Consider the following 112165-nt stretch of genomic DNA (forward strand, 5'->3'; position numbering starts at 1 on the left):
TTAAAAAAGAGTGGACAATTTGGCTCGACCTACGTGTGTGAGAAGACGTTCAGCCACATGAACGTCAACAAAGCCCGTCACAGATCTAGGTTAACGGACCGACACCTCGGCTCTATCCTAAGAATTACCACAACAAATTTTACTCCAGACTACGAGGCACTAGTGTGGTGAATGGTCTTTGTTGTTTCGCTGGTCTCCAAAAAAACACTCAGTGGACGATGGCTGGTAAGAAAGCACTTCGGTGACACACGGCTGATTGGGAAAAGATTTATTCAACCGATGTCAAAGTGATGTCTCTCCAAAAGTTAGAGTGGCCCCAAGAGCAAAGATGTTTCAGCTCTTGACAGGACAGATGTTCGCCCCAAAAAGGCCCTCGCGCTTCTTGCTCTTGCCCCTTGCGCGCCTGCTCTTGTCCTTCGCGCCTCTGCGCGCCTTCCGCGCTTCTCTCTATCTGTTCTCCCACATCATTTGTACCTCCTAAGACAACAGCTGCGGTCCGAGTCTCACTCTACTGGTTACTTCCGATGCCCTTAAAAGGGCATGGGCAAAGGTCTTCCTGGTCACAGACGAATGGCCCTTCCATATTCTAAGTAGGGATGGGCGGATCGATACCAAAATATCGATATATCGATCCAGGCTGCTTATTTTTGAGTATCGATCTCCCTAGCTAAAATATCGATACTTACAATTATTTAATTATATTTTTCCTCATTTTTTTTCTGCTCCAATTTGACGACTTGCACTCATGCTAGCACTACTTTTCCTTCCGCCTGCTGCACCGGCGTGTCCTGCTCCCGCCCCCTTTTCTCACAAGCCAAGCCCTCCTCCTCCGCCCCCCGTTCCAATCCAAACAAATACAAACAAGCATGGCCATGGCGGCGGCCCAGTCCGAACGCAAGAGAAGTCTGGTTTGGGGATATTATATTTTACTTAATAACAACGAGGCAAAATGTGAAATATGTCACAAAACAATTAAATATTGTGGCAACACCACAAACTTGACAAAACATTTAAGCAAAATTCACCCCACGGTTCATGAAGAGCTGCAGTTAAAACGTGCCGCAGACACTAAGGCAGCGACGGAAAACCCTGCAGCCACACCGAGGCTAAGGTACCAAAGTACCTTAGAAGCAGCGTTTCAGAAAGGCAAGACATATCCAGGTATCAGGTGCTAACCAAAAATCGTAAGCATTTGTGGTTGATGTGCTATTTGAAGCAATAATTACTACGCTTTAGTCAGTCATTTATAAATAAAGTTTTCCCCTTTTCAATTTGTGGTCGAACGCCATACGTTCTATTTGTAACTCCACTTCCTATAAACAACACTAAAGTATTACAATATTAAATGTAAGTATCCAGTGGCTTTACAAATTGATAGTTTTGCTGCTCATGACGATTAAGCTCTGCATCTCTGTTGGTACCATGTCTCTTTTTAGATTATACTAAAAGACAAAACTTTTTCCCAACAACAGAGAGAGAGAGAGAGAGAGAGAGAGAGAGAGAGAGAGAGAGAGAGAGAGAGAGAGAGAGAGAAAAGTAAAGAATAGCTCCTTTTTATTAAAGTTATACTATTAATATGCATCTTCCACTAATGCACTAATGTCTAAAAAGGTTAATAATACATGTACATGACGTAATACTTTTTTCTACAAAATTCAATAGATGACTCTCCAAGAGCAAGAATGCCACTGCATTTAAATTGTTTTTTTGGCGGGAAATTACACTTCCGGTATCGGTATCGGATCGAATATCGGGTAATTTGGGTAGGAAATACTTGGTATCGGATCGACTCCAAAATCATTGGTATCGCCCATCCCTAATTCTAAGTACCTATACATTACTGAAACTAGAGCTTCTCTGTACCGCAAAAATAGCTTAGGGTCTTCTCACTGCTGCAAGGTCGCCATTTAAGGTGACATACAGTGACGCATAGAATCCGAAATTTACCTCATTCACCAAAAAGAGATGACATCGGTAAACATCCAAAAATCTTCACCCAACCAAATTTTCTGATCACGTCTACAATTTGGCCTAAACCTGCACAGCCTATATCACGCTCGAGGCATGCTACTTAAGGTTATTTTAACTAGGAAAGCTCAAACTACTTTGGTATCCAATTGCTCCCTGACAGCAATCTGAGGCCACTCAGGAACCACAAACAAAGAAAATTGAAGTCCACATTATCCAAATGACGATAACCACCCCCCTTAGGTAATATCTCAATACCGTCAATAATTTGCGAAGTAATGAGTTTGGCGTGGTCCGTTAGAAACCTCAAAAAGTTGCTGGCCCTCCCTCGAGAAAAAACCCTGCCAGTCTAATGACATGGAAAAAGAGGGAGGCCCTTTCCAACATCCTCAGTGATTCCCTCCACCTGGCGCCAGGCAGGTACAAGGAGTCATGGCACATATCACAATCCACAAAACAGTATGAGCTCACAAAACAGAAGGAAAAGAAACGACAAGTTCACCGACTGCTAAACAGTCAGACTGCATTGTCAATGTTAACATGTGACAAGGTAAATGAATGAGATAAAGTATTTGCAGCATGTAATCATCAGATAAAGTACTGATTGATAAAATATTGACGCAATATCACAGCATACTGAAACGTTGAAGCGCCCTCAGTGTTGCCCCCTTGCATATGTAAGTGCCTGTCGATGCAAAGTCCAGTCCACTGAATGCTCAGTAGTGAATTTGCGCCGGGATCACTGCTCAGGGCCTGCGGTCCATCCAAAATCTTTGTCCACTTCACCGTCCTCAGAGTCTCTTTCCAGGCCCCGTCAGCGTCCACGGGGTCTGCAATAATCGGGAGCCACTGCCAGTATTTAACAATGGCAACAGCACAAAACCTTGAGTTGCAATGAAAAAAGCAGCTATGCCCAGCGTAGGCCGGAAGTCCTCCCGGCCCCCTTCGGTCACCCCCAGTAGACGACATTTCCATAACCAGTCGTCTACAAACTAAATCTTCTCTTTTGGGGTTGATTGGGGCACGGGGACGACTGGTGGTCGTCGTCTCATCGAAGTGCTCAGTAGAACCTCCGAGGCGTTCTCGGCATCTACTCCTATGATCCAGAGGCCCACGTGATTCCTGAAACAAACAAACAAACAAACAAACAAACAAACAAACAAACAAACACTCCCCCTAGGAGCTATGAATAATCCCCCTTATTTCTCGTCGTGTTGTCAGTCTCGCAAGATCCCTCCTGTAACAGAGTAACTTCTGCCTGTTCAAGTTAGCCTTTCCTGCTGCAGCTGTCACTGTCTTAAGTCCTGTCAATCAGTCTTTGCAATCGCTCTTTCCCAGTCCAAATATTATTTTTTACTCCAAATTTTCTCTTTGATTCAAATTAGAGATGCACCGATCCGATATCTGGATCGGATATCGGCCCCGATATCAACAAAATAGATGGATCGGGTATCGGAAAATACAGCCGATCTGTGAGCCGATACTTTCCTTAATCTATTGGGACGCGGGCTACGTCATACGTCAGCAGCACGTGTGCCGCATGCCACGAGAGTTTTCTAAACAAACGCAAACATGGAGCGAACGTTCGCTTCTCTTCCCCGGGTTGCTAAGCGGACGTCAAACCCTGCGCGTTCGCTTCTCTTCGGGTAGCTAATGGGACGTCAAAGGCTGCGCGTTCGCTTCTCTCCCGAATGGGGGGGGGGAGGCTAATCGGATGTCAAACGCTGCGTGTTCGCTTCTCTTCCGGGGGGGTGTTAATGGGACGTCAAACGCTTTGTGTGGCGGGCTCCATCTAGTGTGGAAACTGAGAAGCTGAGCTCAAGCTTCTTGTGCGGGCCATATTCAATTATGTTTTCAGAATTTGCTGCGGGCCAATAAAAACTGGACCGTTAGTTTGGACACCCCTAATTTAGAGCAAAGAACTGTGTAGTCTGCCTGATGCCATTGCCTTTGGTCTTTTCTGTTCCACATGTAGAGTTATGTAGCTTGTTAAGTCAACCATAATATCGGATCGGTATCGGGTATCGACCGATACGCAAAGCCACGGCATCGGTATCGGTATCGGAACTGAAAAAGTCGGATCGGTGCATCTCTAATTCAAATTGTAATCAGTCTTCCCAAATGGTATCAGTCCCGTCAGTTTTGTTCACCCAATTTGTTGATGTACATTATCTTTGTCTCCCCTTCAAGTCATCTTACTGTTCAAATCAGTCGCCCTTTTGAATGGACCTGTAATCTTCCCAAAATGATTTAACTATTCAACTCTTTTCAACATTTGTTATGCAAATTAACCCTCTTAACATGTGTTCTTAAAAACTTTCCCTTTAATAGCAGCTTTAATGCATTCATATGTTAAGAAATGTTCCCTATTCCTTGTTTCTGGTCCAGTTTCCTATTTTATTTAATTACCTTTGAAACATTTGTTGTCTATTGCGCTGCAGTCTAATCCCTATTAGCTGTATGATTTGTCATCATTCGTGCTTTTCCGTTGAAACACTTTAACCGTTACTGTCGCTAGATTGTTACCACACTTTGCATCCATTCCAGATTGTTGTCTCCCATTAACTCCTTTCCTTTCGAGATGCTTCTTCTGCTCCTTCCATCACTGCCTGTTGAATTCTGGCATGTCCTGTTAAAGCCTAAAAAATAATTGAATCCGAAAAAAACATTGAATTTTAGCTTAGCTTTTATATCTCGTTACTCATTTAAATGTAACTCCCCCCTCTGACACATTCACTCAATGTGTCAGCAGGCATTCAAAAAGGAACCGGCAAAACGTCCTACCGCATCGTCATATGCCTTGCAGCCAGTTTGTCGAACCTTTCACTCATCCAGAACCGTCATCCCCAAGTTCCTGAAAATTGACTGTTCACCTCACACTCGGCAACACAAACAAAAATCATCGCACTCCTGCCAGTGAGCATACAGCCCTGCTGACAGCGGACCCTTGTGCTCACAAAAAGTACACAGGCATCGAGTATCAAAACAAAACATAGACAGACAACGAATCATGGCGTCCGGGGATTTTGTCCTGAAAATCCTCAATCATCACAAAAATTATTACAAGTTATAAAACAGCCAGCAATCTGCTCCTTGGCTGGTGGTTGATGCTGCAATAAGTCAAGTGACGCACAGAAACAAAGCAAAGCTTGCACTTGCCACAAGCCAGCTTAAGTTTCAAATGTTTGGTTGTCATCCACATAGTCAGTCATCCCATGAGTCCAAGTCTGTCATGTCATATCGCCCATTGTCCTAGTGTTTGATATTAGTCCTGTCTTGTCCATTCGTGTTGCTGAAATGGGCCTTCTCCATGAACTATTTTGTTGTTCATGGTGCCTCTGATTAACCATCAGCTGTTGGTTAAGGTTACAACTCATCACTCATTAACTTGGGTGTTCCAGTCTCATGTGAGAGGAATTTTACCCTTTCACCCCAACTCCAAAATACTTTGGCCTTTCACCCTGTCCCAGACACACATACACATTCTTAACCACACAAGTGCCAATTCAGTCACCTTCATCGCTCAGCTCTCATTCCACACCAAACAAATTTAGTATGTGTAAGTGAGTAGGCAATCAGTGAATTTCTGGATGTTCTTCTCAATTAAATATTTCATGCAATCGTACCTCACTTTTACCGTAAAACTATCAATTAAATGCCTAACAAATTCAGTTATTTCTACTGCTGAGCCTGTTCAAGGGTGAGCATGGGGAAAGAAGCAGCCTCAGATGGTCCTTAAATAATTTTATCCTAATCAATCATTCTGATCGAACCGCTGGGTAAAGATACTCAAAAGGGTCCCTCCGACAGTCTACTCCAGTATGGTGTTTTCACTTTGCCTTGTCAATGCATTTGTTATTTGAGTCCTATCACGTTTGTCATCTTGTTAACTGTCATTTTGTGTGACTCTTATGCCGCATTATTCTTAACTGTCAAAAGTTTCCATGGCTGTTATTCCTTGAACTTATCGGACTTTCTGACACCAGAATTCCCCGTGAGGTGTAATTAACTTCTAATTTGATTAATTAATAATAATCAGGTCCATTGAAAAATCTAGCCACCTCTTGACTGCATCCTATTGGGTCCTAATGTCCTATTTTCATCTCCAATTTGTCAATGACTCTATGTCTAATTGTTAAGCTGGATGGACTAAATGTGATCCTACTCTTATTTCATACAATTTAGCCTATCTGTTTTATCCAAATTTATCCTCTGATTATGATGCTTTTCCTTTTTCTGTAACACTACACCTTTTGTTCCTGATTTATTTATTTATCTTTTATCAAGACTCCTCAGTTGTGTCAAGTTCAGTGCCCAAGCAAGCTTCCATTCACTTTGACCCAAGCCCCACCAAGTATTGATTACGCCTCAGCAAGGAGTCCAGTTTGCTTGTTGCACATTTCAGGTCTCATGGGTCTTTCGCCGCACCTCATTGTCAAGTTGTTGTCTTTAGTTGTAGCCTCAGAGCCAACTCATTCCTCACTCTCGGATGAGTCCATTTCCAACTGAGTCCATTCGCATCTTGTAAGTTTCTTCACTCTCGTCTCAGAGGATGTCGTTTTCCTCCGGAGCGTTGTGCTCCCCCCAAGCACAAATATAGTCCTTCTTTGCTCTTGCAAAAGGTCAAAGGTGCCTCAGAGCCATGCACCGTTTTCTTGTTGTTCTCAGCTGTCGGTGGAGTCTCGGGATCGAGTTTCAGGGTCACTGCTGGATAATGGAAAATTCAGACTGGGAAACTAAACTTAAATATTATCTTCCAATTAGCCATTAATTACCTAGTACCTTTTGTTAATCAAACTTCCAATTCTCCTATTAACAACAATTTAATATATTTGAGAAAAACGTTGCCTTTCCTTCATGAGCTCTCGGCTGTATTGTGATGGACCTTATTTGAACAATTTTAAAGTGGCAGATTACCCCAAACCTAAAATTGCAAGTCTTAACTGTGATTTCTCTCAATTATAATGTGATTTCCAGAGGCTCATCCTAATTTCAGGCTACATTCTATTGTTTGTTTTCCTGCCTTTGATTTTATGCAATCCTCTCTATCATCTTTTCACCTTTCCTGATTTGAGCCTTCAATTTCAGATAAAGTTTCCCAATTTTTCATACAGAATGTACATTATTCATAATTAAGTCATGTTCCAAACATAGCATCATCTCTGGTTTGACCTCAGTATTATTGGTGTTATGCTCACTTACCGATATTACTGGACTATCTTGAATTTTTAATTCCCCGCCACTATATCGAAGGCCATTTCTCAGCTGCTCCCTTTTCCCATGCTCTAGTTAGGCTCTATTACTCGAATCTAGAACGTGATTTTCATTTGAGTTTCTTACTTTTGGACTTCTAAAATGCTCCTATCGCTAATTTATTTGTACCGAGCATACTTTTACAAGAGTATTAAAAGAACCAACAGATTACTACCAAATCCAATCTCTCCTCGTTGGCATCTCCTCCTCTATTTTGAACTTGCTGCTTTTGACCTGTGCGTCTTGTTACAGGTCAGCATTTTCGGGCCAATGCAATTTACGAGCAGGCTCTCCATGCATACAATTCAGTCATATGTCTAAATCCAGAGAATTCCTTTAATTCCAGCTGCTGCTGTGGCCCTCACTTGATACCTCTCTTGCTCTCATAAATTAGTGTTGACCGGTTGAGTTTTCTTTAGACACTCAAATCAACTATATTTGTGTTGTAGTGGTTAGCCCTCGCATGCTCCTACTCCACCTGTTAGACGGCTGTTAAACATTAATTCTAAGTTGATGCTGTGTCTCTATGTCCTCCTGGAGACAACGGATGTATCCGCCGTCTCAGGTTTTTTATGTAACAGAAAATCAGAAGTATTGAGGAGAGCCCCAAAGAAACGAGTATCAATAATTTGTTTTCAATTTTGTCATCCTTTCAGCAATTTAAATTAATAAGTTGAGCTTTTCTTCAGATCCAATTTCCTATTCCTCTCAGAATGCTAAAAGGAGCGTCAGATGGCCTTAGAGGGGTCCCCCATTATTTACGAGGGGGCCACACACTTCTGCCACCGCTTGCTGTCGTCCCAGCATGTTTTTCTTTAGATACATCTATATTGGTGTTGTATTGGTTAACACACGCATGCTCCTATTTCTCCAGTTGGTCATGCATTCTTTTGCTCCTTCAGCATTCCGTCTTCCATCATTTTGTCATAGTTCCTTTCGCTGCTGGCCGCGCAGGCCCCTAACATGGGCACAACTCCAGCCGTTCGCACCGCCCAGACGTCACCCGCGCGGGGAGGGGCCAGCCTGAAACACAGTGGGCAGGTACAGGTTGGCCACCCTGCCACCCAGGGGGCCGGATCCCCCTCCCCGCGCGTGCAGCGAAAGTGGGCACGCGCCAGAGGCGTAGCCTAGCCGGGGCGAGCCAGGGCGGCGCCCCGGTTCGGACTCCCTGCGCCCCGGTTGAAAAAAATAGAGCTTTTTCGATTCTTCATTTTCATGCCGTTTTTTTCTTTCGGTCTTGCGCGAATGTGCTTGCGCTATTCTATGTGCGCGATGTTATCCATTCACCGTTTGCCTCCCTGACCCGGATGTTGTTTTAGCGATCAGCGAACGGCGTGGGTGATGTTATATTTTTTTTCCTGTGGGCGTGCGCCCCTACTGGAAAAATTCCTGGCTACGCCTCTGGCACGCGCACAAAGCAACGAGAGAACACCATCCTTATCCGTTCCTTTTGCTGCTTCTACAAGCATGCGCTCACACCCATGCGCGCTCATGAGCATAACCACACACACGCACACACTCACGAGCACGCACGCACACACACCCATTTACGCACGCACACACGCACGCACCCACGCACACTTACTTACGGGGCCCCCACATACACTTCAAGCATCCCATCGCGCGCAAGCTCAAACAGACAACATTTAGCTGACAGAGTTCACAAAGATTACACACAGACACAGAAGACATACAACGGGATTCGAATCCATTCCACATTTTGCTTCCTTCCAACTGCTGCTGAGCAGTTTGGTCGTTTTGACTGTCATCAGAGCAGATGCACTGACAAATACGCACGTCTTACTTAACTTTTGTTTCGTTTTGTTTCGTTCCTAATAGCGCTGTATATTTCCCCTTTATTCTGCAGAATTTAACTTAAGTGTGCACACAAACTACTTTTCTCCCAATTATATCAATATTAAACCCCCCAGAGGCCTCTTTTCCACGTTTTCCATTTTCACACAGCAGCCGCACAAAACCTCCGTCCAATAGCGGTTTTGTCGCAGGCTCAAATTGATCAAACTTTGACAGACGTGCATGCTATTACAGTACGCCTCGACAAATCGGGATCGGACCGTTGTCGCAAAAACGCACCAGCTGCCTCGGTATTCGAAAATGACAGCCCACCGAGTTTACTCTGCCATTTTCTTTCACCAGCGTTTAAATCGAGGAGCCTTGTAACCCACAAACACTTCTAATTCGATCAGTTTCTAAACGACGTGGCTTATGTGCGCTTTATTTTCCTCGGTACCCTTAAAAATCTGACCGGATCTCGGCACCCATAACTGGGTCTGACCGGACCACTTCGGCACCCTTAAAAAAGGGTCTGACCGGGTCACTTCCACATTCATGCTCACAGTTACGGATGCCAAGGCTGCGCACTTTTCCTATTTGCCAAACGCGGTCAGCGCAAGCCTCATTTTTTTGTACGACTTTGACAGAGACTTCCACATCTATGGAAGTTTATCTGTGCCATCGGATTTTGAATTCGAATTTGTAGCACTGAATTTTTTTACATCCAATTTTTAACACTGAATTTTTTTTGCATCTAAATCAGACTTTGAATTTTAAAAGCCATCGAATTTCTAGCACTGAATTTTTTTTTCCTACGAAAATCCTGTATCAAATCATCCAAAGGTAACAGTAACAGTTAATACTGTAATACTGTAATGAACTTGAACTTCACGACGTTCCTGTTTCGACGTCACATGACCAATGGAGCTTAACTTGATTGGCTGAACGTTGGATGATTTGATACAGGGATCGATTACTTCTCCCTTGGTTACCCCGGATGTCCGCGCTGAATATTTTTACACTGAATTTTTGGAGACATCGAATTTTTTTACACTGAATTTTTTTAGACATTGAATTTTTTTACATTGAATTTTTTGAGATGTCGAATTTTTTTACACTGAATTTTTTAAGACATTTAATTTTTTGACACTGAATTTTTTGAGACATTGAAGAAAATGTCTTAGGAAAAAAAAAATTCAGTGCTAGAAATTCGATGGCTTTTAAAATTCAAAGTCTGATTTAGATGCAAAAAAAAATTCAGTGTTAAAAATTGGATGTAAAAAAATTCAGTGCTACAAATTCGAATTCAAAATCCGATGGCACAGATAAACTTCCATACACATCCGCCGAACAGCTCGACAACCGCACTTGGCCCGTACGGCCATTAGGTGCGACTGCAGTGTCCCGGCCTGTCCCAGGAATTTTAACCGTCTGGGGACTAAGCGGGTGGCGATCTCGTGTCGCAACAGTGTTCAATCATATCTGTGTTTTCGCCTCATTCACACAGCTAAAATTTCTATCCTCCATCGGATCTGTCGCCAAACTCAAGTCCACGTTTTATGGGACTTTCTACTATTCTTTTATTGTGACGGTCAACAGCGATGTCCCAGACAACCTGTCCCGTCACGAGCCACATTACTTCGGGCTTCTTTCTTTTTCATCATTCATCATTCTCACCAGACATGTCACTCACTCCGCTGTGCACATTCCCCCATTAAGTTTTAAGTTACTGTTCACTTTTTATTTCTTATTTTTTATTTATTTTTCTATTTTTATTTTACTTTTCCTTTGCTGTTTGTATTTGGGGGCCACTCCCCCTTCGAAAGTCGAATTATGACTACTTTTGACTAGGAGAGACAACTTACTCCCGGGACAGCTCATGGCCACATCAGATTCGGTTGTAACTGCCCCCCTCAAGGGGCCAACCCCCCACCTTTCCAAGAATCGAGCATATCGCGGCGACTGTGGGCGAAGCATCTCACCTTAATGACAGCCGCTGGCCGACCTCTGGATTCTCGCTCAGGAAGCGGGCGGGAATTCCCCGGGGGAACACGAATCCTGTTTGTGACGCCAAAAATGTGGTGAATGGTCTTTGTTGTTTTGCTGGTCTCAGTGGACGATGGCTGGTCCGGGTAAGGAAGCACTTCGATGACACACGGCTGATTGGGAAAAGATTTATTCAACCGATGTCAAAGTGATGTCTCTCCAAAAGTTAGAGTAGCCCCAAAAGCAAAGATGTTTCAGCTCTTGACAGCACAGATGTTGGCCCCAAAAAGGCCCACGCGCTTCTTGCTCTTGCCGCTTGCGCCCTTGCGCGCCTGCTCTTGTCCTTCGCGCCTCTGCGCACCTTCCGCGCTTCTCTCTATCTGTTCTCCCCCATCATTTGTACCTCCTAAGACAACAGCTCCGGTCCGAGTCTCACTCTACTGGTTACTTCCGATGCCCTTAAAAGGGCATGGGCAAAGGTCTTCCTGGTCACGGACGAATGGCCCTTCCATATTCTAAGTACCTACACATTACTGAAACTAGAGCTTCTCTGTACCGCAAAAATAGCTTAGGGTCTTCTCACTGCTGCAAGGTTGCCATTTAAGGTGACATACAGTGACGCATAGAATCCAAAATTTACCTCACTAGCAAAAAAGGGAAACCAACATTACTATTGATTTCTTTATTACTTTATTTAGATGTATTCTTTCACTGATTCTTCAAGATGATGAATTTGGTCCGAATGTTTGCCGTTGGATGTGATTTCGCCTCATTAGATAAACATATTTTATAAATCTGACCTGCAGGCGCTGAAGTGATGGAAAATGTTATTTATCATAACAGTGAAGTATTTAATAAGAATCATTGATAGTAGATTTTTGGTGAAATATTTTTTTAATGCTGTTAATAAATGCATTTGTTTTCAAAAAGCTTTTTTTAATATCCATGCTTTAGTATCTACTAAAAGTAAAAACCTTTTATGCAATGACCCTTACATGTCATTTATATTACGTCACACAAACACTACATCCATCTGCTCCTGGATCGCCCCCCCGGTCAAAATCTAGAACCCAATTCGGCCCGCAAGCCAAAACGTTTGGCCACCCCTGGGTTATACTGTAACCTTTTTTGTTTTCAAAAGGGTGCGGCTCTAAAGTTTGGGCCAAACCGTCGTCTGGGCACAAATGCATATTCTGGACAGAGGTGGGGGGTTGCATTGTGCGTGGTGGCGAGGCTCTCCACACTTCGGTTGCCCCCCCCCCCTTGTCATCAGCTGGGAAGATTGTTATGTCTATGTTGTGGGCCCGTGTGTTATCTATGTTTGCCTTTGTGTATCAGTTCATTATAAAGGATGGAATTGGGTTAAAATGGTGCACGAAAACGGTGTGCTAGACAATGGTTTATCAGATTGGCATTGTTAAATGTAAAAATGAGAAATTATAGAATAATCTGAGGTTTGTGGGTAGAAACTGGTCCAACGAGGAGAGTGCCCCGCCCTCATAAAAAATGTGAGAGTAAGAGAGAACATACATTGTAGAATTGGATAAAATTAAATTGTGATTGCAGATGTTACATTTAGGAGGAATTATTGATCGATTAGGACATTAGACTATGCAAGGTGGTTACATGTAACAATAAATAAAAGATTTGAATCACTTGGAATAAAAAACAAACAAATAAAAACAACATTGCAAGGGGTCACTTTTTATTAAAAGAACACCAAGTAAATTATTAAGTAGGGGGCATTCGTGATTGGGATTAAATTAAGGATAAAATTAGGTCAATGATTAGAAATCAATGGTGCTCTACACAAAAAGGCTAACATTTTAATGAGGAAATATTTGGAGCACTGTGTTGGTCTACAGATGTCATGGTCCTAATTTATTGGGTTTTGATTGTGGTTTGGGTTTATTTTGTTTATTGTTATGTTTTCCTTGTGTTCTTGGGTTAGGGTTCAGGTGTTCCTTGTTATTCTCTTATCGCCTGCATTGTAAATGTCTTCTTCATGCAGATAGGTTAACAGGCTAGGGATTTAGTGGGGAGATAACTGATCAATTGATGGGGGTTAATAATTGTCCAAATTCTAGTCACATGTTTTGAGGGACTATTATTTAGTAGGTGATGACAGTGTCTAGATAAGTAGACTGTTTTATCAAAAAATGTGAGAGTGAAGGAGGAGGTTTGATTTGTAATCTGGCATTTGGGTGCCACTTTTAAGAGTCTGTGCAGAAGCATAGATTGTTTTTGTTTTTTTTTAAATATATATTTAACAGTTTATCTCGGTGCAGTAAGGATATAGCAATTCAGAAAGACTTAAAATTAAAAGCAAAATTACATTTTAATTCTGACATATGCCAGCAGTGCAGTAAGGATATAGCAATTCAGAAAGACTTAAAATTAAAAGCAAAATTACATTTTAATTCTGACATATGCCAGCTAACATGAGGATGGCAAATAAATAAATGAATAAATACTAGCTCAAATGTGGCATGTGTTTTGAATTGGGCGATAAGACATTCACTTTCAAGCACTATCATTTAGCGCTGCTGACAACAATAACTTATGAGATGGTAAATCAAGGAGGAGTGTCATAGTTGGAACACAGGCGCTGTATGACTTATAGATTGAACAATAACATTCACCGCTAAAGGGAAATGTACTTTCGGCAGTTTGCAAACACATTTGATTAAGGCTGCGTTAGACACATATAATCATATCAATATAATTTTTAGTAGTAGTGTGGTCGCTTAATAAGTGGAAAGGAATGTGCAGACTACATGAATTTGTTTTCTACAAAGTATTGTGGAACAGTATGTCCAGAAAGGGAGGATATCTCAAGGCCGATGGGGAACGCGAAAAACAACTCGTCTTTGTGGTCCAGACACCTGTGCTGAGCAGGGGAAAACCCAAACGAGGAGGAGATGACCATCGACCATCGACCAATCACCACACAATAATTTGCATGCTTGAATATTCATATTGTGTTTCTTTAAAACTGGGCAACCCGGAAGAATGTCTTGTCTTTCTGGTCACGAAGGCACACGAGTTTTTGTGTTAAGGACCCAAGGCCCAGGCGCCTGTATTAGCTTGCTTTGTCAGGATTAAACAATTGGTAAATTCGGCCTAATTGATCTACTGGTCTTCTCTTTGACAGAACGAACTCGCAAAATTGTTAGGTGCGCCAGTGTGTGGATTAGAACATAGCAATTCTTGTGTTAAGTGTTGATCACAATTTGGAGTCAGATCAATAGCTAAAATCCGTATCCTAACACCGCATATACAACCATGTTGGTAGATTGTTAAATTACATTACAGTTTATTACAAAGGATTTCGGAACTTTATTTGATGATAAACACTGGAACGAGGATTTTAACCGTGTTAATGAGTAGGGTGGATGGATTACTCAGAAGGAAAAAAAATAAAAATAATTTGATAAGGGCGGCTTGATAGTAAGATGATGAGTGTGCGCAACTGATAGGATACAAAATGTTAATAGGAAGATTTGGGGTGTAAGGAACAAATACTACACAGGAAGACTGATAACACAAAGATAGTTTTGTGAAGTTGTACTAGGTTCATCTTGTTTTTTCTTTTTCAATTACTTCTCTGGTTCTTCTATATCAAACAAATTTGTTTTAGGTTCATTTACCTGACATGTTTCGGCGGAATCTTCCGCCTTCATCAGAGTGTCCGCCGAAACATGTCAGGTAAATGAACCTAAAACAAATTTGTTTGATATAGAAGAACCAGAGAAGTAATAGTTTTGTGAAATTTGTGTCCCGGTGGGTTCTGCCTTAGCACGTGGCACAAGTCCTGAACTGAGTCCTCGTACTCCACTGGCTGCCTCAAAATTGACAGAGGACTGTCCCTGGTCATGAGACACCTTAGACCTTTGGGAGAACAACAGGAACTATTATATAGACCAGCTCAGTGGCCTAGTGGTAGAGTGTCCGCCCTGAGACTGGAAGGTTGTGGGTTCAAACCCCAGCCGGGTCATACCAAAGACTATAAAAATGGGACCCATTGCCTCCCTGCTTGGCACTCAGCATTAAGGGTTGGAATTGGGGGGTTAGATCACCAACTGATTTCCGAGCACAGCACCGCTGCTGCTCACTGCTCCCCTCTCCCCCAGGGGATGGATTAAAATCACACGGGGATGGGTTAAATGCAGAGGACAAATTTCACCACACCCAGGTGTGTGTGTGACGATCATTGGGACTTTAACTTTATCATGCTTGAAGGGGGCAAGCACAGCTCTTCACAGGACAAGAACCATACAGTTGGTGGAATACACACAGTTGCAGATCAAAAAGAAAATGGACTGAAAGAACAAAGACAAGATGGACGCATTTGAGAATGGCGGACGATCCAGCCCTGAATCATCATCATGAGAATCTAAGAGGAGAGGCTGCTAAAAACTTGCATGAGGCACATGAAGTCAAACTGGACACATTGCTAAAGACTGCTAAAGCATTATAAAGTTGGTAAAGTGTGGGACAAAAGGGATGGAAGTGTGTTTGGGTGCTGGGGCGGACATAACTGAGGAGTTTTGATAAAAGAGGGAATAATAAGGCTGCTTATTGACACTGAAACGGGGATAAAAACAAAATACATAGATATTGACAGTGAAGATGCACTAATAATAACAAGTCATAATAATAATAATTTAACTAATTTATTGTCCTAAAATCTGGGGTGCGCATTATACATGGGTACAAAAAAAAAAAAAAGTTTTTTTTTCTTTTTTTTTACCATTTTTTTCCGTGTATAGTGCGCAAAATTTAACTAATTTATTGTCCTAAAATCTGGGGTGCGCATTATACATAGGTACAAAAAAAAAATTTTTTTTTTTTTTTTTTTTTTTTTAAGTCCCAATGATCGTCACACACGCAGGGAGGCAATGGGTCCCATTTTTATAGTCTTTGGTATGGTCTTAACTAGGCTGGATGTAATTTTCTTTGTTGGCGTTGATTTCTCCGACTGCCCGTAAACGCACCACCGCGCTCCGTGCGCGCACGGGACAGCAAACGAGCAGGTGATCGAGCAAGCGTCTGATACGAGAGCATTGCGGTCGCATGGAGCGTGTTTGAAGTGAACAGCAGAGAAGAAAGGCCTTGTTCCTTTCAACAAAAAAAATTACATCCAGCCTAGTTAAGACCATACCAAAGACTATAAAAATGGGACCCATTGCCTCCCTGCGTGTGTGACGATAATGGGACTTAAAAAAAAAAAAAAAAAATTTAAAAATTCATAAAAATTGGGTGCGTATTATACATGGGTACAGGCTTTTTTTCAGCATGCCATTTTTAGGGTGCGTATTATACATGGGGGCGCACTATACACGGAAAAAAACGGTAATTGAAATAATGAAATTTTATAAACTGGACCGGTGAAAATTTGGATACGGGGAACAGAAGACTGAATTGCTAAACTTAATTGACCTTTATCAAAACGACAGAATTTAATTACACATAAACTGCGACTGATTTATAGAATGCATATATGAGCTTGAAGGGGTGACGGGCCATAAGAAAGTTGGAATTCTGGATAGTCAGCAAAATAGTAATACAGATCACTACTTAATTAAAAAAGAATACAGTAGGCCTTTAAATAACAAATACATTGACATGACCCTTGCGACAATTGATTTACCGTAATTTTCGGACTATAGGTCGCGTTTTTTTTCATAGTTTGGGTGTGGGGGCGACTTATACTCAGGAGCAACTTATATACATATATATGTTTTTTTTGCACTTTTTTGGGCATTTTATGGCTGGTGCGATTTATACTCCAATTATTTATAGTCCAAAAATTACGGTATATGGCAATTTATGATAGGCACTTGGGGTTAGGATTAACAATCCATCCATCCATCCATCCATTGCTGGTGCGGCTTGTCTTTACGAGGGTCACGGAGGATTAACAATAATAACTAGAATTTGTAATTTCTGTAGAAATTGCGTGTGAAGGCGAAGAGGCTGAATAAAAATTTGGGGAATGCTACAAGATTATGTTTAAATTTAGAACATGTTGAATTGGTCAGAAAATGGATGAAAATATAGAAAGAATTTTGTAAAATTGGGCGTGAATTTTAAAGTTGAAAATTTGAAATTTTTCACAAGTGGGAAGTTTTGGAATAGGTTTAAGATGGACAGTTAAAAAATTAAAATGGGTTAAGTCAGTGAAAAAAAATAATTAGAAATTAGAAGGGAAAAAGGAAATTTTGCAAAATTTTACCGCAATGTTAAAAGTGAAACTGTGAAATTTTAATCTAGAAAGTGAAAGAAGGTGAATTGGAGGAATTATGTGGAAGAAAATGAGAAATATTGAGTGTGCCATGAAGAATGAATGGGGGAAAACTGGCTTAAAATTTGTAAACTTCTCGAAAACCGTAAATATTTAGAATATTTGGCATGAATATTTGGAATGTGTTAAAAGTGGAATGAAGTGAATCAGATGAATTCGTAGAAGTACCGTTTTTTTTTCATGTATAATGCGCAAAATTTAACTACCGTTTTTTTCCGTGTATAATGCGCCCCCATGTATAATACGCACCCTAAAAATGGCATGTTGATACTGGAAAAAAGCCTGTACCCATGTATAATACGCACCCAATTTTTTATTTTTATTATTATTTTATTTATTTATTTATTTTTTTCTAAGTCCCAATGATCGTCACACACGCAGGGAGGCAATGGGTCCCATTTTTATAGTCTTTGGTATGGTCTTAACTAGGCTGGATGTCATTTTTTTTGTTGGCGTTGATTTCTCCGACTGCCCGTAAAGGCACCACCGCGATCAGTCCGGACATGTGAAAAAGGCGTGCGGACGCTAAAAAGGCGGCTCAGTATGGGAGAGACGTTGAAGAGGAATAAAAACACCCTTGGAAACCAATACTTGCCCCTCGTCGTGACTCGGAGCCGCAACAAATGTTTCGGATTTGTGTAGGGTACATTGTGACAGCAAACGAGCAGGTGATCGAGCAAGCCCATCATCATGAAGTGCTTCGAGCGGCTTGTCATTGAGCACATCCGATCCGTTCTCCCCCCCACCATTGACCCCTTCCAGTTTGCGTACCGAGCCAAACGGTCTTCTGAGGATGCTATCTGCTCTGCCTTCCACTCGGCCCTCACCCACCTGGAGAGGAGGGACTCGTATGTGAGATTGCTGTTTGTGGACTTCAGTTCTGCCTTCAACACCATTGTGCCACAACGCCTCATCAGCAAACTTGACGCGCTGGGTCTCAGTACCTACCTCTGCAACTGGCTACTGGACTTCCTCTGTCAGAGGCCACAGGTAGTACGTGTTGGCGACAAGATCTCCGCCAGCATCACGCTGAGCACGGGGGCCCCCCAAGGCTGCGTGCTCAGTCCGCTGCTCTTCACCCTCCTGACGCATGACTGCACTGCAACCTACAGCGACAACCGTATAGTGAAGTTTGCTGACGACACGACTCTGGTGGGTCTCATCACCAAGGGAGACGAGACTAAATACAGGCTGGAGGTTGACCTTCTGACCACGTGGTGCAGGGACAACAACCTCCTGCTGAACGTCGACAAGACCAAGGAGATTGTTGTGGACCTCCGGAAGGGTCACACCCAACACCTGCCGCTGACAATCGACGGTGCTGTGGTGGAGAGAGTGAGCAGCGCCAAGTTCCTGGGGGTGCACATCAGTGAGGATCTCTCCTGGTCCACCAACACCGCATCACTGGCAAAGAAAGCCCAGCGCCGCCTGTACTTCCTGCGGAAACTCAGGCGAGCGAGCGCTCCTCCGGCCGTCATGACTGCATTTTACCGCGGCACCATTGAGAGCGTCCTCTCCAGCTGTATTGCTGTTTGGGGTGGCGGCTGCACTGACTACAACTTGAAGGCCCTGCAGCGCATAGTGAACACGGCTGGTAAGATTGCTGGTGCTTCGCTCCCCTCCTTGAAGGACATTTACACCTCCCATCTCACCCGCAAGGCGACCACGATTGTGAGTGATGTGAGTCACCCCGCTCACTCCTTGTTCGAGCTTCTGCCCTCTGGAAAGAGGTACAGAACCCTGCGCTCCCGCACCACCAGACTCTCAAACAGCTTCATGCTCCAGGCTGTTAGGATCCTGAACTCGCTCCCCCGTTCTGCGTAGCGTCCTGTACTTTTACTGTCTGTACTGTCTGTATGCACACTGGCTCTTATTTGTTGTGTTATCTGTTTATTTATTATTTATTATTACTCTTATTATTTATTGTTTGTGCTTTTTTGTTTATGATGTTTTTTACTTTTGTGCTATGCTTGCTGGCTCCGTTTTGCTCCTCTTATTTATTGTGTTATCTGTTTATTTAGTATTTATTCATCACTCTTACTATTGATTGTTTGAATTTTTGCCTTCTTGTTTTTGTATTGGGTCGCGAACTTGTATGTCTATTGTGTTATGTGTCTCGTCACCGTGGGATAGAGAAAAACTTAATTTCGGTCTCTTTTTGTGTTGTGACATGTGGAGAGATTGACAATAAAGCTGACTTTGACTTTGACTTTGATACGAGAGCATTGCGTTCGTATGGAGCGTGTTTGAAGTGAACAGCAGAGACGAAAGGAACAAGGCAAAGTGTTGTGAAATAAAATATTACCTGTAATACGCATTTTGTTATTTGCTGATTGAAACTGCTAATTAAACTGTGAATTGAAACTAATGGGAAGAAAACTGAACTCTCGCTCTTTATATAGCTGACGTGTCTTGCGCATCCGTTCTGCGCGTCGGATCCATAGTGCGCATGCGCAGTGATACTGTCTCCGTATGACGTGAAATAAAATATTACCTGTAATACGCATTTTGTTATTTGCTGATTGTATTAAACTATCACATTCATTGTCAGTCAAGAAGAGAAGAGGACTATTCGCATCGGATCCATAGTGCGCATAAGCAGTGATACTGCCTCGGTATGACGTCCGGTCCGTGATGGAGATTAAAAAACAAACAATAAAAACAACACACCATCAAGGATTGCACCATCGCATCAAACAATGTGTCGTCAATTATGAATTTTACTGACTAAGTGTGTTGGGCAGGATGGCTGAATGCGATGCGCGATTGACAACAAACAAGAAGAAAGGTGATTTCAAGTTTTTTTTTTTTTTATAGAGTGGTGCTCACTCTAACTTATTTTGCAAGAACCACACGGAGACAAGTTAGTCGTTTTGGGCACCTGCAGGCGGAGAGTTCACTCGTCGCTGTGCTTACAGCGATGGTCGAATGAAGTCTGACTCTCGCTTCCCACAAGAGCATCTTTAATAAGAGGAAAAGGGTGGGGGTGACAGTGGACTGAATAAACAAGTTAAATCTCTTGACCTCTAGATTAGCAGAGCAGGGGATGTTTTACGACATTGTGTAGGATGGGACAAGCTAAGTTATTTATTACCAGTTACATACCAACATAAGCATAAAACTAATCTACCTAGGTTATTTATTACTGGTTACATACATTCCAACATAATCATACGATCAAGATAGTTTTGGAAAACCCTCATTATTTGTTAAAAAGGAACTGTCTTGGTAGATGTCTTCATTTTGCTGAGTGGTCAGCTGCGACCTGTCTGACCCAGTAACTTCTCTCTTCTGTGGTACATCATAAAAACAGCAAGGCCAAACAGCAAGCATATATTGCAGTAATATTGCGGTAATATTGCGGTAAAGCATCGACTAGAGAACGCATGATAACATATATATACATTTTTCTAACAATTCCCTCCTGTTTATCATAAGTTCTCAGAGACCACCTTACCACCCAAAAGCGGCCATTTCAAAAAGATTTTCAGCCGTAGGATCACAATTCATAAGAACAAATTTACACCCGGGAGGAGATCGAGCCTTAATAATCAATGTCAGAGTCGGGAAACAAATCGGACAGGTTTACCACAGGAGCTTCAAAGATGGAGCCATCGCTAGAGCGACAACCCTCGTCAGTCGCAAAGTCGTCCTTTTTCTTTTTTCAGATCTTGGGATGTTGATACATATACAATTTAGCTCGACTACATTCTCTGAAAGCAATGGCTTCTTTTTTCTTTCTTCAATGGATATTACTATAAAGAATGCTCTGTCACACATTTCATAATCCAATAGACATGATAGATTTCACACAATCTTTGATCAATGGTGACGGTACAACATAAAGCAATGGTCACAAACCCATACATATGACATATTAAATTTTGTTTGTCTTTACAGCTTGTTTTGCCATTAGCAATCAATTTTTTCGTTTAGCAGTTTACTATAATACTAGTTACCTGAAACAAATTATCCACATTCACTTTAGATATATTCATCCCATTCTTTAACATCTACAGCGGTTGTTGACAAAGTGCACATATAAACATCATACTTTCATGGCAGTCCAGATCTGACACAGCAGATCATCCTGCAAAGGTCAAATTGATCTTTTAAATCGCTACAATGCAGCATAATTTTTTTTTTTTGGAGTGATCAATATAAGTTGTTCACTCATCTCTCCCCTACTCGCGTTCAGTGTTTTTGTTTAAACCAAATCAAACCATTTTGAGAATGCATCTATTATAACCAGGCATTATAACCCTGTGGATTGTGTCTAGCACATGTTAAACAAGCTCTACAATTTTTTATTTTTTTTTTATTTTTGAAAATGTTTTGAATATGAATCAAATCCGTATGTTGTATAAAGCTGACTGACCAGCCCCACCATCCCACCTCTTGAGCCATGTGACACGCACTATGGCTCAATATTGCTACCCATTTGTATAGGTTCCTCGGTAGGACAGGTCTGTCTTCTGGACATTTATAGATACCATTCTCCACTCTTGCCCCTCTTTACGTCCATAATTGAATTTCAGTCGATGGACTTTGTCGCTGCACATCTTTTTTTTAAAAAAATTCCAGTAATTCAATCCGCTTCTTGTGTGTATAAAATTTGATGCGTCTTTTGCACTGCAGCTATGCGGTTCTGTGCCAGCCTCAGTCACATAGGGAAGACTAGAGTTCTTTTTACAGATGATTTTTAATGATCTTGGTCAAAAGTATCACCGTAGAACTAACAGAAATAGAAACAACAAACCATTAGTTCGTACATACATATTACACAAATAAACACATTACACACGAATAAAAGGTAACAAACACACCACTTTGCCTGCTTGTGGCTAGGGCTGGGGTTAATCTTCTTGAAAGATGAATCTTTAGAATCTTAAGTTTAGATGGATTGAAACACCAGCGTCGGAGTCCGCCATACACTTATGCTGATCGCTAAAGGACAGGAACCGGAAGTTCGAGCCAAAACTCACGTGACGTAAAACCCCAAATTTTAGACTAATTCTCTACAAAAAATAGAATATATTTACTAATATGGAGATAATAGTGCCATAAACAATGTACACAACTTAAACAATGTGCAAACAAATAAATCAAAATAATTAGCTACACCGATCGCAAGAGCGCCATCCACTGGATTCAGCGAACGCTTCAAGCACAAACTTACATCATTTACACTCCCACCATCACACTTTGTGTGATTCTTTAACAATTAACACAAAATAAACTTATTAAACCATGTGGAAATGTCAAATATGCGCTGTGTCTTATCAGTCCTTAGCTTCAAGTAAAAGTATAGTCTTGTGTATTGGTCTTTCCAAAAATGACTTAGTTGTATGTGTTTTGTTATTATTGTGTGTGGTGTCACTAACAAGAAGTTTGACCTTCCTAACTTTGTTGTCAGCTCCTGGAAACACTTCTACCACTTTGGCCAGTTTCCATTGGTTTCTTGGTAGACAATCATCTTGTAGTAATACAATGTCATTTATTTTCATGTCTCTTCGAGTCTTGTTCCACTTTCTCCTCTGTTGTAGGTTCAACAGGTATTCCTTCCTCCACCTGGTCCAAAAAATGTTGGCCAAATATTGAACTCTTTTCCATCTTTTCTGCAGATACAGATCTTCTTTGACAAATTCTCCAGGAGGGGGTGAAATTATGGTAGATTTCATTGTCAATATGTGGTTAGGTGTCAGTGGTTCAGGTCCCACAGGGTCGTTGATACATTCTGCACTCAGTGGTCTGCTATTAACAATTGCCATGGCTTCATACATAAAGGTTCTCAAGGATGAGGTGTCAAGCCTTTGAGCAGCTTGATCCAAAATGGACTTCAAAACATTTCTTATTGTCCTTATTTGTCTCTCCCAGACTCCTCCCATGTGACTTGAAGCAGGTGGGTTGAGAACAAATTTGCAACCTAAGTCTTTGAGCTTTTGTTTACTTGCTTCTAGGAGGTTCTGAAACTCATTTTTTGCACCCACAAAATTAGTGCCTTGATCACAGTGCAGTTGACTTACATTGCCACGTATTGCTATGAAGCAGCGTAGAGAATTGATGAAACAATCTGTACTGAGATCATCTAAGACTTCAATGTGAACAGCTCGTGAACACATGCAGGTGAGTAACAGTCCATATCTTTTCATTTCTTTCCTTCCTTCCTTTATGTAAAATGGTCCGAAACAATCCATACCAGTGTACACAAATGGAGGTGTAGCTTCCAACCTTTCTGGAGGTAGGTTTGCCATGCTTTGTTCTTGATTACATCTTCGGAATTTTCTGCATTTCACACATTTGTGAATGAATGATGACACACTACTACTGCAGCCAACAATCCATATTCCATTGGCCCGTATTTCATTAAGAGTCATTCCACGGCCTTGATGATGGATCTTTTCATGGAAATGCTTAATGAGTAAGTTTGACACATGGTGTTCCTTTGGAAGGATAGCAGGATGTTTGACATTTGGATGTAGTGATGCATCAGTTAGTCGTCCTCCTACTCTCAAGACATCTTTCTTGTCAATGAAGGGACTTAACTTGTGAAGGTTAGTTTGTGCTGTCTGAACTTCACCCTTCCCTTTCAGTGACTTGATTTCTTTGCTGAATGCTTCATTTTGTACAGTTTGAATTATGAATTCTTCTGCATCCTTTCTCTCTTCCAAAGTACTCGCGTCATGTGACATTTTTGTCTTGCTCTTTACACACTTTGCCAAGCGTTTGAGTCTTGCTATGGCCCTTACCAATCCTTTCCAATCGGAAAAGTTTTGCATTCTTTTGATAAATGAATTCTCTTCTTTTGCTTCTACTTTGAAAACGTGTGACATTTTCAGTTCTGGGTCTTTACTGTCAATATCTTTGAATTTGTCCTCGTCTTTTGGAAGTTCCTTTTGCCATAGAAAATTGGGCCCAGTGAACCAATTTGATGCTTTGAGTTCCTTGGTCGTGACTCCTCGAGACGCATGATCAGCGGGATTTTGTTCAGAGGGAACATATCGCCATTGACTTGGTTCAGTACTTGACCTGATTCTTTGAATGCGATTTGCTACAAATACATGGAATCGTCTTGCGTCATTGTTAATGTAACCAAGAACGACCTTGGAGTCAGTCCAAAAGTATTCTTGGAGGTCTTCAATCTCTAACTCTCTCTTCAGGAAGCAAGCTGTTCTTGTAGCTACTACCGCAGCAGAGAGCTCAAGCCTTGGAATTGTTGTCACTTTTGTTGGAGCGACTCTTGCCTTGCCCATCACAAGAGTACAGTGAACTTCTCCGGATGTGGTTACAGCTCTAAGGTATGAGCATACTCCATACCCCGAAGTACTAGCATCAGAAAAGCTGTGCAACTGATACTGTTGAATGTCTTTGAATGTTGCAGGTACATAGCAACGTGGTATCTTTATTGAAAATAGGTTGACGAGGTCTTGTAGCCAGGCTTCCCAGTGCGGCTTAAGGTCATCTGGAAGCGGTTCATCCCAGTCTAACTTGTCTTGGCACATCCTTTGGAGAATTCTCCTTCCAACTAGAATGAAAGGCGTGACAAATCCGAGAGGATCGAAAATTGAGGCTACTGTAGATAAAACTCCTCTTCTAGTGCAGGGTTTGGTTGGCATGACAACTCTGAAGTGAAATGTGTCTGATGTTAAACACCACTGGACTCCTAAAACTCTTTCGAGTTTTTGTTCTCCAAAAGCTAGGTCCAAATCATTAGCTCCTCCTGCACATTCCTCCTTTGGGATAGAAGAGAGCACTTTCTTGTTGTTACTGATGAACTTGTGTAAGTGTAACCTTCCAGAGTTACATAGGCCTCTTGCTTCTGTAACAAGCTGGATAGCTTCCTCTTCAGTATCAACGCTTGCCAACCCATCATCCACGTAAAAATTACGTTGTATGAATTTAATGGCAGCTTGACTGAACTTTCCTTCACCTTGTGATGCTAGATGCTTGAGTCCGAAATTTGCACATCCAGGTGAGGACGCTGCTCCGAATAGGTGAACTCTCATTCGGAACACTGATGGTGGCTTGTCCATATTACCCTCCTCCCACCATAGGAATCTGAGGTAATCCTGGTCTTCAGCAACAACATGAAACTGGTGAAACATGCGCTCCACATCACACATAATTGCCACTTGTCCTTTTCTAAACCGACACAGAACTCCAACTAGAGTGTTTGTGAGGTCAGGCCCGCTTAGAAGATGTTCATTAAGAGATGTGTTCTGGAACTTTGCTGAGCAATCAAAGACTACACGGATTTTACCTGGCTTTAGGTGATGATAGATGCCATGGTGAGGGATATACCAGGCTGGTTCTTTGTTTATCTCCATTTCTGGCACTCTCTCAGCATCTCCTCTCTTTATTATGTCTTCCATGAATGCCACGTAGTCCTTAAAATAGCTTCCATCTTTTCTCAGACGCTTCTCCAGACATTTCAGTCTATGATCTGCACATGGCCTATTGTTTGGTAGATTAGGTCTTCCATCTTTGAAAGGTAATGGCATTTCAAAATGTCCATTTGACCTTTGTTTTATACCTTCTTTCACCTTGGTCAGAAACAGCATGTCTTCTTGTGACATGGGATCTTCTTCAGTGGTTCTTTCAACAAAGTCCCTTTCAAGTACTTTAATTATATCAGCTGGAGAGATTACTTCCTTAACTTTGTTCCTGCTTACGAAATGTACTTCATCTTTAAGGTTGTGAAACTCAACAGCTGGCAGGACTTGTTTTACAGTAATGCGATGACTAACACCAATCTCGTCTTCAAATTCACACTCAGAATTACTGTAGCCAATGATGCTCCATCCTAGTATAGATTTCTGTCCAAATGGCTGATTTCTTTCTCCGGTCACAACTTCAATGGGCAATAAAGCCTGTGGGCAGTTATAGCCAATCAGTAAGCCGACTTCACAATCGAGTTCTGGAGGCATCTCTTTTGCTAGATGTCTGAGGTGAGACCAGTTTTCTGCTGTCTTGCTTGTGGGAATATGAGATCTATTGGCAGGTATGTAGTCTCTAGTATAGGTTGGGGGCAATTTGATTCTTGCTTCAGAATTAATGCCTCTGACTTGTAAATTACTTAGCTTAGTACTGTGTACAGTCTTACTTTGGGATGTTATTGTGGAAATCTTGAGTTTGACGTGTTCAGTCTTTGCATTTAACATCTCAGCTGTGTCCTTCAGAATGAAAGTAGTGTCACTTTGTGTATCAAGCAAGGCATAGACTAGTTTCTCTTGGTCTGGTTCATCCACAGTTGAAACATAAACTGGAATGACTGAAGAGGTACAACCTTTTGATCTTTGTTGCACAACTCTATTGGCTGTCACTTGCCTTGACTTCATCTCTTGTAGATCTGACTTTCTTTCTGGTTCTTGATTCTCTTTGATCCCTTCTTGGTTCGCTTGTGATCGTTGTTCTTTGTCTTTTCTCTCTCTATCTTGATGTAAGCATGTTGGGTGAGAATTTTGACACTTTTCACATACACTTCTGGAATTACAATTTCTAGAGTTGTGTCCGGTCTTGAGGCAACCAAAACACAACTTCTCAGATTGCACAAACTTTACTCTTTCTCCTACTGGCTTTTCCATTATCTTTCGACACTTGTGGAGTGTGTGGCCAGATTTCTTGCAGAAAGTACAGGTCATGTTTGTCCTCTCACTGGAACTTGTACTAAGAGCTTTAGCATGTAAAGTGTTTCCCTTTGGCTTGGGTTTAGCGGCTTGCTTGTAGTCTGATTCAGATGGCTTTATTGCTTGCAGTGATGTGATAGGATTACAGGCAATTCTTGCCTCCTTATTGAGGAAATTGACAAAATGGCTGAAACTGGGGAATGTTTTATATTCATCCTGGTATTCAGTCACTTTCCTATTCCAGCGTGAACTTAGCCAATCGGGTAGCTTAGCTGCTACTCTTTGATTTTCAACACAGTCATTCAAAATGTTTAGTCCTTGTACATAAGGAATGGCTGATTCTACACTGCTCAGGAAATCTGCAAATTCACGTAGATCTTTACTGTCCTTAGTGATTTTAGGCCAGGACTGAATCTTGTCACGATATGCCTTGCCTATGACAAATGGGTCTCCGAATCTGTCCTTGAGTGTTTGCCAAGCACTACTATAGGCTGTATCTGTCCCAACTAGAAAGTGACCTTCTATCGCTTTTTTGGCTGCACCTCCAACATACTGTCTCAAGAAGAAGAGCTTTTCTTGTGTTGGCAGGTTCTTACGATCAACTAATGTTTGAAAGGACAACTTCCAATCATTATACTGCAAAGGATCTCCCAGAAATACTGCTGGTTCTGGTATTGGAATTCTATTGGCTGTAATAGCTTCTGTGAGTGTTTGTACAAGATCAATAGATGCTACTGAAGATGTAACAGGAGGTATTTGGCTCACCATAATGGTTGGCTGAGGCACAGGAGCTTGAGTTCTTGGAGTTGGAAAGGAATACGAGGACGGGCTGGTAGGATTTGGTGCTTGAAAAGGAGAAAATGGTTGTGCATCTATATTGGGAAAACTTGGTTTGGTTAAGTCCTCTTGCTTTACTGGAGTTTTGATGACAGGTTTGTCTTCATTCTCACTGGCAATGCTTTCAGCATAAACCTTTAGCCTTGCTTGTGCTGCGTTATGCTTTTGTAACTCTTTCAATAGCTCAACTTCCTTTCTCCTTTCTTCTAACCTTGTCTTTATGTTGGTACTTTCCGTTAAAAACTGTGCCCTTTTCTTTGCGTCCTCTATTTCAAGTTCTCTTATCTCCACCTCATATTGATATTGTGTTCTCATTAATTTTATTATCTCTTCTGAAGCTGCAACTTCTGCTGCTGCTTGATGTCTTTGTTGCAGTGAATCAGGACAGGAACAATTGGACAGTCTGGACTTGGGTTTTGACATGAACGTGAGTTCAGATGAAGCATTGGACAGTGTGTCTTGAAATACTGATTCTGAGTCAGGCCAAGGAATGTCGCTTGGATCACCGTTTCCTTCAATAAGACATTGTGCCTTTTCTTTGGCTGCCTTAGTAATAGCCCAGCAAACATCACATTTCCTTCTTAGCTCAGCATCTGGAACTTCAATGTCCCTTACTTCTTCATACAGATAACTTATGTCTGATTGGTGACTTTCTATGACATTTAGAGCTTCAAGTATCATATCAGTGTCTTTTCTCTTTAGGAAATTCTTATAACAATTTATATGATATTTCCATTTTTTGTATGTTCGCTCTAAATCTCTTTTGCAATCTTTTGCCTTTGCATCTTGCAGTGCTTTTCCCTTTTCAGTGAGGGTGCGTCTACGCTGACTTCTGCGAATGTCCTGTGGAGCATTATCGTCTTTGGATCCGTGGGGTTGTTGAACATCCTCTCTGATGTCCTGCTCTTGTTTGATTTGGTCATTACGGTCCTCTTCGACAGCAGACTCTACACAACTGTCTTTCTGTGTGGAGTGTGTTGTAATCTGATTTTTGTCTTCCATGTTAATACATTATGTATATTAACATTAACTTGTATTTGGCTTATAATGGTGTGAAATGTGTAAATGCTTTAATGCTCTGTGAGGATATGCTTGTATGCAATTAACATAAGATGTCGCAGTCAGCAAAATGAACTAAAATGCCCAAAAAGGTGTTTCATATACAATTAACAAAGCTTACACTTCAATACTAGCACTTTTACAAACTGAAAAATACCTCACAATGCTCTGTATCAGACTAAATAAATGCTTATTATCTTAATAACTTAATGTAGTCATTACTTTCTTTGACTCTTAACTAATTATTGTGTAGGATAAATTTATCCTTTACTGCTTACTTGCGTGCTCTATTAATAACACTTGAGGCTTTACAGACCGTTCACGAGTGCTTTTGCTTCTTTCAAGACACGAACTTGAGTGCTTGCTTCTTTAGCCTTGTCGCTCGCCCACTTGCTGCTTTACTTGCTCAATGCGTTATGTCCAGCCACGTGTTGCAGTCCCGTTTCTTGCTAGCAGCTCCGTCACCTGGCGTCGATCTCTTCGCGCTGGTCCTCACCGGGAGCAGTGAAGTGTTCTACTGTGCCAGCCTCAGTCACATAGGGAAGACTAGAGTTCTTTTTACAGATGATTTTTAATGATCTTGGTCAAAAGTATCACCGTAGAACTAACAGAAATAGAAACAACAAACCATTAGTTCGTACATACATATTACACAAATAAACACATTACACACGAATAAAAGGTAACAAACACACCACTTTGCCTGCTTGTGGCTAGGGCTGGGGTTAATCTTCTTGAAAGATGAATCTTTAGAATCTTAAGTTTAGATGGATTGAAACACCAGCGTCGGAGTCCGCCATACACTTATGCTGATCGCTAAAGGACAGGAACCGGAAGTTCGAGCCAAAACTCACGTGACGTAAAACCCCAAATTTTAGACTAATTCTCTACAAAAAATAGAATATATTTACTAATATGGAGATAATAGTGCCATAAACAATGTACACAACTTAAACAATGTGCAAACAAATAAATCAAAATAATTAGCTACACCGATCGCAAGAGCGCCATCCACTGGATTCAGCGAACGCTTCAAGCACAAACTTACATCATTTACAGGTTCCGTCTGCAAGCTTGTTACCTCCTGACACCTTATCAGTCTCGTGCGTGCCCTGCACACGTGCATATAGCTATTTGTCGTGGCAATTGGACTGCTTCCACAACTAGCTTAGTTGTAGTTTCTTGTAGTTTCTTTTCAATCAGTTTCTCATCGTTTATCACAAGAATCTTAGTAATTTGAACAAAAATCAAAAAGTATGTTTTATTTTACTCAATCGTACGATTTAGAGAATCCATATGTAGTAAAGTGTTGTATTACTACATATGATTTCATCTCCATTTAATTTGACACACCTTTCAAAACGCTTCTCAGTGTCCCAGTGCACACATGTTTTGCGTGTGTAACTGGTTGTCTCAACCCGTGTTCCACATCCTAATCTTTCCTCCCTCAAGGTGTCAAACCAATCAAGATAAAGATAAAAAACAACAAAATAACCGCCAGTAAATTAATATAATAGTCAATTGTTGTTGTTTCTTAACTTTAACTAACTTAAACACTCTCTTATCCTCAAATGTAAAAACTTGTGTAGTCTTTACACAACCAATTGACTATTTCTTCTAAATTTAGCTTTGAAATGTTGTTATTTAATAATTTTGCTTCATCCAATTCCAGAAAGCAAGTTCTTTCCATCCCTCAAATTTTGTTTCATCAGGGATAGGCATTAATGCAGTGTGGACCAGTTCCTGCCCACAAAAAAATTCTTGCCTTTCTTGTCTTCTTATTTTTACAAAATTGCTTTTGTTTTGCGGTGCAAATCAGATAGACTACAGTCTAGCAAATTCTTTTGTGCACCTACATTAGCCAATTTTAACACATAACACCGACAGCACAAAAACTTACAGCAGAGACACAGCTCACAAACAATACAAACAAACAACGCTGCGCAAACGTCATCCTCTATTTTGACGTTTTGGTTATACTTTTGTTTTCTCATCAGTGCCTTTTATCCTTCATGCAAATATTGTCACATCTTCCTCAAGCATCACCCTGCTTCAAATATTCAAACATTCTCTGAGAAACTCACACTTTCCCTGCTTCGCCCGCAGCCACAGCACCCCTCGTGCGAGGGGGGCGCAGCATCAATGTTGATTGGTCACAGGCTGGCCATTTCCTGCAACAATCATGATGCTGGCCCACCGCCCACACGAGCATAGCAAAGGCCCACGCGGACAGCCCCGCCCCGCGACAACGCGCGAGCGCAGGCACGCTTATCAGTTTCACCTTCTCAAAGGGCAGGCCAACTTTGCTGTTGCCCTCCCCCATCATGTTCACCTTCAACATCTTTCAGTCTTCTACACAACATTTGCTGTCTCATTCTCGTCCTATCAAGCCACCGTTCTAGTCACTTTCCAACCAACTTAAACACATCATCGTCTACTTCTCAATTTCCCTATTATTCCTCAACAGCCTCTGTTAGGGTTTGCAGAATATCTTCATCGTATGATTATGTTGGAATATAACCTGTAATAATTTAACTAGTTTGTCCTGTCTCGACAAAATTAGTTTACCAAAGTGCTAAGATCATTTCAACTTATTGACTAGCTGCAGAGGAAGCAATCAAAGTTGCTTTGTTTACAGAACGTCGTAAAAGGTCCCCTGCTATGCTTTGATCAGCAGGGGACCGTCTTCACCCTATCCTGTGTGTTCCCACACCCCCACTTTCAACCCCCACTTTCAACCCCCACTTTCAACCCCCACTTTCAACCCCACTCTGTTTCTCTCAATAAATAAGCGCCTGACGAGGCCTGAGTCAGACTTCATTCGACCATCGCTGTAAGCACAGCGACGAGTGAACTCTCCGCCTGCAGGTGTCTAAAATGACTAACTTGACTCCAGTGTGGTTCTTGCAAAATAAGTTAGAGTGATCACCACCCTAACATTTTTGGTGCCGAAACCCGGGACCCTCATACCCGCCATCTGGCTGACGGAGGAGGACGTGCTGCATTGTCGACAAGCCAGTGTCCTTTAGGGCAGTGCTTCTCAATTATTTTCTGTTACGCCCCCCCCTAGCAAGAAGAAAACTATTCGCGCCCCCCCTCCCCACCGTGACTATCCTAACTTGTCTTGTAAGTCGTAAAATGTTGCACTGTCGCAAACGTGACAGAAGTAACAATGAGAGCGCCACTGCCCCCTGCTGTAGTAAACGCGCAATTACACTTTATTCTAGTACTGCCAAAAAAAAAGCCTGTTCCCCAGGGTCACACGCGCCCCCCCAGGAATAGCACCGCGCCCCCCAAGGGGGGCGCGCCCCACTATTTGAGAAGCACTGCTTTAGGGGGACCTGGAAAAGAAAGTCCTGGGAAGAGAATTTCTTCGCTGGGCCAGCATCTTAGGTCAGCCTTCGTCTGCCAGAGGTGGATTGGCGGGTTCCCGCAATGCAACGGACCAGGGGTCAGGTAAGTTAAAAAAATTGTGTGGTTGTGAAACGCGTAAAGGGTGCACGGGAGAACAGCTTGGGTTCAAGTCCCAGTGGAAGGAACGGGCTAAGAAAAAACAGAGCTTCTTTTTCTTAATTGAAGGAGGGCGTAGATTCTTTTTTTGTCCGTTCTTCCAAGCTGTGTTAGAGGGTTTTACACCCATACGGGAGACAGCTTGGGTTCAAGTCCCAGAGGAAGAAACAGGCTAAGAAAAGCAGAGCTTCTTTTTCGTTCATCGAAGAAGTGCGTAGATTCTTCTTTGTCTGTTTTTCCAAGCTGAGGGATCTGGCTTGGGTTAGAGTCCCAGTGGAAGGAACGTGCTAAGAAACACAGAGCTTATTTTTTGTTAGTCAAAGAAGAGTGTAGATTTTTCTTTGTACGTTTTTCCGGCCAAAGAACAGCTTGGGTTCAAGTCCCAGTGGAAGGAACGGGCTAAGAAAAAACAGAGCTTCTTTTTCTTAATTGAAGAAGGGCGTAGATTCTTTTTTTGTCCGTTCTTCCAAGCTGTGTTGGAGGGTTTTACACCCATCTTGGGTAGGCCTAGAAATAAAAAGCATTGGTGTTTGTGTGTTGAGAGTGCGATTGGTAGGATAAATTGACTGCGGAGAGAATTTGGTGAAAGGTCAATTTAAACCTGCATTGAGGATCCTCAAAGAAAAGAACAGGAAAAAAAAGAAATAAAAAAATTGTATAAACTAAAAATACCAAATTAAGATGGGAAATAAGAACGGTAGATCTCTAGCTCTTGAAGAAGATGAGAAGTTCATGGCGAGTAAATGTCCTAATTGTATGCAATACATGCCGAAGTGGAAGAAAAAGTATGGTGTAGAAGGGAAGTTGAAAGTCGAAGTGTGGAAGATAGTGGTTGATGTTTTGGAGGAGAGTGTAGATAGGATGACAAAGGGACAGAAAAAGAAAAGGAAAGAGAGAGAGTTGAATTGTGCTAGAATGTGGTTGAAAGCTTCGCAAGAGAGAAGAGAACAAATTCAAGAGACAAAAAATGGAAAGATAAAAAGTGATGAGACCACCATTCAATTAAGATTTGGTAAAGAATTCTGGGTGCACAGTGGCATCCCATTCGATGATGCAGCTGAGAGTGCTTATCAGCAACATCTTAGAAATGTGCTCCTCACTGTTTCACCCCCCGACTTAGGCAACTGGGTGAGGAAACACTTGGTGGAAGCAGACACTGCTTGTGTTGTGACGATTGAGAAAGGCAAATGTTCTGATGTATTTAATCTAGATGATGATAATGATCTAAATGAAGATGCAAAGATCTTCTTCCGAGCTCCCAAAGGGGCAGAGGAAGAGGTAGAGGCCAGCGAGGTCGCAGGCCACCATATAATTCGAAACCCCCATCAGATTCTGACAACTGTTGGAACTGTGGGAGACGAGGACCCTTGGCAAGAGCGTGTCGTTTTGCAAGACAAAACCAATCAAGGGGTGGGGGAAGGGGCAGAGGAAAAGTCACATTTACAGCATGACAAGCTTCCTCCACTTTTACCCCTCATGCTCATGCAGAGAAAGAAGTAACACATGTCCATATGACACCAGAACATGTCATTGTCAGATTATTAGAACGTTTTTTAGATTATTAGAGCTCCTGTCCATACGAGAAGTATGGCAATGCTGTTGTATGCCCAAAGACAAATGACCAGAGATCAAATTGTGTGTGTACACTGAAGTTAAAATTTGCAAATCAAATTGTGTGTGTACACTGAAGTTAAAATTTGCAAATCAAGTGGTAAATAAATGTAACTTGGTTCGAGAAGATAAATTAAAAATTAGAATGTGCTGACCTCGCGTGCGTGGGAGGGACTAGCTCATGATCGACCACAGGAAATGGCCAGCCTGTGACGAATCATTGGTGCTGGGATCTACCTTACGCGCGCGAGAGTTGTGCATGTGTTAAAATGATGAAAATTGGCTAAACTTTTAGTATAAAGAAATTTGCTAGACTGTGGTCCATCCAATTTGCACCGCAGAACAGAAACAATTGAAAGATAAGAATGAGAGGGAAAGAGAGAAATCTGTTTGCGAGCAGAAAATTGATCCACATTAGTGCATGTTAAATAAGAAACAGAACATGAACATGCTTTCAGGAATTGGAAGAATCAAAACTGTGAATTTAAGACATTGACATTTAGTAGAAATAGTTGACTGGTTGTGTTGTAAGATTACCGTTTTTTTCCGTGTATAGTGCGCAAAATTTAACTAATTTATTGTCCTAAAATCTGGGGTGCGCATTATACATGGGTACAAAAAAAAAAAAAAATGCGTATTACAGGTAATATTTTATTTCACAACACTTTGCCTTGTTCCTTTGGTGTTAAGACTAAAACACAAAGGCGCTCTTTAAGCAATGCGACAGTGAGCGCCCGGCGCGCTGCGGTTGCGCGACCGCACCAAATTAAGCTCCCTGCGCAGTGCGCACTGAGGTCCACTTAAATTTTAGAAAGTACATCAGGACTTTAAAAATATCTTCTAAATTTCAGCGACGGCTCTGTCTGACGGCTCGGTCGGCGGCGCGCTACGGTTGAGCGTTCTCTCTCACGCTCTCTCTCTCTCGCTCTCTCTCGCTCTCTCTCACTCTCGCACACACGCAAACCGGATATCATATGGAGGCCGCCATTACAGATGCGCAGACGGATGCGCAAGACACGTCAGCTATATAAAGAGCGAGAGTTCAGTTCTCTACCTAAATCCGTATTACAGGTAATATTTTATTTCACAACACTTTGCCTTGTTCCTTTCTTCTCTGCTGTTCACTTCAAACACGCTCCATGCGACCGCAATGCTCTCGTATCAGACAAGGCTTGCTCGATCACCTGCTCGTTTGCTGTCTCACAATGTACCCTACACAAATCCGAAACATTTGTTGCGGCTCCGAGTCACGACGAGGGGCAAGTTTTGGTTTCCAAGGGTGTTTTTATTCCTCTTCAACGTCTCTCCCATACAGAGCCGCCTCTTTCCCGTGCGCGGTGGTGCGTTTACGGGCAGTCGGAGAAATCAACGCCAACAAAAAAAAATACATCCAGCCTAGTTAAGACCATACCAAAGACTATAAAAATGGGACCCATTGCCTCCCTGCGTGTGTGACGATCATTGGGACTTAAAAAAAAAAAAAAAAAAAAAAAATTAACTTTTTTTTTTTTTTTAAATTCATAAAAATTGGGTGCGTATTATACATGGGTACAAGCTTTTTTCCAGCATCAGCATGCCATTTTTAGGGGTGCGTACTATACATGGGGGCGCACTATACACGGAAAAAAACGGTATACAAATTTCTATATGCAAGCTGAATATGAGAGATTGAGTTCTTTGAATTTGAAAACAAGGAGAAAATTCGGATTAATATGCAAGCAGTTTTTTTTGTGTGTTGAGTTTTTTGGATTGGTGGATTGTTCTATCAGGAACCTTGAGTTGAGAATGGTATGTGAATGTTGCGTGGAGTGCTTGGATGAATTGGGACCAATGTGATAGAAAGACTCATTTTTGGAGACTATGTGTGAGATGCAAATGAGCATTGATGACTGAATGCCCGACTGAAGGGAAAATACAGGTTGAATGGTTGAAGTGTCGGAGACTGCTATGGACAAGTAGTTGAGCGACTTTGAAGGAAGAATGATTTTGAGTAAGTTAGATGCTAGAAAGGAAAGAAGAAAAAAAAAACAAAAACAAATACAAACAAAAGAATAATAAAGGTTGCTTTTGACAAGAGTTGCAAAGAACAGACGAAGATCGGTCCTTGACCCGGCATTTGCGTTTGGCGGTCGTCAATGTGGTTCCAAGACCTGCGTCTTATGGTTTGTCATTTGTAACGTTTGGCTGTTGTGATCCTCCCAAACAGACATAAGTGATTTGTGCTTTTGTTGTTTGTTGTAATTGGTTAGTGGGAGGACTGCTGGAGCTTGCTCCTACGGTGTCTCCCCTGTGCCTTCCTGCCTTCCATTGTCTCCACTTAGACCGGACTGTGGAGGGGGGAGTGTGGTATTGTGGTGTGAAAAGGGTGTAGGAGCCGGCTCCTGTGGTGAGTGATATTGTACTTTGATTGTGGGGGAGACTGATGTAGGTGTGGGGCTCTGGACTCTGCGGGTAGCTGTTTGCTGGGTTGGCGGGGGATGGGGGACGGCGTCATTGGTTTCTCCCAGTACTGGCCAACACGTCAAAATAGAGGATGACGTCTGCGCAGCGTTGTTTGTTGGTGTTGTTTGTGAGCTGTGTCTCTGCTGTTTTTGTGTTGTCTGTGTGTTGTGTCATGTGTTAAAAGGATTAAATTCGCTAATATAGGTGCACTAAAGAATTTATTTATCTGTAGTCTATCTGATTTGCACCGCAAAACAAAACCGATTTTGTTAAGATAGGAAGGAAAAATAAAAAAGCGAGCAATTTGTTTATGGGCAGAAACTGGTCCACGCTCCTTTTAATGCCTAGCCTTGGTTAGACAAAATCTGAGAGATGGAAAGAACTTGCTTTCTGGAATTAGATGATGTACAATTATGAAATACCAACATTTCAAAACTAAATTTAATTTTTGAGAATGAGAGAGCGATTGAGTTAGTTAGAGTTATGAAACTACAACAGTTAACTATTATATTATTTTACCAGCAGTTATTTTGTTTATTTTTTTTTATTTTTTTTTTTATTCGTTTGGTGGATTGGGTTGTTGCGTTGAGAAAGGAAAGGACATGATACAAATGGGCAGCTGTATTGAGCCATGGTGTTGTCACGTGCCGTTGACACCTGGCTCAACAGGGGGGATGGAAGGGCAGTTCAGTCAGCTTTATACAACATAGGAATTTGATTCATATTCAAAACGTTTATAAAAAATTTTTTTGTAGAGCTTGTTTAACATGTGCTTAACACAATCCACAGGGTTATAATGCCTGGTCATAATAGATGCATTCTAAAAATGGATTGAATTAGCTTCAAAATAAACACTGAAGGCCTTGACAGTGGCAAAAACGTTATGTAAAGAAATAATAGTTTGTCAACAACTGCTGTAGATGTTAAAGAATGGAATCAATATCTCGAAAATGAATGTGGATAGTTTGTTTACTGATTGTGAAATGTGCGACAGAGTGTTCTATATAATATCCGTTGAATGGAAGAAAAAGAAAAGAAACCATTGCTTTTAGAGACTGTAGTCAACCAAAATTATATATGTACCGACATGCCAAGATCTGAGAAAAAGCTGGAAAAAAACAAAAACATAATGTCTTTAAATTTGAGAGGCGACGATGATCTGACTGAAATTGATGCAATTAGAGTCCCCAGACGTTCCTGATTAATAAGAATTAATTGACCAAATTGAAGCGGGATGGGAGTCCTCCATTTGCTGCTGGTGGACAATGAACAAGAACGTTGACAGGATAAATTACATCCATTGCAACATGCAGAAATTGGGCAAACGGACACAAGTGGGACTTGAGGCAGTGCACGAACAGCTAGCCATGCCTTCCCTAATGTCAATCCAGAACCGCAATGCTCTTGTTATGTTGTTGTCTGGGAAAGGAAGGGTCTGCGCAATGTTCAGGGAACAATGCTGCACCTTCATCCAGAAGGACACCGCCCCTGATGGGAGCCTGACGAAGATGATTGCAAACTTGCAATCCCTCAACACGAGGATGAAAGAGCACAACAAGTGGATGACTGCTTTTGGGAAGTATAAAGCCCTTGTGTCCTCAATTACTGCTATACTCACCTTGTGTGGATGTTGTTGTATTCCATGTCTCCGTGCTCTGTTTAATCGTCTTATCACTACAGCAATCTCGCCCATGGACGACGAGATGGCCCGGGTATGCCTAATGTCTGAACAGCAACATGTTGATGATAACGATGATGATGATGCAATTTTTGCACTTGAGTTTGCAGACTTTTTCTCAGATCTGTGTGTTTCCGAATAATGATGTCGCAACATTTATCCTCTCTGGTGGAATTATTTGCGCGCATACTTGTGATCCGACAACTGAAAATCAAGAGAAGTGGTTGTTTTTGGTAATGTAAAAATTTAGCAAATGTGTGATGAACAGGAGGGAAATGTTGGAATAATTTAAGTGACTTGGCCTGCCAGACCTGTAGGCCTTGTCTTTACGAGTTTATGGCTTTCCTTTTATCTACGTTCTTCCTCTTTAGTGACAGGGATGTCTTTTGATCCCTGTCAGCCATATATAAAGTCTAGCCAAGGTTTAGTTGCATTGTTCCACAGGAAAGTGGCAATTGAAGTTATCTGATCTCACTCACGGACGGCTCGGCCAACAACTGGAGAAGAACAGATGGACAAACTCTGCGGGGGTCACGGGCCGACAATGAAGTGCTAGTTCACACCACACTACATTCCTTAGCTAATCAACATTGCTACAGACACAATCTTCCCTCTCTTTGGTGTAGCAACACCTCTTTAACCAGGGCAACCAAAACAGTGATGAGAGGAGCAGAAGAAACATCTCAAGTGACTAATGCAAAGGTTGCAGAAAAGGTGCTGTTTTTTGCTGTTTTCCGGACGTGCTGCTGTTCTTTCGGTGGCGGATCCAGATCGGGATTTGGTCAGCAAACTACTGCGGATACGGAAGCAAAGACCGAGGTCCAGATCACCCCAACGTTCTGGCTGAAGGTCCCAAGAAGGTGGGGGACGGAGCCTGCGTCGACTGGACCCTATAAATTGGTGGAGCGCATCTCACATGCCTGTCTTTAGTGACAGGGATGTCTTTTGATCCCTGTCAGCCATATGTATCCTTCCTGTCCTTATGTTAGCTGTGTGTTTTTGTTCCTGTAAGAGGCCTTCACTAACAATGAGCAGAGCTTATTTGCATAGGCAAAATGTTCTTATCTGGTTGAAAGAAACTCCATTCCTTTTAGTTAACTGTAGGTTTTATTCATAGATTGTTGTTGATCAGAACTGTTTTTCTTTGTTAAGTGTTAAACACAGTTTGAAGTAGTTGCGTACAAGTTATCCTATATTTACTCAATGTTTGTTTAAGGAACTGCATACCAGTTACCTTACATCTACTTAACATTAGTTTTAGTGTTTAGGACAAGTTACTTATTGTTATTGTGTATTAATTTACTAAGTAGATAAAGTCTAGCCAAGGCCTAGTTGCATTGTTCCACAGGAAAGTGGCAATTCAAGTTATCTGATCACAATCGAGGACGGGTCAGCCAACCATGAGAAAAGAAAGGCTGGTTGAGGAAGGAGGACAGATTCTGCGGGGGTCACGGGCCGACAATGAAGTGCTAATTCACACCACACTACATTCCTTAGCTAATCAACGTTGCTACGGACACAGTCTTCCCTCTCTTTGGTGTAGCAACGCCTCTGTAACCAGGGCAACCAAAACAGTGATGAGAGGAGCAGAAGAAACATCTCAAATGACTAATGCAAAGGTTGCAGAAAAGGTGCTGTTTTTTGCTGTTTTCCGGACGTGCTGCTGTCCTATCGGTGGCGGATCCAGGTCCAGATCACCCCAACGTTCTGGCTGAAGGTCCCAAGAAGGAGGGGGACGGAGCCTGCGTCGACTGGACCCTATAAATTGGTGGAGCGCATCTCACATGCCGTCCGGCTGGCCGGCAAAGGAGGATTGTGGTATCATCTGTCCCAGTGTGCCCCAGTGAAGGGTTCCTGCAAGGAACCAGATCAGCCATCGACAGTCCCCGCCCCAGTTCATACAGAGGCAGAATAATCCTCTTCCCCCTTGGTGGCCAGGTAGTCCACCCTGAGCCACTGAAGACAACGACCACGCAGCAGACATTCCCAAGTTCTCCCCGGACGGAGCAGATCTGCGAAGGGGGTGAGAATCGTGCTCACCCTCCACCAGTGGGCGTGCCAAGCCCCCAACGACTGAACAATCGCGAGCAATTTTTATCTTGATTGATAACAGTCTGGTCGCCTAAGGCAGAGGGACCGTGTAACTCTTTTCCTGCACATAATCTGGCCGCAGGTTTGTTGAGTTGCACATACTTTGGACTGGAGTATTGTGGGAAAACCTCACCTTCACTGGAAGTTATTGCTTTCATTGTATTTTCTTACTTGCGTTTGATTGGTCGAGGTTGACATAATCATATGATAAAACAGGAGGGATATGTTAGGGTTTGCAGAATATCTTCATCGTATGATTATGTTGGAATATAACCTGTAATAATTTAACTAGTTTGTCCTGTCTAGACAAAATTAGTTTACCAAAGTGCTAAGATCATTTCAACTTATTGACTAGCTGCAGAGGAAGCAATCAAAGTTGCTTTGTTTACAGAACGTCGTAAAAGGTCCCCTGCTATCCTTTGATCAGCAGGGGACCGTCTTCACCCTATCCTGTGTGTTCCCACACCCCCACTTTCAACCCCCACTTTCAACCCCCACTTTCAACCCCACTCTGTTTCTCTCAATAAATAAGCGCCTGACGAGGCCTGAGTCAGACTTCATTCGACCATCGCTGTAAGCACAGCGACGAGTGAACTCTCCGCCTGCAGGTGTCTAAAATGACTAACTTGACTCCAGTGTGGTTCTTGCAAAATAAGTTAGAGTGATCACCACCCTAACAGCCTCCTGAACAGTCTCCATTACTGATTTCTTCCATAGGACACACATCTCACTCGCACTCATACACACACCCATTCATGAGGATCCTCTGCGCGCACACGCACACACACACCAGCACAAAAGGATGACGCACAACATATAAGAACACATAGGAGCACTAAGAACACCTTTTTGCTCGTATTACTTGTCTGATTTATTCTCTATTTCACTTTTAGAAGCTATTTGTAATTCTTTTCTATTTATTTAGCAAATTTTAACTTCAATGTTTCTTTATCTTCCTTTATCCTTTTAACATAAATATCTCCTTATATTTAAGCTAATTTCTCCTTAATTTTGGCAGCCAGGTTCCCACTTCATTACATGGAAACCTGATCTGATTTGATTTTGGCCTAGTCATAGTGTTTTATGCATTTGCGGATACAACTTCGCAATGATCTTTAGTTTTGAATTTGTAGCATGTGTTTTCTCTTCTTGCTCTTGTACTGCTTCTAGTTCTCCCTCAAATTTATATTTTTTAACCCATTTATCGAAATCTTTTTTTAATCGGTTGGGATCCTGCCTTTCAATTATTTTCCAATCTTTGCATTTTAGTTCATGTCGGGGTAGGGACTTTCGCTTATTATTTAAGTTTCCCATGGTTTATTTTTCTAAATTTTGGAGTTGGTAGTTTGAATGGCACCTACAGTGTCCTAAAACCAACTTTATTCACAGGACAGTGGTTAAAAATTCGATCTGTGGTAAGTCTCCTTTCACCTCCCCGAAGAGAGCGGAGAGTTCTTGCCTCTGCACCCACACAAAGCCACTGTTTACAATCCTGTGTGTTTATATAGAGGAGCGCTCAAATGAGAACACTCTCAGTCAAACCGTTCACAAGCATACCACGCGCGATTTTATTTTTTATTTTATTATTATTAATTTTTTTTTAACAGAGGAGTCCGCCCCTCCTGCTGCGGAATTTAACTAGCTTGAAAGCTAGGGGGCTCCACATCCGCCCCTGCAGAATTTAACTGTTACTAATTGTACTTGATAGGGTCTAGAATTCTCAAGGTTTTAAGTGTATTAAGTGACCTCTTGTCACAGCTCATTCATTCCTTTTTAGTAGAATTAATATTCCTACTCACGGTCTGCTGATTCTCTTCCTCGGAAGATCTCGTCAACCCTCCCGGTGTCCAGCCAGACTGATCGAGACAGTCCCGTCAAAGGGCTTTTGTTTACCTCGGCCGAGGATTATCACCTGCGTCGAAGAGCCCGCTGGAACCGTTCAAGGCGTGTCGAGATCCCGGACGAGCCCCCAATTTCTGTCAGGTTTATTTTGATGACTGAATAACTATTAAGAGAAGAGCAACAGCAAACAGACCACAAGTGAGACAGAATATTAAGTGTTTTCTCGCGAGGAGTGCAGTACAGATCCTTCACAACAATCTCACTACACTAATTATCTGTATGCACTCCTGCTCTTTTTATTTGGATTTGCCCTACCCACAAAATGAGACAAGCCCTCTAAAAGGGGAGGAGGGAAGCACGTGGGCTTTGTCTCGTAAGAAGAAAAATCACAAGGTGTTACATACTGATATGGAACAGTGTGAGAAAGAGTACGAGTGATCAGCAACCATTCTTTGTGTCTGTGATGAATTCAGGAAACATGAGTGATCAGCGATCATTGTTTGTGTCTGTGATGAAATCAGGAAACATGAGTGATCAGCGATCATTGTTTGTGTCTGTGATGAAATCAGGAAACATGAGTGATCAGCAATCATTATTTGTTATAAAGGAACTGTCTTGGTAGATGTCTTCATTTTGCTGAGTGGTCAGCTGCGACCTGTCTGACCCAGTAACTTCTCTCTTCTGTGGTACATCATAAAAACAGCAAGGCCAAACAGCAAGCATATATTGCAGTAATATTGCGGTAATATTGCGGTAAAGCATCGACTGGAGAACGCATGATAACATATATACATTTTTCTAACAAGGACTGACCGACAAAGTCGTGGAACAAAAAGACAGGGTGACATTACCAAAGACAGGAACAGAAACCACATCATGACAGTAACACATGCAATGATCCGACGGTGAGCGAGGGGCAGACAGGACTTAAATACAAAACACGTTACATCGATTGAGGTGACACAGGAAGAGAGGGCCGACGCGAACAGAAACTATGGCAACCTAGACACATAGCAAAACTGGGGACGAGACATGACAAATCTCCCCCGAAATAAAACTTGAAATCACTTTTCTTCTTGTTTGTTGTCAATCGCGCATCGCATTCAGCCATCCTGCCCAACACACTTACTCAGTAAAATTCATAATTGACGACACATCGTTTGATGCGATGGTGCAATCCTTTATGGTGTGTTATTGTCAAATATTGTTTGTTTTTAAATCTCCATCGCGGACCGGACGTCATACGGAGGCAGTATGACTGCGCATGCGCACTATGGATCCGATGCGCAGAACGGATGCGCAAGACACGTCAGCTATATAAAGAGCGAGAGTTGTTTTCTTCCTATTACCATTTTTTTCGAAGATGATACGATATAATATCGATACAAAGAACTACGATACGACATTTGCCGATATCTTAAAGCCTGCTGCGATTCATTCACGATATATCGCGATATAGTGCTCTACGATCAATTTTTTTTTTTTTAAATAAAAAATATAGAACAATATCCTGATTTATAATAATTCATACGCAAAATCAACAAGGTACTGCAAACTCTTTATTTAGGAAATTACAAGAGTATTGTAGTATACAAATTGCTTACTTTAACACTGAACTTCGATGTCGTGTTTTTTCTTTAAATGTGCGGCGAGATTTGTGCTCCCTGAATACTTGATCACCGCATGGCAGGATTTACAAACTGCACGTGTCTTGTCCGTTGAGCCATCTTTTCTTTGGAATCCAAAGTGCTTCCAAACGAATGACTTGAAGCCTAAAGAGGAGCAAATTTCCTCGTCTTTTTGGACACTAGCCATAGCACCAGCCCAGGAGCCGCGTACTAGTTGTCGACTCCTCTTTCACGTGCGTGCTCTGCTCACAACACAACAACGCCGGGCGCACTGCTCCCGGAAAGAGGAAGCAAGCAACAATGAACTGGATTTCAAAATAAAGTTGCGTCTAATGTCCGAGGTCAAACACGGCGATATAAATCGATGTTTACCTTTAGCATCGATGCCAATAAATCGTAGAGCATTATATCGATTAATTGATGTGTATCGATGTATCGTTACACCCCTAGTATTATACATGGGTACAGGCTTTTTTCCAGCATCAACATGCCATTTTTAGGTTGCGTATTATACATGGGGGCGCATTATACATGGAAAAAAACGGTAATTTATTGTCCTTAAATCTTGGGTGCGTATTATACATGGTGAAGGAATGGGGTCGAAATACAAAAAGTCCTGCCTAGCTACAAAAACAGATATGCTCAAATCTCATTGAATAAAGTACATAAACAGAAAAGTATATTCACATATTAAATCAATAAAAGAAACATTTTAAGCATATAATTATACTTACACACCAAATCAATAAAGAAGACATACATTTTTGATAGGTGGTAATGACAAAGGTTTTTATAACTTTATGATTTGATATATATTTCTGAGCACTTTGAAATAACAAATGTTTTTTGATATATTGCCTAAATACTAGGGGTGTAAATCGCGGGTTTTGTCACGATACGATATCATATCGATACAAAGAACTACGATACGATATTTGCCGATATCTTAAAGCCTTCTGCGATTCATTCACGATATATCGCGATATAGCAGCGCCAAGTTCCTGGGGGTGCACATCAGTGAGGATCTCTCCTGGTCCACCAACACCGCATCACTGGCAAAGAAAGCCCAGCGCCGCCTGTACTTCCTGCGGAAACTCAGGCGAGCGAGCGCTCCTCCGGCCGTCATGACTGCATTTTACCGCGGCACCATTGAGAGCGTCCTCTCGAGCTGTATTGCTGTTTGGGGTGGCGGCTGCACTGACTACAACTTGAAGGCCCTGCAGCGCATAGTGAACACGGCTGGGAAGATTGCTGGTGCTTCGCTCCCCTCCTTGAAGGACATTTACACCTCCCATCTCACCCGCAAGGCGACCACGATTGTGAGTGATGTGAGTCACCCCGCTCACTCTTTGTTCGAGCTTCTGCCCTCTGGGAAGAGGTACAGAAGCCTGCGCTCCCGCACCACCAGACTCTCAAACAGCTTCATACTCCAGGCTGTTAGGATCCTGAACTCGCTCCCCCGTTCTGCGTAGCGTCCTGTACTTTTACTGTCTGTACTGTCTGTATGCACACTGGCTCTTATTTGTTGTGTTATCTGTTTATTTATTATTTATTATTACTCTTATTATTTATTGTTTGTGCCTTTTTGTTTATGATGTTTTTTACTTTTGCGCTATGCTTGCTCGCTCCGTTTTGCTCCTCTTATTTATTGTGTTATCTGTTTAGTTATTATTTATTCATCACTCTTACTATTGATTGTTTGAATTTTTGCCTTCTTGTTTTTATATTGTGTCGCGTACTTGTATGTCTATCGTGTTATGTGTCTCGTCACCGTGGGATAGAGAAAAACTTAATTTCGGTCTCTTTGTGTGTTGTGACATGTGGAGAGATTGACAATAAAGCTGACTTTGACTTTGACTTTGATATAGTGCTCTACGATCGATTTCTTTTTTTTTTAATAAAAAATATAGAACAATAACCGGATTTATAACAATTCATACGCAAAATCAACAAGGTATTGCAAACTCTTTATTTAGGAAATTACAAGAGTATTGTAGTATACAAAGTGCTTATTTTAACACTGAACTTTGATGTCGTGTTTTTTCTTTAAATGTGCGGCAAGATTTGTGCTCCCTGAATATTTGATCACCGCATTCCTGGTCTTTTGTCTCCGGAACATCTGGCGCACTTCCTCCTCGTGGATCTGCAGTGCGGGTGCGGCCTCTGCAAGACAGAGAGTGGGCGACAACGATGATAGAGGTGTGGACAGAGCAGTTGTGGGGAGAGGTGAGTATGTAGATTGTGCTGCAGGAAGTCCCATTGTGTGGGAGGACCGATCAAACCTGCAGTAGAACTTGTTTAGCTGGTTAGCAAGCCTTGGGCTCTCCACAGGACTTTTCTTGTAGCCCGTGACGCTCTGCAGACCTTTCCACACTGTTGAGGGATCAGGATTGGCGGAGAGGTGTCTCTTCAGGTTCTCCCCGAAACACCTCCTGGCTTTCCTTACCTCCCGGTTCAGTGTGTTTCTGGTCTGCCTGAACAGGTCGCGGACGCCGCTCCTGTAGGCCTCCTCCTTGACTTTGCGCAGCCTCCTGAGGTTCGGTGTAAACCAAGGTTTGTCGTTGTTGTACGTGCAGAAGGTCTTAGTCTGCACACACAGATCCTCATGATTGGATCGCTACCCTGTCAATCAATCAGTCGTGCCCTCTCTACCTACCGAACTTGTTTATTGGAGAATCACGCCCCTTTATATCAGACATGCCCAAACGTCAGCGGGAGCGGTACCTTCGGCTATCGTAATTACCTTTATGACGTCAAAAGACGGACAGCACAGTGCAAGGTATGCAACAGAAACATTTCAGACAGCCAGACGACTTTGTCCGTTTGAAGTTTATAGAGCTCTGGCGTCTCCAGATGTTACAGATGAAACATAAAATGTTTCTAATGCTCTTTAATGTGTTTCTTCTTTCAGATTTTTTTCAGATTATTTTTTCACATTTGCAACTCAAATGTGTCAGACACTGTCGTCAGAGGTTCATTTGTTTAGATTGAGCTGTCAATCATGTATGAGGTAATTTCTTTTTTGTTTGATTCCATGGTGTATTTTACTGAATATCAGTAATTACAGCGCAAATCCAAATGATTGTAATATTTTTTAAACAGGTTAGACACATTGGACAATGATGGTTACTTAAAGTTACTTATATCTTGTCTTTTCACGTTACTAAAATCAGATTCTGCGGGTAAAATTGCAATAATAAGGTGACTTGACTTGGACTTGACCTATTTAAGGATTTGACTTGGACTTGACTTGACCTATTTAAGGACTTGACTTGACTTGCCCAAGGAAAAAATGACTTGGGACTTACTTGAGACTTGAAGGTTAAGACTTGAGACTCACTTGAGACTTACACATGTGTGACTTGGTCCCATCTCTGGTGTAAGGAATAAACTATTGAAAGTGATTTTGATTAAATTCCCCAAGAATCAACATTACTTTGTACGGAAGAGGATTAGGGCCAGTGAAGAAAAAAAAAAACGAGGGGTGACAGGATTCGTACTTTTTTTCTCAGAATTCTGACTTTATTCTCAGAATTCTGACTTTAAAGTCGGAATTCTGACTGTATTCTCAGAACTGACTTTAAAGTCAGAAGTCCCACTTTCTGACTTTAAAGTTAGAATTCTGAGAAAAACACTCAGAATCCTGTCACCCCTCGTTTTTTTTTTTCTTGACTGGCCCTAATCCTCTTCCGTGACTACTTTGTTTACTGTTTTAGACTAGCGCTATAAATATTACGACAATAAGAACGATGTCATTTCTAAAGACGCACTGCTGTTCTGACAGCAGCTGAGTGGCTATCACAGTCGAGGTGTCTCGACTTGTCTGTGTATTTTATGTTGGTGAAAAATTAACAATCCAGGACCTGGATCAAACTGGTGTCAAACTCATTTTTTCGTGGTCCACATTGTAGTCATAGCTTCTTTCGGAGGGCCATTATGAATGTCAACCTAAATAAATGTATGAGCACCTCATATTATATACAGTAAAAGCTACAAAACAAACTGATTCAATTATGATTAAAAGTGAACACAATTTGAAATTCTAGTAATGACACACGAATTTGATGAACAATTTGTCTTCCCGGGCCACATAAAACGATGTGGCGGGCCGGATCTGGCCCCGGGCCTTGAGTTTGACACCTGTGATCCAGGTTCTCTCGTTGAACAGCCTTCTCTGATTTCCATCGGACCACAAACACACCACAACCGTCATAGTGTCTGTCACTGTTAGCAAAAACACACAGCAACACACACAAACTGAATATGTGCCGATGCAATACAATCAGACCGACAACATGAAATCTCAAATTTCTCCAATTCTCCACGCATGCACGAGTAGCAAGTGGCTGACCAGGCCTTGCGCGAACTGACCAGTGGTTTGGCGATCCTGCTTACAACGCGCCTCGTAATTAATATTGGACAATCCCACGGCACAGCTGAACATCTCTCGCGGCGCACAGTGGTTGGCAAACACGGGATGAGTGGATGCGCGGAGGTTGAGGAGGCAACTTAAGACGGCTGCTCTCTAGGGATGGGCGGATCGATACCAAAATATCGATATATCGATCCAGGCTGCTCATTTTTGAGTATCGATCTCCCTAGCTAAAATATCGATACTTACAATTATTTAATTATATTTTTCCTCATTTTTTTCTGCTCCAATTTGACGACTTGCACTCATGCTAGCACTACTTTTCCTTCCGCCTGCTGCACCGGCGTGTCCTGCTCTGCTCTGCTCCCGCCCCCTTTTCTCACAAGCCAAGCCACCGCGGCGGCCCAGTCCGAACGCAAGAGAAGTCTGGTTTGGGGATATTATATTTTACTTAATAACAACGAGGCAAAATGTGAAATATGTCACAAAACAATTAAATATTGTGGCAACACCACAAACTTGACAAAACATTTAAGCAAAATTCACCCCACGGTTCATGAAGAGCTGCAGTTGAAACGTGCCGCAGACACTAAGGCAGCGACGGAAAACCCTGCAGCCACACCGAGGCTAAGGTACCAAAGTACCCTAGAAGCAGCGTTTCAGAAAGGCAAGACATATCCAGGTATCAGGTGCTAACCAAAAATCGTAAGCATTTGTGGTTGATGTGCATCCGTGACGAATGGTGCTGGGACTCTGTGGTGGGATGCAAGCACTGCTCGCCTCTGGCGAAGTTTGTGATCTTCAGGCTTTTGGCGTCCTGAACTCTCTCCCCCGTTGTTTACTTGTATGTTACTCGTGTACTGTGTCTCGTCACCGTGGGATGGAGGAAACGTAATTTCGATTTCTTTGTGTGTCTTGGCATGAAGGAATTGACAATAAAGCTGACTCTGACTCTGACTATTTGAAGCAATAATTACTACGCTTTAGTCAGTCATTTATAAATAAAGTTACGAGATACGAACCTGCTCGTTTGCTGTCCCGTGCGCGCACGGAGCGCGGTGGTGCGTTTACGGGCAGTCGGAGAAATCAACGCCAACAAAAAAAATTACATCCAGCCTAGTTAAGACCATACCAAAGACTATAAAAATGGGACCCATTGCCTCTCTGCGTGTGTGACGATCATTGGGACTTAAAAAAAAAAAAAAAAATTAAAAAAAATCATAAAAATTGGGTGCGTATTATACATGGGTACAGGCTTTTTTCCAGCATCAGCATGCCATTTTTAGGGTGCGTATTATACATGGGGGCGCACTATACACGGAAAAAAACGGTAATACTTTTTTCTACAAAATTCAATAGATGACTCTCCAAGAGCAAGAATGCCACTGCATTTAAATTGTTTTTTTGGCGGGAATTTACACTTCCGGTATCGATATTGGATCGAATATCGGGTATTTTGGGTAGGAAATACTTGGTATCGGATCGATTCCAAAATCATTGGTATCGCCCATCCCTACTGCTCTCTCCCTTCAAACACGAGAGGCAGTTGCGCGTCGCGCTATCACTTGGGTCGGTAGGTGGCGACCCGGAGACGTGAGCGTGTGCGCGGCGCGTAACGAAGAAGGAAAGACCACGCTAACTTCCGGATTAGGGCACTGATGACGACGAGCAGCCTGAGCTAGCAACTGTGACGGAGGGACAAACTAATTCGGGAGTGAAAACGTTTCAGGTGAGACTCAGCAGCGTTTTCTTTTCTTTTCTTGCGGATTTGTTCGCTTGGGTCGATTTTGCCCGGACGGCCGCCGCGCGACATGCGAGGTAATTGCTAATCTAGCATTGGTTAGCTGTCTGTTAAGTTTGTGTCTCGACAGACGTGTCAGTCGAGCATTTGTAATCACTCGTCAGCCACTGACTGAAATGTAAATTTGAGGAACAAATTCCAACGGTAACATTTATGACCTCAGGTGGTTATTAGTTGACTGCGCCAAACGTTTTGGTGACACGTGAACGCCGCAATATGTGTTGGTTGTTTTCCAGTTTGTTCTTTTTTTTTGTTTAAAAAAATAAGTAGCAATTTTGTCTAATGTTAAGATGTTTGAAGATTAACTACAACCATTATACAAGCAGTAGAGAGAACGGAAAGATGGATGGGATGTGAAGTAGTTCTACCGTTTCCATGGTGACGTTCTGTTGTGCAATACATTAATTCTTTAGTGTACTGAAAGGGTTGGTGCTTGTCAGCTGACCCGCTTGGTCGAGCGTCTTCCGCCGCCCATATGTGAGTATCGTTTCGTATCCATCACGTTCATTTTAGTCCCCATTTTTTCAACTTTCAATTTGGGTGTCAACATCACCATGTGTTTTTCTGAATCCTGAAATGTATAACATGAATGTATCAACGCGTGTGTGTATGCGTGTTTCCTGAGCAGCGGCGCAAGCGTGTAACGCGGACGGTGCGGGCGCGCAGCATCAGACGTCATCATGGTGCTCGCCGATCTGGGACGCAAGATCACATCGGCACTGAGGTCCCTCAGCAATGCCACCATCATCAATGAAGAGGTAGCGCTCCTGAATTTCTGCCCTTGCAGCACATCTTGTTGGTTTCATGTCTCATCCATTGCGGTGTCGTTTGGAGCCAAAAATAGGAGCATTGTGTCCACTACCCGGCCGGGGACCTGATGGTCCATGAGATCAAGATTCCTATAAAGCCAGTCAAGCATTAGGCCTTGGTTTTGTCTCCTCCTGCCAGGTCCTCAACTCCATGCTGAAGGAGGTGTGCGCCGCCCTCCTGGAGGCCGATGTCAACATCAAGCTGGTCAAGCAGCTGCGAGAGAACGTCAAGTGAGATGGTGACAAAAGCGCATCCCCGGGCTTCCCCTTTGACATCCGACCCTTTTGTTCTCGCAGGGCCGCCATCGACCTGGAGGAGATGGCGTCGGGTCTGAACAAGAGGAGGATGATCCAGCACGCCGTCTTCAAGGAGCTGGTCAAGGTCAGAGTGGCACAAAAAAAGAAATGACGTAATCAGCGGCAGTGGCGTGGAGCCTTTGTTGTTGTACGCCCGCAGCTGGTGGACCCTGGCGTGAAGGCCTGGACGCCCTCCAAAGGCAAGAACAACGTCATCATGTTTGTGGGCCTGCAGGGCAGCGGCAAGACCACAACTTGCTCCAAGGTGCCACCTTGCTCACCTTCCACACAAAACTCATCTTGGCAATAATAATCAAAATCAAGATTGAGTTTTGCCTTGCAGCTGGCGTATTACTACCAGCGCAAAGGCTGGAAGACGTGCCTCATATGTGCCGACACATTCCGAGCCGGTAAGCCATGCACTCAGTAGTTTAGTGTTTTGGGCAGATTCTAACATTTTGTCGGAGAAATATGAATAAGTTAACTTGTTTTTTGGGTCCTTTAGAACTTGGTACAAAGGCTTAGTTGAGTTGTTGAGCTTTAAATTCTGATACTTTTTTGGAGGGGGGGGGGGGGGCTAATACCGATCATTAAAATGGCAGGGACCTATGCTTGACGCGCACCGGCGGTCTCTCCTCTCCGCAGGCGCCTTCGATCAGCTCAAGCAGAACGCCACCAAGGCCAGGATACCCTTCTACGGCAGGTGAGACAGAGTGAACTGCGTGTTCTTGGTGCACATTTTTTGGCCGATTCATGTCCAGGGAGTAGCATATTTTGCAAGTGACATGTTGGGATGTTGTATTGTAAAGTTTAGCCTCGTCTAGTCTTGACTGTTGGTGCGGGATTTTGTTCTGGTGAAAATAAATAAAGTTCTATCATCATGCATATCATCACTCTTTTAGGATCTTGCTCAGTTGAATTCCGATTCGTCCTGCCGCTGCGTCGTTGTTGCCTTGTGGATCCTCATCCATGTTGTATTCAGGTTGCGGTTGTGTCATCACGCGTGTTGCTGTCAGGTTTTCACTGACTGGTGTCACCTTTTGTTGCCTTCAGTTACACAGAAATGGATCCAGTGGTGATCGCTGCGGAGGGCGTGGACAAGTTCAAAGGCGAGAACTTTGAGATCATCATCGTAGACACCAGCGGACGCCACAAACAGGAAGACTCGCTCTTCGAGGAGATGCTGCAAGTCTCCAACGCCGTGGTTAGCACTTGAAACAGCTCACCTCGGCTCCTCAACCTCCACCGTCGGTTATCCTCAGCGGCGTTTGTCTCCATAGCAACCCGACAACATCGTCTACGTGATGGACGCGTCCATTGGTCAGGCCTGCGAGTCTCAGGCCAAAGCCTTCAAAGACAAAGTGGACGTGGCCTCAGTCATCGTCACCAAGCTGGACGGCCACGCCAAAGGAGGCGGAGCTCTCAGCGCGTAAGCAGAAAAATAGCAGACTGTGTAGAATTTTTTAGATTTAGAAGAAATTCAATACCGTTTTTTTCCATGTATAATGCGCCCCCATGTATAATACGCACCCTAAAAATGGCATGTTGATGCTGGAAAAAAGCCTGTACCCATGTATAATACGCACCCAAATTTTGACTCCTACTTAAGTCCGTGAACGTAAAATTATTTCAGAAAAAAGATCATCTTTGGGAACAACCGGATGTTATTCTGCCGGTCAGTATCGCTGCGCATGCGCTAGCATACTCAATAGCGAAGAAATGTTTCGGATTTCTGTAGGGTACATTGTGACAGCAAACGAGCAGGTGATCTCGCAAGCGTCTGATACGAGAGCATTGTGTTCGTATGGAGTGTGTTTGAAGTGAACAGCAGAGAAGAAAGCGCATCTGTCATGGCGGACTACATATGATATCCGGATTTAGAAAAAAAAAAAATATATATATATATATATATTTTTGTACCCATGTATAATGCGCACCCCAGATTTTAGGACAATAAATTAGTTAAATTTTGCGCAGTATACATGGAAAAAAACGGTAATTGTTTAATTGGCTGAATTGTTTTTTTTTATCTTACCCCATCGGCCAGTCAGCATCAAGGATACAATTAACATAGGATAAATCTAAACGGCACCATCTTTTTCGAACTTTTTGTGTGACGGGCGGCTGTTTTGGTGTCAGGGTGGCGGCAACCCGCAGTCCCATCATCTTTATCGGCACGGGCGAGCATATTGACGACTTTGAACCCTTCAAGACACAGCCGTTTGTCAGCAAGCTCCTCGGTACGCTGTCCCGCCGAAGGGCCACAAGCAAGCTGGCCTCCCGGCTCACCGCTTTCGTCTTCCGCCAGGCATGGGTGACATTGAGGGCCTGATCGACAGAGTCAACGAACTCAAGCTGGACGACAACGAGGAGCTGATCGACAAGCTCAAACACGGTGAGGAGGCCTCACGCGTGGTCGGCGGCATGCCGCCTACGCGGCGCTCCTCGTCCTGCGGCAGCGTGGGACGGCTTTGATGCTGATCCTCTGACCTTCAGGCCAGTTCACCCTCAGAGACATGTATGAGCAGTTCCAGAACATCATGAAGATGGGGCCCTTTGGACAGATCATGGTGAGCCCCCTCACAGGACCACTTGCCGACATTTTGAGCACCAAGCCATGTGTTTGTGCGTGTGCACAGGGTATGATTCCGGGCTTCGGAACGGACTTCATGAGCAAAGGAAACGAGCAGGAATCCATGGCCAGGCTGAAGAAACTCATGACCATCATGGACAGCATGAACGACCAAGGTAATGCTCCCTGACATTTTGCTTCTGCTCTGTGATTCTTTGCTTCTGCTCCGCGATTCTTTGCACCCAAGGAAATCCCACCCACACGTTTGTGTCAAAGCCGCAAAGCAGAATCAAAGAATCGCCGAGCAGAAGCAAAGAATCACGGAGCAGAAGCAAAATATCAGGAAACAGAAGCAAAATGTCAGGGAGCGCAATCAAATATTTTACATCATTTCACAATTTTTTTTGCAATCTGGCATTTTTTATTTGAACTTTTTTTTTTCTCATTTGGTATTTTGAATTGATATTTTTTGCTTGCGACTTGATACTTTTTGCTTGTGTTTTAAAAAGTTTTCTTTTAACTTTGTCACAAAATAAACACCATAGATGCGCTCCGACCGGCCGTTCACGCCTGCGTTGTTCGTAGCAGATAGCTGTGGATGCTTCGCACATAATTAAACGAAGTTGCAGGTGATCCAAAACTAATGAAAATTTACAGATGGTCGGCAACGAAAAAAAAAGTCACTGTCAACAACCAAAGACAACAAAAATGCAGTTGCAGACGACTAAAATAAATAGCTGGCCACTGAAAAATAGTTGCAGATGTCGGGGACAACAACTCAGAACCCATTTGACAAATCAAACGAGTTGCACACGGCTCAACAATGCCATGTCTGCCTCACGGTGCCACTGTCGCCGCGGTAACCGCCCGAGTGACTGCGTCATGTACAGAGTTGGACAGCAAGGATGGTGCCAAGCTGTTCACCAAGCAAGCAAACCGCATCCAACGGGTGGCCCGCGGGGCGGGGGTGGCCACGCGGGACGTCCAAGAACTTCTCACCCAATACACCAAGTTCGCCCAGATGGTCAAGAAGATGGGCGGCATCAAAGGCCTGTTTAAAGGTGAGACCTCACTCGGAAGGGCCACCTCCATCACACGTCTTGTGACTCATGTCCGCTTTGCCCGTATCGTTTCAGGAGGTGACATGTCCAAGAACGTCAACCCTTCACAAATGGCCAAACTCAACCAGCAGATGGCCAAGATGATGGACCCCCGTGTGCTTCACCATATGGGTAAAGCTCCGTCACATAGTTAGCGAGTCCCAGATGGTCAACCAGTCAGAGACTAAGAGCCACATTTTTTACTGTGTCATCGCAAGGAGCCACATCATACACATGAGCACACATGAACCCCCCCACGCGCACACACACCCCTCTGCTCAACCAAATTTATTGTGACATTATTATGTCATGCACCAACATGATAATGATAAATTGACTCCTACAGTCCTAAAACTACAGACCAAAGACCACATTTTCAACAATGAACATTGTGTGCATTGTCTCACACAGACAAACTCTCAGTTCAACAAATTCCACAAACAAAAACATAAGTTTTTTCACTTACTATGTATGGCGGGACAGACCATTCGTTTGAGTTTGTCGTTTTCAGGAGACAAGATTTCCATAACGTCACAGAGGCATAATTAACGAACTCCACTTCATTGTATGGCTTTTAGCCCGTGCAATGTTCCAAGCCAGTTGAAACAATGCAAGTGTGACAGTCTCTGAGTGCTTCGTAATTTTTTTTGAAAAACTACCTATTTTTCTGCCTGACTTTTCAAAGTCTCCAAACTTGTGCTTGCGAAATTCAGTCCCTTTTCCAAAGTCCTTATCGATATTGGCATAAAGTGAGCTGAAGTGGCGCTGACCATTTGAAGCTTTTAAATGCGCCAATGACGTCCGACATATCAGGCAGAACTGCTTGCCATAGCGTTCAACAAGAAACAACTTTAACTCTGTTAAAAACGTCCTGTGTTCATCGTCATATATTCGTTTAGCTGTGCATTTTTTCCTTGCCATTTTGGCAAGCGTCTTGTCAGCTTTTCTGTACCTAATGGGCCTCCGTAGTCATAGTCGCCATTCATTAAAAAGCCAGCAAAACCAATCGCTCTGTTTGTCCCTCCTCCTTTGCGGGATTTCACCTCATGCGCATGCGCGTGTGACCAAAATACGAAGCAAATACGCACGAAAAATAAACACAAATGTTGATATGAACGTAAAAGAGCCGCACAAAACCAGCCAAAGAGCCGCGTGCGGCTCGCAAGCCGCGGGTTGGCCACCGCTGGTCTTGCCCATGCTCTCTGGGAATTTCAAGCTATAGTAATGACAAACAGGTGCCACTAGATGGTGGCATTGTGTTGCTTGGGTTCACAGCTGGTGAATCGCAACCTGTCTGCTTTTGTATAGAACATTACATTTTGTGCATTCTCAAGATGAAACTGTTCTAAAATAGTCCATGAGTGTGAGAGACTACTCTTAGGCTTGTATTTGGAAGAAACCAAATTGAGTTGACTTGAGTTGATTCTGCCTCTGACTTGCACACTTTGCAGGTGGCATGCAAGGCTTGCAGTCAATGATGCGCCAGTTCCAGCAGGGGGCGGCAGGAAACATGAAAGGAATGATGGGATTCAACAACATGTGAGCTGCACGGATGCCACCGCGACAACCGGCGTCCTCTGGATGGAAGAGTTGTTTTGTTGTTTTGTTTTTTTTAAATTCCGATGAAGATGCTGTGTCTCGGCTGGACGATGGGCGTGGCAAATAAAGTTTCTATTGGTCCATTAATCTGGTCCTGCAATCGGAGGTCATGTGAGCTGAGTGGTCATAAATCATGAAAGTTTTCACAATGAAATAAAAAATTTCCATTCTCAAATCGGCTCTTCTGTTTGTGTGGGATACTTTCAATATGATTTTATTTCTTGATATCATTTTCCAGTCTGACTCAAAGATCTGTGTACTAACCTTGAAAAAGAATAATGAAATGTACAATTGGCCTTTGTTGATAAAATCCTCTAAATATAGCCTTACCTAAATTTTGACCCGGACTGTCTCAGTAATTATAGGCCAGTCTCAAACCTCCCATTCATAGCAAAACTTCTTGAAAAAGTAGTAGCGCAGTAGCTTATTGATTACATGGTCGCAAATAATTGATATGACTCTTTTCAGTCTGGTTTCAGAGCTAATCATTCCACTGAGACAGCACTTGCTAAAGGGACTAATGATCTCCTCATAGCTACGGATTCAAAGACTTCATCTGTATTGTTACTACTTGATCTTAGTGCTGCCTTTGACACTGTAGACTTTAATATTTTATTAGGGCATCTTAAAAGTTGTGTTGGTATTTCAGGGTCAGCACTAGGCTGGTTCTATTCCTATCTATCAGACAGGACGCACTGAGTGGTCCATGGCAATACGTCCTCTGAGCTCTATAATGTTACGTGTGGTGTCCCACAGGTATCAGTTCTCGGATCAATTCTATTTAATATTTACATGATTCCGCTTGGGGACATTATACGTAAATATATTAGTTTTCAATGCTACGTAGATGACACCCAATTATATATGCCGTTAGCGATGACAGATCCGTGGGATTGTTGTAATCTTGAGGTGCGCCTGGCGGAGATCAAGCAATGGATGTCTCTAACTTCCTTCGTCTTAACCCAGATAAAACTGAGATGTTGATAATTGGTCCAACTTATTATCAACTCTTACCATTTATTTCCGTGTATAGTGCGCAAAATTTAACTAATTTATTGTCCTAAAATCTGGGGTGCGCATTATAATGGGTACAAAGAAAAAAAAAAATTAATTTATTTTTTTTAATTTTTTTTTTTTTAAAGAAAGTCATGGTACAACAAAACCAACAACAGGACTGACCGACAAAGTCGTGGAACAAAAAGACAGGGTGACATTACCAAAGACAGGAACAGAAAGCAAACAGACATCATGACAGTAACACATGCAATGATCCGACGGTGAGCGAGGGGCAGACAGGATTTAAATACAAAACACGTTACATCGATTGAGGTGACACAGGAAGAGAGGGGCGACGCGAACAGAAACTATGGCAACCTAGACACATAGCAAAACTGGGGACGAGACATGACAAATCTCCCCCGAAATAAAACTCACCTTTCTTCTTGTTTGTTGTCAATCGCGCATCACATTCAGCCATCCTTCCCACCACACTTAGTAAAATTCATAATTGACGACACATCGTTTGATGCGATGGTGCAATCCTTGATGGTGTGTTGTTTTTATTGTTTGTTTTTTAATCTGCATCACGGACCGGACGTCATGCGGAAGCAGTATGACTGCGCATGCGCGGAAGCAGTATGACTGCATGCGCACTATGGGTCAGCTGGTGCAGAACGGATGCGCAAGACACGTCAGCTATTTACTAATTAGCGAGAGTTCGGTTTAATTAGCAGTTTCATCAAAATGGATAAGAGAGCAAGTTATACTGTAGCATTTCGAAAGAAAGTCATTGAAGTGGCAGAAGAATTAGGCAATAGGGCAGCTGCGCGCCAATTTGACGTCAATGAGTCAAACATAAGACTCTGGAGGAAGAAAAAAAATCAATTTGATAAAGCGAAGGCTTCAGCAATATAGTCCTCTTCTCTTCTTGACTGACAATGAATGTGATAGTTTAATACAATCAGCAAATAACAAAATGCGTATTACAGGTAATATTTTATTTCACAACACTTTGCCTTGTTCCTTTCGTCTCTGCTGTTCACTTCAAACACGCTCCATACGAGCGCAATGCTCTCGTATCAGACGCTTGCTTGATCACCTGCTCATTTGCTGTCTGTCACAATGTACCCTACACAAATCCGAAACATTTGTTGCGGCTCCGAGTCACGACGAGGGGCAAGTTTTGGTTTCCAAGGGTGTTTTTATTCCTCTTCAACGTCTCTCCCATACAGAGCCGCCTTTTTCAGTCCGCACGCCTCTTTACCGTGCGCGCACGGAGCGCGGTGGTGCGTTTAGGCATTGGGACTTTAAAAAAAAAAAAAAAAAAATTAAATTAAATTTTTTAAAAAATTCATAAAAATTGGGTGCGTATTATACATGGGTAGAAGGTTTTTTCCAGTATCAGCATGCCATTTTTAGGGTGCGTATTATACATGGGGGCGCACTATACACGGAAAAAAACGGTATTTAAGGAAACCACTATAATTATAGCTAATCGTACTATCACTCAAAGCGATACTGTTATCTCGGGGTAATATTTGACCAAATGCTCTCCTTTCAAAAGCACATTAAGAATATAACCACAATTGCGTTTTTTTTACCTTCGTAATATTGCTAAGATTCGTCCGATCCTCTCGACCGGTGATGCGGAAACTATTAAACATGTGAGGTAAATTTTGGATTCTATGCGTCTCTGTATGTCACCTTAAATGGTGACCTAGCTGCAGTGAGGAGACCATAAGCTATTTCTGCGGTACAGAGAAGCTCTAGTTTCAGTAATGTGTAGTTACTTAGAAAATGGAAGGACCATTCGTCCGTGACCAGAAAGACCCTTGCCCTTTTAAGGGCATCGGAAGTAACCAGTAGAGTGAGACTCGAACCGCAGCTGTTGTCTTACGAGGTACAAATGATGGGGAAGAACAGATCGAGAGGCGGCAAGAGCAAGAGTCGCAAGGGCTTATTTGGGGCGAACATCTGTGCCGCTGAGAGCTGAAACATCTTTGCTTTTGGGGCCACTCAAACTTTTGGAGAGACATCACTCTGACATCGGTTGAATAAAATATTTTCCCAATCAGCCGTATGTCCCCGAGGTGCTTCCTTACCCGGGCCAGCCATTGTCCACCGAGTGTTTTTTGGAGACCAGCGAAACATCAAAGATCATTCACCACACGTGTTCGTCACGTCGTGCCTGGAATACTGTAATGCATTATTCTGTGGTCTTTATCTCAACAAGACGGTTTGAAGCAAACAAAATAAAAACAGTCGATTACCGTTTTTTTCCATGTATAATGCGCCCCCATGTATAATACTAAAAGTGGCCTGTTGATGCTGGAAAAAAGCCTGTATCCATGTATAATACGCACCCAAATTTTGACTCCTACTTAAGTCCGTAAACGTAAAATTATTTCAGAAAAAAGATCATCTTTGGGAACAACCGGATGTTATTCTGCCGGTCAGTATCACTGCGCATGCGCTAGCAAACTCGATAGCGAAGAAATGTTTCGGATTTGTGTAGGGTACATTGTGACAGCAAACGAGCAGGTGATCGAGCAAGCGTCTGATACGAGACCATTGTGTTCGTATGGAGCGTGTTTGAAGTGAACAGCAAAGAAGAAAGCGCATCTGTAATGGCGGCCTCCGTATCATATCCGTATTAAAAAGATTTTTTTTTTTTTGTACCCATGTATAATGCGCACCCCAGATAATGCGAAAAATTTAACTAATTTATTGTCCTAAAATCTGGGGTGCGCATTATACATGGGTACAATTTAAAAAAAATTTTTTTTTTTTTTTGTTTTTTAAGAAAATCATGGTACAACAAAACAAACAACAGGACTGACCGACAAAGATGTGGAACAAAAAGACAGGGTGACATTACCAAAGACAGGAACAGAAACCAAACAGACATCATGACAGTAACACATGCAACTAGAATTTTGCAATTTCTGGAGAAATTGCGTGTGAAGGCGAAATGTATGAATAACTTCTTCGGGGAATGCTGCCGAACGATGTGGAAACGTGTTGAATTACTTGAGAAATGTAGAATATTTGGAGAATTTGTGGTGAATTTCAAAATAAAAGATGTGAAGTTTTTGGTAAGTTGTGGAATAGGTAGAAAAATGATGAACAGTTGAAAGTTGGAATGGGTTGAATCGGTTGAAAAATGTAGAAATGAGAAGGGGAAAAGGAAATATTGGAAAATTGGGTGTGAATTTCAAAATAAAAGACGTGAATTTTTAGTAAGTTGTGGAATAGGTAGAAAAATGATGAACAGTTGAAAGTTGGAATGGGTTGGATCGGTTGAAAAATGTAGAAATGAGAAGGGAAAAAGCAATTGGGTGTGAATTTCAAAATAAAAGATGTGAAGTCTTTGGTAAGTGGTAAGTTGTGGAATAGGTAGAAAAATGATGAACAGGCTTCACCAGCATGTTAATTTTCCTACACGTGGCGACAGCTTCCTGGACCGGGTCTACTCTTCGCATAAAGGAGCTTTCAAAGCCGCCCCCCTCCCCCATCTTGGACTTTCTGACCATATCACTGTTATGCTTTTGCCCGCATACAGACAAATGGTGAGAGCGTCCAGGCCGGTTCGCAAGCAGGTACGGGTGTGGCCTGAGGGTGCCTCTGATGCACTGCGTGACTGCTTTGGCTCTACTGACTGGGACATGTTTAGGAGGGCTGCCACTTGCGACGATCGGACAGACATTGAGGAGTATACTGACTCTGTTTCCTCCTACATCAGGAAGTGCATTGATGATGTGACTCTCTCAAAATCCATCGTCACTCGGGCTAACCGGAAGCCATGGCTGACAGGGGCTGTCTTCAGGCTGCTGAGGGCCAGGGATAAAGCCTTTAGAGCAGGGGATGAGGCTAGCTTGAGGACTGCGAGGGCCGACCTGTCCCGGGGCATCAAAGAAGCAAAGAGGGCGTTCTCGTGCAAAATTACCGCCCACTTCAAAGACAGCAGGGACGCACGGAGCCTTTGGCAGGGCATTCAGACCATCACGGATTACAAGCCCGCGCCGCAGAGCTGTGAAGGCGACGTCCATCTGCTCAATGACCTCAACCGCTTCTTTGCTCGCTTCGACGCTCAGAACAGCACTTGCCCGCTGAAGGCCACTCCCCCTTCACACGAACTGCCCCTGTGCCTCTCCGCCGACAGCGTGAGGAGGGCGCTTGCCGCCATCAACATCCGTAAGGCGGCGGGCCCTGACATCATCCCGGGTCGGGCGCTGAAGGACTGCGCTGGTGAGCTGACAGATGTCTTCACGGACATCTTTAACACTTCCCTGTAGCAGGCCATCGTCCCGTCGTGTTTCAAAGCTGCCACCATCGTACCTGTGCCGAAGAAACCCGCTCCGACCTGCTTCAATGACTACCGCCCCGTGGCACTTACGCCCATCATCATGAAGTGCTTTGAGCGGCTTGTCATGGAGCACATCCGATCCGTTCTCCCCCCCACCATTGACCCCTTCCAGTTTGCGTACCGACCCAAGCGGTCTTCTGAGGATGCCATCTGCTCTGCCCTCCACTCGGCCCTCACCCACCTGGAGAGGAGGGACTCGTATGTGAGATTGCTGTTTGTGGACTTCAGTTCTGCCTTCAACACCATTGTGCCACAACGCCTCATCAGCAAACTTGACGCGCTGGGCCTCAGTACCTACCTCTGCAACTGGCTACTGGACTTCCTCTGTCAGAGGCCACAGGTAGTGCGTGTTGGCGACAAAATCTCCGCCAGCATCACGCTGAGCACGGGGGCCCCCCAAGGCTGCGTGCTCAGTCCGCTGCTCTTCACCCTCCTGACGCATGACTGCACTGCAACCTACAGCGACAACCGTATCGTGAAGTTTGCTGACGACACGACTCTGGTGGGTCTCATCACCAAGGGAGACGAGACTCAATACAGGCTGGAGGTTGACCTTCTGACAACATGGTGCAGGGACAACAACCTCCTGCTGAACGTCGACAAGACCAAGGAGATTGTTGTGGACCTCCGGAAGGGTCACACCCAACACCTGCCGCTGACAATCGACGGTGCTGTGGTGGAGAGAGTGAGCAGCGCCAAGTTCCTGGGGGTGCACATCAGTGAGGATCTTTCCTGGTCCACCAACACTGCATCACTGGCAAAGAAAGCCCAGCGCCGCCTGTACTTCCTGCGGAAACTCAGGCGAGCGAGCGCTCCTCCGGCCGTCATGACTGCATTTTACCGCGGCACCATTGAGAGCGTCCTCTCCAGCTGTATTGCTGTTTGGGGTGGCGGCTGCACTGACTACAACTTGAAGGCCCTGCAGCGCATAGTGAACACGGCTGGTAAGATTGCTGGTGCTCCGCTCCCCTCCTTGAAGGACATTTACACCTCCCATCTCACCCGCAAGGCGACCACGATTGTGAGTGATGTGAGTCACCCCGCTCACTCCTTGTTCGAGCTTCTGCCCTCTGGGAAGAGGTACAGAAGCCTGCGCTCCCGCACCACCAGACTCTCAAACAGCTTCATACTCCAGGCTGTTAGGATCCTGAACTCGCTCCCCCGTTCTGCGTAGCGTCCTGTACTTTTACTGTCTGTACTGTCTGTATGCACACTGGCTCTTATTTGTTGTGTTATCTGTTTATTTATTATTTATTATTACTCTTATTATTTATTGTTTGTGCCTTTTTGTTTATGATGTTTTTTACTTTTGCGCTATGCTTGCTGGCTCCGTTTTGCTCCTCTTATTTATTGTGTTATCTGTTTATTTATTATTCATTCATCACTCTTACTATTGATTGTTTGAATTTTTGCCTTCTTGTTTTTATATTGTGTCGCGTACTTTTATGTCTATCGTGTTACGTGTCTCGTCACCGTGGGATAGAGAAAAACGTAATTTCGGTCTCTTTGTGTGTTGTGACATGTGGAGAGATTGACAATAAAGCTGACTTTGACTTTGAATTCAAAACCCCCATCAGGTTCTGACAACTGTTGGAACTGTGGGAAACGTGGACACTGGTCAAAAGAGTGTCGTCGTGCAAAACAGTACCAATCAAAGGGTGGAGGAAGAGGCAGAGGAAATCGGCAACTGGGTGAGGAAACATTTGGTGGAAGTAGATGTTGCAAGTGTGACAACAACTATGCAATGGCCCAGACATGCTGAAAAGGTGATCAAAAGAGGCAAAAGTTCTGATGTATTTCATCTAGGCAACGATGATGATGATGACCTAGATGAAGATACAACAGTCTTCTTCCATGGGTCCCAGCAGGCCAGAGGAAGAGGTAGAGGCCAACAAGGTCGCAGGCATCCATATAATTCAAAACCCCCATCAGCTTCTGACAACTGTTGGAACTGTGGGAAACGTGGACACTGGTCAAAAGAGTGTCGTCGTGCAAAACAGTACCAATCAAAGGGTGGAGGAAGAGGCAGAGGAAAAGCCAAATTTTCAACATGTCAAGCTTCCCCCCCCCCCTTTTTGCCCGCTCATGCTAATACAGAGACATTGTATGCTACATTTAATGGAAATTATTGATTGGTTGTGTTGTAGGATTATACGAACTTCTATATGCAAGCTAAATCTGAGAGATTGAGTTCTTTGAATTTGAAAACAAGGAGAAAATTCGGATTAATTTGCAAGCAGTTTTTTTTGTGTGTTGAGTTTTTTTTGGATTGGTGGATTGTTCTATCGGGAACCTTGAGTTGGAAATGGTATATGAATGTTGTGTGGAGAGCTTGGATGAATTGGGACCAATGTGATAGAAAGACTCCTTTTTGGAGGCTGTGTGTGAGATGCAAATGAGCATTGATGACTGAATGCCCGACTGAAGGGAAAATACAGGTTGAATGGTTGAAGTTGTCGGAGACTGCTATGGACAAGTAGTTGAGCGACTTTGAAGGAAGAATGATTTTGAGTAAGTTAGATGCTAGAAAGGAAAGAAGAAAAAAAAAATAATAATAATACAAACAAAAGAAAAATAAAGGTTGCTTTTGACAAGAGTTGCAAAGAACAGACGAAAAACAGTCCTTGAACCGGCATTTGCGTTTGGCGGTCGTCAATGTGGTTCCAAGACCTGTGTCTTGTGGTTTGTCATTTGTGACGTTTGGCTGTTGTGAACTTCCCAAACAGACATAAGTAATTTGGGCTTTTGTTGTTGGTTGTAATTGGTTAGTGGGAGGACTGCTAGAGCTTGCTCCTTCGGTGTCTCACCTGTTCCTTCCTGCCTTCCATTGTCTCCACTGAGACTGGACTGTGGAGGGGGGAGTGTGGCGTTGTGGTGTGAAAAGGGTGTAGGAGCCGGCTCCTGTGGTGATTGATAATGTAATTTGATTGTGGGGGAGACTGATGTAGGTGTGGGGCTCTGGACTCTGCGGGTAGCTGTTTGCTGGGTTGGCGCGCTTGCTTCCCTTGCTGTGGCTGCGCGCGGAGTGGGATCGTACCCACTCCGGGGGTGTGCTGAGTGCGTGGTGGCAAGTGATATTGAAGCAGGGTGATGCCTAGGGAAGGTGTGACAATAGTTGCACGAAGGATAAAAGGCACTGAGGAAAGAAAAAAAAAAAAAAAGAAAAAAAGGAAAGGTACAACCAAAACGTCAAAAAAGGCTGGCGTTTGCGCAGCGTTGTTTGTTGGTATTGTTTGTGAGCTGTGTCTCTGCTGTTTTTGTGTTGTCTGTGTGTTGTGTTATGTGTTAAAAGGATGAAAATGGCTACTATAGGTGCACTAAAGAATTTATTTATCTGTAGTGTATCTGATTTGCACCGCAAAACAAAACCAATTTTGTTAAGAGAGGAAGGAAAAATAAAAAAGCGAGCAATTTGTTTATGGGCAGAAACTGGTCCACGCTCCTTTAATGCCTAGCCTTGGTTAAACAAAATTTGAGAGATGGAAGGAACTTGCTTTCTGGAATTGGATGATGAACAATTATGAAATAATGACATTTCAAAGCTAAATTTAAAATTTGAGAATAAGAGAGCGATTGAGTTAGTTAAAGTTAAGAAACTACAACAGTTAACTATTATATTACTTTACCAGCAGTTATTTAGTTGATTTCTTTTGATTTTTTTCTTCGATTGGTGGATTGGGTTGTCACGTTGAGAAAGGAAAGGAAACGATACAAATGGGCAGCTGTATTGAGCCATGGTGTTGTCCTGTGCCGTTGACACCTGGCTCAACAGGGGGGATGGAAGGGCAGTTCAGTCAGCTTTATACAACATATGAATTTGATTCATATTCAAAATGTTTATAAAAAATTTTTTTGTAGAGCTTGTTTAACATGTGCTAAACACAATCCACAGGGTTATAATGCCTGGTCATAATAGATGCATTCTAAAAATGGATTGAATTGGCTTCAAAGTAAACACTGAATGCCTTAACAGTGGCAAAAACGTTATGTAAAGAAATAATACCTTGTCTACAACTGCTGTAGATGTTAAAGGATGGAATCACTATCTCTAAAATGAATGTGGATAGTTTGTTTTAGTTGACTATAAGAGTAACTGGTAAAATAAACAATTGATTGCTAATGGCAAAACAAGCTGCAAAGACAGGAACAATTATGAATGTCATGTGTATGGGTTCACGACCAATTCTTTATGTTGTACCGTTGCCATTGATAAAAGATTGTGTGATATCTGTCACATCTACTGATTGTGAAATGTGCGACAGAGTGTTCTATATAATATCCGTTGAAGAAAAAAAAAGAAAAAAAGAAAAGAAACCATTGCTTTTAGAGAATGTAGTCAACCAAAAATGTATATGTACCGACATGCCAAGATCTGGGGAAAAAGCTGGAAAAAACAAAAACATAATATCTTTAAATTTGAGAGGCGGCGATGATCTGACTGAAATTGATGCAATTAGAGTCCCCAGAGGAGTTCCTGATTAATAAGAATTAATTGACCAAATTGAAGCGGGATGGGAGTCCTCCATTTGCTGCTGATGGACGATGAACAAGAATGTTGACAGGATAAATTACATCCATTGCAACATGCAGAAATTGGGCAAACTGACACAAGTGGGACTTGAGGCAGTGCACGAACAGCTAGCCACGCCTTCCCTAATGTCAATCCAGAACCGCAATGCTCTTGTTATGTTGTTGTCTGGGAAAGGAAGGGTCTGCGCAATGTTCAGGGAACGATGCTGCACCTTCATCCAGAATGACACCGACCCTGATGGGAGCCTGACGAAGGTGATTGCAAGCTTGCAATCCCTCAACACGAGGATGAAAGAGCACAAGTGGATGACTGCGTTTGGGAAGTATAAAGCCCTTGTGTCCTCAATTACTGCTATACTCACCTTGTGTGGATGTTGTTGTATTCCATGTCTCCGTGCTCTGTTTAATCGTCTTATCACTACAGCAATCTCGCCCATGGACGACGAGATGGCCCGGGTATGCCTAATGTCTGAACGGCAGCATGTTGATGATAACGATGATGATGATGATGATGCAATTGAGTTTACAGACTTTTTCCCAGATCTGTGTGTTTCCGAATGATGATGTCGCAACATTTATCCTCTTTGGTGGAAATATTTGTGCGCATACTTGTGATCCGACAACTGAAAATCAAGAGAAGTGGTTGTTTTTGGTAATGTATAAATTGAGCAAATGTGTGATAAACAGGAGGGAAATGTTGGAATAATTTAAGTGAAGCCTTGGCCTGCCAGATCTGTAGCCCTTGTCTTTACGAGTTTATGGCTTTCCTTTTATCTACGTTCTTCCTCTTTAGTGACAGGGATGTCTTTTGATCCCTGTCAGCCATATGTATCCTTCCTGTCCTTATGTTAGCTGTGTGTTTTTGTTCCTGTAAGAGGCCTTCACTAACAATGAGCAGAGCTTATTTGCATAGGCAAAATGTTCTTATCTGGTTGAAAGAAACTCCATTCCTTTTAGTTAACTGTAGGTTTTATTCATAGATTGTTGTTGATCAGAACTGTTTTTCTTTGTTAAGTGTTAAACACAGTTTGAAGTAGTTGCGTACAAGTTATCCTATATTTACTCAATGTTTGTTTAAGGAACTGCATACCAGTTACCTTACATCTACTTAACATTAGTTTTAGTGTTTAGGACAAGTTACTTATTGTTATTGTGTATTAATTTACTAAGTAGATAAAGTCTAGCCAAGGCCTAGTTGCATTGTTCCACAGGAAAGTGGCAATTCAAGTTATCTGATCACAATCGAGGACGGGTCAGCCAACCATGAGAAAAGAACGGCTGGTTGAGGAAGGAGGACAGATTCTGCGGGGGTCACGGGCCGACAATGAAGTGCTAATTCACACCACACTACATTCCTTAGCTAATCAACGTTGCTACGGACACAATCTTCCCTCTCTTTGGTGTAGCAACACCTCTTTAACCAGGGCAACCAAAACAGTGATGAGAGGAGCAGAAGAAACATCTCAAATGACTAATGCAAAGGTTGCAGAAAAGGTGCTGTTTTTTGCTGTTTTCCGGACGTGCTGCTGTTCTTTCGGTGGCGGATCCAGATCGGGATTTGGTCAGCAAACTACTGCGGATACGGAAGCAAAGACCGAGGTCCAGATCACCCCAACGTTCTGGCTGAAGGTCCCAAGAAGGTGGGGGACGGAGCCTGCGTCGACTGGACCCTATAAATTGGTGGAGCGCATCTCACATGCCGTCCGGCTGGCCGGCAAAGGAGATTTGTGGTATCATCTGTCCCAGTGCGCCCCAGTGAAGGGTTCCTGCAAGGAACCAGATCAGCCATCGACAGTCCCCGCCCCAGTTCATACAGAGGCAGAATAACCCTCTTCCCCCTTGGTGGCCAGGTAGTCCACCCTGAGCCACTGAAGACAACGACCACGCAGCAGACATTCCCAAGTTCTCCCCGGACGGAGCAGATCTGCGAAGGGGGTGAGAATTGTGCTCCCCCTCCACCAGTGGGCGTGCCAAGCCCCCAACGGCTGAACAATCACGAGCAATTTTTATCTTGAGTGATAACATTCTGGTCGCCTAAGGCAGAGGGACCGTGTAACTCTTTTCCTGCATTTAATCTGGCCGCAGGTTTTTAAATTACACACACAATTTGGACTGGTGTATTGAGGAAAAACCTCATCTTCAATGGAGGTTACTGCTTTCATTGTATTTTCTTACTTATGTTTGACTGATCGAGGTTGACATAATCATATGATAAAACAGGAGGGATATGTTAGGGTTTGCAGAATATCTTCATCGTATGATTATGTTGGAATGTAACCTGTAATTATTTAACTAGCTTGTCCTGTCTTAACAAAAGTAGTAGACCAAAGTGCTAAGATGTTTTCAATTTATTGACTAGCTGCAGAGGAAGCAATCAAAGTTGCTTTGTTTACAGAACGTCGTAAAAGGTCCCCTGCTATGCTTTGATCAGCAGGGGACCGTCTTCACCCAATCCTGTGTGTTCCCACACCCCCACTTTCAACCCCACTCTGTTTCTCTCAATAAATAAGCACCTGACGAGGCCTGAGTCAGACTTCAATCGACCATCGCTGTAAGCACAGCGACGAGTGAACTCTCCGCCTGCAGGTGTCTAAAATGACTTGCTTGACTCCTGTGTGGTTCTTGCAAAATAAGTTAGAGTGAGCACCACCCTAACAATGGCCATGCCCATCTGAAGCAGTTCCTGATCCCGTTCGGCTTGTCTATTTCCCTTGCACGATCATCGTCTTTTTTCTCTTCACTTTGCTAATTAGGCAAATAAGTAGGCAAATGATGTGACGAAAGTAGCGCCAAAATGCTGCCTTAAATCAGGCGGCTGTTGTCGCAACACTGCTGCCAATCCCTCCATATAAAACAATTTTCCCAACGGATCTACACGATTCACGAAAATGATACTCTCGACGGACAAAAACACGGAAATCCGCGGAAGATTCTCATCCCTGCATCAAAAACAAATTGGAAGTCAACGAGGAACCATCAATGTTTTCTGGGAAAAAAAAGTTTATTTGGAAACAGGATGTACTTTTTCGAGTTTCCGGCAGCTTGTCACATGTGGTAAGTAGACAAACATGTTTTCATTTTTCTCTCGGTGTAGCAGACGCTCAGTTTCTTGGCCTACGTCGCGAAAGTTTACAGACGCAATGCAGTCGGCAAAGTTTTTGTCCCTTTAACGCCTTCGGAAGAAAAGGGCTGTGACTTTTTCCCACATGAATTGCTACATTTTCCCTTTGCTTATTTTTCCACTCTCTTAATTTGAGTGGGAGTCCAAACCAAATCCAAAAAAAGTGTGGAGGTATTTTGTTTCCGGTGCTAGCACTTTGTTAGCATCAGGCTATGCCATCAACAAGGCGGTGTGGGACGTGCGCTCGTGCGAAGAGCTAGTGACAAACACTCACACACACTTTACCTCCACTTTCGCACACTTGGACTCCAACTCTGATCTGATCACACGAACTGGCTCACTGACATTCACTCGCCACTCATTCGTGCGCAACAACACTTTGGGTGCGCCGCTTGTTGTCCAAACAGCCGGCCCTCGCATCACCCCCTCCGCATTTTCATATTTCCGTTTGGCTCGCACCCAAATTCCAACATTGCCGTGATGTCATGTGTCTTTGCACAAAGTGCTTCCTTCTGCCCAAATGAACGATAACTAAGTCTACAAGCACCCCAACGTGGGACATTTGTTCCGCTTTCACAACCCACGCATCACATCCCACCGCCGGAGGGGGCGCTGCGGGCAAACACGGTAGGGAATTGCAGGCTTTCCCTTCCGTTGCTGAAGTCCATCAGCAGAGTTTGTGCTGATCAAAGCGAATATTGTATAATGACTCTTTTATAAACTTATTTCCTCTATTTAGGGGAAAACTATACATTTAAGCAAAAGAAACAAAATAGTTAATTGTCAGCAACAAGAACCTCCCCCTTTTCTTAATAGAATAACTGACGATAACATGAATGGGTTGCCTGCTTTGTTTACGTTCAATAGCAAACACGCGGACGCGGTGTCCTGTAGTGGTTTGTCATTGTCCCTTCTCTAGATGTAACACACGATGAATGTTACATTTTCCCTCCTCAATCCACGCGTGTGGTCACGCGCATACACAGGGTAGAAATGAGAGCAGATAGAAAGATATCAAAATAAAAAGCGATTGAAAAGCAGCGTGCGATGGAGCTGAGGCTCTTTTGCAGAAATGTGACGACCTTGAGGAAGACTTTTCAGCCTTGGGAGGGGGCGGACGTCACGCAAGTCATATAGTTGCGCCCCCTCCCCATTTGTTAGGCATGGGCATACATTTCTTCGGGTACCAACGTGCATTTAATGTTAGACTCTTGGAACGTGTTGACAGCTGTACTTTTTGACGACTGAACCATTTGTGTTGACTTTTTAATTTTCTTAACATCCAATATTGGGAAGTTTGCTTTTGAAGAATGAACGCTCCGCCTTCTTTTGAACACTTGGACCTGCTATACGCTACTGTATTTCAATGTTACTCTTTTTAAAGTCCGCTTTTTGCTGCAAAACTAACCTGGGAGTGTTCTGTGGCATCTTGGTGCCCAGGAACTATGTTGAAGTGAGTTGAGGAGCCTCATTTCGGCAAAAGCCTTGTTGCCATCCACAGGCAACTTCAACCCTTTTTCGGGGGAACAGGAGTGTGTGTTGGTCACTGCCGGTGCTAGAGGGGGGCCACGGGGGCATTGTCACCCTAACCCTACCCCCCCCCCCCCAAAGCATGCTTAGACTCCCCCTGATTGTTTAAAAAAAAAAAAAAAACTAACAAGATATCGGCTCATCTGCCAGTGGGGTCAGTCCTGCAGCCCGTTTTTCAATCAGCGGCAGAAAAGCACACGTGACCAATTTTTTCGAGGGCGCTCAGACGAGGGGCTCCGGGGGCAATGCGCGCTGGATCTGCTGCGGTTGCAGGGGGGGCGGCAGCTGCAGAGGCAGCAGGGCCTCCACCATGTCGCGGCAGGGCGGGGGCGGCCCGCCGTCGTCACCGCTGCTGCCGCGGACTAGATCGCCACCGTGGAAGAAGAAATCGCTCTGCACAATGAAGGCCTCCACCACGGCCTGGTTGAGCTTGGTGCTGGACAGCGTGTCTTTGTTCTCAAAGTCAGGCCGCATTAGCGTGGGCCAGAAGCAGATGGACAAGTTGTCGGCCGTCATTAGCGTGCTCTTGCTGTGCTGGCTCACCCTGCACACACAGACGCCAGTGTGTGTGTGTGTGTGTGTGCGCGCACGTGCGTGCCCTCTGCCTGCTTGTCCGAGAAGGCTTGCGCACGCGTCTTACCTGTTGAGGTGAGTAATGATGTACTTGAAGACGTGATAGTTGACGGAGGGGAACTTGCTGACGATTTCCTTGAGGACGTGCAAGCGCTCCACATAGTCTGTCAGCTCTGCAAACACCGCAAGGTCAAAGATTCAAAGGCCGCAGCGGCCCATCTGGCGGCGGAGCGTTTCGAGGCTAATCGTTCGGCGGCGCATAAACAATTTGTAATGCCGATTTTGTCAAAGACACTTAAACTGAACATGAAATACAGTTGTTGCACCTGCTTCTAATTAGCTTAATTGATCAAAGAATGATTTAAAATGTAAATGCAGAATTGCATTTTTCATTCATGAAAAACGCTGATTAACTCACTAATAATTATTATAGTATTATAATTGTGTATTATTTTATTTATTCTAACTTCTTATTTTATTGTGATGATGATGATATGATAGAACTTTATTCATCCCACAGCGGGGAAATTCACTTGTCACAGCAGCGCATATGAGTGCAAGAATAATAAGAGTGCAAGAATAAAACAAGTGCCAGAATTACAAAAAAGGGTAAATAACAGACAAGGACAAACACAAGTGCTGCTAGTAGAGACAAAACACATTCATTTTATCAGGTGGCATGCATGTTGTAAAGTCTGACAGCAGAGGGAATGAAGGACCTGCGGAACCGTTCCTTCCTACACCGAGGGTGCAAAGGTCTGCCGCTAAAGGAGCTGCTCAGGGACCGCACAATCTCATAAGGGGGGTGAGAGGTGTTGTCCATGATGGGTTTAAGCTTAATCAACGTCGTCCTCTCACCCACAACCTCTATGGAGTCCAGGGGACAGCCCAGGACAAAGCTCGCTCTTCTGACCATCTTATTCGGTCTCCCCCTGTCCCGGTCAGTACCTGACCACACAGGAGGTCTTCCACAGTCCTGGGACCTTGTTCAGGCTCAGGATGAGCAGGTACCTGACCACACCACTTCGCTGGTCCGCACAGTCCCTGAGCAGTCTTGGCCAGATGCCGTCTGGGCCCGGGGCCTTCCCTGCCTTGATCTTTCTGAGGTGACTTCTCACCTGAAGATCTGTAAAGAAGAGGGGGCTGTCGGAAGACCAGGGTGATGGAGTGGAGACAGTGACTCCAGGGGGGTGAGTGAGGGTTGGTAAGCTGGCGAGGGGGCTGGCGTGTCGAAGATGGCAGAATGAGGTGCGGAGCGAGGTGAAGGGGCAGGGGGGGGGAGGCGGAATCAAATCAGTTGAACATATTGAGTTCATCCGCCCAGTCCTTGTCCCTATCAGCCGGTTTCCGATCAGCCCCTTTACCATGGCCCATGATGGACTGCAGACCCCTCCAGACGTTCCAGGCGTTGTTAAGCCCCATCTGCTTCTCCAGCCTCCTCCCGTAGTTCTCCTTCTCCTGCCTGATCTTCAGCCGGAGTTCCTTCTGGATTCTAAGCAGCTCCACCACATCCCCCGAGCCAAAGGCTCTCTTCTTCCCATTAAGCAGAGCCTTTATCTCGGACGACACCCAGGGTTTGTTATTGGGAAAACACCGGACCAACTTGGAGGCCACAGTGGTCTCCACACAGAAATTGATGTAGTCCGTAACGCAGTGGGTCACGCTGTCAATGTTACTTCCATGGGGGGCACCAGTCTGTACTGGTCTTACAATCTGAGTTTTGGTAATTTATTTCTGTATAACTGTTGATTGTTCTTTATATGACTGACTCTTGAGTGGCTGCCAAAGAGCATGGGTGCGTGCGTGCTTGCTTACTTGCGGCCTGGACCAGTACAGGATGCAGCGCGTACGGGATAAGCGGGTCAGGCAGGTCGGCGAAGAAGGCCTTGAGCGCGCCGGCCGCCGCATTGATGGCCACGTCCAGCTCCAGGAAGTCCATGCTCGGATCTGCACCCGCAAAGGCACACCGTCAACGTCTCGCAGCCACCACCATCGACATGCGCGGGCGGCAAAGGGCCCGACTTTGGATGCAGGCCTCGGCTCAAGCTCGCCGTCCAACTCAAATTGCTCACACACGAACCCAAGCGAAGCAGAAAAGCCAGATGTGGAGATATGGCCAAAGTTGGCTATTTTGGGGACAAATGCCCAGAGCAGACAGGGGGGATGAGGCAGGGGCCACCCCAAAGAAAGATGACGCCACAGAACAAGTCCAAATGTGTGTGACAAGGCAGGCGCATCACCTTGGTCAAACTGCTTCTGGATGTTGTCTTGGTCTGTCTTGTTGCCGCTCACGCGATACAAGCCTTCCGTGGTCAAACCTGCCAACACACGCACGCATTCAACATCAAGCCAAGGCGGGCATTCACGTGAAGAAAGGAAGGCGGCCTCAAGCGGGCTCTGGCTCACCTGTGCGCTCGATGTAGTCGACGCACTTCTCGATGAAGAGCGGGATAGGCCGCTCTGGGCTGACCAGGTTGTGCAGTGGGACGCCAAAGTAGTTGCTCTCCCACGTTCGCCGCGTGGGGGGGTACAACGGCTTGGGCACCTTGGACGACTTGGCCTGGACAACAGCATGACCAAAAGCTGACACCACACCACAATCCGATTGGCTGTCCCCGAAAACCCCGCGGACCCATTTGGAGCTCAAGAAATGCACTTGCCGCCTTGGGACCACAGGATGAAGAGCAGAGCAATGCTGACAAGTGCACGTTTGCTTTTACTGACTGCGCCACCCAATGGGAAGAGAGAGAGCGGCCCAAATGACCTTGGAGCGGCATGGGCCGCCAAATGCTCAAAAGCTCGCTCTTTCGGGTGAAGGGCCGCTCATTCAAAAAACGTCGACAGCATTTCTTCTTCAATCACAAGGCCACATGTTTAATTTCCGCGCCGATATTCGCTTTATCTCTTGCAACTAGTCATGCTAATCGGCTAGTGGGCCGTTGGAAAGGCAACGTGGTTGGTTTGGAGAACGCAAGGTCTACAAAAAAAAATAGGACACTTATTGTGACGCGAGTTTGCTGCTGCCATACGAGCGCATCAACTCCCACGGCACAATTGCTGAGGCACTTGACACTATTCACAATGGCGCTCATTGAAGGTGGCTGTCAAGCGCCCGGGGCGGAATTTGTCCAGCGATTTGCACGCTACTCAAGGCTTGGGTCGCGACGGCGCGGCACGTCTACTGCCGCTGGCTCCAGATCAGTTCTCACCCATTGTACAGAATCACATGACGCAACAAAGCGTTTCCTGTTATTTGTTTTTAAAATGGTGAGACGAGCGAGGAGAGAATTTTGTTGTCATCAAATTGATGGATTTGTGTGATTTCTGGGGGCTTGCTTTCATGAAGCATCGCGTTTCCCTATTACGCGCCTCACCTCAACATCGCAGGTACCTCGCAAAAAGTTGTGTTTTGCATTTCCCGCTCTCGGCATGGACGGCACAAAAGCCAGATGAAAAAGCTTGGCAGAGAAGGTCGGCTCTGACTCACCTTCTTGGCTTCCTTTGGCATCTTGTGTGTCTTCTTCTTCTTCATCTTCTTGTCTTCCTGTTCAGGGTCAGAGGTGACGGCGGGGTTGTCGATGCCGCCCTTCCATGGGTCGGCGGGAGACAGCAGAGGGTCCTCCTCGCTTCCACGATGGGTCCGCCCTTTCTTTTTCCTCTGCGTGGCGGGGCCTGCCTCCTCGCCGTCGCTGTCCGAGTGGAAGCGTCTCTGGTAGGCCTTGGTCTTGCTGAAGAGGATTTTTGAGCGGTGTTTGTACTTGGAGGGCCGCCGTCCGGGCCGGGACTTGCGCTCGTAGCCGTTCTCGTCCTCTGAGTCGCGGAGCTTAGCGGGGCGGCCGCGCGCATCATCCGGCTCCACGTAAATATCGTCCGGCCGGAAGGCCCTGGGCGGCGGGGCGGCGGCGGGCTCAGCGTAGTCGTCCGAGGCCTCGGCGTTGTTGGGGTGCAGGGAGGTGGGGGCGCGCGGCATCCGCCGGTTGCTTCGCATTCCGGCTTCGATGGTTTTCAGCAGGTTGGGGTCCAACTTTTTCACGCTGGGCTTGGGGAGAGCCGGCTTGGGCCGAACGGGCGGCGGCACTTTGTGGTTGCGTTCGTGCTCGCTGGATGGCGCACCATGGAGCAGGTATTCGTTCCCCTCCGGGTCTACGTGGCGATATTTGGCACAGCGCTCGCTGGGCGCGGGAAGAAGCTGGACGTCGTCGCCAATCGGGCTGTATGGTGGCGGGGCTTCGTTGTCATCGTCCGACTCTGGGTAGTACGAGTCGTAGGCCGGCGAGCGGTTGAGCGGCGAGCTGGGGAAAAGCTCGGCCACGCGCTCACGCGATGATCCGTCTGGCATGAAAGCGTTCTCGATGTGGGCCTTCTTCTCCAGCACTTGGTTGAAGAAAGGCGTAAAGACCTCCGTCTGCCGGTGGTACTGCGACAGCGAGTAGAGCGCCGTAAACTTGGCGGCGATCTCCGTGGCGATGTGCTCGCCTTCCGTCATCAGCTCCTTGATGTCGTCATTTTCAAAGAAGTCAGCCTGGCTGTCGGTGACGGCCACCATCTGGACCGGGATCACGTCCTGGACCTCTGCCAAGAAGGCCCGCAGCGTGGCCATGGAGGCCTTGCGCTTGGCCGAGTAGACCAGGATGTAGCCATGTACTAGCTCGTCCTTGCGGACACCGATGGCGGAGTGGTAGGAGAGCACGGTGACTTGGATCCTGCGCCGGCTCTCGCCGATAATCTTGTCCAGTAGCAGCGTGTTGGCCCGGCCCGGCTGCCCGGCGCTGCAACAGCGCGACTCCAGAAAAGGGGAGAGAATGAGGTCGACGCTGAAGGGGTCCCAGCACATGGCGCACATGACCACCCGCAAGTGGGCCTCGGACACTGCATCTTTGACGGAGGAGGGTAGCAGTGGCGCCAGGGCTGGCGGCGCCAGGACGTCAGAGTGGCGCTTGAGCCCATCCAGCACGCCACGCAAGCCCTGCTTGACCTGGGACTCAGTGAACTTGCGTGCAAAAGCGCCCGAGGGGATGTCCACAAAGGTGCACTGGAGCTTGTTGGCCAGCTGCTGGCCCTGGTGCCGAAGGATGGGCACATTCTTGCAGGCGCCGCCATCCCTGGGATTGGCCAGCATAAGGATGAAGGGGAGGGGAGCGGCGCACTTGTCTCTCCTGCTCTGGGCCATTTCAGCTCGGATCCTACCCACGCAGTCACCCACGCAATTGAGGGACTCCATGGAGTTGAAGACGCAGAAGCAGCCGTGCGGCTTGAAGCTGGACACCCAGGTGTGGCTGAAGAGCAAGGTGGAGTTGACATCGACTACGAGAAGCTCCAGCTCGTAGAGCTTGCCGTCCAGGGCGTACTCGTCGTCGGTGGACTGAGCTCGAATCTCGTTGGCCAGCTCCTGTGCCAGGCCCTCCTTTCCCAGGAGGCAGAGGTTGATCTTGTCCACGTCGGTGCCGTTGCGGTAGAGGTCGGAGCGGGCGCGCTCCTGTTGCTGGAGCAGCCGGTTGGCCAGAACCTGCTCCACTTTCAGGTCCACGCAGTTGGGGCCACTCAGGCACGTCTCCTTGGTGGGGTGGTACACGAAGCCGATGTGCTTGAGCAGGAGAGACTCTCGGTCCGGGGCCAGTTTTTGTAGCGCCCGGTACCGGGGCTCCTCGTTGAGGACGCTGTGGATTTGGCTCATCTTGTCGCAGCTGGGCGTGGCGTTTAAGTCCAAGTCGTAGAAGAGCTCGGCGTGCTCGAAAAGCATTTCCTGAAAGTCCTCTTTGGCCCGCTCCACTATTTCCTGCTGGTGGCGACCGTAGACGTCCCTCCTGTCCGACTCGGCGATGAACTTGTAGGCTTCGTCCTCGGCGAGCAAGCACGCCACCTCCTCCCAAGGCTGTCCGGCGCCAACCAAGTGGAGCTGCTCCAGCGTTTTTTTTAACCTCTCCTTCATGTCCGCCCTCCTCTTTTCCGACAGCAGGAGCCGCACGTGGTTGCGGTAGATCCTCTCGGCGTCAGGCGTGGCCAGGAGGTCAAAGGGGATACGCCGGTCGCTGTGGTCCACGTGGTCCGACTCGTCCCAGGGTGTCTGCTCCAGCGCCACGAACCAGCACTGGAAGTCGGGGCGCTGGCGTATGAGGCTCTGCGCCTCGCCCCACGTCAGGTGCTCCACCTCGTCCAACCGGCCCAGGAGGTGGCTCAGCGTCTTGGGCAGGGTGGCCAGGTACTCCTCGCGCCGCCGCTCCACGTGCTCCCGCTTGAGTTGCGCAATGTGCTTGGTGAAGGCGTTGCGGGCCTTCTTGGAGCCCTCCAGGGCGACAAAGTCCTCAAAGTCGGGGTGGCCCCTCAGGCCGCCGCTCAGCGCGCCTTTCCAGGTGCTGTGGTAATCTCTGACCGTCTGCACCACCAGCTTCTCGAACCGATCCGTCACGGCGGCGACCAGCTGCTTCTGCACCTTGTGGGCCTCGGCATAGGGCACGGCTTTGGGCTTGGCCCGGCTTCTGTCCAGCTGCTGGAGCAGTGTGTTGAAGCAGAGCTCCACGTTGACGTTGGCGCGAGCCGACGTCTCCACCAGAACCAAGTTCTTCTTGCTTGCCGCAAAGGCCTGAAGCTCCCGCAGGTGCTGCTCGACCAGCTCGTCGCATTTGGTGGCGGCCACCACCACGGGCTTCTTGGACTTGGTCATTTGCGAGTAGAGGCCACTGACAAACTTGAGTTGGTCGTCAAACTTGCGGTTGCAGCCCTTGCTGACGTCCACGCACAGCACAAAGCCGTCCACGCTCAGCTTGCCATCCGGCATCTGCTTCTGCTCAAAGTCCTGCTCCAGGCCCAGCTGGTCGGTGCAGATGTACATGAGCTTCTCGGCCGACTGGAGCTTGGTGGCCGCCGCCCGTTTGGCGTATTGCTGCATGTTGGTGCTGCGGTGCGCCTGGAAGGTCTGGTCGTCGATGAACTCAGTCTGCTCCACCACTTGCACTTTGCAGTCGAGCCCCTCCTCCCCTCGGTGGGCCACCTCACCCCAGTACAGAAAGTGGTCATTGTTGACCACGCGGCCCCCAAAGTCGATGGTGCTCAGCACCGACGTGTGCTCTGAGTAGTAGTCGTCGGCGTCTGGCCGCACATACCTGTTGCAGAGGCACGACTTGCCCACGCCACAGTTGCCCTTGTCCTTCTCCGTCCCAGAGAGGCCCACCACGCTGACGGCGAAGCTTGGGGGGCGCGCCTCCTTGTTTTTGGCCATCTTAGTCACCGACTGGCGCACCGCCAGCTCAAAGCTGAGCTCAGGATATCATTCGTGCGGGGCTTTGGACGAGCGGCCGCTCCCGCCCGCCTTTCCTGTCCTCTGGCGTGCTTCCCCTGCTATCACCTGCCTGCAAGACAATTTGAACATTAGAGCTAGCTCAACGCAAACAATCAGCCACTCAATCACCGGTGCCCTTCGGATCGCACCAAGCTCAATTGCGGCCGAGCTAGAGCCACAAAACCTCTGCAACCCTTTTAGCATCTCCAAACTGGCATGTTTTTTCTTTTTTGTATACTGTACTGGGCCGGCGTCAGTAGGGGACAGCTTTGGGTAGCTCAACACTGCCCTGGTGTGGCCATCGGTAAATGTCGGACTGCGCGGAAGTTAGAAAAAAGACATTACAGCTACCGAAGCGTCATATGGCCTATTGGGATCAATTGCATATTCATTACAACGCGAGTCGTGTTTTAAACCATGGTAAAAAAAAGGCAAAAGCAGAGGCCACAGGTGGTACGTGTTGGCGACAAGATCTCCGCCAGCATCACGCTGAGCACAGGGGCCCCCCAAGGCTGCGTGCTCAGTCCGCTACTCTTCACCCTCCTGACGCATGACTGCATTGCAACCCACAGCGACAACCGCATAGTGAAGTTTGCTGACGACACAACTCTGGTGGGTCTCATCACCAAGGGAGACGAGACTCAGTACAGGCTGGAGGTTGACCTTCTGACCACGTGGTGCAGGGACAACAACCTCCTGCTGAACGTCGACAAGACCAAGGAGGTTGTCGTTGACTTCCGGAAGGGTCACACCCAACACCTGCCGCTGACCATCGACGGTGCTGTGGTGGAGAGAGTGAGCAGCGCCAAGTTCCTGGGGGTGCACATCAGTGAGGATCTCTCCTGGTCCACCAACACCGCATCACTGGCAAAGAAAGCCCAGCGCCGCCTGTACTTCCTGCGGAAACTCAGGCGAGCGAGCGCTCCTCCGGCCGTCATGACTACATTTTACCGCGGCACCATTGAGAGCGTCCTCTCCAGCTGTATTGCTGTTTGGGGTGGCGGCTGCACTGACTACAACTTGAAGGCCCTGCAGCGCATAGTGAACACGGCTGGTAAGATTGCTGGTGCTTCGCTCCCCTCCTTGAAGGACATTTACACCTCCCATCTCACCCGCAAGGCGACCACGATTGTGAGTGATGTGAGTCACCCCGCTCACTCTTTGTTCGAGCTTCTGCCCTCTGGGCTCCCGCACCACCAGACTCAACAACAGCTTCATACTCCAGGCTGTTAGGATCCTGAACTCGCTTCCCCTTTCTGCGTAGCGTCCTGTACTTTTGCGCTCCGCTTACTGTCTGCTGTATGCACACTGGCTCCATTTTGCTCCTCTTATTAATTGTGTTATCTGTTCATTTATTATTTATTCATCATTCTTATTATTTATTGTTTGTGCCTTCTTGTTTTTATATTGTGTCGTTTACTTGTATGTCTATCGTGTAATATGTCTCGTCACCGTGGGATAGAGAAAACGTAATTTCGGTTTCTTTGTGTGTCTTGACATGTGAAGAGATTGACAATAAAGCTGACTTTGACTTTGATTTGTGGAGAGGCAGAGAAAAATGGCAGGCCAGCGCAGCCCTTTGACCACCGCTGACCTAGAAATGAATTCAAACCAAGAAATCGGCTCATGTCAAGCCAGCGCCTAATTGAAGATAAAAAATTAGATGATTAGCGCATGATCCAAGACGCCAGGACCGGAGAGGAGCGTCGCCCATGCAATCCCAAACTCAACTCTTTTCCTCCAAACAATGGAGGGCGCGTCCTGGTTTTGATGAGCGGTTCCGACCGGCTGCTGAGGACAGCTGGCAAGTGCTCCATCGGGTCCGGCTCCCACGTTTGGCCAACGAAGACGACCTTTTGCTTTGTTCCTCCCGAGCCCACCGCCTACAAACGTGTCGCTAATTAAATTCCCCGCAGAGCAGCTTCTCCGAAAAAAGCACGGACGGACGGGATGACGTTCCTGCACTGGCCGGGGCCGATCCGAGGATCTGCTTTGGCGAGGGAGGCCATGAGCCGACCGCCAGCCTTTTTTTTGAGAAATGGAAGCCGCTTTGCTCTTGGGCTGAGAGGAAAAAGAATGCCGGCGAACTTGCCGCCACTTGTTGGCTGTGGTGAGGTGCTGTTGTTGAGTGCATCATCTACACGTCTGTTTTTCCTGGACACAGTCAGCGCTGAGATTTGTCAACGGCCGCAGTCATCACACTAGTCGCCGCTGCTTACAGCCCGAACCCAACTTGCCTTCAAACTGCAACTGCGCTGGCCTCCAGTGAATCTTTTTAACCCACTTACGTAGTTGCAACGCCGAAATACGTTTCTGTGCATTAACTGTGAATTGACCAATTATTAGTTATTTTGCAAGCCCACTTTCCTACTTTTAGTCCCCGACTTGGACATCTCAATTCAAAGTGATGAGAAGGTGCCAGACACGTAATCGCACTTCACAAGTTCAAGACCAACTCAAAAAGGGCAAAACTCTGACTTCCTGCTTCCCAGGAATGCAGCAGCCCTCGCAGTTACAGTGCCGGTGTTGGTACCCGTGACACCACTCGAGGGTCGGTGGCTACAAATAGTCCCAAAAGCATTAAAGGCAACCAAGGAGGACGACCTCAGCGTGAGGTCGTCAATGTGCAAAATGGCAAAAAGTTTTCAAGGCGCAAAATGGCCAAAGGTTTCGGCACTGCCACAAGTTTTTGTCCAAATGACATTAAACGCTATGCGACGGGGACAATTTGAGGAGGTGCTGAATTTGGGCGACAACAGTAATGCGTCAAAGCACCGTGAACGAGCTTCCATCATGTCCTACTCAGGTTGTTTTTTCAAGCACTCGTCGGGGTAGCCTTCAAGCAGCCGACAATCAAACGGACAAACAACCCCCCCCCCCCCACACACACACACACACACACAAAAAATCACGATCCTGCTCCCAAAGTCCCTTCTTACGACGCGAGCGTGGCCAAAACAAACCACGGGCTGGCAGTTGGCACCTTACCAAGCGATGGCAACCAGCTAACATTAGCAAGGCGCTAGCTGCTAGCCTCGTTAGCTTAGCTGGAGCCCAGGAAGCGAGCTCGTCGACCCGGGGCTCGTTTCGCCGCTGCTTCAAGCAGCCCGACGACGACGCGCTATCGTCAAAGGAACTCGGCTCGGCGCGGCCCGGACAGCCCGGCGACCCGAGCTCTGTGAATCCCAGCCAGGAGATATTCCCGTCGTTCCGTACCCACCTAGTAGGAAGAACAACATGGTCGCTCCAGTTCCTCGTCGAAAAAACGTCGTCTCTACCTTGCAAAGCACAAAAGAGGAGAGGACAATTCCACAGAAAATTAAAAACAAACAAACAAACCAAAAAAACGCGTCCTCGAGCCACTCATTCCACGTCCGGCGCTGTCCTCGCGTCCGCTCCACCCGGGGGCAGTGACGGGCGTCGGGGGTGGTGCTCGATCGTTGGCACACTCGCTCTGCCTGAACTGCTGCGGATGCTGCTGCATCCGACTAAACGTCGACTGGGCCTCCCACAGGCCATACGGGGGATGTGCGACACAAGACGTCAACGGGACCTCTGCACAACAGTAATGGCGAATCTCTCTCGTTCTCATTCTCGCTTTCTCTTGCTGTCTCTCTCTCGCGCTCTCTCATCCTCTTTCTCCAACTCACCCTCTCTACCAGTGGCGGAGCTACACTTATCCTTGAGCAGGGGGATCTCCAAATCCCCCACTGAGTTGGTGCACACTCAACAGAGATCAGGAGATGAGACACTGGAGAAATCAACAGGAAGAAAAAAAGGCACACAACACAGATCAGGAGATGAGACACTGTGGAGAAATCAACAGGAAAAAAAAAAGGCAGAGAGTCGAAAAATGGTTAACAAAGGTTTTCTTAGCAGTAAATATAGCTCTATTTCATTTTATTCATTTAATGTCAATGAGGGATACAATGTCATGCAGAGGTATACGTATTTACTAGGGGTGTAAATTGCGGGTTTTGTCACGATACGATATAATATCGATATAAAGAACTACGATACGATATTTGCCGATATCTTAAAGCCTGCTGCGATTCATTCACGATATATCGCGATATAGTGCTCTACGATCGATCTATCCTGATTTATAACAATTCATACGCAAAATCAACAAGGTACTGCAAACTCTTTATTTAGGAAATTACAAGAGTATTGTTGTATACAAATTGCTTACTTTAACACTGAACTTTGATGTCGTGTTTTGTCTTTAAATGTGCGGCGAGATTTGTGCTCCCTGAATATTTGATCACCGCATGGCAGGATTTACAAACTGCACGTGTCTTGTCCGTTGAGCCATCTTTTTTTTGGAATCTAAAGTGCTTCCAAACGAATGACTTGAAGCCTAAAGGGGAGCAAATTTCCTCGTCGTTTTGGACACTAGCCATAGCACCAGCCCAGGAGCCGCGTACTAGTTGTCGCCTCCCCTTTCACGTGCGTGCTCTGCTCACAACACAACAACGCCGGGCGCACTGCTCCCGGAAAGAGGAAGCAAGCAACAAGGAACTGGATTTCAAAATAAAGTTGCGTCTAATGTCCGAGGTCAAACACGGCGATATAAATCGACGTTTACCTTTAGCATCGATGCCAATAAATCGTAGAGCATTATATCGATTAATCGATGTGTATCGATGTATCGTTACACCCCTAGTATTTACAATTTTATAGATAAATGATACTATTTACAGTCGAAATATTTCCCTCTGGGGCAGTTGAACAGAAAACAAGAAATGCTGAATTAGGCCCCAGTCAAGTGGTTCATATGTACAACGATTGCACAAGCGCTCATTCCCAGCAACACTTGTTCGAATACGTATAAAGCTTCCTGCCAGTTGATGTCAAAAAGTGTTGCTCATAACACATGCAAGACAAGTTAGCGTCCTCTTGCCATTGTTTGCTTGGAAATGAGGATATTTGCAGCATTTTGGCTCCGTTTGGGCTTTCTGAAACATTCTAATCGGAATACACTCCATGGCGAATGTGGAAAGGCTTGGCTTTTTTTTGGAAATATCCAAGAGGATTCTTGGGCAAAAGCTACTTTACTCTTGGCCCAAAGCCAGCCGAGCACATTCAGCACACAAAGGGCAAGGAGCTTGCGTCGGTCAGGCATCCAGAAGGACGTGCCACCTGCACACCTGTGTCCCGTGTGCCTCCTTCATGTCCCTCCAGTGAAGGCGCTCCTCCTCGCCACTGCTGTTCTGGCCCAGGGCGGCCCAGCCGATCATCTCCTTGCGCTTGAGGCTGCGCCGTCCGTAGACAGATGTCATGAGCGTGACGTCCGACAGCTGGAAGAGCGCTACCTGGAAGACGAAGGTTTCCTTGAACACCGGGTTGGGCTGGGCGCGCCGCACCGACGTCTTGCAGCGGGAGATCTCCCGTCCCACTGAGTTGAGCAGCGTCAACCGGGCAAACGTGTCTAACGAGAACAACGTCACAACACGGTCGCCATCACAGACGACACCCGGGAGACCACCGTGAAGAACATGACGATGGACGTGACCCGGAGCACAAAAACAACAAGACAAAGAGGTCAGAGCAAGGAGGACGCCAACATACCCGGAGGTCTGCCGGCAGCCATGCTCCCCAAGCGGCTGCCCTTGATGATCTCCACCGACATCCTCCCAGTGGCAGCGCTGTAGGACAAGCCCATCAGGAGCTCGGCGCATTCGTGCGAGGACGAGGCGCCATCACCGGCCAGGCTCAGCTCTGAGTCCACGCTCTGGCCAGAGCAAATGTCATCAAACACGCCAGAGGGTCCCGCAAGCGCGGCCAGAGGCTACCTCCATGTTGCCACGAGGCACCAGCACCAGTTGCACGTCGACAGATCCCGCCGTATGGTCCAGGCCGGCCAGGGGCAGAAGCTTCTCGCCCATCATCCGCCGTCGGAGTATCCTGCCTTCCAGGGCGTACATGCGGAAGCGGAGCGCCGACGCTGCCAACCGGGAGGTCTCAACCTGCGTCAGGGCGAAGGTCTGGCCAAAGTCCAGACCGAAGTCGGAGCCCACCCGACTGAGCAAGGTCTTGTGTCTCTGCTTCTTGGCCGGCATGAGGACGACGTGCACCTGCCAGTTGTCCGCCCCGCTCCGCCGTCGGTCGGGAAGGTCTCGCGCCGACACCACTGTGACCAGCAGCTTCTCGCCGGCTGCTCGGTACTCCAGGGAGACCAGCAGGTCGCAGCACTTGGAGACGCATCGGGAAGGGGATGGCCAGGTGGGCGGGGCGGTGTCTTTGTCCTGGGCAGGCAACACAAAGGGAGCGCAGCTGACACTTGGACCGGCCCCTGGCTCTTCTTTTCTGGTTGACCGCAACAGGACCTTCAATGTTGGATGCTCAATATTAGCTTAACATTCCGTTCATCAAAGGTGACTATGTCAAGCGCAGTACACACACACGAACATTTCATAAACAACCTGTCGCAAGTCGCAATGATGGCTTCAGGCCTGTCCACTAATGAGCATATTCCAGATTGATCGAGTCTGCCCGGCAATGGCAAGTTGTAAGTACCTGAGGCGTCCACGGGGCAGAGCCGTTGGCCGTGTCCCGGTGCCCCACGTCCTCCGACATGAACGGTTCACCGGCAGTTGGGCTCTCTGAGTGCTGCGGTGGTGACTGAGTTCCAGCTGGCGCCACCTCCTGAAGGCTGCGTTGAGCGGTCGCCTCCGTGACGGCCGGTGGGAAATCGTCTGCAACCACATCTTTTTGACGTCATCCCGCCCCCCGCGCTGGACACAATGCTGGACACAATTTGTCAAGCGCGTACCTTCACAATCGGACGGGCAAGAGTTGGCATTCCGTCGCTCCAACGAGCCGGCCAAGTTGTCGCGGCATCTGGCCGCTCTCGGAGACAGTCGCTCCGAACGCAAACTGTGCGCTCGCGACACCGAGATCTCAAACTGCTTCATCACTTGGTTGTTGCTGTCTGAGGATGATTGGCTGCCATCCACACTCCAGCTCTTGACTGGTCGCACACAAAACGCAAAACGATTGGTATCGTTTTGGTACCATGCCTCGCGCGGATGAGAGCTTCGCCTGCCAACAAGAAGTCTTGTTAACTCAAACATGGAAAATCCCGCTAACTCGCGAACTAACAGCTAGTGTCATGTTTGAGCTGGGACCGGACCGGCGTGTCTTGGCGGCGTGTTTGCTTCTGACCTGTTGTTGACTTTAACAACGGCTCATGTTGATCCGCATCAAGATCAAAACACAAACAAAGTTGGGTTTTTTTTCTTCTTCTTTCATACTTTTTTTTTTCTTTGAATCTTTTCTGTAGCATTTTGTCTTCTCCTTGCCAAGCAAGCATAAGCAGTAGGAGTCCTCCAAGACAGAAGGTGGTGAAATATTTTCGGTCAATTAAAGCATGACATCAAAACATGTCACGTGATTTCACATCTATTTCTATTTGAAGGAATTGATAGGAGCCATTTGGATTGGCGCCGATTGGAGTCGGCTGCAGAGTCTGCATAATGCCACGACATGCGACGAAATCAGCAGATGAGATGCCACGCGGTGTTTGTGCGTCTCACCAAGACCGTGCCGGACCCCCGGCGGCCGGTGGCTCCCTGAGGGCTGGGGCTGCTGCTGCTCTATGCACGGAGTTTTGCCCACTTTGGAGAAGCAGAGCATCTTATTGATGAAGAGGAAGACAAGTGCCAGGGCGGCGATGAACACGCCCACCACCGACAGGAAGCCCACCGCCTCCGCCGTGACTGGTTGCAGGAGGAAGAGGGGACACACAATGACACACTGATCAGACCACAGAAACAGACAACCTAGACGCGGACGCACATGGCGTATCACACACACAAACACAACAACAAATGGTCGTTAAGTGTTGGACATCAGAAGAAAATTAAAAAATGTTCAGCTCAGAAAACAGTGGCGGAAAGAGTAAGAGACACGAGAACATTTAGCGAATAGGGATGTAGCGAGGCCCACGGTTGCCAGGGAAAGATGTCGCCAAGGAGACCAGTTTTGGACCGGCAGGTGTACCTAACCATGTGACCGCTGAGTTCAACAACTTTGAGAGATGAAATAGGTTTTTAAGGTCACCTGATCAACAAGCTCCACCTACTTTCAAAATCTGAAGACAGCGCCGCAGTCAAGTTGGGCGCCCCTCTCATGTCGTCCTCTCCTCCTCCTCCACAATGACCTCTCCTTCTTTTTCACACCAATTTTGACTGCTATCTTCAACAACTTTTTTTTCTCCTTCACAACTTTGTTCTACTCACTTCTACAATTCCTCCGAAATGGGCTCTCCTCTATATTCTGCTCGCACCTTTTCTGACTCTTCTTCACGAACGTCTTGCCCTCTTCTCTGTCAAGTCCTTTCTTCTGTCTCACGTCTTTCTCCACTTTGTCAGTGATCTCCAGCTGCTATTCTGACGTCTGCTTGATGCGTGTGCTTCCCGTGGGACCAAGGAGGAAGGTGTGGCCGGCAGGCGCGCCCACGTACGTCAGTTGGCGTGCGTACGTACACAGACGCGCGCGCACGCACAACCTGAAGCTTTGTGAGCAAACAGGAGCCAAGAATGACTTGAAATGAGGAAGCGAGTGCAGAACAAACACCAGTGCGCCGAAAGTGCTTTCTCTCGGCCGCCCGAGCTCCAGCGGAAGGGTTTGGCGGAAACAGCCAATCAGGCAGCGGCGGCTGCTGAGGAGGTGGCGGTCCACAGGAGCGTTACCACAGTAACCTAGCGGCATCGCACGGTGTGGAGGGACTTCAAACTAGGGATGGGCGATACCAATGATTTTGGAATCGATCCGATACCAAGTATTTCCTACCCAAAATACCCGATATTCGATCCGATATCGATACCGGAAGTGTAATTTCCCGCCAAAAAAACAATTTAAATGCAGTGGCATTCTTGCTCTTGGAGAGTCATCTATTGAATTTTGTAGAAAAAAGTATTACGTCATGTACATGAATTATTAACCTTTTTAGACATTAGTGCATTAGTGGAAGATGCATATTAATAGTATAACTGTAGTGGGTTGACATAATTCACCCGGAACCTAAGTTCACGTTGCCGAGTTCCGGTGGGATGTTTTACACGTGTGGGAGTTTCCTGTTTGAGGAGTGTGGGTTAGGATCTCGAGGGAAAAAGAGTCGGCCCATGGTTGCGAGAAGATAATTATAAATGTCATTAAAACAACTGCCGTTGGCACCGTCATTTACCACTCCGCCTCCGACTCCAGTCCTTGCACACCACATAACTTTAATAAAAAGGAGCTATTCTTTACTTTTTTCTCTCTCTCTCTCTGTTGTTGGGAAAAAGTTTTGTCTTTTAGTATAATCTAAAAAGAGACATGGTACCAACAGAGATGCAGGGCTTAATCGTCATGAGCAGCAAAACTATCAATTTGTAAAGCCACTGGATACTTACATTTAATATTGTAATACTTTAGTGTTGTTTATAGGAAGTGGAGTTACAAATAAAACATATGGCGTTTGACCACAAATTGAAAAGGGGAAAACTTTATATATTTGACATATTTCACATTTTGCCTCGTTGTTATTAAGTAAAATATAATATCCCCAACCAGACTTCTCTTGCGTTCGGACTGGGCCGCCACCGTGGCCATGCTTGTTTGTGTTTGTTTGGATTGGAACGGGGGGCGGAGGAGGAGGGCTTGGCTTGTGAGAAAAGGGGGCGGGAGCAGAGCAGAGCAGGACACGCCGGTGCAGCAGGCGGAAGGAAAAGTAGTGCTAGCATGAGTGCAAGTCGTCAAATTGGAGCAGAAAAAAAATGAGGAAAAATATTATTAAATAATTGTAAGTATCGATATTTTAGCTAGGAAGATCGATACTCAAAAATGAGCAGCCTGTATCGATATGTCGATAGTTTGGTATCGATCCGCCCATCCCTACTTCAAACCCTTTGGACACCCGATTAGGTACACGCCCAGGCACCGACGACTTCGTGACTCAAACGGGCCTCATCAGCGCTCAGCACCTTGAGAAACGGGCGAGGCACACCTCGTGCATTGAAAACAGCCACATAGCTTTATTGTCTTCGGAAAGTCCAACTTAGCTTCATGCACACAAACAATGCAAAACGCCGCTGACGCATAGCTAATTGACAGTTGCGCTTTTTGAAGCAACGCAACACAAATGGTCACGCAAGAATTATATACGTTGAAGGGTCAGTCACTGGTACAGCGCTGAATCGGGATTTCCAGGCTCGTGTTGCGTGTCCTTGGTCGAGGGGATATCCTTTTGCTCTTATCGATGGTGCTCAGTAAAACTTGCGATTCTTGCCACTTCTCTTATGCAACCACTCTTGCGTCACCATGAAATACAGGATAAAATGCAACATTGTTGAAGAAAAAATGAAGGGTGGGTTGCAGCTGCATCATGCCTTGATGGTGCAGCGCTAAAAAATAAACACTGCAGGAAAGGAAAATAGCGGTACGTATCATACGTACGAAGCATAACAATCAATTGCTGAAGCAGGTGCGCGGGCGTCAAATAGGCCCGGTAGCGCGGCAAGGAAAGGAGGCGAAGTTACGAACCCACGCCGGCCAAGAGACGCCGGGAATCGGACAGACGGCGAACAAGCGTCCGGCCCGCTGCTTCGTCGGTACTTACTGTTGGAGGCCATGGCAACGGCAGCCGGGAGGGAGGGAGCGTGTCCGGTCTCTCCGGGCCAGAGTCGTCAGGCAAGAACCGACATCCGGGACTCTCCTCCGCGAGCCGCACACCCGAAAGCGCGGAACAGCGACGCCTTCATAAACGCTGGGAAAGTGGAACACTCTAGCGGCCTAGCCTCCTTCTTTCAAACCTAAACTACGCCGAGTTAGTAGGTTAGGGCGCCACGACCGCTTGGGGGCGCTAATAGTACAGCGAAAAAAAAAGTGGTGAAACAATAGTTGTCGTTACTACTCCCAATCGGCATGGTGGAGCACTGGTTAGCACGTCCGGCTCACAGTTAGGAGGGTGTGGGTTCGATTCCACCTCCGGCCCTCCCTGTGTGGAGTTTGCATGTTATTCCCGTGCCCGCCGTGGGTTTCCTCACACATCCCCAAAACATACATGGTAGGCTGAGTGAGCAATCCCGTAGGTGTGAGTGCAAGTGCGTATGACTGTTCGTTTCTATGTGCCCTGCTGGCATCAGGTTCAAAATGTCCCCCACCTACTGCCCGATGACTGCTGGGATAGGCTCCAGCACGCCCGCGATCCCCGTCAGGACAAGCGGTATAGAAAATGGATGGATGGACTACTCCCAATGAAAAGTTTCTCTGTTTCAGAATTACTTACCAGTCAAATAAGAAGCAAACGTCCTCTTTGTAACACTGTGATGACCTTCCATATTTTCACCCAAAATGGCCACTTCCACTTTTTTGATTTAATTGACTTCAATTTGTGGAAAGTCCAAAGGAAGAAAATCTTTTCTTTGTGGCCTCGGGTCGTTCAGGGTCGCGCTGCAAGTGCGCTTTCTGTTCGACACTTTCGAGTTGTGCAGTACTGCATTACCGCAGAATCTAGACCAGGGGTGGGCAAACGTTTTGACTCGCGGGCCGAACTGGGTTCTAAATTTGGACCGGAGGGCCGAACCAGGAGCAGATGGACGTAGTGTTTGTGTGAAGTAATAAAAGCGACCTGTAAAGGCCATTGCATAAAAGATTTTGGCCTTTAGTAGGTAGTAAAGCATGGATATTCCAAACGAGTTTTTTGAAAACAAATGTATTTATTAACAGCATTAAAAAGAAAACACTAAAAAACTGCTATCAGTGATTCTCATAAAATACGACACTGTTATTATGAATAACAGTCTCCATCACTTCAGTGCCTGCAGGTCAGATTAATGAAAGATGTTTATCTTATGAGATCACATCAAACGGCAAACATTCTGAACAAATATATCATCTTGAAGAATCGGCGAAAGCATACATCCAAATAAAGTAATCAAAACGGCAACACGGTGATTTTCAGTGGGAACAGTGTTGTTGGTCTCCCTTTTTTGCTAGTGCGTCATAGTCTGGAGTAAAATTTGGTGTGGCAATTCTTAGGAGAGATCCGAGGTGTTGGTCCATTTACCTCGATCTGTGACGGGTTGATGTTGACGTTCATGTGGCTGAACGTCACGTCGCGTACGTCGAGCCAAATTGGCCACTCTTTTTTAAACACTCGGCGCTGTGTCCACCTTGCTTTTCCTTGGGCGACTCTTTTTAATAGAAGGATTCCAGGGGAAGGTTTGTGGGTGGCTTTAGCGTAATACTGTATCTGAAAGCTCAGCGCGCGAATTACAAGAATGCTGTCGTTACAGCCCACGCTCTAAATTCGGGACTGATACAAATAGAGCGCGATTGCGCCATGTACGTACACGCACTTATGAGTGTGCACGAGCTTTCTGACATGGCTTCCGGTAGTAAATGCGCAGGCGAGCGCTTCCCCATCTACTGGGGAAACGCAGTCATTGCAGGCAAACTGACCCAAAAAACTAAGTTTAATACAATTTATTCAGGGTTGGCGGGCCGGATTAAACGGTCCCGTGGGCCAGATGTGGCCCGCGGGCCGTAGTTTGCCTATCACTGATCTAGACTGAGACACTTGAATCAAATCTGTTCCGAGACTGAGTAGCTCGCTCACATAATCAATCGGGGGCAGAAAGGAGTTGTTTCATGTTCATCTTTTGGCGTGTTGGCTTTTGTCCAGTGAAATGCAGGCGAATGACTGTGCTGCTGTTTATTTAATGCACAAGGAAAAGCAAAACAAAGCAGGCTCATTTTCTTCCAGTAGCATGGTGAAAGCGCACTGACGTGTCACCAATGGTGCTTCAAAAGTGACGGCAAATCGCCCAGAACGAGGTTCGGAAAGGGGACGAGCGGGAAGGTCTGGTGCTCACGTCCACTGCCCTGCGCTTTCTTCCCTTTTGGCTGAAAAGACAGAGAAAAAGCATCAGAGGCCGTGCCGGCGACCAAGATCGCGCGTGGCCCATACCTCGAGGGCCGGCGTCCAGGGTGGTCAGACGTTGGATGCGAGTGGACGTGGCGGCTTCTTTGCTCATGCGGCCTGGCGGGCGACAAAATAAAAAAAGTGTCCGTCGGAATGTCAAAGCCGTCGTCGCCGAATGCAGTCGAAAGGATTCTGAGTTGTACTTTTGCTGCAAAACAAGTTCTACAAACAAAAGGCGCTCCTGCTGGACTCAATGGTTGATGAGATGAACGGCGGAAGCGAGGCTTCAGAAACCTCTTTCCTTCTGCTCCATGTTGCATTTGAATCATCTTGGAGAAGGATGGGGACAATTTGCTGGCTTTTGACGGCCTTACAACTTACCCACGATGCAAACATTCTTCTTGGTTCTCGCTCTGAGGGAGATTTTGCCACGCCTGCGGGGTACTTTTGGGGAGGCGGGGCCCGAATGTTCGCCAGTGTCCAGGTCCACCCGGCGATGTCGGCGAGACTTGCATACCTGCACGTGCAAAGACAACAAGAGCAATTATTCCCCTGAGCAATCTTCCAAGACGGCCACAAAAGCAGCAGAAGGGGCGCCGTTGCTTGATTAGGATCGGGGCCGGACCCATATGGGGTTTCCGAGATTTCCCTTTTGCTCAAGTTCCATACATTTGAATGGAAACATTTTCAAGTCAGTGACGACATCAGCGACTTTGAATATTTTAGGATTTGGGACGTATGACGCCACCAACCGCATTTGCGTGTCGATCATTGCAGAGGGTGCCGAGAGCGTTTGCGGTCGCTTTTGCGACAAATTCCAAAGATGACTAATTACGGTGCCGTCACGGTTGTCAACTTGGGACCCAATGATGACTTAACGAAAACGACAAACCTCAGTGGCTTGACCGTACGCTTTGGACTTGATGGATGACAGCAGCTGAGCTCTTCTGGAACTCTGAATACAAGCACCACACACACAAGTCAAGACAAGCGGTCAACGGGAACAGAATTGGTCGCTTCTAAAAGCTCAACCGTCAATGCTAAGTGCCAAAAAATCAGGTTGTATTGTATGTAAGAGGCATTTGGAGTCTTTGAGCACGTTTACAATGGGATTCATTTAAGAAAAGAGTGAGAGGTGAAGCCCTTTATCACCAAGACCCACCAACGGCGAGACACACCTCCGCCTGCGACGACGTGGTCTCGCTACTGCCGCCGGCGCCCCGGTCCTCGGCGCTCTCCTCCTGACAAAGTACAGGCGAAAGTTTGGCCACTTTTGGTCCTCTGCAAAAGCGCGGCGGTAGGACAACCTGCCGCATCTTCTGCTGCCAGCTGTGGAAAGCAACGACATATCCTCGGACCAGAGCCGGCAGGTTTTTCCGGTGTAGGTCGACGCCCAGGCTTTCCAGCTGTGCTTGCGAGTAGACGGACAACTTGAGCTCGCCGTACACGCGGTGGACGTCGGACAGCTCCTGAGAGCAGCACAGCGGCGCCGTCACGGCAAAGGGCCCCACCTGCAGTGGCTGCGCGCTGCAAAAGAGCGGCACTCACCTCCAGCGCGTCTCGGTCGATGAGCTCCTGAGGGCCGCACGCCCCGGCCACAAAGTTGCGGGGCTGCTGAGGACCGGTGGTCTCCTTGCTCCCCTTGAAGGTCAGCTAGCAGCAGAGCAAAGCACAACTTAGCTACTTGCGGTGTCAAAAGGGTTGTAATTGTACGTTAGGTTGTATGTTGCAATCCCACAAAAGACTCACCAATGTGGGCATGGCAGTGAGGTGGAAAGCTTTGTGGAAGAGCAGCTGATGCAGGACAAAGACGGCGTCCAGATGCTGAGCTCCTAACGCCTCCTTCTGGAAGGTCACCACGTCCTCCCAGTCCTTCAGCGCCAGGCGGATCTGTACACGCACACACAAAACGGTCAACAAAACAAAGCAAAACTAAAAAGCTTGGCAATTGAAATCACCTTGGTGAGAGATGGGACCAAAAGGCAAAACTAGCGTCCGACCTTTTGCCGGCCTGTTAGCGCAAGCAACAGCATACGAGCGGGCTCACGTGCTGCCCAATCCTCACCCTGATGGGCGGCGAGGTGCGCTGGCACTGGTAGAGGCTGTAGAGAAGGTAAAGTCCTCCCGTTCGGATCTGGAAGCTGAAGGGGGGCAGAAAGTAGATGGCGGCCGCGTCCAACGCCAGACGACTGAACGCTCGCTTCTCGCGACCTGCGGTGCCGCTGAAAGGTCACACACAACTGCGTCAAACACTCCGCAGGCCTTCCATTAAAGGAACGCAGTCGCCATTAGACGGCGCGTCACGTCAATTCAAAATATTTGTTTATGTCATCAGGGATGACGACTGCCGATAGCAGGTTCCGGTATCGAGCCAATATGAGCCTTACTTGACGTAAATACAGCAATACATAGGTCAATCAAGCAATCTGACATTGATAAGTCCTCCTAGCAGTTGGCAGCTATTCTGCGGGAGTTTAACACTTCGCTGAATCCTCATCTGTGTCATCTGAGTCTTTGTTCAAGTTTTCAATTCATTGATCCACTCAAAAACTATAGGGTTTCAAAGCAGTACAGAAAATGAATGGATGGATTCGATGATTTATGTGACCAATTTACCAGATGAAAAAGGATTCAACAAATGTTACGTTGGGTCAACTTCTTGCTAGTTGAAGTCTGGCTAGCTGCTGGCAGGCAGCAAACGAGATCACGTTTGAGTAGTGTTAGAGATGCACCGATCCGATATCTGGATCGGATATCGGTCCCGATATCAACAAAATAGATGGATCGGGTATCGGGAAATACAGCCGATCTGTGAGCCGATACTTTCCTTAATCTATTGGGACGCGGGCTACGTCATACGCCAGCAGGACGTGTGCCGCATGCCACGAGAGTTTTCTAAACAAACGCAAACATTCGCTTCTCTTCCCCGGGTTGCTAAGCGGACGTCAAACCATGCGCGTTCGCTTCTCTTCGGGTTGCTAATGGGACGTCAAAGGCTGCGCGTTCGCTTCTCTCCCGAATGGGGGGGGGGCTAATCGGATGTGAAACGCTGCGTGTTCGCTTCTCTTCCGGGGGGGGTGTTAATGGGACCTCAAACGCTTTGTGTGGCGGGCTCCATCTAGTGTGGAAACTGAGAAGCTGAGCTCAAGCTTCTTGTGCGGGCCATATTCAATTATGTTTTCAGAATTTGCTGCGGGCCAATAAAAACTGGACCGTTAGTTTGGACACCCCTAATTTAGAGCAAAGAACTGTGTAGTCTGCCTGATGCCATTGCCTTTGGTCTTTTCTGTTCCACATGTAGAGTTATGTAGCTTGTTAAGTTTGAACTGGACTGCCCCTACACCTGTCTATGGACCCCGTGGAGGCTATTTTGTGTGTTTTGGGGTGTTCTCTTGTATTGAGGGGTGCTGGTTGGCCGCTGTTACTTTTTTTCCTTTGTCTTTTAGCTTTGTTTTGCTTTGATGGCTTTTATCTTGAGCACTTTCTGCCTTTCTTTGTGGCACCGTTGTGTGGCAGCCTTATGAGAGCCTATTGAGTTGCGCTCATGCCATCTGTGTGTCTTTTGTATACCCACTCTGTGGTATGAATACGGCTGGGGCCTGAATTTCCCAACCCCTGGGGATCAATAAATATACAATCAATCAATCAATCAAGTCAACCATAATATCGGATCGGTATCGGGTATCGACCGATACGCAAAGCCACGGCATCGGTATCGGTATCGGAACTGAAAAAGTCGGATCGGTGCATCTCTAAGTAGTATCATTACTTTACTGGTGCTTTTATATCAAACAAATTATTTTAGGTGTATTTACCTGACATGTTTCGGCGGGTTCTTCTGTCAATATCAGAGTGTCACTGATGTGGTTATGACGCGTCTTTATCAGCTGATGGATGAAGGCGTGGCTCACCTGTCAGATTTGACGGGTGAGTCACGCCCTCTGCTGTCAGTTCACCTCTCCAGAATGCTGTTCCAGGTTGTAGAGAGCATGTAGGCTCCTTGGTCCCTGTTGATGGTCCTCGGGCCCCGCTTGCGGATCTCAATGGCCTCCCTGATCCAACGCTGATGTTTGTTTTCTTCAGTGCGGATGACTCTGGCTTTTCCCAGTCCATGATGTGGTTTTCTCTTTTACAGTGGTCGGTAATGGCTGACTTGTAGTGTTCCTGTTCTGCTTGTAGTTTTATTGCTCTTGTTTGTCTTGTTGCTGACAGCAGACAGTACACTCAAGAAACGCACAAATCTAACAGCACAGGACATCACCCAACTACTTCATTTTACCGCCACCTCCACATACTTTCAATACAGAAACACAATTTACAGGCAAAAAGAGGGATTCCCCATGGGAGACCCTCTTTCTGCCATGAAGTGCAATTTCTTTATGGAGGATTTAGAACAGAAGGCACTCTTAACAGCCCCGGACACATACAAACCCACGCTATGGAGACGCTACGTCGACGACATTCTAGAAAAAACAAAAACAGGACATACACAACACCTCACAGACCATCTCATAGACACCACCGGCAACATCAAATTCACTCATGAAGAAGAAACAGATCAATCCATAGCCTTTTTAGACATCAACATACACCACACAGACAACGGAGACATAAAAACAAAAGTACACAGAAAATCCACACACACTGACCAATACCTCCTCTGGACATTAGAACATCCCACTATACATAAACTGTCAGTAGTCAGAACACTATACGAATGCACAACAATAATCACGGATCCGGAGGACATAACACAGAAAGAAAAATACATACAACATGCACTCAAAAAGTGTCAGTATCCACAATGGGCAATAACCAAAGGTGCAGAACAGGTAAAAAACACAAAACACAGGAGGAAAGAAAGAAACAAACACGGAAACAAGAACCCAGCGGAATGGTGACGTTGCCGTATGTGAGAGGAATTACGTAACGCATCAAAAGAGCCATGAAAAAATACAATATAAGCATGCCTATCACACCACATACAACACTCCGTCAGATACTGGTCCACCCAAAAGACAGAGTCAACCTGGAAAAAAAATGTAATTCTATATACGAGATTCCATGCAAATCATGCAATAATTCATACATCGGGGAGACAGGGACGAATTTCATCACAAGAAAACCAGAACCAGGGCTCGAAACTAACGATTGCCCGATTGCCCGGGGCAAGTAGCGATGGCAGACGGGCAAGTAGAATTTTTTCCTCACTTGCCCGAACTTGCCCTGCCATAATACCATGTTTTCAAGCTGTAAAAAGACGATTTTGTGCATAATTTCTCGCAACTTCTGCCGCTTCTGGTCCGACATTTTGTTTTCTAGGGAGCGGTTAGTTTCTCGTGTAAGTCTGCAATACATTGATAACGGCAAAGCGCTTCGTAATTAAATGCATGCTCTCTCACCCGTCCCTGGCTCTTCTGCGCCTGCGCACCAGCAGAGCTTGTTTCCGGTTGGCGGATACGAAGGCATATGAAGGCAAAACTTATAGTGTTGTCTTTTTTATTGCAAAAATGTGTCGGGCAAGTAAAAATCCACTCCAAAAAAATTCGGGCAAGTAAAATTTTGTTTCGGGCAAGTAAAATTTTCTCCAACTTGCCCGAGGGCAACTTGGGCAAAAAATAAGCTTCGAGCCCTGCAGAACACAAAAAGGAATGTGAGAAGGAGACAGCAACAAGACAAACAAGAGCAATAAAACTACAAGCAGAACAGGAACACTACAAGTCAGCCATTACCGACCACTGTAAGAGAAAACCACATCATGGACTGGGAAACGGCCAGAGTCATCGGCACTGAAGAAAACAAACATCAGCGTTGGATCAGGGAGGCCATTGAGATCCGCAAGCGGGGCCCACGGACCATCAACAGGGACGAGGGAGCCTACATGCTCTCTACAACCTGTAACAGCATTCTGGAGAGGTGAACTGACAGCAGAGGGCGTGACTCACCTGTCAAATCTGACAGGTGAGCCACGCCTTCATCCATCAGCTGATAAAGACGCGTCACAACTACATCAGTGACACTCTGATGAAGGCGGAAGAACCCGCCGAAACATGTCAGGTAAATAAAACTAAAATAATTTGTTTGATATAAAAGAACCTGTAAAGTAATTAAAAAGGAAAAACAAGATGAACTTAGTACAACGACTAGTATCATCATTTCAAATACATTGGTTTCCCCACTACGAAAATAAAACTGCAATAAAAAAAATAAAAAAATAAACTAACATTCATTATCTCCTATGTGACAAGTTTACATTTCTTGTCCCGTAATCTTTGGCAGTGGGCAACTAAATGTTGCTTCGTGTTGTATGGAACTCGATTTCAGAATTACAAATGCTCGCCTTTTCTTCCTGAAGACGATTATGAACAACAAACTCGTTTTTCTTTTCTTTTGGTCATTGTTGCACCAAGAGAAAGTGCATGGAAATCACCCGGAGATATACAAAAATCTCACGGTGTGTGTTTTATTATCGGGCTGGACTATTGAAGTAGATTTCGAGCTTTCGTCATTTGAACGCATTTCCAACCAAAGATAAACAAGTCATTTTCAGTCATTCTCCCGAAGTCGGACGCAGGAATGAATACACGTTTGTGTGCGTTTAAGTGTGAACTTACAAAAATATATGTCCAAACTTCATTTCTCTCCAGGTTTTGCAGAAAATCTCAAAGCGGACAGAGTCCGTTTGTTGGAACCGCGCAAGCAGCTCCTCGCAATCCGAGCGAACTTGTTGGTTCCACGCCGAATTCATCGTCAAACTACAATTATTAAAATTCGCTAATGGCGACTATACATTTTAAAAAGAGTTATCTTTTCATTTGCTTATTTAAAGACAGCGCGTTGCTATGCGATTTACTGTAACGTTGGCTAAACGACACGTACGTGCGCCGGGGTCCCTTTTCTATGACGTCATCGTCAGGATGCACCGAAACCTTTTTTTTTTAATGCTTTATTGAACAAATATGACAATTAACATTGAATGTCCAAACTTTTTGCTAGGAGGGCTAGATTTAATAAAGTGAAGGGGCCCGGAGGCCAATAGTTTTTTGGGAAATTTAACTACAAAAATTTCATGCAAATACACACTGTTATAAAACAAATTTCATCGTCCCAATTGTCTTTATTTTTTAAATCAGGGGTCCCCAACCCCCGGTCCGCGGACTGGTACCAGTCCGTGGGTCACTTGGTACCGAGCCGCCAAGCCGCACAGAAAAAAAAAAAAAAAAAAAAGAATTATCGACGATCAATTAATTCAGGTCAAGACGCTCGTCCCGGTCACGTGACATGTTTCCCCAGTCGAGCCCACAAAGCTAGCAAAAATGAAAAATAATTTATTTTGAAAAATATTTTTAAAAATGGTGATTCTCTCCCAATTACATCCGTCGGTGCATCTGTGTCTCTTGACACAGGTTAATTAAGGTCAAGAAGCTTGTCCCCCAAGTCAAGCCCTCGAAGCTAGCAAAAATGAGCAAGAAACAGAGATATTTGGAAAGCTTCTGTTGGGTTTGCAGCTTCGTGCATTTCCTTCAGACACAACACGATGGTGGCGTTTGGCATTCACTTCTTTATTGTTCCTCGCACACTCACATCTCAACACCTGTGCTTCTTGGCGCGCTTCATTATATTTACTTCCTACTTCCCGTTGCCGCAAACAAGGTAAAATCCAACGTAAAGTGTGTGTAGTGTAATTTGAACTCTATGCGTCTCTGTATGTCACCTTAAATGGTGACCTAGCTGCAGTGAGACCATAAGCTATTTTTGCTGGCCAGAGATGCTTCAGTTTCAGCAAGGTATAGCAACTTAGAATATGGAATGTTGCAGCTGTTGTTATGCAAGGGAAAGAGTCTTCTACATGTCCTTTTTAGGACATTTGAGAGCAACGAGTAGACTAAAATACGAACGGCAGCTGCACTCCAAGCCATGACATCAACGGTTTGGGCAGGTATAAGATAGGCTTGTCTGGGAGGAACGGGCTGGCTTTTTGGGGCGAACATCTTTGCTGTTGAGGGCTGAAACATCTTTGCTTTTGGGACCACTCGAACCTTTGGAGAGACATCGCCTCTGACATCGGTTGAATAAAATATTTTCCCAATCAGCCGTGTGTCACTGGAGTGCGTCCTTCCCCGGCCAGCCATCGGCTACCGAGTGTTTTTGGAGACCAGCGAAACAACAAAGACTATTCACCACATGTCCACAGTACATAAAAGAGAAAACGTCAAGTCACTGCAGTAAACACAAAATATGGCATAAGACACCGAACAAATAACACAATACTTACTTACTTACTTACTTACTTAGGCCCATCGCTCTCCGTGGAGCATAGGCCACCGACGACTCTTCTCCATTTAACACGGTTTTGGGCAGTCCTCGGGCGGGCTTGTGACCGGTCACGTCTTGACCTGAATTAATTAATCGTTGATAAAAAAAAGATATTTATTTTTTTCTGTGCGGCTTGGCAAGTGACCCACGGACCGGACCGGGGGTTGGGCACCCCTGTGATAGTGTATCTTTAGGTTGAAATCCTTAAACAAGGCAACTGTCTCTTTACAAATTAGACTACACAATCGCCTTGATTTTCAGAAGTATTGTAATTCCCATCCTATTGAAATTCTATTTGAAAGCGACGGCCCTGAATGTCAACTTTCCTTGTTTTCTTTGCAGTCGCCATGGCAGAAATGAGCGGAGAGGGGTGGTGCTGCCACCTTTTGGTGATAGGAGGAATTACAGTTTCAAGTTTCATGATTATTTTTTTTTATTCAGTTTGATAGTGCAGGCGGGCCATAAATAATACATTATAAGTAGGGGTGTAAATCGCGGGTTTTGTCACGATACGATATTATATCGATACAAAGAACTACGATACGATATTTGCCGATATCTTAAAGCCTGCTGCGATTCATTCACGATATGTCGCGATATAGTGCTCTACGATCGATTTTTTTTTTAATAAAAAATATAGAACAATATCCTGATTTATAACAATTCATACGCAAAATTAACAAGGTACTGCAAACTCTTTATTTAGGAAATTACAAGAGTATTGTAGGATACAAAGTGCTTATTTTAACAGTAAACTTTGATGTCGTGTTTTTTCTTTAAATGTGCGGCGAGATTTGTGGTCTATGAATATTTGATCACCGCATGGCAGGATTTACAAACTGCACGTGTCTTGTCCGTTGAGCCATCTTTTCTTTGGAATCCAAAGTGCTTCCAAACGAATGACTTGAACCCTAAAGGGGAGCAAATTTCCTCGTCTTTTTGGACACTAGCCATAGCACCAGCCCAGGAGCCGCGTACTAGTTGTCGACTCCCCTTTCACGTGACTGCGCTGCTCACAACACAACAACGCCGCGCGCACTGCTCCCGGAAAGAGGAAGCAAGCAACAATGAACTGGATTTCAAAATAAAGTCGCGTCTAATGGCCGAGGTCAAACCCGGCGATATAAATCGATGTTTACGTTTAGCATCGATGCCAATAAATCGTAGAGCATTATATCGATTAATCGATGTGTATCGATGAATCGTTACACCCCTAATTATAAGACCGTCGCTGCGGGCCGTATGAAATCTGAACGGGGGCCGGATTTGGCCCGCGGGCCGGACTTTGGAAACTTCTGATTTAAACAGTGTAAACTTTACACTGTCAAGAGATTGCCAAGAGAATATCAATTTGACATTATATTGTAAATCATCACAAAGTATAAAAATAAAATAAACATATCAATAAAACAAATACAAACAAGTGACTGACATTGGTTTCACGGGGAGAGGGGTTCGATTAAAGTTAACTATATTCACTTCAGTAGGGAAGGTTTTCAAAATATCATGCAATTGTTGTGCTTTAACACCTTTCATAAATTTTAGAGATTTCACATACATTTTAAATTCAATCATGAAGACAATACATTTGGGGAATGATATCAGTACTCTATTCTATGGATAAAGAATTTTGCTAAGCATAGGATTATATTACAACAGAGTTCATCATTGTTGTTTTGTAAGATCAGACCAAAAGTTAAATCGTCTCTCATGATAGAATCTGGAAACGATTAGATCTTTTGTTTGATCCATTTGTGAATATCAAACCCCAATGTTTTTTTTTTTTTTTAATTCAAACATTTATTCAAACACAAACACATTAGGTATAATAAGATCCCTTTGCACATATCAACAACTACAGGCAGACAAAAACAAAATAAAGCATACACGATACCAGGAAAAAAACACGCACACATTACAGGGCAACTCCATAAATCGAGTCCCTTTGTCTACTCTCGCCCTAAAACTTATACCCCCGCGCTTCCGTTCACACGGGTGCGCAGACACGGGGCTGTTGGCTGACCTATGACCCTCCAGTCAGCCTCCCCAACTCTACACGGTGTATATATTGTCAGTTGCTAATGGAAACCAGATGTGCCTGGTGCCAATTAGTCTTCGTTCCTCGACCAAGCCCCAAACAATCCCGCACGAACCTGACCCGAACATGACCCGGTCACACTTAGGCTTACTCGTGAGATATACATTGCATGATACCAGAATAAAAATATTGTCACGTGCATCACCGGACTTCCAGCCAAGCCCCAATCAAGGAATTGCCAGCACCTGCTACAGCTTGTTTGGTCCCCTACTTAACCTCTGTGTATTCTGCCCGTCAGGTTTATTTCGCTGACTGAATAACTATTAAGAAGCGCAACAGCAAACAAACCACAAGTGAGACAGAATATTAAGTATTTTCTCGCGAGGAGTGCAGTACAGATAGCTTAATACAATCTATACACACACCAAATATCTGTAGGCACTCCCGCTCTTTTTATTTGGATTTGCCCTACCCACAGTGTGAGACATAAGCCACTAAAGGGGAGGAGGAAAGCATGTGGGCTTTGTCTCGTAAGGAAAAATCACTAGGTGTTTACATACTGATAAGAACACCTGGGAAGAGGAGTTTGAGTGGACTGGATACAGAAGAAAAAAACTTTGACCTCTAGTTAAAACATAGCAAGGGAAGTTTTACGACATTGTGTAGGATGCAACAAGCTAAGTTATTTATTACTGGTTGTATACATTCCAACCTAATCCTACGATCAAGATAGTTGGGAAACCCTGACTTTAATGGTCACTTGGAGGTTCATCTGGATCGCTGTTGCCAACTGGTTCTGTAAACTGACCGACCACGCCTTGATCGCCGCCTGCCCCGACTACTTGCTCGTCCCTTGACCACGCTTCTGATCGCTGCCTGCTTCGACAACCTGCCTGCCTCCGACTACGACTACGCGCTATGCTCTGCTGCTCAGCCACGCCTGCCAGAACGCAAGTCCAGCGTTCCACTTCCCCTTTTTTCAATAAAGGATCGTGCTGCACTTGGTCGCCCTGTCTCTGTTCCGTGACAAATATACCACAATATCCAAAGAGTATACAGCCAGAGCGAACATCTTAAAGCAAAAGCCTCTCAATAAATGAAGTCAGTTTTACAGCAGTCTTGATGTTAATACATTTTAACAAAATGTTGTAGGATTTCAGATGATTCTTCCAATGAAGAATGTTTTTGTTTCAGAGAAGTGGCATTTGTGTATATATTGTTTGGCCAATAAAATATTAATAAAAAAGTCACTATTAACATTATGAAAAATGCCATATTTAACATCAGAGATACTAAGAGTAAGCCTATTGTTGAAAGTCGAGCCAAAACCTTTGTACCGACTCTCACCAAAAGAAAAAAATGATCTGAATCTTCAATTTCATATCCATTTCAACGTTTTACTGAATCGTTCGAGGCGCTCCAAAAAGATAGCTATTGTGAATTGTTTGTGTGTGATTTGAGCTTTACATTTGTGATAATTTTCGTGTTCGTTTTTTATCGCGCACGTAACAAAGTTCATCAGCGGTTGCCGCTTCTCCAGTCCGGTTGGAGGCGGTGTTGCTGTGCAGGTTGATTGCGAAGCGGAATGCGGAAGTAAACAATCTCCGGCTGACGTGGAGGTGACACAATTCACAACTTAAATCAGTGAACGTATGTCTCCGTGTGCCATGCAACCAGTTCGGGGTGTCCCCTGCCTACTGCTCGATGACGGCTCCAGCACGCCCGCGACCCCCGCGGGACAAGCAATACAGATGATGGATGGATGGTTGGTCGTCAGTGCACTCCGCTAAGTGGGGGTATTGCGCGTTAACGTTGGTTGCTAAGCGCCGATAAACTCAAACAGCAGAAGAAGAAGAAGCAACGGCAGTCGCTACCGCGGTACGCGGAAGTACACAATCTTCGGCTGACGTGGTGCCGAACGAAGAGAGTGGAATAGGTCAATTCAATGCGTTCGACGTTTCTCGACGTTTTGCGCAATTGAACACGACAAAGAAGCGAATCGAGTCGCTCTTCTGACCCCCCCCCCCCCCCCCCCCCCAGCAAAATGGAGGACATCAGCCGACCATTCGCCGGCCTGGCGTCGGTCTCCGTCCCGGAGGACACCCCTGTGGTGGGTGACATCTCTGTGCCGGTGGACTCGACGCAGCCGGACGACGACGAGCTGTCGACGCTGGACGAGCCCGTGAAGGAGACCATCCTGAGGGACCTGCGCGCCGTGGCTAATAAGTTTGTGCACGTCCTGTACCCCAAGCAGAGTTCGGATCTGCTACGGGACTGGGACCTGTGGGGCCCGCTGCTGCTCTGCGTCACCCTGGCGCTACTCCTCCAAGGCGGCGCGGCGGGCCGGTCCGGCGACCAGGGAGGGCCGCAGTTCGCTGAGGTAGGCCAGCCCGAAAGAGAGCGACTCAACTCAATTCTCACCAAAATAGAACTGGCTCCAAATTAGAACATTATTGCAGTCCAGCATATCATTTCAAATGGGCAAAAAAAGATGAGGCTGATTTACACTGTAGTTAGAAGACGTGGGCATGTTCCAATTTAAAACAATTGCACATATGGCCAAATACGCATTGCGATAATGTTCTTGACAAAAGGTTAGACGTTTGGAAATTCGGCCAAATTGTTCTGAAAGTGAATTTCAGTAGGTCGTTAGCTGTGCGAGCACCAAGCTCCGAACGGGCACAGAGGCTTGACAGCGTGCTTTTGCTCTGCAGGTGTTTGTCATCGTGTGGTTGGGCTCCATCGTAATCACACTCAACTCCAAGCTTCTGGGCGGCACCATCTCCTTCTTCCAGAGTCTGTGCGTTCTGGGCTACTGCATCCTGCCGCTGACGGTGGCCATGGCGGTGTGCCGCCTGGTCCTGTTGGGCAGCGTGGGCGCTCTCAGCTTCGCCGTGCGCCTGACTGCGGTGGTGGCGTCTTTCGGCTGGTCCGCCTTCGCCTCCGCCGCTTTCCTGGTCGGCAGCCAACCACCCGACCGCAAGGGCCTGGCCGTCTACCCCGTCGTCCTCTTCTACTTTGTCATCGGCTGGATGATCCTCACCTTCTCGCCGGCGCAGTAGAAAAACCCGCCAGAGGAGGCAAAAAGGTGTGCGCTTGTCAGCATCGACCACTCCTCACTAAAAGCTTGTGGTTTCGGGCCTTCGACGGGCGGCCCCACATCAAAAAAGGGTCAGGGCACGTCCAGACACACAAACATCCTCCTGGCCGACAATTTGGACTTTTCAAAGAAGCCGACCTGCTCCCTGCAAACAGTGAGGTGGTCACCCTTGAGACCAGGCATCCGGTTGGCCGGCAAATGAAAAGCTCCTGTTTGGTGATTTTTTTTTTTCCAGAGCGCCTCGGCCGACAAACGAAACCCAAGTGCATGTGTGACAGAAAGCTTGTCGGACACAGTGTAAATATGCGCAACTCAAGCGTTGAAAAAATTAAAGCAGCGTAGCGTGCTTGTGGGTTCCGATGTGGAATTTGGAGCGCGTGCAGAGATGGCGACAGTGTCTGGTTTTTTTTCTCCTACTGCCCTTGTTTACTAAAAAAAGCACAATTTGGTTGTTGTATTTTGCTATTACAAACGTGATGTTAGGCTTTGTTTATTATTTTTCATAATTTCACAATATAATCACAATTATTAAACATCAATCATATTTCATGTAACTGAATCAATAATGGAAAAGAAAAGCTGACATTTAAATTCATTTTGAGTTTGATGAGTGATGATTCCATCGGGTGGGGGCAAGTTCGATAAGAGCTGATTTCATGGGAGTGGGTGCTGATTCCATGGGGGGTTGGTGCGGTGCGGGGCGATTCGGTGTGTTCGTGTGTGCGTAGGGGGGATTGAATTGGTGGGGGCTGTTGTTTTTCCATCCACCTGCTTCCAGTCTTTCGGCCAAAGCGATGACCCATTGGCCGGGTTCTTGGTTGTTCATCTCCTGCCGCTCCCTCTGGCACCTCTGCTGGTTTTATCTCCAAGTATATTTTTCCTCCATTCTCGCATAACCGATCTTCTGCATACATCCACTCCACCAATCATCATCCTGCCAATCTGTCATTTTGTACGGAAGTACGTGAACTTTTGGGTGTGACATAAACTGTTAGCGGGACGAGTACGTGTGATCATGCTGCATTTAGCAATTTCATTAATAATACGTCCGTCCGTACTGCTTGTCCCCACGTGGGTCGCGGGCGTACTGGAGCTTATCCTAGCTGTCATCGGGCCAGAGGCGTAGCCAGGAATTTTTCCAGTAGGGGCGCGCGCCCACAGGAAAAAAAATCGAACATCACCCACGCCGTTCGCTGATCGCTAAAACAACATCCGGGTCCGGGAGGCAAACGGTGAATGGATAACATCGCGCACATGGAATAGCGCAATCACATTCGCGCAAGACCGAAAGAAAAAAACGGCATGAAAATGAAGAATCGAAAAAGCTCGATATTTTTCAACCGGGGCGCAGAGAGTCCTAACCGGGGCGCTGCCCCGGCTCGCCCCGGCTTGGCTACGCCTCTGCATCGGGCAGCAGGCGGGACACCCGGAACTGGTTGCCAGACAATCGCAGTAGTGTTGGCTCGTGAGTGAACGTTTCGTTTAAAAAGAACGACTCTTTTCAGTGAACGAAAGTGAACGAATCACTTCCTAAAGTGATTCGTTCTTTTTTTCCTTTCATATATAACTTTAGGAGTCAGTAATGCCCATTGAAGCTGGTGCTACCTCGCCGTAAAACAAGACGAAGAAGAAAATGATGTGAATTGCATTTCTCGTTCACCAACGAACTGAGTGATTCACTCAGTGAGTGATTCGCATTTCCAGTTCACCGCGAGAACGGATCAGTGAGGGAACGAATCCTGGCTTTCCCGTTCGCGAACGAGCCAGTGAGTGAAATGCCTTCTTGTGCATCAACGGATCAGTCAGTGAATTTGTTGCGTCTCATGGCGTGAACTATGGAACTGAGGTAAATTTCGGATTCTATGCGTCACTGTATGTCACCTTAAATGGCGACCTTGCAGCAGTGAGAAGACCCTAAGCTATTTTTGCGGTACAGAGAAGCTCTAGTTTCAGTAATGTGTAGGTACTTAGAATATGGAAGGGCCATTCGTCCGTGACCAGGAAGACCTTTGTCCATGCCCTTTTACGGTCATCGGAAGTAACCAGTAGAGTGAGACTCGGACCGCAGCTGTTGTCTTAGGTACAAATGATGGGGGAGAACAGATAGAAAGGAGCGCGGAAGGCGCGCAGAGGCGCGAAGGACAAGAGCAGGCGCGCAAGGGGCAAGAGCAAGAAGCGCGAGGGCCTTTTTGGGGCGAACATCTGTGCTGTCAAGAGCTGAAACATCTTTGCTCTTGGGGCCACTCTAACTTTTGGAGAGACATCACTTTTGACATCGGTTGAATAAATCTTTTACAATCAGCCGTGTGTCACCGAAGTGCTTCCTTACCCGGACCAGCCATCGTCCACTGAGTGTTTTTTTTGAGACCAGCGAAACAACAAAGACCATTCACCACAGAACCCAGAATGTAGATTTACGATTTACTTATAGTAGTGGGTGTGTGTTCCATCAGCGCACAGGGCGTGTGATGCGTCAGTGCAGTAGTGTTGGAGTAGTAGTGCCTGTAGTTTGTGCATGCTGCATGCTGCCTCTGCTTGCCACTTTTCTGCTTTCAGCTACCGCCACCGGCTAGCCCTCTGTTTCCGGGGGTGAAAAGAGGAGCCGAGTGTGTAAGTCTCCTCAGCCGGTACACAGCCTCTCCATTGCCAAGACTTGCACACGCCTCCTCGTGGCCACACACGGTAACTGGCACCTTGCGGTCCCAGGCTAAGTTGTGCAGGATCTCGGAGCAGCAGTGGGCCCCAGAGATGTGGCATGTAGGCCCACCGGTGTGTGGACACGCCCTACTGCCCATCAACCACTGTCCCGGCTGTGGGTAAACAGCTCCAGCTATGGGTAAATAGTGAAGACCTCAACGGTGGACCAGGCGGAGGATGATGGCTGACCTGAGGGGTGGCGTCACAACGGCTGGGAAGGCGGATGAAGGCTGCAGCAGAAAAGGGTCACCAGTCGTCTTGGTCTCCTTGCCACTGGACTCTGACCCCGATCTGTCAAGGACAGTGTGGTGACTGTCTGTGCACCAGTCTCCCCACTTTAAACAAAGTCACGCACAGGCGTCTTTTTCAGGGAATCCACCTTACATCCCGGATTAAAGTCCTGTGGCGACCAGTAAGTGGCAACGGGGGCAGGATTGTGAAGTCTGGAAGCCCCTAGTCACAAGCTGGCACATCAGGCGGTGGATGTTAGATGATCGTTGGGCTCCTGGACCGAGGCAGATAGAGCTCTTCGGTAGCTGCATCCACGACTGAGCAGCCCTTTTTAGGATCCACTCTGCTCACCCCTGATGGGGAAGGGGCTAGAAAAGGTGCCCTAAACATAGCCTGCCTCAAACCTCCCGACTGGATTACCGCGTTCAGAGGGATCACCAATATGCGGTCGAAACCACAAAAACATGAATTTTGGAGCATGGAATGTGCGCACACTAATGGACAGTGTAACCAGTGATAGGCCGGAGAGGAGAACCGCCATCATTGCCAGGGAACTGAGAAGATGCCGGATTGACATAGCTGCTCTTTCAGAAACCCGGCGGGCAGAGGAAGGTCATCTGAAGGAGGAAAAGGGTGGATACACTTTCTTTTGGAAAGGAAAGGCCACAGATGAGCCTAGGATCCATGGGGTTGGTTTTGCCATCAAGAACCAACTGATCAGTCAGCTCTCTGAACTCCCTGTGGGAATCAGTGAGCGCCTGATGACCCTCCGTCTGGTGCTGGTCAACAACCAGACGGCAACAGTTCTTAGTGCTTATGCACCTACCCTTGCTTCCGATGAGGACAAAAAAGAGGCCTTCTATGCCTGTCTGGATGATGTATTGTCAAAAATCCCCAAAGAGGACAAGATTATTATACTGGGAGATTTCAATGCCAGAGTGGGCCGGGACCACCACCTCTGGAAGGGCACCATTGGAAAGGAAGGCATTGGAAACATCAACTCCAACGGGGTTTTGCTTCTTAGCAAATGTGCTCAATATGACCTTACCATCACAAATACCATCTTTCGCCAGAAGAACAAACTTAAGGGTTCATGGAGACACCCTCGCTCTAAACAATGGCATCTTATTGACTATGTCATTGTCAGAGCCAGGGATCAGCGCGACGTGACCATCACAAAAGCCATGATGGATTCAGAGGCCTGCTGGACAGATCACCGCCTGATACGATCCACGATGTCCATCAGACTCAAGAGGAAGAGGAGACTCCAAAAGAAGCTGAGCCGGCAGAGACTAAACCTCGAGGCCCTGAACAACACTGCCACCCTGCAGCTGTTTCAGGCCTCTCTTGGAGAAAGCCTCATTCAGGAATACCCTGAGGACATCGAAAAACACTGGAGCCTGCTCAAGTCTTCCATCCTCGACACCTGCCGTGCCACTCTCGGGTACAAGGCCAGAAAGCATCAGGACTGGTTTGATGAGAACGACACAGAGATAGAACAGCTCATCTCCAAGAAAAGGGAAACCTTTCGTGTCTGGCAAAATGACATCACCTGCACAGCAAAGAGACAGGCCCACTCCAAAGCCAAGGCTGACGTCCAGAGCCGGGTGAGACAGATTAAAAACTCCTGGTGGACAGAAAGGGCACTGGAAATCCAGAGTTTGGCAGACTCTGGTGACACCAGAGGCTTTTTCAGCGCTACTAAGGCTGTCTACGGCCCAAGCCATCGCGGCCAAAACCCCCTACGCTCTAAAGACGGGCAGGAGCTGTTGAAGGACAATGAGTCCATAAACAACCGGTGGAGAGAGCACTTTCAGGAACTCCTCAACCGTGACAGCACAACTCAGTCAGATTTCCTCAGTCACATCCCTCAGAGTCCCATCAGGGAAGACATGGGTGAACCTCCCACTTTAGTAGAGGTCCAAGATGCCATCAGGAGCCTGAAGAACAACAAGGCCTCTGGGCCAGATGGGATCCCAGCTGAGGTCCTAAAGGAAGGTGGACTAGAGCTCCAGCGCCACCTCCATTCCCTCTTTCTGAAGGTCTGGGAAAAAGAAGTACTCCCCTCGGAGCACAGGGATGCTCTGATAGTGACCATTTTCAAGAAAGGGGACAAAGCGGATTGCGGAAACTATAGGGGCATCTCGCTCCTTTCAACAGTTGGCAAAGTACTTGCTCGTGTTCTTGCCAATCGCCTACTGCCACTGTCTGAGGAAATTCTCCCAGAATCGCAGTGCGGTTTTCGCCCATCTAGAGGCACTGCAGACATGATTTTTACAGCACGCCAACTCCAGGAGAAATGCCGTGAGCATAAACAGCCTTTGTTCATGGCTTTCATAGACCTTACAAAAGCCTTTGACACGGTGGATCGCCAGGCCCTATGGAGCATCCTCCTGAGGTATGGTTGCCCGGACAAATACGTCAGAATACTGCGTTTATTACATGACGGAATGACAGCCACAGTGCTCAATAACAGCTCCTTGACTGAGCCTTTCACTGTAGAGACAGGGGTCAAACAGGGATGCATTATTGCACCCACCCTGTTCTCTGTCTTCATTGCCGCCATACTCCACCTCATCAACAAAGAACTACCACACGGAATCCCAATATGGTACAGGACTGATGGCAGGCTCTTCAACCTTAACAGGTTCAAAGCCAAAACCAAGATCAGAACCACCACGGTCGTGGAGCTCCAGTATGCAGACGATAATGTCATAGCAGCACACTCTGCAGAAGACCTCCAGGGCATCCTGAACTCCTTTGCTAAGGCATACAGAGCCCTGGGTCTGACCGTGAACATCAAGAAGACCCAGGTGCTACATCAACCCCCACCCAACCAGCCATCTACTCCGCCCATCATAAATGTGGACAACACTGCACTTGATTATGTTCACCATTTCCCCTACCTCGGCTGTTTTCTCTCCTCCAAAGCGGACATTGACTCCGAGGTCAACCATCGCCTGAGCTGTGCCAGTGGAGCGTATGCCAGACTCCGGAAAAGAGTCTTCGAAGACCGAGACCTCCGGGTTGACACCAAGCTCCTGGTTTACAAAGCTGTGGTTCTCCCCACCTTACTTTACGGGGCAGAGTCATGGACAACCTACAGCAGGCACCTAAGAGCTCTTGAACAACACCACCAGAGAACCTTGAGGAAAATACTCCGGATCAAATGGGAGGACAGACGCACAAACATCAGCGTTCTGGAGGAAGCCAGGATACCGAGCATCACCACCTTAATAATGCAGCACCAACTCCGATGGACAGGACATCTCATCCGCATGGCTGACACCCGCCTCCCCAAACAGATGTTATACTCCCAGCTGGAGAGAGGTCCGCGAGCCCCGGGCGGGCAAAAGAAACGTTTTAAGGACAACCTCAAGACCAATCTCAAGAAATTCCAAATAACATCTCGGGACTGGGAGCGCATCGCCTTGAACAGGAACTGCTGGAGGGCAGCGGTGCAAGAAGGTGCAGCACATCACGAAAAGGAACTCCGCCGTGTCGCAGAAACCAAACGACAACTCCGAAAGGAAAGACAAAAACTGGCTCCAGCACGACCACAACCCACCGCCACTTTCCCCTGCCCACACTGCACAAAAATATGTGGATCCCGGATCGGCCTCTACGCCCACCTGCGGACCCACAAGTAGACGACCCTGAAAAGAAGACCGTCATACTCGTTCCGAGTGACTGCCGATGACGATGATGATGATAGTAGGTTTTAAATAACGTGTATGCATATACATGCCTAAACGTTGTTATCCAATATATCGACTGCAGTTCCACATTAGATTGCTGGTTTGAAATGTACTTTATCATTATTATTATGATTATTATTTTAATTGTAGTGGGTTGACATAATTCACCCGGAACCTAAGTTCACGTTGCCGAGTTCCGGTGGGATGTTTTATACGTGTGGTAGTTTCCGTTTAGAGTGTGTGTTAGGATCTCGAAGGGAAAAGAGTCGGCCCGTGGTTGAGAGAAGCAAGTTATAAATGTCATTAAAACAACTGCCGTTGGCACCGTCATTTATCACTCCGCCTCCGACTCCGGTCCTTGCACACCACACTGGTGACCCTGACATCAGTCCCGCTGAGGATTCCGGGACTGAACAGAATACCGAGCGAGACGGCATGGCGCATTCCGCCGTCCTTAGGCTGCCTGAGTTTTGGGAGACTTCTGCAGCAACGTGGTTCGCACAGGCGGAGGCTCAGTTCGCCCTCCGGGGAATTACGGATGACGCCACATGCTACTACCACGTTGTCTCGGCACTCGGAAGCTCCACCGCTGCCAGAG

At 45.7% G+C, this 112165-nt stretch overlaps 7 protein-coding genes and 1 long non-coding RNA gene across 21 annotated transcripts; 3 read left to right on the plus strand and 5 right to left on the minus strand.

Moving 5' to 3' along the window:
* Window positions 1-20225: 20225 nt before the first annotated feature.
* On the minus strand, window positions 20226-28678 carry LOC133169675 (uncharacterized). The gene is made up of 2 exons (XM_061302065.1): window positions 22135-28678; window positions 20226-22043 (listed from the first exon to the last, which is right to left on the minus strand). Exon 1 carries the CDS (start codon window positions 28450-28452, stop codon window positions 22591-22593), a length of 5862 nt encoding a protein of 1953 aa, XP_061158049.1. The 5' UTR covers window positions 28453-28678; the 3' UTR covers window positions 20226-22043; window positions 22135-22590.
* A 16898-nt stretch (window positions 28679-45576) lies between these two features.
* LOC133169594 (uncharacterized) lies at window positions 45577-49515 on the minus strand. Its single transcript, XM_061301934.1, has 3 exons — window positions 49512-49515; window positions 48004-48140; window positions 45577-46219 (listed from the first exon to the last, which is right to left on the minus strand). The coding sequence occupies exons 1-3, from the start codon at window positions 49513-49515 to the stop codon at window positions 45647-45649; spliced, it is 714 nt and encodes a 237-aa protein (XP_061157918.1). The 3' UTR covers window positions 45577-45646.
* Window positions 49516-49523: 8 nt separating this feature from the next.
* Window positions 49524-56357, plus strand: srp54 (signal recognition particle 54). 2 transcript variants are annotated; one of them, XM_061301066.1, is made up of 17 exons: window positions 49524-49733; window positions 50230-50282; window positions 50434-50563; window positions 50754-50845; window positions 50912-50996; window positions 51072-51176; window positions 51255-51321; window positions 51557-51614; window positions 51965-52115; window positions 52192-52340; window positions 53051-53151; window positions 53220-53306; window positions 53408-53481; window positions 53551-53659; window positions 54374-54544; window positions 54620-54715; window positions 56035-56357. In XM_061301066.1, the coding sequence occupies exons 3-17, from the start codon at window positions 50486-50488 to the stop codon at window positions 56124-56126; spliced, it is 1515 nt and encodes a 504-aa protein (XP_061157050.1). In that variant the 5' UTR covers window positions 49524-49733; window positions 50230-50282; window positions 50434-50485; the 3' UTR covers window positions 56127-56357. The 2 variants fall into 2 exon arrangements, with proteins under 2 accessions (XP_061157050.1, XP_061157049.1); XM_061301065.1 differs by having other exon boundaries at window positions 49528-49733; window positions 50219-50282.
* Window positions 56358-69059: 12702 nt separating this feature from the next.
* On the minus strand, window positions 69060-82222 carry arhgap5 (Rho GTPase activating protein 5). Of its 3 annotated transcripts, XM_061300616.1 has the most exons (8): window positions 81917-82222; window positions 78402-78647; window positions 74789-78289; window positions 73708-73861; window positions 73542-73619; window positions 73117-73248; window positions 71369-71474; window positions 69060-71272 (listed from the first exon to the last, which is right to left on the minus strand). In XM_061300616.1, the coding sequence occupies exons 3-8, from the start codon at window positions 78185-78187 to the stop codon at window positions 70951-70953; spliced, it is 4191 nt and encodes a 1396-aa protein (XP_061156600.1). In that variant the 5' UTR covers window positions 78188-78289; window positions 78402-78647; window positions 81917-82222; the 3' UTR covers window positions 69060-70950. The 3 variants fall into 3 exon arrangements, with proteins under 3 accessions (XP_061156600.1, XP_061156599.1, XP_061156598.1); XM_061300615.1 differs by having other exon boundaries at window positions 74789-78647; XM_061300614.1 differs by having other exon boundaries at window positions 74789-78647; window positions 81798-82221.
* A 238-nt stretch (window positions 82223-82460) lies between these two features.
* On the minus strand, window positions 82461-89406 carry syt16 (synaptotagmin XVI). Of its 9 annotated transcripts, none has more exons than XM_061300621.1 (7): window positions 89181-89406; window positions 86116-86361; window positions 85353-85550; window positions 85097-85275; window positions 84373-84825; window positions 84149-84311; window positions 82461-84008 (listed from the first exon to the last, which is right to left on the minus strand). In XM_061300621.1, the coding sequence occupies exons 1-7, from the start codon at window positions 89191-89193 to the stop codon at window positions 83695-83697; spliced, it is 1566 nt and encodes a 521-aa protein (XP_061156605.1). In that variant the 5' UTR covers window positions 89194-89406; the 3' UTR covers window positions 82461-83694. The 9 variants fall into 9 exon arrangements, with proteins under 9 accessions (XP_061156605.1, XP_061156606.1, XP_061156601.1 ...); XM_061300622.1 differs by having other exon boundaries at window positions 82461-83892; window positions 84373-84906; window positions 89181-89405; XM_061300617.1 differs by having other exon boundaries at window positions 84373-84906; window positions 89181-89405.
* Window positions 89407-91262: 1856 nt separating this feature from the next.
* On the minus strand, window positions 91263-98238 carry snapc1b (small nuclear RNA activating complex, polypeptide 1b). 3 transcript variants are annotated; one of them, XM_061301497.1, is made up of 10 exons: window positions 98102-98238; window positions 93553-93709; window positions 93237-93377; window positions 93036-93140; window positions 92795-92956; window positions 92666-92728; window positions 92380-92442; window positions 91869-92004; window positions 91533-91604; window positions 91263-91468 (listed from the first exon to the last, which is right to left on the minus strand). In XM_061301497.1, exons 1-10 carry the CDS (start codon window positions 98233-98235, stop codon window positions 91434-91436), a joined length of 1068 nt encoding a protein of 355 aa, XP_061157481.1. In that variant the 5' UTR covers window positions 98236-98238; the 3' UTR covers window positions 91263-91433. The 3 variants fall into 3 exon arrangements, with proteins under 3 accessions (XP_061157481.1, XP_061157480.1, XP_061157482.1); XM_061301496.1 differs by having other exon boundaries at window positions 92666-92956; XM_061301498.1 differs by lacking the exons at window positions 91263-91468; window positions 91533-91604 and having other exon boundaries at window positions 91866-92004; window positions 92650-92956.
* LOC133169363 (uncharacterized) lies at window positions 95349-98584 on the plus strand. Its single transcript, XR_009718402.1, has 2 exons — window positions 95349-97544; window positions 98135-98584. It is a non-coding gene; the product is annotated as an uncharacterized LOC133169363 (long non-coding RNA).
* Window positions 98585-103442: 4858 nt separating this feature from the next.
* On the plus strand, window positions 103443-105536 carry yipf6 (Yip1 domain family, member 6). Its single transcript, XM_061300577.1, has 2 exons — window positions 103443-104221; window positions 104556-105536. The coding sequence occupies exons 1-2, from the start codon at window positions 103886-103888 to the stop codon at window positions 104901-104903; spliced, it is 684 nt and encodes a 227-aa protein (XP_061156561.1). The 5' UTR covers window positions 103443-103885; the 3' UTR covers window positions 104904-105536.
* Window positions 105537-112165: the final 6629 nt, after the last annotated feature.

This window comes from Syngnathus typhle, linkage group LG16, assembly GCF_033458585.1.
Source record: "Syngnathus typhle isolate RoL2023-S1 ecotype Sweden linkage group LG16, RoL_Styp_1.0, whole genome shotgun sequence".
Taxonomy (NCBI): Eukaryota; Metazoa; Chordata; class Actinopteri; order Syngnathiformes; family Syngnathidae; genus Syngnathus; species Syngnathus typhle.

What these genes read in the sequence shown, in the direction of transcription:
- LOC133169675 (XM_061302065.1), bottom strand. Translation starts at nt 28,452, where the DNA reads ATGATACTTGAAGCTCTAAATGTCATAGAAAGTCACCAATCAGACATA.
- LOC133169594 (XM_061301934.1), bottom strand. An exon ending in GCAGGATCGCCAAACCACTG is followed by an intron (nt 46,220 to 48,003) that starts GTCAGTTCGCGC and finishes CTGTGTGTGCAG; the next exon opens with ACTAAGACCTTCTGCACGTA.
- srp54 (XM_061301066.1), top strand. Translation starts at nt 50,486, where the DNA reads ATGGTGCTCGCCGATCTGGGACGCAAGATCACATCGGCACTGAGGTCC. An exon ending in GATCGACAAGCTCAAACACG is followed by an intron (nt 53,307 to 53,407) that starts GTGAGGAGGCCT and finishes TCTGACCTTCAG; the next exon opens with GCCAGTTCACCCTCAGAGAC. An exon ending in GGACAGCATGAACGACCAAG is followed by an intron (nt 53,660 to 54,373) that starts GTAATGCTCCCT and finishes CGTCATGTACAG; the next exon opens with AGTTGGACAGCAAGGATGGT.
- arhgap5 (XM_061300615.1), bottom strand. Translation starts at nt 78,517, where the DNA reads ATGGCCAAAAACAAGGAGGCGCGCCCCCCAAGCTTCGCCGTCAGCGTG. An exon ending in TGCCAAAGGAAGCCAAGAAG is followed by an intron (nt 73,862 to 74,788) that starts GTGAGTCAGAGC and finishes GCTGTTGTCCAG; the next exon opens with GCCAAGTCGTCCAAGGTGCC. An exon ending in CGACTACATCGAGCGCACAG is followed by an intron (nt 73,620 to 73,707) that starts GTGAGCCAGAGC and finishes GTGTGTTGGCAG; the next exon opens with GTTTGACCACGGAAGGCTTG.
- syt16 (XM_061300617.1), bottom strand. An exon ending in GGGGGTCCGGCACGGTCTTG is followed by an intron (nt 85,551 to 86,115) that starts GTGAGACGCACA and finishes GTGTGCGACCAG; the next exon opens with TCAAGAGCTGGAGTGTGGAT. An exon ending in CTGCCCCGTGGACGCCTCAG is followed by an intron (nt 84,907 to 85,096) that starts GTACTTACAACT and finishes CCAACATTGAAG; the next exon opens with GTCCTGTTGCGGTCAACCAG.
- snapc1b (XM_061301496.1), bottom strand. Translation starts at nt 98,235, where the DNA reads ATGAATTCGGCGTGGAACCAACAAGTTCGCTCGGATTGCGAGGAGCTG. An exon ending in AAGTTTGGACATATATTTTT is followed by an intron (nt 93,710 to 98,101) that starts GTAAGTTCACAC and finishes GTGACCTTTCAG; the next exon opens with CGGCACCGCAGGTCGCGAGA. An exon ending in CCTGGACGCCGGCCCTCGAG is followed by an intron (nt 91,469 to 91,532) that starts GTATGGGCCACG and finishes CTGTCTTTTCAG; the next exon opens with CCAAAAGGGAAGAAAGCGCA.
- yipf6 (XM_061300577.1), top strand. Translation starts at nt 103,886, where the DNA reads ATGGAGGACATCAGCCGACCATTCGCCGGCCTGGCGTCGGTCTCCGTC. An exon ending in GAGGGCCGCAGTTCGCTGAG is followed by an intron (nt 104,222 to 104,555) that starts GTAGGCCAGCCC and finishes TTTGCTCTGCAG; the next exon opens with GTGTTTGTCATCGTGTGGTT.